Source organism: Leopardus geoffroyi, chromosome E1 (genome assembly GCF_018350155.1).
Source record: "Leopardus geoffroyi isolate Oge1 chromosome E1, O.geoffroyi_Oge1_pat1.0, whole genome shotgun sequence".
In the NCBI taxonomy this organism is placed as follows: domain Eukaryota; kingdom Metazoa; phylum Chordata; class Mammalia; order Carnivora; family Felidae; genus Leopardus; species Leopardus geoffroyi.
Window position 1 is genome coordinate 23,388,807 of NC_059330.1, and position 136,921 is coordinate 23,525,727.

Below are 136,921 nucleotides of genomic sequence, written 5' to 3' on the forward strand. Positions count from 1 at the left end.
CACCCTTCCTGTCCCCTTTGCCTTCTTACTCATCCTTCAAGATGCAGCGGAAGGATCACCATCTTCAGGAAGCCTTCCTCATCCCTCCTCCCACAGGCTGGGTCGGGTGCCCCTCTCTTTGGTTCCCTCTGTCATGACACTTGACCTATGATTATGGCTTTGTTTTTCCTCACCCCCCCTCCCCCAAGGAGACTATGAAGTTCTTGAAGACAGAAACTGTAGTTGATCTATTTTTGTATCCCCCACCCATAGCACAATGCCTGGCATCAAGTGTGTGTGTTCAGAAATGTTGATTTTCATCCAATTATAGTCATTGTGATTATGGATATTTATGAACTTATTTCTAACATTTTGCTTTGTGTTTTCTTTTTACTTTACTTTTTTTCTTCTCTGTCTACCGCTCCCCCCCCCCCCAACTTTTTTTGCATTCTACCCAATTGATTGTATTTTCTTTCTTTTTCTTTTTCTTTTTAGAGGTTTCACATTTTATTTCCCTGCTCTTAGTGGGAACCCTTAACATTGTAACATAAACTCTTGTCTTAATAACTATAAAGTTGCTAATGCCTCTGATCTCTTTCCCCAACATATAAAAACCTTAGAACACTTTAACTTGTCCTTCCCCATCCCTATTGTTTCTTAGTACTTCAGTTTCATTTTATTTGTAGACCCATCAAAATTAGTTTAAAAAATTTTTTTAAGGACGCCTGGGTGGCTCAGTTGGTTAAGTGTCTGACTCTTGGTTCCGGCTCAGGTCATGATCTCATGGTTTGTGAGTTCAAGCCCTGCATCAGGCTCTGTGCTGATAGTGCAGAGCTTGCTTGGGATTCTCTCTCTGTCCGTCTCTCTCTGATCCTCCCTACCCCCCTCCCCGAAAATAAATAAGTAAATAAGTAAATAAATAAATAAATTTTTAAAAATTAAAAAAAATATAGCCAGTGATTATTGAGATCACAGTATGATTATATATATATATATATATATATATATATATATACACATTTTTTTTTAATTAATGTAATTTAACTAGGTTACCTTGCTTCTTGTAATACCACTCTTTCTGTCTGGGCTCAATTCCCTTTTTTTTAAAAATATTTTTAAATGTTTATTTTTATATTTAAGAGAGAGAGAGAAAACGCGAGCAGGGGAGGGGCAAAGAGAGAGAGGGAGGGAGAGGATCTGCGCTAAGAGTGGAGAGCCCAACGTGGGACTCGAACTCAAGAACAGTGAGATCATGACCTGAGCCGAAGTTAGATGCTCAATTAATTGGCTGAGCCACCCAGGTGTCCCCTCAATTCTCTTCTTGAAGTGCATCTGTTAGTAGCCCTCTCAGTGAAGGTCTGTGACAAGTAAACTCTGTCTTTGCCTGAAAATACCATTATTTTGCTATCCCTCCTGAATAGTACTTTCGCTGGGTCAAATGCATTTCTAAACTGATGGTTATTCTTCCTGTGCACTTTGAAGATTATTTCCACTGTGTTCTGGCACCTTTGGTTGAGGATGAAAGGTCTTGTTGCATTTTATTATTCCTGTGTAGGAAATGTATTGGTATTTCTCTCTGGTAGCTGCTAACATTTTTGGTTTTTTGTGTGTATGTTTTGTTTTACTTTGGTCTGTCTTATTTCTGCAACTCCAGTATGCTAATATGTCTGAGGGTACAGCTGTTTGGTTTATCTTGCATGGAACTCAGTATACTTCTTTAACCTGAGGCTTCATATCTCTTTTCAATTTTGGAAGCCAGGATTTCTTTAAATACTGCCATTTCTATATTTTCTATAGACTCTTCTAGAATCCCTATTAAAAGTATATCAGGGGGCTCCTGGGTGGCTCAGTCGGTTAAGCATGCAACATTGGCTCTGGTCATGATCTCATGGTTTGGGAGTTCGAGCCCGACATGGGGCTCTGTGCTGACAGCCCAAAGCCTGCTTCAGATTTTCTGTCTCCTTCTCCCTCTGCCCACCCCCCACTTGCACTCTGTCTCTCTCTCTCAAAAATAAATAAACATTTTTTAAAAAGCATATCAGATCTTTCCATTCTTTATTTCATGTCTCCTAACCTCCTTCCATGATGTGTGTGTCTTTACTTATCCATGTTTCATTTTGGATGACTTCTTTAGATCCATACTTCACATCACTAATTCTCTCTTTATTTGTAGTTATTCTATAACTAGCCAACCCCTTAAGTTTTAGGTTTCATTGTATTTCTCATTTTTGAAAATTCCACTTTTTCAGGTCAACTTATTCAGTTTCAGTATCCCATTCTTGACCTTTTACTTCTATAAGTATTTTCAACACACATATTTTCTAATCTCTTTCAGAATGTCCTATTATCTGCAATTTTGTGGGTACTGATGCCCTTACTTATTGTTTCTGTTAACTCTCCTTCATGGTACTTCATTTCCTAGCATAGTTTGTGACTTTCGTCCTGGGCTCATCTTCAAAAGGGAATATGTTTTGTGCAGTTTCTTTCTTTCTTTCTTTCTTTCTTCCTTCCTTTCGAGAGAGAGAGAGAGAGAGAAAGAGTGGGAGAGAGGGACGTGGGAGAGAGGGACAGGGAGAGGGGGAGAGAGAATCTTAAGCCGTCTCCATGCCCAGAGTAGAGCCCAACTCAGGCTCTATCTCACAACTGTGAGATCATGACCTGAGCCAAAATCAAGAGATAGATCCTTAACCGACTGAGCCATCCAGGCACCCCTTGTGCATTTTCATAGATGCCCCTTCTAGGTTCCTGGTGATTTGACTACTGTAAACTGGTTCTTACACTTCCTCACCTGGATATTATAAATTCAGACTCCACACTGACATATGACACAGGCTTTGGCTTACAATTTCTCATGGGTGTCTGTTCTCCCATCTACAGTCCCAGGTGGGTGTTAAGGCTCCTTGTAAATTCCTTAGGTGGGGAGCAGTTTTCCAGTTCCCATTTGTGAACAAGGGAATCCTTAGAATCCACCCCACTTTCTCCCTGTCCTCAGAGTTTCTCTTCTGTGCCTCCATTTAGTATCGAATCATAGCTTCCAGCACTGAGAGCCTATCTCTCAATGTGGGACCCCCGTCAGCCATCAGGGTCTCAAGCACTTACTTACCACTCTAGCTTTGAATCCTTCTCTTTATTTCCTTCTTACAAACTCAACAATGTATCTGGGGAAAAAAATTTTCTGTTCTACTTTATCCAGATTGTCTATGAATTTTTAGAGAAACAAAACCCATGTCAGTCAGTCTGTTGCATTAAGCAGAAGTCTCCAGAAATTTCTTTATGGTGAGTGAATGAATGAATGACACCCAAGGTTCCTTCAGGTCTAAAGTCTATAATTTTAAGTGTACTCAGAGGAGAAGCTTAATATCAGAAACAGAAATCCAAGTACGTGTTCATCGTTTCATATCTCTCTTTCTCTGGAAATAGACAAAGGGTCCCCTGACTCCAGTGGACACATGTTTTAGCACATAAACTAAGGTTTGCTCCCAGTTACATTTGGTGACAATGGACAGAAAATATGCCTAGCTTTTTTCTTCTTCAAGATGAAAGCAATTCTATTTGACCCAATTTGTGGAATATTAGAAGACCTAAAGAACTATTTTAAAGAGCTTTTCAAATAAAAGTTCTGTGTATCTTAATTTATTCCCAACAAGGCTAACAGTCAAATGTCAAGAAACCTCCCTGATAAGTTATTTGCGGGCATTTAGAAATGCCCAAGTGTTCGGGCGCTTGGGTGGCTCAGTCGGTTGAGCTTCCGACTTCGGCTCAGGTCATGATCTCACAGCTCGTGAGTTTGAGCCCTGCATCAGGCTCTGTGCTGACGGCTCAGAGCCTGGAGCCTGCTTTGGATTCTGTGTCTCCCTCTCTCTCTGCCCCTCCCCCACTCATGCTCTGTCTCTCTCTCTCTCTCTCTCTCTCTCTCTCTCAAAAATAAACATTAAAAAAAAAAAAAAGAAATGCCCAAGTGTTGGGGTGCCTGACTGGCTCAGTTGGTAGCACATCTGACTCTTGATCTTGGGGTCATGAGTTCGAGCCCCACATTGGGTGTAGACATTACTAAAAAAAAAAAAAAAAAAAAAAAAAGTACAGAAATGCCCAAGTCTTATTGGAGGGAGACTAAGACATGGTCCTTAGGAAATTCCCATTCATGCCTGAACAACTGAAGGAAATACTTTCTAGAAACTGCATGTCTAGAACGCAGACAGGATAATAATTTGCTACATTATAGGATTTTGTGCATACTGCCTTGAAACTGCCCTAGAGAAAGGCTATGCTCTTCCATCCCCAGCGTATGCTTGCCTTGCCCATGAAAGTCATCGCTGTTTGCTTCAGTGCTACAAGTGTTTATGAGCTCTTGCTCAGGACCCTGCAGCGTGCCGCATCCTGGGGCCACAGAGATGAACAGGATGAGTCCCCCGCCCTCCTCATCCTAACAGTCTGGGTGGTATTGCACGTGGATGGGAAATAAGAGCTTTTCTGTGATTTTTAAAATTTGTTAACATTTTTTAATGTTTTAATTTTCCTTTCAAGTATTCACCTACTCAGACTCTCTGACATTCCTCCTAAACGATGTCCCTTCCTTCTGAACAGTGGCAGTGCTGCAGCTTCTGTGGACCTTATTTCACGGTCGCTTGCAGAGTGTGGGGGTATCTCGACCGGCCCCTGCACATGAAATTTATTTGCCCCTGGAGCCATAAAAGGGCAGGATTTCAGAACAGACTAGCAGAAGCCTCCTCTTTCTCTGAAGCCCCAGGGCCTGTTCTTTGCACTTCCCTTAGGTCACCTGCCACTTTTCACTCTGTATCACCATTACTTGCCTATTTTCCTTCTCTCCGTCCTGGAACCGAAACCCCTGGAGAGCAGGGTCCATCTTTTATAGTACCTATAAAGTTATGCTTAAAAATTACTTTTGTAAGATTTCATCCTGTCTACAGGCAGTTGAGGCCCAAATCTGTTAAATTGCTTGCTAAGAATTGCTCCCTGAGAGGATGGCAAAGAAAGTGACAGCAGCATTGGTAGGACCCATGTCTCTTGATATTCCCTGTCCTACTCTCAGCAAACATCTCTTCTCCAATTCAGGGCTTCTCAGACTTGACCGGGCCACAAATCAACCAGGGAGCTTTTCAAAATGAACATCCAGGGGTGCCTGGGTGGCGCAGTCGGTTAAGCGTCAGACTTCAGCCAGGTCACGATCTCGCGGTCCGTGAGTTCGAGCCCCGCGTCGGGCTCTGGGCCGATGGCTCAGAGCCTGGAGCCTGTTTCCGATTCTGTGTCTCCCTCTCTCTCTGCCCCTCCCCCGTTCATGCTCTGTCTCTCTCTGTCCCAAAAATAAATAAACGTTGAAAAAAAAAATGAACATCCAGGGGCACCTGGGTGGCTCAGGTGGTTGAGCATTCGACTTCGGCTCAGGTCATGATCTCCCAGTCCATGGGTTCGAGCCCCACGTCAGGCTCTGTGCTGACAGCCTCAGCACCTGGAGTCTGCTTTGGATTCTGCGTCTCCCCCTCTCTCTCTCTCTCTCTCTCTCTGCCCCTCTGCTGCTCATGCTCTGTCTCTCTCTGTCCCTCAAAAAATAAAACAAAACGTTAAAAAGAATTTTTTTTTTTAAATACAATGCACATCCTGTTTGAGGAGATGTGGGGTGAGGCCTAAGGGTCTGCATTTCTAACAAGATCCCAGCTGGTGGTGGTGTCCAGGGTGCCGGTCGAGAGCACACTTTGACTAGCAAGGGTCTAACACAAGCCAAATACTGTGCTAATGTACACAGGCCTTGGGGGTTGGAGGTGAGGAGTTGGAAAAGACCCACAAGCATTAAGAAAGAAAGGGCCAGACTCCCAAAGCTCAGAGCTCAGAGGCTACTGGAAAATGCCTGTAAGAAACACTTGTGTGGTTCTGGTGAAGACTGGTTTGTGTCCAGAGTATTCCAGGTGCATGGGAAAAGGAAGAGTCAATAATTTCCCCTGTTAACCGCAGAGAGGGGAGCTCTAACACAGTCCCTTCCAGGCCAGGGCAGTCACTTCCTTTTTCCACGATATTTTGTCCTGAGTCTTCAAGCAAACCTAACAAGGCAGCCTCCTTCAGTCATGCTCGCTCACGGGCCCAGGGACCCGATCCTCTCACTCGCCCCAAATGCCCCTGCAGCACTGGTGCCATAACCAAGGCAGCTCAGTTAGTCAAAGCCCAAGGGCACAGACATCAGCCTCTCTGGTTCCTCTGAGCCCACCTGCTTTTTAGAAACCGCGCGGCCTATGGATGCCTGAATTCTCAGAATGGTGTTGGGAAGAGGGAGACATTGTCATAAGGGCTGACCATCTGCCTGTTTCCATACCGCTAGCTAGTGGGGCTCTAGAGGTGAGAGCCCCCTCACTATGCTACTCTGACTCCGAGAACCTGTTGGGTGTTTTTTCTTAAAGGGGGGAGGAGAAGAAAAACCTTGTTCCAGGAATAATCTCATCTACATTTAATTACATTGCCCTGGGCGTTTTTCTTTCACTGGCAATGAATGTGGCCTCTAAACAGTGTCTGGGGCCCTCAGGCCGTAGTTACTTCCTGCGAGAGAAACTGAGATAGGCTTCCCTGAGCCAGCCCAGAGCTGCATGGGTCCCCAGAGTCTGCACTGCTCCCCACTGGGATGGGCCTTCCAACCCCAGCAGTGAGCTCCCCAAATGGCTCTTTGAATAGGCTAAGAAAGACAGCAAAGATGAGGAAGGAAACTCCTCGAAGGGGCCACTCAACTGTGTTGCCAAGAAAGATGCAAAGGGCCAAGCTCCCCAATTCTGTATACTTAATGCTTTCAGTCTTAGAGATTAACAGGGGAAAAGCAGCTAAGCTGAGCGGAGTGCCACAAAGTCCACAGGCGTCAAGCGCATGGTCAGAGGCAGAGCACAGCAACCCTCAACATTAGCATGGGGTGGGGGTGGGGGGTCTGGGAGCACCTTCCAGAGACACGTGGAACTTCAGAGAGAGAGAGGGACCTGAGCAGTTGCCAAAATCAACCGCCTCGTTTACAGGTAGGGAAACCAAGGCTCAGTAGAGGAATGGATGCCCCAAGTCACTGTGCAAATACCTATAGTGTATTCTAAACGCATTTGTTAAAATATAGGGATACACTCTTTGATTAAAATCCTTTGGCACATTGTCCTAGAGAACTTCAGACCGATTTATGAAAGCTCAGAACTATCTCAACCATCCTTAACATTCTCAGATGCTATTAGGCATCCCTGAATTCATCTAGGGAGCAAAGTACCAAATTCATGAAAAATGCATGAAACCGTGTTAAGTCCGGGGTGGGGAGACTACAGCCTGCTCTTTTGGGTATCCCTGAAGTTGAGAGTGGTTTGTACATTTTTTGAATGGTTGGGGGAAAAAAGAAGGAAAAGTAACATTTCATGACGTGTAAAAATCATATGAAATTCAAATTTCAGTGTCCATAAATAAAATTTTATTGGTATGGAGTCACATTTGCTTACATATTAACCATGGCTGCTTTGGCACTACAGTGGTAGGAGCCAGTCGTTGGACAGACTATATAGTGCTCAAAACCAAAAGTATTGACCACCTTGCTCTTTACAGAGGGAGCTTGCAGACCCCTTAGGTAGAGAAGGAAGATTTGGAATAGCATTTTGGAGGGGATCCCAGTCTCTGCCGTCTAAAACTAAAAACTCCCAAGGGGGAACATATCCCTCGTGAAGAATCTCCGGCAGCTGACAGAGGACTGTGTGTTGACAGGGCAAGAATTAATCCCCTGTGTGCAGAGGCTCAGGTTCGTGTCTCTGTGAGCTCTGTCTCTCTCACTTCTGCACCTTCCCCATGACCAATAAGCTATGTTAGCCCTGAAGGTCCCCATTAGAGCCTCCTGGCAGTTCCCCTCCACATATCCCTTTAAGACCATTGCACTTCCTGTGTAGGTATCAGATATTCCTCTGACCTGAGACCCTTTGCTATAGGGTGTTAGGAGTCGAAGATAGAAATGAAGGTATCCAAATCAAGCACTTGTGTTTTGATCTAAGACCTGTCATTAACGGTATGAGAAAATAGAAGAAATGGAATTTATCCTTAATGCCTTTAGAATTTCCTCCTCTGGGGTGTTGTCCCTAACTCCTTTGGGAAAACATAGAGACAGCTCCCTCTGAGTGCCTTTGGACCTTGAGCCACACTTAGCATTACTTTGCAATTAACATGTTGCATTGTAAGTGGTTATTTGGATATCTAAGTCCAGGAAGACAGGGACCTGATCTTGTCATCTCTGGATCCCCCAGGACCTGGGACCACACCTGGCATATAGTGGGTGTATTGGTTTGCTAGGGCTTCTATAACAAAATATCACAGGCTGAGTGGCTTAAGGGACAAAAACTTATTTTCTTACAGTTCTGGAGGCTGGAAGTCCAAGATCAATGTGTCAGCAGGTTTGGTTTCTCCTGAGGTCTCTCCTTGCCTTTAGACAACCGCTTTCTCTTTGCATCTTCACATGGCCTTTTCTCTGTGTGCTCATTCCAGGTGTCCCTTCCTCTTCTTTTAAGGACACCATTGCTATTGGATTAAGGTCTCATTCTTAGGACCTCATTTAACCTTCATTGCCTCTTTAAAGGCCCTATCTCCAAATACAGTCACGTTGGGGGTTGGGGCCTCAACATGGGAATTTGGAAGGAACACGATTCAGTCCGTAACACTGGGTGTCTAATAAATAATGTTTTGGAAAGAAGGCAGGAAGGATGGATCCTAAGCACTAAAACATTAACAAATGGCAGGGCGTGATACAGACATAACCATAATATCATGGAGCAGAATCATCCATCCTCTCCAACTTCCCCCTGAAACTGACTTGCAAGCCACCAGACACAAATTCTTTTTTTTTTTTTAATGTTTATTTATTTTTGAGAGAGAGAGAGAGAGAGACAAAATGCCAGTGGGGGAGGTGCAGAGAGAGAGGGAGACACAGAATCCGAAGCAGGCTCCAGAATTTGAGCTGTCAGCACAGAGCCCGACGCGGGGCTCGAACTCACGGACTGTGAGATCGTGACCTGAGCCGAAGTTGGACGCTCAACCGACTGAGCCACCCAGGTGTCCCCACCAGACACCAATTCTGCTGAGTTTCACACTCTGAACAGGAGAAAGGAGACTTTGCTATTCTGGTCTCCCCATGACTATTGACCTTAAAGCAACAGACTCTCGAGCTCTCTCCAGCTCTCTTAGGCTCTTAGGGCACTAAGGAATATATTTTACATCATAACCTGGGATATATGTTTCACAAAACAACAACATTACTTTGAGATACACTCTGGCATTTTCAGTCATATTCTTTTGTAAAAACCAACAATTTCTCTTGATGAAACGATTAATTAATTTTATGACCCATTAATGGGTCACTTATTACAGAAGAGTTCTACAGACATTGTCATATTAGACCTCACAACAATCCTGAGAGGTGCATTTTACACATGGAAAAACCGAAAGTTAGAAATGTTAATTATGCCCAAGGTCACTCAGCCAGAATTGTAGTGGGATTTGAATCCACACTCTCTGACTTCCATTCAAAACTCTTTCATCTGGGCACCTGGGTGGCTCAGTCAGTTAAGTGTCTGACTCTTGATCTCAGCTCAAGTCTTGATCTTAAGGTCATGAGTTCAAGCCCCACATGGGGCCTACTTAAAAATAAAAATAAATAAATGAAACACAAACTCTTTCATGTATTATCCTGTTTTATTTTGTCAGAAAGGAATATTTGCCCATTTTCTTCTTTTTTTTAAAGTTTATTTCTTTGGAGGGGGTGGGTGGAGAGAGAGAATAAGCGGGGGAGGGGCAGAGAAAGAGGGAGAGAGAGAATCCCAAGCAGGGTCCTTGTGTTCTCCACCCACTGGAGACACGTGGTACAAACCACCACGTATGAATGAAAATATCACAGCCCCGAACTTCATATCCTCCAAATGGGAAAATAGTACTCGAGCACTATGGTTTATGGTTTGCCTAAGTGGAATAGAAAAACCAGAAAAGCAGTTGGGGTGCCTGGGTGGCTCAGTCGGTTAAACGTCTGACTTCAGCTCAGCGTTCGTGAGTTCGAGCCCCACATCCGGTTCTGTGCTGACAGCTCAGAGCCTGGAGCCTGCTTCAGATTCTGTGTCTCTCCTTCTCTCTGCCCCTTACCCACTCATGCTCTGTCTCTCTGTCTCTCTCAAAAATTAATAAACATAAAAAAAAAACAAAACAGGAAAACAGGGTGCCTACGTGGCTCAGTTGTCCAACTTTGGCTCAGGTCATGATCTCACAGTTCATGAGTTCAAGCCCCATGTCAGACTCTCTGCTGACATCTCAGGGCCTGGAACTGCTTTGGATTCTCTGTCTCCTCCTTCCTCTCTACCCCTGCCCTGCTTGTACTCTGTCTCTCTCTCAAAAACAAATAAAATTTAAAAAGTTTTTTAACTAAAAAAAAAAGCAACAGCTAAGCAACAGCTTCGATGTACTATGAAAATCAAGAAGGGATGAATGGAGCAGCTTGTTCTTAACAGTTTAATAAATTCCCCAAGATAAGAACTAATGATGTTAACCATAAACACAAGACTTAAGCAGAAATTTTCGTTTGAGACTTTAAACTAGAAATAAATTTGGGAAGAGTCACATTTTAATATCAAATACCTTGAGCTTTCCAGGAGCATAGGCTTTATGTCCACCCAGAAAGTAACTATCTGCCTTTAGTTACCCTGTAACTATGCCCAGTCTAACTCCCACTGCCTCCATACTATCTTGCAAATTCCTGCCCTCCGTCATCAGAATCCCACTAACTGTTGTGTTTTGGTTCCTTAAAGAACCTGCTTGTTGCTGAACTGCGTTACTAACATTACTAGTCCCCTGCGTTACTAACATTACTAGCACCTTCCTTTGCTGCTAGCTTTGGCTCAAATACAGGTTACATTGCCAACAGCTATGTGAATTGGTATCAGCTTTCTGGAAGGCAAGTCGGCATTGCATATCAAGAGCCACAAAAATGTTGAACTTTTTTTTTTATTTTTCATATTTGTGAGAGAGAGACAGAGCACAAGCAGGGGAGGGGCAGAGAGAGAGGGAGACAGAATCTGAAGCAGACTCCAGGCTCTGAGCTGTCAGCACAGAGCCCGACGCGGGGCTTGAACTCACGAGCGGTGAGATCATGACCTGAGCCGAAGTCGGAAGCCCAACCGACTGAGCCACCCAGGTGCCCCAGCCACAAAAACGTTTATATCCTTGGGCCAACTAATCCCCCTCCTAGGACTCTTCTCCCCAAAACAGAAGTCAAGAGGAGAAGGCAATTTGCACCAGATGTCCCTCATCATGTTAGAACTTTCCAACAATAAGGTGAATGACAGCACATCTCTATTGACAGCTGCCATTTGTTGAAGAAATTCTCTGACCGGACTTGACATGCTTCTAAACCTCACGGTAACTCTACCACAGATGTGCAGAGGCTCACAGCACAAGGCAGTAACTGAATCAAGGTCACATGGTTAGCAAATGGCAGAACCAAGGCTTGACCTGAAGGCTTTGTGACTGTTCCACTCAACCGTAAGATTCCTTAGGACCAAGACCCTAGAGCAGTGAGTCTCAGGAATGAGCCACGATGCGATAGCCTCCATATGAGCATGAAGACCATACAGCGATGTAGAAAAGGCCTTCCTGGAATAACACTAAGGGAAAAAGAGAAGCACTCCAAATTAAACCCCACGGGATGATTAAAAATTTTCATAAAAATATGTGTGGAAATACTGAAAGTATTTAGCCAAAATAGTTGGGCTAACATTCAGGGGGAAATATGGGTGGATGCTTTATTCTATTTATATTTCCTTAAATGTTATACCCGTGTCTTACCAGCAGGACTCAAAAACAACAACAACAACAACCCACAAAAAACCTGACTCAGCCACCAACTTGAGGTTGACAATCGCACACGGATGTTTTGCCCTCTCCTCCACCTTTGAGTAACTCCTCTACCCTGCTAGCTCTCTCGGTTTCATGATGCCTGCTCCTTGTTGAAACCCCAACTTCCCCCCCTGGGGATTGCTAAGTACCCAGGAGGGAATCACGAGTAGGTCTTTCTCAGTAGAGGTGAGAGGATTTGGGAATATGACATCAATATTCAAATGGTGAAGGAGGCAGGGAGAGCACCAAACAAACTCACATGCCAAGGAGAAAACCAGCGGGCTTTTATGGCTCTGTTTATGGGAAGTGCTGTGCTGACCGAAAGGTCAGGAGCTGACGTGTCCAGTGGCACTGGAGCATTGCATGAAATCGCAAAAATAGAATCTTATAAAAATTCATAAGCTCATGAAACACCCACTTGCCTTACAGGTTAGGGGTACGGTGGCCAGGATTTGGGAAGGCCTTGGAAAAAAGGAAGCATCATAGCTGCATCTCGAGCACCAAGCGTGTCCTGGGCAGTGGCCCAGGCCCTTCTTGGTAAAAGAATGTTTGGTAACTAATATGCACAGAGCGTTTCCCATAGACATGCGGTGGGTGAGGCTCCTCTGGTTTTAGCTGATTTAATCCTATGGTGGATACTTTTGGCTTATCTTCTTCACAGAGGAGGGAACTGAGGCTTTAAGAACTTGGAAAAACTTGCCCAGCTGAGATTCAAAGCCAGGGCCGCATGACCCCAAGCCCTGGCCTCTGCAGCCTCTCCGTCAGCCACCCTGCCCCAAGGCGCTTGATCCATTCCTATCAGCGACCCTGTGTGGTACCAAGTACTGCATCCTTTTATATTGAGGACATCGCCTTTCCTCTAGATCACGAGAAACACTGCATGAGACAGAGGCCCCCTCCCTTGGGTGGTCAGATTTGAGTGAAAGTTCACCGGGATTCCTGCCTTGTTAGTAAAAGAAAAAGACAATGTGCCCTGTGATGGAAAGTGTTGCCTTTGGAACAAAATGCCTCCAGGTTTGCATCCTGACTTCCATATTTAGTAACTCGAGTAAGTCACGGAATGTCTGTGAGTCTCAGTTTTCTCACCTGTGAGATGGGGGCCCATTCACAGGTGAGGGAGATAGCAGTCCAGCACAGCGCCTGGCATATAGTGGAAGTATTTTCCCTTTGGTTAAGAATCTGTCCCTTATTAATTCTAGAGGAACTTTGAATGCCCCCTTCTTCAGTAACACTGCTGGGAAAATTGGTCAGTGCCCTCAGTGACAAGGCACTCACTAATCACCTGCAATGCACCTCCGGGCTGCTACTTTTGACCATTGCCTTTCCCCTCACATTGATGCTACCAAGCTTTGCCTGACCCAGCAGTCAGGAGTTCTCTCCCTTTAGACTATCCATTCTCCTCTCTCTTAAGACATTAATCTTTGTTGTGCCTCGTTGTGTATGTTCTTGTTTTGCTTTTCCTTCCAAGCTCTCTCGATGCTACATGCCTCACCTGTCCACACTGCTCTTTACATACCCAGCAGTCTGCACACAGAAACCCCCCCTAGGGCACACTTTGCAAGGGCTCTTCCTCACCTTCTTACCCCCAAGAGTCCGAGCACTGTGCCTGGCATACAGTAGGTGCTCAACGATTGTGTGGTAAGAGGACGAACAAACGAACGATGAGTAGGAGACTGGGTCATCCTACAGATGTTTGCAGGGCATCTGTTGTTGGCTATGGGAGGAGAGTCACAAGATGGAAGGTCCGTGAGGCTCCCGGGGAGTCTGGTGAATTATGGCAGTCTCTCTGTTACATGTTTTATATATTCCTTTAACCCTAAAAGAACCCTTCACATGCAAATGGAAACTTCATTTCACAGACTAACCTGCCTGAAACCATAAGAGACTCTTAAATACAGAGAACAAACTGAGGGTTGATGGGGGAAGGGGTGCAGTGGGGGACAGGGGGAAATGGGTGATGGGCATTGAGGAGGGCACTTGGGATGAGCACCGAGTGTTGTAAGCGATGAATCATGGGCATCTACTCCCAAAGCGAGGAGCACACTGTATACACTGCACGTTAGCTAACTTGACAATAAATTATTTTTTTTTTTAAATGTAAAAAAAAAAAAAAAGGCTAACTTGCCTGGCAACCCAGCTCTCCCTGACTCCAAAGCCAATGTCATATCCTTACACCGGAAAATCATTTAGCATAGCGGTTAAGTGCATAGGCCCCAGGGTCAGACAACCTGGATTCATATCCTGACTTGCCTCTTCCTAGCAGTGGGAATTGTGACAGTTCCTGGGATTCGCCAAGGCTTAGTCTGTAAATATGGATAACAATATTTCCTATGTAAAGAGCTGTTACGATAATTAAATGAGACGGTTTAAGCAATAAACCATGGGCCAAGCACACACAGCAAGTCTTCAGCAGCAGCAGCAGTAGCAGGGTAATCTTAATTTCAATGCACCCAGAAGCCAACGTAGTAATTTGAGGAGGTCAAACGGGCTCGTCAGCTTGATCTACCTCCACATCAAACTGAAAGACTGTCTAGGTGAGTGTAGGAGCGGGAGAGGGGTGGAATTGAAACTCTGCATCTATACGCAGGGGAGTAGGGGTGGCTGCTGGCTCATGCCCTGGGTAACAGAAAAGGACAGCTGCAGTTCCCAGGAATCACCACAAGGTGGCACAGCGATTGTGCTTCCGCAGCGTCAGTGTCTGAGCCCACCCCCTTAGGACAAAATAAGTGGGTTAGGAACTGAGAGTACCCTGGAGAACTCGGGAGACTTCTGGTAAATCAAGGAGAGTTGGCTCCCCAAACTTTAGAGGTGATTTTTGCCCCTGTTTAAGACAGACTTCGGGAAGCAAGGTTAAACACAGGAGGGCAGCAAGGGCCTGGGCAAAGTGGGAGCAGAGCAATAGTGGATGAAGAGTTGTTCTCAGCTTCTTCCACCTGACTGGTAATGTTGTGACAAGGTTTGCTTGTGCCCCTCACTCCCAGCTGGGGTGGAAGCAAACGGGCCACAGGTTATGAACAGTTCCCCTTTCTTTCTCGCTCATCTAGACCCTGTTATGTGAGTTGGAGAACCACTGGTCTGGGCCAGACATGGTGGCCAGAGGATGAGGGGAGTTTAAAAGGTCTTGGAGGGGCACCTGGGTGGCGCAGTCGGTTGGGCGTCCGACTTCAGCCAGGTCACGATCTCGCAGTCCGTGAGTTCGAGCCCCGCGTCAGGCTCTGGGCTGATGGCTCAGAGCCTGGAGTCTGTTTCCGATTCTGTTCTCCCTCTCTCTCTGCCCCTCCCCCGTTCATGCTCTGTCTCTCTCTGTCCCAAAAATGAATAAACGTTGGAAAAAAAAAAAAAAAAGGTCTTGGAGGCATCATGAAGGGAAAGGAAACCACTTACACACAGAGGCCTAGAGTGGGGCAGAAGGCTGAGTGTGGGCAAGACGGACCTGGGTTCAAATTCTGCCGCCACACTATTGCACTGTGACCTTGGGAAGGGAACAATATTAGTACCAACGGGGGGTGGGGGGGTGTTGTGCAGATACGTGAGACAATACCTAGAAAGTGCTTAACACGTGTCTTATTGTAACTACAGTAAGCGTTCAAAGAAAGGCAGCTATCTATCATTACTATTACTATTATATTGACATAATGACGAGGAAAGGCTACTGTTACGTCCACTTCCATCATCCTATCAAGGTTATATGGTCTCACATGGGAACTGTCTTGTATTTTGCTCAACTCGTAACACATGTCACAGAACTGACTTCCCAATGGGAGTAAACGGCCCCTGAGTTTTGGCCCCTGACTCAAAACACGTATGTCCCTTGACTATTACACAATTCTGAATGTGACTCTGGACATAGAGTGGTTGAGTGATCGATCAGTGAACTCACCCATTGGTCAACTGTGAAACCGGTAACCTGAAAGTTTTCTAGCAAGGCAACCCCAACGATCGTTTGCTAAGCACCTGCTGTATGCCTAGAAAACTGGGAGAGTGTTCTTTGAGGAGAATGTCCTGGATGTCCCTTTTTTCTCATGCCACACTATGGCTCTGAGGGAGTCCATGTACTTCTTCCCACTGCTCCCACCTAATTGATCCCACTTCTGGACAGGAACACTGGCATGGAACAGAAGGGACAGTACAAGAAGCTAACTTGGTTCAGTGCATTTAGGCATTTGTTTTTCAAGTTCACAAGGCCATTTCCTCAGGGACCAGATGAAATTGATGTAAAAGTTACTGTGACACTGAAGGAAAGGAAGAACTGAAAGTCCTACTTAAGTCAACCCAAGAGAATCTGAAGGGGCAAAAGTCCATTTTAAATATCTTCTCTGGCCTCCTAAGTCCTCCTCGGCCTCATTGCTCTTTCTGCCTTACTGGTCTCTGTTTCCTCAACTGGAAAATGAGACTATGTGACCAGCAGGTCACAAGGTCATTTGAGGACCCTGAACGTAGCCTCAGGTGGAGGCTCAAGGTGGGAGAGCTCTGGCTCCTTTCCAGTCACCAAGTCCCCATGTGACCCAGAGTCGCTCTCCTCTTGGCACCTCAGCTTCCCCGTGTGCAAATGACCTCTGAGGTCTCTCTAGATGAGCTCTGGGGATCACTCTAACTGGGCCGCTGATGCCACTTCTAAGGTTATTCCCAGATTTGCTGCTCTGTTCTCACCCCTGACTCAACAGCGTTGGGGGCTTGAGTGGTAGATGAGTTTCACTTCTTCTTCCTCTCAATGGCAGGAAAGTTTCGTGATGACATATGTCTCCAGAGACAGTCTGGGACATGTCAGGTAGATGGAGGCAAACATGACTTTCCCTTGATAGGAGGGGTAGGACTGATTGGGTCGCTTGTTGTTCTTGGAAAACCATGACCCTCCTTGTGTGGCTATTTCCTTATTCACAAAATGGGAGCATAAGCTGTGTTTTTAATCAGCCAACATTGCCCCTAAAGAAATTTTGAATGGCAATTACATCATTCAATATCTCAAGCATTGATAAATGACTTCTTTCTTTGCAAATTACAAAAGGGATAGTCTTGCTTCTCCCTCTTTGCTCCTGCCTTCTCTTCAACCCAGAAACACAAGGACTCTTTAGAGGGTACTTATCCTGCGGGGGGTGGGGGGCACTTTTATGGGCTTTCCCCCTTGCCCGGATTCATCCCGGCTTCATTACTGGCTGAAATTTCCCATGTGACCAGGCACACCTGAATAATTAATATTCAATAAGCTGAATGGTTGACCTTCAGCGCCTGGGTGACTCCCCCAAATGAGAATGCTGTACATGAAGGCACTACCTTCTGGAAGAGTCCAGGATGGCACTGGAATAAATGTTCCTTGTTAAGTTCACAGAATGTGGGGTTAGGTCAGAAGCCACCATGACTGCAGCGCAAGCACAAGCCTCTTGGAGAGCTTCTTAGGTAGGAGCTGGGCTCAGGTGAAGAGGCAGTGATAAATGGACCAGACCTCAGGTGACTGTTGGGGGGGGGGGGGAATTATCTGTTCTGCAGATCACAAAAAGATGAGACCCACAGGGCTGAAATTCAAATACCTGTCAAGGGACAGAGATGTTTCATTCATTCATTCACAAAACACCTACTAAGTGCCAGGCATTGCTCTAGACGCTAGAGAAGATGACAAATCGGTAGAGACTTGAGGGAGGTGAAGAGTAAGCCATGCAGGTATCTGGGGAAAGTGTCCCAGGGCAGGGAAACAGTGAGTGCAGAGGCCCTGAGGCAGGAATATGTCTGGTGTGTTCCAGGAACAGCGGGGAGGCTCTGTGGCTGGAGTCCAGTACCTCGTGAGTGAGGTCCTTTTGCTCAGAGCGAGAAGGGTTGCCACTGGGGTCTTTTTCAGGACAAAAGAACATGACGTGACTTTTGATTTGACAAAATCCCTCTGGCTGCTGTGTGGAGAAAAGAGTGTAGGGAGCAAGGACAGCAGCAGAGGGACCGGATTAGACAATGGCCTGGTGAAAGGTGACTCATGCCAAGGTGCCAAGAAGCGGTCAGATTCTGAGCTTATTCTGAAGGAAGATCCCGCAGGATTTGCTGCAGGATTAGATACAGGCAGAAGAGAAAAGGATGAGTTCCTGTTTGAGGCACAAGCAGTGGAAAGGTGGAATTGTCATTCAGAGAATTGGGAGCGACCGCAGGAAAAGCACGGTTGGGGAAGGAAACCAAAGTTGTGTATACACAATAAGATCAGAGACATGTGGCATGCTTGCCCCACCTGGGAGGGTGGGGCCCCAAATCTTACAAAACAAGTCAGCCACAGCAGGCTGCACAAGTAATGTTGTGAGGTGGGGAAAGCCCTGGTTTTTTGAGTCAGAACATCTGGTTTCGAGCCCCACATTTGGCACTCTCTAGCCAAGGGATCTGGGCCACACCACGTATGCACTCTGTGCTCTGATCTACTCATTTCATAATCTGGACATATAGATGTGCTTTGTAAAACGCAAAACATTATCCCCAGGGGTGGAGGTACAAGGAGAGACTGGAACCGACAAGAGCTGGATTTGGAGGCTCTTACTAGAAGAAATCTGATGTTGGGCAAGTTTCGTAATCTTTTAAAGCTTTGGTTTCCTTGTGTGTAAAATGTGGATAACGCTGCCTACCTTACAAGATTGTCACGAGGATTCCTGAGACAAAGTTTTTAAAATATCTAGCAGAGGGCGCAGTCCACTGCCAGCCCGGTCCAGTGACTACACCTAAGAGGTTCGTAATGGACAGATAGGACTGAAGAAAAGGACCTTAGAGATCATTTCACTCCTTTTAAAACTAATACACCAGGGTGCCTGGGTGGCTCAGTCAGTTAAGCATCTGTCTGACGCTTGATTTCGGCTCAGGTCACGATCTCATGGTTCATGAGTCGGAGCCCCAAGTTGGGCTCTGGTCAGTGCAGAGCCTGCTTGGGATTCTGTCTCCCTCTCTCTCTGTCCCTCCCCCACTCATGATCTCTCTCTCTCAAAAATAAATAAATAAATGTTTAAAAATGAATGAATAAATAAATAAGTAAATAAATAAATGAAACTAATAAGCCAGAGCCCAGAGAGGGCTAGTGACTTGCCAAAGTGATCCAACAAGTGAGTAACAGAGCTAGGGCTGGTGGTCAGCATTCCTGATGGGTAGGTCAATGGCTTTCCACCGTACCTCTTTCCACTGTGCCACCAGTGATGATGAAATCAAGGATCTCTTCCTTGACTTGGGCCCTTTTAACTCTCTTCAGTGGGCTCATCCAGTCTGACAAAGATTCTGAGGGCTTCTTGGCAGTATAACAGTACAGAGAGGGGGTTCTTGAATGGTCCTTTGAGCCTCTTGGATTTCTCTGGGGCCCTGCAGTGTTTGCACTGGTCTAGACTTTTTCCACCAAACCTCCCGGCAAATATTTGAGGGCCTCGATACAATGCCACACAAATAACCATATCTAAAGCTCTCCCGCAGGTAAACAGCCTGAAGTCCTTAGTCAGTCGGCAGTGATCAGAGGAAAAACACCAAAACCAAAACCTGGCTCCTCTAAACAGTTTTTAGAAAGTTAATCTCAAAGACCACCCAAAAAGTGATACATTTTTGTTGTGGTTAAAGTCCCAATTGTTTTGTATATCATTCATTGGAAACCCAGAGAGGTGTGTGTGCCTGTGTGTGTGTGTGTGTGTGTGCATGTGTGAGTGTGTGTGTGTGTGTGTGTGTGTGTGTATTTTAAACGCTTTTCTCTGATACAGAAAAAATTCCCTATGGTAGGCAAATGCTGTTTTAAAAAGTAACTTTTAAACTTCAAAAACTGGTAGGAAAGGTTTAGACTTCCTCCCAGAGGAAGGAAAGACTTTAGAATTAGATTCAATGGACAAACTTTTTTGCTTTGGAATTATGAGATGGTTCACATAATAGGTTTCCTGTCAGAAAAAAAAATTGGCAGAGGAGAAAAAAACGGTACTATTTCCTCACATATTAGCAAATCTGGCAGGAGGACTAAAGCAGCTTTGGACAAGGGGATGGGGAGAAAGTCACATGAAATCTCAGGACTAGTGGTTAAAGTTTAGACCAAAGAAGCTAAGGTGGGCCACCACAGGTTAGAAATCACCATCCACCACTCCCAATCTTCAAAGAGTCTTTATACAACCATCCTTACTTCTGCTCTACCTTCAAACCTTGTAAATTGAGAATCATAGTTCTTAAAATCTGTAAAATGTCGATACATTATTTATCTCAGGTAATCATGGGTTAATCAGATCAACGACCCACTGGTAATCAATAAGCCAGTGGTCTGATAGACACAGGGAACAAAAGAACTTTAATGTATCATTACTGACAATAATAACAACTGATATTTATTGAAGACTCACTCTATGACATCACTGTGCATTATCTATTTTTTGATGTTTATTTATTTTTGAAAGAAAGACAGAGTGTGAGCAGGGGAGGAGCAGAGAGAGGAGACACAGAATCCAAAGCAGGTTCCAGGCTCTGAGCTGTCAGCACAGAGCCCGACTTGGGACTCGAACCCACAAACCACAAGATCATGACATGAGCAGAAGTTGGATGCTCAACCGACTGAGCCATCCAGGCATCCCTCACTGTGCATTATCTAATTTAATGTTCACTAAAACTATGAATTTACACTATATTGGATCCATTTTACCCATGTAGAACCTAGTTCCTAACAGGCACCCTATTCCAGTTTAAATACAGGAAAGTTTTTTAGAAATAACTAATAGAATTTCAGAATTATAAAAGATCATATGATCTTAATGTAGTGTCTTATATGTTCATCCTCCTCACTGACACTTGATTGTTGTACTTCATAAGCCATAAAGAGGATCACACTATAAAATATTTGAAACCTTTTTTTCAGTTAACATATTGAGATATATTTATATAAATAAATAAGGATTTAAAAGTATCAACAGCACTTGAGATTAAGGAAACAGGCACTTTCTCATTTTGCTTTAATTTTTTACAAAGAACACAAAAAAAAGCAAATTATTTCCGTTCCTAAAAAACAAAATCAGATTCCAGTACTACATCTGCCTGTGTGGCAGGACATTGACACAAATCCATTGACACAAAAAATCAGTAATAATCATTTACACCTGCTTAGAACTATATGGTTTGCAAAGCACGTTTGCATACAGCTTTACCTTATCTTCGTAGTAATCTTATATGACATGCAATATGATGCCAACTTTCTGGGTGAGAAAACTGAGGTTCAAAGAGTTTATAGGATGCATGACTCAAGGTGAGACAAAACCAAAAGGTAGAAGTTGGACTCAGGTCTCTTGATGCTAAGTGGTTCATATATTCCACTACTATCTTTCTGTGGTTACCTATCCATGTGCCCTGGGTCCTAAGTATTCTCTGGATTCTGCTTGGCCACCTCTTCCTAAAAGTTTACATTATGAGCTTTCACTCTGGGGATCTGCTGTTTTGAAAAGGACATCTGTATATAACAGCTGCTTTTGATCGCTGGAAAGATAAGGATAACACCTTCTTAATCACTTGTTGTCAGATAGCCCCTCTGGGGAAAGATGATCTACACATTGCAAGTATGAGTATAGCACCTTCCAGAAGGTCCTTCTTCCCCTCCCTTGCCGTGGACTTCCCTGAGCCCTGACTGCTCACAGAGCCCAAGTCACCGGGGGGGGACCTTCCAGAGAAGAACAACCACAGTCAGCCCTTAGTGTGTGTTGCCTATGTGCCAAGCATCTGCCACTCCTCTTCTTATTAAGTCCCAACAATGATGGTGTACCCATTTTCACATGAAGAAACTGAGATTCAGGAAAGGAAAGTCACTAGCCCATGGTTGCAGTCAATAAGGGATGGAATGGAAATTCATACCCAGTCATGTGTCCCTGCATGTCATGCTCCTCTTGGCTGCCCTTGAGGAGTGAGTACACAATGGAAAAGGAGGAATCAGAAATCCTGTTTGGGTTTTTTAAAGTATATATCTTGATCATTTTTTTAAATGTTTATTTATTTATTTTGAGAGAGAGCCGGGGAGGGGCAGAGAGAGAGAGGGAGAGAGAGAATCCCAAGCAAGCTCCGTGCTGTCAGCACAGAGCCTAACTCGGGGCTCGTTCAGGTCATGAGATCATGACCTGGGCTGAAATCAAGAGTCGAATGCTTAACCAACTGAGCCACCCAGGCGCCCCTTGATCATTTGTAAATGTACAGTTCAGCCTTATTAAATACATTCACACTCTTGTGCAACCTTGATAGTGTCCATATCCAGAAATTTTTCACCTTGCAACACTGAAACTCTGCACCTGTTAAACTCTAACCCCTCACCCTTCCTCCTCCTTCACCCCACGCAATCATCATTCTACTTTCTGTGCCTATGAATTTGACTGTATTCAGTATATCATATAAGTGGAGTAATATGTATTTGTCTTTTGTGACTGACTTATTTCACTCAGCCAAGGTTCATCCATGTTGTAGCATGTGTCTGTATTTCCTTCCTTTTTAATGGCAAATAACACTCCATTCAAGGTACACACCACGTTTTGCTCACCCATTCATCCACTGATGGACACTTGAGCTCTTTCCACCTTTTGGCTGTTGTGAATAATGCTGCTATGAATATTGGTGGACAATTATCTCTTCGAGACCATGATTTCAATTCTTTCGGGTATGTACCCGGAAGTAGACTTGTTGGATCACATGGTAACATTTATTAGGTTTATAATTTAAAAAATAAAAGTTTTCTTAAGCGAACGCTCGCATAGATTAAAAAATATTTAATACTGAGGCATGGAAGACAATACTGAAAGAAGACGATGGGCTTAAGGGGTCATTGAGGTCACCATGGGCTCCAGGAGCACCTGTTGGGCTGTGTGATGACTGAGGGCAGGGGCCAACCTTGGAGCTTTATACTTCAGTCTACCCCATGCCCAACACCATGCCTGTTTTCTTGCAGGTGCACAGTATACATGGACTGAAGGAATGATTTCACCAGAACATCTAGGAAAGTGACAGATTTTCCCAAAGGTAACAAAAGGACTGCATGGAAGCAGTGCCCCAGTGACAACAGAGGACAGGACTTTATTGCTGGGTGACCTTGGGCACTTAACTTCTTGGGCCTTTGTCTCCTGTTACATGAAGACACTACCACTTGGTCTCATCATCGCAGGATTACTGTGAAAATTCACCATTCGTTTTTTCAACAAATATTGTATGCCTCCTGGCCCCGGGCTAGATCAAATTCTAAACAAGCATTCAATGAGCATTGCTTGAGTTTTCATTTTGTACCATTTTGCGCAGTATTTTTGTATTCTTTGGTTAGTTCTACACTGAAGTGACTGGTGTCGTTCCTTTGCCTTTAAAGCAAGGCTCTAAAAAGAAAGTGCTCAGGGCTTTCTGAGGGCTTCAAACATGACTTTCTTCTGTTAGCTCTATAAACCAGAAGATTGTCTCCCATGTCCTGCAGGAGAGAAGCCCTGGGTCAGGCGCTTCTGGGAAACTGCATTCCTCTGCTCTCTGAAGAACCCATCGGCTCGCCTAAGCCATAATGGGCATCTCCAGCTGCAAGGAGAAATTAATGAGGTGTGCGGGACAGTGATGGGAAAAGGTCAGCCTCTCCATCACTCCTGACACCGCTGCTAAGTGAAGGCCACGGAAGGGAGCTAGCTATAGGATAAGAGAGAAGGACCAGAAAACAATATCCACTTCATTAGCTGGTGATTCCGAATGTGTGGAGAGAGGCCAAGGTCCAGCCTACGAACTGTGACGGGACATTCTTACAACACGATGAGGTCTGGGCAAAGGCCAGCCCGAGAGCGTCCTCACTGCCTCTATCCAGTGGCATCCTGGGGACATTTTCCCTTTACCCTTTGCCTGCCTGCCTCCCCCACAACTTCCTACCTTTCTTTTCTTTTCTTTTTTCTTTTTCTTTTTCCTTTTTCTCTTTCTTTCTTCCTCTTTCTCTCCCTTTCTGTCTCTCCCTTTTACCTTTCTTCCTTTCCTTTTAAAATTGTATTAATCTGACCTCTTTTTCTCATTATCCTCCTTTTCTTCCTTTGATCCTTTCTCTCAACCTATGCCTCCAATCAATTTCCCCTTTTTTCCAACTCTTAAAAAATTCCTGAGAGGCAGGTATCTGGTGGCATGTAGGAAGGTTTTCACTTCTAAAATAAAATAAAATGTAGCACTTTCGTGCATTAGAACAGGGGTCCCAAAGCAGAGCTCACAAGGTGATACATTGCAGGGACAGGATGAAAACGTGAGGTTTTATTTTCATGTTTGTGTGAATTCTGTGGCCGTTTTTAATATTCCTGCTTGCTTTATAATGAGCACAAAGTATTAGCCCAGTTGCACACATAGTAAGTGTATTGATTACTTAATACAGATAATCGGATTGAGGTGCTTGAACATTTTTATTTTAACTGAGAGGAATAATTGGGAAAACCATTTACAGATTACTGCTTTAAAGAAAAACCCCTTAAAAACTAATAGTTCAGGGGCACCTAGGTGGCTCAGTCAGGTAAGCATCCAACTTGATTTCGGCTCAGGGCATGATCTCATGGTTTGTGGGTTCAAGCTCCACACTGTCGGTGTGGAACCTGCTTGGGATTCTCTCTCTCTCTCTCTCTCTCTCTCTCTCTCCCCACCCCCCGCCCTTCCTGTGCTCTCTCTCTCAAAAAAAAAAAAAAAAAAACATAAACTTAAAAAAAAAAAAACTAACACCTCATTCAACCATTCAACCCATTCCTATTAACAGTCAGTGCCTTTGACTACACTCAGAGGGGATTTCTGGGCTCCCAGGGCCCCAAGCTGAGGGGATACTACAGGCTGAGAAACTACACCGAGCTTGATTTTCAGTTCTGTCACTGGAAAGCCTTCCCTGGGAAGACCCCTCAGTACCTCGTGTCTCCCATATGCTCCTTCACTTGGCTGCCCTTTGACCTCTCTCCAGAGCTTGCCATCCTCCGACCTGCTGTGGCTCCGCTCGCTCACCGGTTCTGTGGTGGGTCCCCCCACTCTTGTGGAGTGAAAGCTCTGTGAGGCCAGGCCTTCCTCGGCTTTCCTCCCTGCTGCCCCTCCCCCCCCCCCCGGTATGAGAACTGTGCCCCCCACACATAGGCACTCAGCGAGCACACAAAGTGCCGCCAATGGGACCAAACAGGGCTTGAGGGCATTCCCTTAGAAATGGGGTCATGGATCTTCTCTCTCCTCTGTTTTATCATTAGTCTTCTGAAGGCTAATTTCACAGCAACTGTGATGCTTAATTTCACTGAGTTAGAACTGGCCAGACTGAACTCCTTGAGGGTAGGAGCTCTGCCTCTAAGGTCTCCAAGCTCCCAGCATTTCACGTAGCGTAAATGCTTGATGGCTGTTTGTTGAATGAATAAGTGAATGTCGTCTGGGCCTTGGACATGCAGAAAGGTGGCATCAGCACAGAGAGAAAGTGGTTTGCCAGCAAGCACCTTACAGACTGCCGGCAGGGCAGGGCTCGTTCTCAGGACCACAGACCAACACAGAAGATTTAGAAAGTTTCTTTCCTGTGGCTTTAGATATTTACAATCCACTTAGAGGAGATAAAACAGAATCATGTAGTGTCTCCGAAAAGCTCAGAGTGGTTTCACGTTTCCCACAACCACAAAATGACAGGTTTAAGGAAGAGAGGGTAAATTCGTAGGCCCCGCTGGTCAGTCCAGTCCGTGAGTGCTGAGAACCTACTATGTGCTGGTGCTGCCGTAGGATCTGGCAACGCAAAGATGAATAAAACTGCAACCCTGCCTTTGAGGACCCCCCAGGCTAGACAGCTGGCGAGGTCATTTCAACCATGTGGGCAAAGAGCAGAGGGACAGATAAGTGCAGAAGATACTGGAAGCAGAAAGGAGGAGCGGATAACCCAGGGGTTCTCAACCTCGGCACTGTTGACATTTGGACCAGATAATTCTTTGTTTGGGGGGCTGTCCTGTGCGTTGCAGGGTGTTTAAGCAGAATCCCTGGCCTCTACCTGCCAGGTGCCGTAGCAACCCCTAGCTAGGACAATAAAAAATGTCTCTAGACTACAGAAGTCGTGGGGCCCAGTGCAACATGAAAACATGGGACCCTTTATTCAGAAAGCAGGGAAAACGAGTGTTATTGAAGATCCTGAAATATAAAGATTTTTCAATTCTTCAGTGATCTCTCTCTCTCTCCCTCTGCCCTCCCTCCCTCCGTCCCCTCCCCACACACTTTTTCTCTCCTCCCTCCCTCCCCCCCTGTTTTTATTTGCTACTTCATGTCTCATTCCCTGGGGAATGGGGACACGCTACTGGGGTTAGTGCAAGCCCCCATAGGTGTCTGGGGACTACTCTGTGACTCAGTGTGCAAATGTGCACTCTGTCACCAGCTGCCAGTTTCCCTCCTGACCCATCAGCTGCCCAGGTTGCAGTGCCCCATCTGTGGGCATGGAAATCAAGCCATGCATGTACCCTTTCCACCACTGCTCCTGTGACACAGACAGGCAACCCCCAGAGGTATTACAAGGATGTGGTTTGGTGAAGGCCTTACACAGCCGCCCGCCTCATGCTCCGTGGCATTGCCAGCTTGTGTCAGGGATGCTCCACCCTGAGATACCACACGGCCAGAGCAGCCTATCCCAGTCTCCCCGTGCCCACAGTCAGGTCCCCTAAAGGCACAGAGGGAGGCAATGGCTGCCGGGTGAGCGTGGGGAGACAGGTCTGGCAGGGCTAGGGACACCAGGTTGTGCAGGAGCTGGACCTGAAATTCCATCCCAGAAAGTCAGGGAGGCGACAGGAGATGATTCCGGTGAGCTGAGGCTCCAAACCCCTGGGGCCAGCTCTGTCATCCCACCAGTCTTCACTTACAAAATAGAAACTCAAAGGTAAAATTATTAAGAATTTCGGGACAGGGAATACAGTGCGTTAAACCCCAAGCACATCCAGGAACACCCTGCCAGACAGCGCCAGATCTGCCCTAGGGGCCCAAACCAGCCTCGGCTGAGAACCACTAAACTCATTCCAGGCTTTGCTGGGGTTTCCTAAGGGAGTGAGCCGTCAGCGGATCCCAGAAGGCCGTGGGGGGCCAGGAATCGCTAGAAGGAACAGAACTCATCAGGACAGTTTGCTGTGGCGCATGAATTTTAAAGCCTTTGCTCAGCCCTTCTTTCTGCCTGAAACAGTCTCTGACTTCTTGTTAAAATCCTACTTACCCTTCCAGGGCTCTGAGCCCCTACAACACTTTGCTGGCTCCCCTATGATTATTAGCATTTGTTTCTATGATTAATTGTGACAGGTGGTTTATGTATTTATCTTTCCTGCCAAATTCTACGCTGTTTTCTTTTTTTATAGGTGAAGAAACCGAGGTTCAGAGCGGCCCCTCGCCCAACGTCACACCTAGGAAGTGGAAGAGGCAAATTTCAAACTCAGATCAGCCTGACTCCAAGCCCCATGCTGATCCCCTATTGTATCTTCCTCTTGGCTACAGATGTTAGAAGCCAGACAGCGCTATTTTGATTTCTAACTTGGTATGATCAGTAACCGGCTTTCTGAACCTCAAGCACTCTGAGCATCAGCTGAGAAAACTAAAAGTAGGAGTAATAATACTGTCTCATGGGGCTGTTAGTAGGAGTAAGTGAGATGTCTTATGTAAAACAGTCAGCACAGGGCTTCTTATAAAGCCGTTCCATTCTAACTAGAAATAGAAGTGTTTACATGTCTCTATGTCCCACTATATGAATCGAATCTTGCCCGTCTCAGTAGCCGGACACCTACCGCAGCACCTGGCACGTAATGGGTGCCCAGTAAATGTTTGCTACACTGAGTCAGCAACCCTGTAATGCTCTTTACCCCCAGGCCTGGGAGCAGGGACTGTGTCTAGTCACAAGAGCATTGAAGGACACCATCCCCTCAGCGTGGGGTCCCGTGGTCACTGTCATGCCCAAGGTGCATGCGGTGGACAGCACTCCTGCCCAGACACAGCAGGCAGAGCGAGCACAGGGGCCACCAAGGGGAGGGGGGCGGAGAGGAGACAGGTGGGGGAGGCACAGGGTAAAGCAAGTGCCTGGCAGGTCCCGCCTCATAGACTGGACCCAGTGTCTTTCCCAGCACTCGTGCAGCTTTTCAGGAGTGGAGATGGGAGTTTCTGGGCGTGTCTTATTCTTAGGTCTTGTACGTGGGCCGCACTTTGTGCTACCTTGTCGTTACACAGACACAGTGTTGTGAAGAAAACGCTGGCTTCTAGATTCAGAAGACTTGGGTCAAGAGATGGTGGGTCTGCCACCTTCAGGGGGTCGGTCGGTTTTCCTCTCGGAGCCTCGGCTTCCTCATCTGTGAAACGGGAATGGTAATGCCTGCCTTGCCTTCTTTACGGGGCTGTTTTGAGGATCAAAGGAAAGGAGAGAGCTCTTTGCACACCACTAAACCCTGTTCAAGTATTACAGTTCTTTATGTGGCAGATATCTCCTTGGACAGGAAAGACTGATCTGTCTCTCACACACCTGATCACAAGATGTCTCTCTGTGCCGAGACCATTCGGGGTGCTCCTACGTGCTCCCCCCTCGGTTTGGGTGGGTAGAGGGTTGGAAGTTGCCAGGAAGGGCCAGAAAAGAGGCACTGAGAATGCGGGATTAGAAGGTCCGTCATTCAGATCCCAGGTTCCTCTCTTTAACCACGTGTGGGTCTCTGGGCCAATCCTTCTCTCTCAGAGGTTCCATTTGCTCATCAATAAAGTGGGGTTGATACCACCTATCTCGTAAGTTCATGAGGAGAAGGGGAGAATATAGCAAGGGCACCTCACTAGCACTTATTTGAATATTAATCTGGAAACAGATTCCAAGGGATTTTAGTAAAGACTAGCGCTCTTCTTTTTTTTCCTAAATACCATACTCGAGCCCCCATCGTCCAGTAAACACTTATGGAGTACCTGCTGTGTGCTGGGCCCACTGCCAATCACTCTTCATGGCTGTGCTAGGAGGAGGAATAGATTATTGCTCTGGAATGAAGGCTCTCTGTGCGAGGTGTAGTATTTATTAGTTTAATATCGTACTAGGTTGCTAGTTTTTAATTTAATCTTTTACAAGCTACTGGGAACACCCTATCTCTAAAAATGACCCAGGAGAAGGATGTGGGTTGTTGAATCGAAATGAGAGAAATCTCTGCTACCCCTAGGAGTTTCCCTGGCAAAGATCATCTGATAGCAGCATGTTTAGGAAATAGAAGCACAGAGTGGGAAGGGGTTTCTAGAAAGAAAGCTGAGGCCTGGGGTTGGTGGGATTTGAGATTTTCCTGTATTCATTCGTTATTAGCTCACAGCTCTCCCGTCAAAGGACTTCACACATAGCAGACGCTTGTTAGTATTTGTCAGTAAACTCAATCCAGAAGCTCTCCATTTAGAGGAGAGGCAGTGGGGGAGACGGGGAGGGAGGGAGGGAGTCCCTGAGCCACGTCCTGTGATTGAGGAAGCAACTTGGTTGTAGGTAAGCCCTACTCTGGCCAGCCCGCATAACAAGATGTTTTCCTGTGTTATCGAATTTAATTCTTCTATTAACCCTATAAGGGATAAATTCCATTATTATCATCATCTACATGTGGTGATGATATATACAAAGACTCAAAGAAATTAAGTAACTTGCACAAAGCCATAGCCATACCCACCCCCACCCCACCCCCCCAGAAGCAGCTGGTTTGTTTGGCTCCAATGCTAGGATTTCTCTAGTGCAATATTCTGTATCTCTTGGGAAAGGCATTTCTCCTTCCTATATCCGCTTCCCCAACCTGAAAATAGACTGTGATATGGGATGACTACAAGATCTCTTCATATCCCTGGATTTCTACCCGTGTAAATGCTTTACCCAAGGGTTGAGAAACTGTGGCCCATAGGCCAATTCCAGCCAGCCAGTTGTTTTTATAAATAGTTTCATCAGAACACAGCCACACAGGGGCACCTGGGTGGCTCAGTCTGTTGAGCATCTGACTTAGGCTCAGGTCATGATCTCATGGTTCATAGGTTCGAGCCCCATGTCAGGCTCTGTGCCGACAGCTCAGAGCCTGGATCCTGCTTCGGATTCTGTGTCTCCCTTTCTCTCTGCCCCTCCCCGCTTGCACTCTGTCTCTCAAAAATAAACATTAAACTACAACTTAATTGCTGACAATTTGGGAAATTGAGCAGTACACATAAAGCAACAAAAATCTTCCTTAGTGGCGGCATCCAGAGATGATCTCTTGTTCCTTTGTTCAACAGCTATTTTATTGAGCATGTGCTATGTATCAGGCATCTCTCCAGGCATTGAAGAGGAGGACCTGAGACAGTCCCTGCCCTCATGGAGTCTCCTGTCTATGGTGTACTTTTTCGAGAGCTGCTCGAAAGCCCTGTGGCCGGCATTACACAGAAGTCCAGTCTGAGCTCTTAAGCCATCTGCCCAAAGGCCTGGAAACAGACAGCCTGGTAATATGGAACCATTTAGAAATGTCAAATCACAGAAGATTTATTTTTCAGAGAGCAGAATCAGAGGCTCAGAGAAGGATGCTCACCAAAGCCCTTGGGAAGGTGAAAGAGTCCTCCAGAAAGGAGTATTGTATCCAGAGCTGGAACCTCAGACTCTAACCCTGCAGTGCAGAAAGTTCTCTAGGCTACGGACAGTGCTAATAGTAAGACCCTCCCCTGCTTCGGAGCAGGATAGAACAGTATTTATGTTTTACTCTAGAGAAGATTTCGTTTTGATGCCTTCTAGGGACTGCCAAATCAATGGGAGAGGCTTGGAGAGTGGAGTGGCAGGAGGTAGAGGACCAGGCTCTCTCTGCTATAAGCAAAGGAGGGTAGCCATGGAAAGTAGTGGGAAGACGGTGTGCCCAAGAGCAGAAAAGGAAAATCACTTATGCTATGAAGTCACAGGAGAGTTGAATCCACTGGAACTACGTTTGCCATCCTGTGAAATTTCCAACATGGTGCTCCAAAGGCCTTCATCCAGTAATGAGCCAATTGAATTTTAAATGACCTTACACCAAGGCCTGCACTTCCTATAGCAAATCTTGTGATTTAACCTGCAGGTGCATTTTTTGAGTAGAAGAACTTAGTATGATCTCTTTAAATACAGTGACTATTAAAAAAAATAAGCTAGGAATGAACGATATCAAAGAGATCAGCTGCCTCACTTGTTTGCATGTTTGTTTGTTTTTTTAATTTTTTTTTTCAATGTTTATTTATTTTTGGGACAGAGAGAGACAGAGCATGAACGGGGTAGGGGCAGAGAGAGAGGGAGACACAGAATCGGAAACAGGCTCCAGGCTCTGAGCCATCAGCCCAGAGCCTGACGCGGGGCTTGAACTCCCGGACCGCGAGATCGTGACCTGGCTGAAGTCGGACGCTTAACCGACTGCGCCACCCAGGCGCCCCTGTTTGCATGTTTTCATGACCTATATCTCTGCTTCTTTCTCAACGTGTGGGAGCCGGTCATCCTCTGGGAACTCACGATTACTAACTCATTTAACCCTCACACAAAAACCCAGTAGGGCATATTATTATCATTTTTCACATAAGGAATCTGAGGGTCAGAGTGATGATGCACTACGCCGAAGTCACACCGCTGGTTAAGCAGATCTGAGACCCAAACTGAGGTCTGTTTGATTTCAACATCTACCCTCTATTTCTCTGCTGTGGATCCTTCACTTCTGCTGTTTCAACTTCCCATCTCCCAAAGCAGTAAAAACTGGAGACTTTCCTCTTTTAACCCTGCTCAAAAGTCCTGAGCCCCAATCCCAGCCCCTCATTTACTCCAAGAGCTGCAAGCCACCTCCTTTAAAGTGTCTTATGGGGGCGCCTGGGTGGCTCAGTCGGTTGAGCGTCCGACTTCGGCTCAGGTCACCATCTCACGGACCGTGAGTTCGAGCCCCGCGTCGGGCTCTGGGCTGATGGCTCAGGCCTGGAGCCTGTTTCCGATTCTGTGTCTCCCTCTCTCTCTGCCCCTCCCCCCATTCATGCTCTGTCTCTGTCTCAAAAGTAAAATAAACGTTAAAAAATTTTTTTTAAAATAAAGTGTCTTATGGTTTATTTTCCCACCTTTAAAAGGAGGCTACTACATCAGTTCATCACCATTGTATCCCGTGTGAAGCATAAGTACAAAGTATTTCAACTGTACTCTTGTTTCCCCTATTTGGGGGAAGTTTCACCAAAGGGTTTTAAGAGATAACTCATTGAATTAGCATTTATGACCCACATCCTGAAGAACTGTCTGGAGATCATTACACTTGTCCTTTTAAATGTCCATATGAAGAGGTAGGTATTGGGTCTGCTCACAGAGCTATAGTTGCTGTTACTTACTGAGCACCCATATTACACCAGGTATTGTATCCAAGGTAGGAATGCGCAGGAGGATTACAGGAAGTTGCTGGACATGAAGAGTCAGGTTGACTGAAAGGCATACCTGGACACTCATAGGAAGTTTCCCTCTGAAAGTGAAACTTCCCCTACATTCACATCATTGGCCTGGGGTAGAGGGGAAAGAATGGGTTTGCTACCACCTGAATTTTGAGAGATAAGAAAACTTGAGTCAGACTGGACACATGGTAGTTAGAACTACAAATCAAAGCTTTGTTGTTAAAAGGGAAGTGATTGCTGGTTTTTTAATGGGTTTTCCCAGCCGAACACAGAAACTGATCTTCAATTACACTTGACTGCTTCTATCATGATAGCAAGTGAGACACAGAGAAAAAGAGATTGTTCTCCAGGGACATTTACTCTGAACACTTCATTATCCTGGCTGAGGGGATCTCGGTAGGCAGAGAATGTTCTCCCATTGGGCCGAATTGTGAGGGGCAAGGACCTGCCATATGTCACAACAAACTAAAAGACAATAGGGTGAAATGAAGGACCCTCATTTCCATGAACTTATTAACCCTTTCTCAAGGGAAGAGCCTGAGACAGTGTAAACTTCCCGGAAGGCTCCATACACTCCATGCACACAATCACCCCCTTCCTTCTGGCTCCCGGCACGTGTCCCAGGCATCCCCAGCAGACCCCGTGTTTGAGAGGCAGTCTCACTCTTAGCAGTCAAACTTGGATCAGTCGCCCCTAGAGCTTCAGCTCTAGCACACCTAAGAGATTTGATCCAGAATGAAGCAGATGAGAGCCGCTGATCCTTCCCCTTGCTGAAATTCCACATTTCCCAGAACTAGTCCCAACTTCCTCCTGCCTTTTAAAGGTGGGAATGGTAGGAGATTTTGATTAGAAGCTCCTTTGCAAATTCCCTGCTGATTCTGAATTTTTGTCCCTAATCTCCCAGTCCCTCCAACCCCAGTGCTGGATCTGCCGGATTCTGAGAATACTAAGCCCCCAAAGGGGTTAGATTTTCCTACTGGGAACTGGCTTCCTCCCCTTTCCAGGCTGAAAAGTGTGAACACCAATTATTAGACCAAGGGGTTCACAGGTGGTCTCATTCAATGTATGCACCACCCCTCCCCCTGCACTGTCCGCTGCAGTATTTCTCGGATGAGGAACTGAGGCTTAGAGAGGGTCAGGGGGTGTCCTCTGCCTATGGGTCTGTGAACGGTGGATCCTAAAAAGCCCCTTGCCCTGTTCTTCTGCAGGTCAGAACCAGCCTGCACGTCCAGGTGCGCCGCAGGCCTCCTTCCTTTCCCCCTTCGGCGCCCTGGGGAGATGCAGGTGAAACTCCCATAAAGCTGAACAGTTCCGGTTTCTTTCCTGACCGGACCCAGGTGGAAAAAAACTTCATTCCCTCAGCGGCTTGGTGGGCGTCTGCTCCCACCAGTGCTGCGGTGACCTCGCGGCCGCTGAGCGCCACCCTGGGAACTGCTGTGTCCTGGAGCTGCGAATAAACCAGCAGGCAGTGGCCTCGGGTACCCCCGGCTCCAACCGTCCGCGCAGCTAGCTGCTGGCCACGCGTTGCTTTCGCGGCTAGGAAGAAGGCCCGGCGATTCTAGTTTTGCCCGGAAAGCGGAGGCGTTTTGATATTCCGGGTTTAAACAGGAAAGCATGGCCCAGGCGGCCAGCTCCCGCGAGGCTTGGGCCGCCTAGGTGCAGCCTGGCTGCTTGCGGGGCTCACCTTTGGCTACTCCCCTGACCAGAAATTAGTGGGCGCCTCCTCCCAAGGGTTCTTCGGGCCTCCTTCCCGCTCGCCTACGCTCTCCGGGCCAGCAGTTCTGCAGATCCAAACCTCCAGACTCGTGTGTTAAGGGCCTGGGGTCTGCAAAACGGTAGGAAGGGTAGAGCTAAATGGGGTCGCGGCGATCCGCACTCACCCCGCCTGACACCCCCACTTCCCCCGGGTCTCCGCGTCCATTCCCAAGGAGTCAGTTTCTCCTCTCCAGGCTGGCTCTCCCTGCCGGCCACCTGCGTCCGTTGGGATGCCTCCGAAGGTCTCTACTCTTTGCATCCTCTTCCATCTCCTTCCAAGAGCACCCTAACTTCTTCCAGCTCTCATCTGAACCCCCAAAGGGCAGTTTCTTCTCTCCAGACTAAAACTGGACCCGCAGCGGGTGGAAAAGCCCCAAAGCCTCCCACACTACGCTGCAAGCTACTTGCTTACCAAGTCCAAAGGTCAGCTAAAGTTTGGCTGATAAACAGAACCAGTACAAGAAGGTCTTCAGCCCCCCAGCGTGAGTACAATGGACCCTGGCAAGCCCTGCTCCCGGCCCGGGTCTCCAGCTCTCCACGTCTGCTCCTCAGGCACTCCCTCTCTCGCTTTTCCCCCCTCCCCACGACCATTTGCATCTTGCCGAAAGCCGGGCCCTCCCCACTAATTTGCATATCTTATATGGCCTAATGGTGGCGATCATGGCAAGTTAGAAGTTTTCTGACTCCTCTCGGAGGAGACTCCGGGACCCCGGGGAGTAACAGGTGTCTGAAGGGTGGGGGGGCTCCTGGACTTGGGGTTCGCTTGTGAAACTCCCCTCCACCCTCCTCTCGCGCCCACCCCCTCACCCCCTTCTTTTTCTGTCCTTGGAAAATGGTGTCCAAGCTCACGTCGCTCCAGCAAGAACTCCTGAGCGCCCTGCTGAGCTCCGGGGTCACCAAGGAGGTGCTGGTCCAGGCCTTAGAGGAGTTGCTGCCATCCCCGAGTTTCGGGGTGAAGCTGGAGACGCTGCCCCTGTCCCCCGGGAGTGGGGCCGACCCGGACACCAAGCCTGTCTTCCATACTCTCACGAACGGCCACGCCAAGGGCCGCCTGTCTGGGGACGAGGGTTCCGAGGACGGGGACGACTATGACACCCCTCCCATCCTCAAGGAGCTGCAGGCGCTCAACACCGAGGAGGCGGCCGAGCAACGGGCAGAGGTGGACCGGATGCTCAGGTAGGCGCGGACCGAGGTGGAGCCCCTAGAGCCCGGGCCTTGTGCCTGAGCTCCGCTGCTTCAGACCCCTCTCGCCAAGTCCGTTTCCCACCAAGGAAGTCCCCCGGGGGGCGCTCCGCTTCTCTCCCGACACCTGGACCCCTCCCAGTACCTCAGTCGGAGGGCCCTGAATCCCGAGCTCCCTCTCCCCCTGCCCAGGCCAGCGCCCCGGACCGCGGGGTCCTCCCGGCCTGGGAGAACCGCAGCGGCGGAGCCCTTTGCGGGAGGATTGCGCGCGCTACTGAAGGTGCGGGTGGTTGCAGTGAGACGGTGACCACTTCTCAGGAGCAGAGACTCGGGCCGCACAAATCCCGGGCCGAGCATTTCTCCCGGGCCAGCCTCCTACCCGGTCCCGGGAAACGCAGGCCGGCCTCGGGCGCAGCGTCCTGCTGTTCTTTGCAGAGGGCCTGGGGGCACCCGGGGCCGGGACTCGGGGGGTCAGTTCTCTGGAGGGCACTCCCATCTGCAGCGCCCATGCAAGGCCCCAGGATTATCCGGAATCCTCAAAGCCGGTTCAGATTTGCAAAAGGAAATGTTTGCGTGTCGCAGGGCCCAGCCTGACCCGCACGGGGCAAAAGAAGCACATATCTAAGCAAGCGCGGGGGGCGGGGGGGGGGGCGGCAAATGCGGCTAAGACCACATTCGCCGAGGATTTGGTCGCCTACTGAGAAAGAAGGGCGTTTCCAGATCTCGCCCCCGACATCCCGGCGTCCTGGGGAATTCAGGCAGGCTGGCGGGTCCGGGATCCTTTGCAGGGCCTCTCCGACCGGCCGAGGGCTTTGACAGCTGGTTACTAATTATCCAAGGAGCCCAGCGGTACCCTTAGACCGCACGTCTCTCTCGGCCGCTTGGCTTGAGGACCGAGCCCCTCGCGTGGCCTCGGACACTTGAGCGCCGCAGTTTCAAGGCAGGGGCCAGGACCGAAGTTGCGCTCTGATTCAGGCAGCCTCGGTCGCACGGCCGCAGCAGCAGTTTGGAGTGGGATGTGACCTTGCATTTGAATGTGCGATCTGAGGGCCCAGCGGCTTAGTCTCTAGCAAAGACAATGGGGGGATTTCTAGCCCCCCCCCCAAAGTATTTGGCCATTCGTAGGTTTGGGGTTCCTGCCTCGCAGTTTCCACGAGCGGCGGCGGTTTCTCCCGCGCCGGGGTTCGGGCGCAGGAAGGCGAGGGGTCGGAAGAGAAGCAGCCAGGGCTCCGGGGCGACCGGGAGGTCTAACCGAGCTCCCGCCGCCTGCCACGGGGAGCCAGCGGGGCCCAGGCCCATCCACCTGGCTGCAAGCGGCCGCTTGTAGCGGGGCTCTGGGAAGATTTGGGCAGCGCGAGGCGACCCAGGGCCCCCTCCGCACCCAGCCCCGCGCTGGGCTGGACGCAGCAGAGATGTAACATAAACGGCAGCACGTGGAGTTAGGGTGTTATTAATTTATTTCTATAAATCATCAACAGAAAGATACACAAAGAGTCGTGATTAGGTTGAAAAGAGAGGCGGGTTATTCATTGGTGAAGTTGTAAAGGCGGCTTAGAGGGGGAAGGAAATCCAAACGCCGACGCGGGTCGGCTAGCCGCTGCCCTCGCGCACGCCGGGCGCTGCGGGGCGCTCCCAGCCAAGCCCCCGGCGCCGGACCTCGACTGCCCCGGGTCGCGCGCACCTGCAGGCCCTGCCCGGGCCTCAGCCCCGTGCCCTCCGCCCAGTTCCTGGCTCCAGCGAGGCGGGGAGGAAGGCGAGGGGCCGAGCCCCTCACCCCGGTATAAACGCTGGACAGACCCAAGTTCCCCCCCCCCCTTTCCCCGGCGGGCGCCGCCTTCCCTCCCCCCACCTTCGGGAGTGCTCAGACTTTATTAAAGTAATTTTTCAAGAAATTGCTAGCGGTTCCCAGGTCATTGCACGGTCGGCTCCTGAGCACTCCCTTTTTTGCCCACCCTGTTCTAAAGCCGAGAGAACAGAACTAAATTCACTCTTTGGACTGCCTGGACGCTCTTTATACCTCCTAGAAGGGAAAGGCGACAGGGGAAGGTCCGGGACTCAGTGTCGCCCAGCCCCGGGACCCGGGCTCCGGGCTCCGGGCTCGGAGCCTCCAGCGCCGGCCTCTGCCCTGGGGCGCCTGCAGCGTTTGCAAAGTGGGCTGCTCCCTGAGGAAGCCAGAGCTGAGGCTTCTTAAGGAACGCGGGGCGAGCCGTGCTGGGGTCCAGGGCTTTCCTGCTCGTGGGCAGCAAAGTCACGGTTGGAAAAGGAGCGTGCTGGGCCCACTCGGGGCGCTGGGGTCGGGCGTTTGACACCTGCGCCCCGAGCACGGTGGCGGCTCGTGCTTCTCCGGGTCCGTGTATTTTTGGGGATCGGAACTCCCCCCCCCCCCCATATAAGCTGTATTTCCAATGAACAAACGTAAGCGGCTCTCAGGGCGCTTCCCGGTGAACCCAGGTGAATTCTGTGGTCAGAGCTGGCAAGGTAGAAATAACTGCGCCATCTTACCCCTGACTCCTGTCCTCAGATGCGGGCTTAAAGGTTTGCTGCATTGCAGGGTTTCCCTGGGCTTTTTTTCTTTTTCTTTTTTTTTTTTTTTTAACCTTTCAATTGTTAGGCTAATATTTCTTTCCACAGAACCCTTCGCTCTAAAGAACTTTACACTATTTTGCTAGGTTTCTGAGACACACGAAATGAACACAGGTGAAGAAATTTGAACAAAACGGAAATAGTCAAAGAATCTGTTAAAGCGATATTAACTTTGAAAATCCAAACACTCTAACTTTTGAAGCAATTGTATTTGTTGGAAATGTTTTTCCGCCCTAAAAACCTCTGTGGAAATACTCGTCAGAAGTAAGCTTTAAAATGATCGCGGGTGTTTATAGGGGTATGTGCATTCCACGGACCTGTTAACACTACTTTTAGTCAAGGTGAATTTTACATGTGTGAAACTGGAACGTGTTTTCACATTTTTTGTTTTTGTTGTTAGCTTACTATGTTTTGTTACTTGAATGTAGCTTTATAGATACTCGGGAAATGTACTAACCTATATATAATTAATCTTAAAAGTTTGTCTTTCCCAAAAACATCTCCACCAAAGCCTGTGATTTCACGAATTTAATACCAGACTTGTTAAAATAGCCACAATTATTCAAATGCTTACAAAATATGTTTAAATTACTAGGTTTTTAAGTTCATCAAGCAAAAACTAATTTTATTTGACCTACGATAGGCACCATTTAGAAATGAACTGGCTATTTCATTTACAACACTATCTGTTTTGTCCTCTGCTTTACATGTTCTTTATTGTTTGGTATGAAACTAATTTTTTCCCTTTGTTTTTTTTTCATGTTCTATGAGGCTACTATGCACATCAGCATACAGTAAAGGGGTGCTGGGTCTGTTTTAAAAGTTAAATATACAGCTGTATTAAACAAACAGTACATGTGACGTATTGCATTAATACTTTTGTTCTATACTTTGCCTCATTTTCTTAATTTCCTGTTTTAAATTATATCTCTCACTTTTAAGTTAATAAGCAATAAAAGATACTAGCGAAGTTGAAAACACTTTAAATAAGTGCAGTTCAAAGGCCCTAATACATTGCTGTAAAGAGGCTTATGCGTGCCTGTGTTTATGAGAAATGAAAATCATACACAAGTTCTATCCCAAGCTTGAAATTTATGAAAGCCACTGCCTTCCAGAAACCCTTACCCTATATCAGGGAGGAACTGCAAGAATACAGGAAACCACGGCATTTGGAATGCTTAATATCTGATTCAGAAATTGAAAATATCCCCACTCTGTTTCATCTGAGAGGTGGGGCTCTGGTGACTTTTGTTTTTGTTTTTTGTTTTTTGTTTTTTTGTTTGTTTATTCTTGTAAGAGAGAGAGACAGAACACGAGCAGGGGAGGGGCAGAGAGAGAGGCAGACACAGAGTCGGAAGCAGGCTCCAGGCTCCGAGCTGTCAGGACAGAGCCCGACGTGGGGCTCGAACTCACGAGCCGTGAGATCATGACCTGAACTGAAGTCAGACGCTTAACTGACTGAGCCACCTAGATGCCCCTGTTTTGTTTTGTTTTGTTTTTTTAAGTTGCCTCACCTCACTGGAACAATTCTTCACTCCAGGAGGAACGTCATTGTAGTTCTTAAAACTTTTCTGAAACTCTGAAAACTGTTTAGCATTTGGCCAAGAAGTTCTCCTTGCTTCTTAGGAGATGGGCACACGTTTCACTCCAATTGCATAAGCTAAGACACCGAGACACCCATTCGGAATGGAAATAAGGTAGAAGAGGTCTAGCATCAGAACTGATGCTGGCCCCCATCATTGCAGGATCAGCCAGCCCCGCCCTGAGCTAATGGCATCTCCACTTTCCAGAAGTGGAAAATTCTTGCTTTCAGGTCCCTCACTTTCCAGGAAAATGGAGGAAAGCAAAACAAAATGGGAACTTTTCTTTCTGCTTAATGAGAGAGAGCGTTGATGGTGCTGTCCCATCCCTGAAGACGGGAAGTCCTCCTCACCTTTACCCTCCTGATCTCATGTGAAAGGGACGGAGTGTACTGTATGGAAGATTTCATCTCCCTTTTTTCTAGGTTCTGTTTTGGCCTCCCCTCTCTCCCAGGGATGGAGAAATGGGTGAAGATCAAAGTTTTGCAGAGAGTTTAGGTAAAACTCCTAAAAAAGAGAATCTTTCTCCCCAGACATCTTCCACCAGAATCCTAACCATCTGCTTATCTGTCTAGTGAGGACCCCTGGAGGGCTGCCAAAATGATCAAGGGCTACATGCAGCAACACAACATCCCCCAGAGGGAAGTGGTCGACGTCACAGGTCTGAACCAGTCACACCTCTCTCAGCATCTCAACAAGGGCACCCCCATGAAGACCCAGAAGCGAGCAGCCCTCTACACCTGGTACGTCCGAAAGCAACGGGAGATCCTCCGACGTAAGTGCTTTAATCCCCCCTCGACCTCAACCTGTGGTGATCTTTACCCTGATTCTGACCCCCATGGGATACCTCAGTTTCCCCTTCATTGAGAAGGCCTACATAGCACTTGGCAAATATAAGGAAGCTGGCAGGTGGATTTGGTTTCCATAGTTATTGTACAATGGATTGGCTTCAATCATTTTCTTTTCCCATGGTCCTTACTACCCAGCCAGCTACGTTGACAAGTGCTTAGTGTATGTAGTGTACCTTGAATTTTCTGGTCCCTGCTTCCAACACCCTTCTCTTTGAAGCCAAGTAAGTCACAGTGGCATATTGTCCCCCAAGTCAGCCAAGCAGCTCCCCCTTGATATATAACCACAGATCCGAGTTTCCAAGGAAGACATTTTGTAGCAATCAATAATATTGATCACTGTTCCTGTTCTCTTCCCTCCCCTCTGAAGAGAGCATACAAAATTGAAGATATTTTTATATATAGATGTACTCAGAACTCGACCCTGATATTTGGGAGGGCGGGGGGAGGGCGCGCGTGCATCCTGAAGCAACTCAAGGTGATTACTCACATTTACCAAAATCCATAAAGCTTTGAGACTTGAGCCAGTGACACTGCCTGATGAAGAAGCTTCTCTGGCTAAATCAGGACACAGCACAAGTGTCTGCATTTGGAACTCTGACCAATCAATACTTGTCATTTCCATCCCCATCCCCAAATCTCCTTTCTGTCCCAACATCCCTTCCTCCTAGTAATACCAAGAGATTTTTGTTTTGAAGTGTCGGGAAGTTGGAACAGCATTTGAATGATATTCTATGTTTATTTTAGGACAGCATACTTCCATTATCTTTTAATTATTTCCATCAGCCCCTTTCCTAGTAAAGTTTTGTATGAGCTTCTGCCCTTCCTGTTATACTATCCTCTGGGCGGTGGGCTTCTCTGTCTTTAAGATACCAGTTTCCACTGCCTTCCGGGTTGGAATTTCTCCCTTCTCACTGGATGGCCACTTTTTAAAATCATTCTTGTTTTCTGTCCTACACTGCTCTGAAGTGATTGTTTCAGTATTTATGGTCTCAATGTCTGTGGGCTGGAAAGGCCTTCATGGCAGAAGGAAAGGTTTTAGACCTCCATCTCCTATTGTGGCTGCTTGTCTGAAGCGTTAAATGGATAGATTAGAAGAAGCAAAGCGGCATAGGAGAAGAGGCCCACTCTGGGTTGACTCACCATCCATGGTGACTAGGCCTTTAAGAATTTGTGTGTCTGACATGAAGCAACTCTCTGTAATTCCTGAAAAGGCCTAGAACATTCTCAGGAGACAGAGTCTCCGAAGGCCAGGGAACCGTTGGGCCTGCCCTCGCTCCAATCCAAGCCCCATGTGGTGTCTCCAGTTTGAGCTGCCTCTCTGTATTCAATGGGAGTCCCCCCAGAAAGGAGAGGGAGACAGGAAAGGCCAGCGAGAAGCTTTGAAAAACACACAAGTCCTAGAAAGTTTCGCCACATGCTTGAGAAGAAACATTTTACAAAAACATACAACAGGCTCTGCCAGGGATTTTTTGAGTTATTGTTATTACTGTTTTAAAGCCACGTGAGACCTAAACCTTAAGAAACATTCCTTCATTCTGTAAATACTGTATGAACATCTATTAGGTGCCAAACACTGTGTGGGGCTGTGAGATACAAAGGCCCTCTTCTCCAGGGACTTACAGCCCAGTGGGGGAGATGATATGTTTGAGTGGATCATGACAGCAGCTTTCTAAGAGCTGTTATAAAGGTGTACACAAGGGGCAGCAGAGGAACTGCTAAATTGCCTAGAGACCTCACAGAGGGCTTCCTAGAGGAGGTGACGTTGGAACTAATTCTTGAAGGATGAATATAAGACACGTAAACATGGGATAAAAATTAGGAAATGAGATGAATAAAAGAGAGACACAAGTGAATGGGGTGTCTGGAAGGAGAAAGAAGTGGGAGAATTTAAAAAGATGATGCATGGGTGCCTGGGTGGCTCAGTCAGTTAAGCATCCAGCTCTTGATTTTTGGCTTAGGTCGTGATCTCACGGTCATGAGATCAAGCCTTGAGTCAGGCTCTGTGCTGACCGTGCGGAGCCTGTTTGGAATTCTCTCTCTCCCTCTCTCTCTGTCCCTCCCCCGTTCTCAAATAAATAACCTGAAAAAGATTACATAAATTTTCTTGAGAAACTAAAACTAATAAGTAATAATATTCATGGGCCCATCTGCACATAGAGAACCTGCTTGTCCACGCTGGCTCTGAGTCTGTAAAGAGGCTGTTGAAACCAGCTTCTCCAAGGTAATTTTTATGGGCAGTGAACATTTTCTGTCTCTCCGCTCCCCTCCCCCCACCCCGCATTAATCTAGAAGGAAGTGGAGGAGAGGTGGTAGAGGCCAGAGTTTGCTTCTTCAAAAGTTGAGAAGCTAGGGCCCTAAGGTGGGTAGAGCCTGGATGGTTCTGGGCCCCCACAGGCAATGTATCAAGGCTGATCCCGGCACACACATAGTTCTGAACACAGTGCCAGTGGCTGCCCCCTCAGAGGACAGCCCCGCGCTTCTAGGCGGCTGAGTGAGCCTCACACCTGCCACAGACAACAGTGGAGTCCATTGTATTACCTCCACCCAAGTCAGATTGGAAGGTTTTGGGCATGTATTGGTTGGGTTTTGTTTTTAGCAAGAGATGATGCATAGGCTGCTGATAAGGAACTTCGTGTCTTTAGGCTGGGTTATGTCCTGGCTGATGCCCCACGTTCGTGCGACTTCGGGCAGGTCCTGTAACCAGTCTGAACCTCTGTTTCTTCAGTTACAAAGTGGAGATAATGATACTTCTTGCATGTAGAGGTTGTGAGAACTAGACAAAGGGATATGCTTAGAGGACCTTGTACGATACCCCTCCAGGGGAGTGGTTCAATAAATATTCATGGTTATCACATCTCTTCATAGCACGTGAAGAGCCTCATGTTGATCCTGGGTCCTTGGGATTATCCATACTGGCTTTTGGCTCTTACTTATGGTAACTCCACAGGGTCACAGTGAGGAGAGAAGACCCTGAGCGGGGAACTTCTCTCTCTCCCTCTTATTGTCCCTGCGGTAAATGCACTAGTTGGCTGCCATGAAGCCAAATGACATAAGAGGTATGAAAGCACTTTGAGAGATATGGCGTCCATAGGAATTCGGGTCCCCATCACCATCCTGACTAGAGGTAGATGTTCTGAGAGACTGTTGAGTGCCCCTTAGGTGTTCACCCAGTCCCATTCCACAGGCAGGGAAGCTGAGGGCAGGGGGGAATTAGGTGACTTGGCTGGGACCCACCAGTATCCAACCGAGGCAGTGGCTTCCTGCCAGTAGATTTGGCAGAACTTTCTCTCAGGTATCTAAAGCAAGTGTTGGGAACCAGTGAAAACACCGCTTTAAGTAGCCTGAGAATCATCCAAAGTGGGTGGGGCCCAAATCAAAGGCCCCAGTGACATGTTGGGTCCATCCACTGAGGTGTCTGCTTGTACCTTGGCCAATCGGCAACCGGTTCAAACAAAGCCCAATACCACCTATCGCTGAGTCCTGAGTCCAGGCTGGTTAGAGGCCCACTGCTTCTGAAGATGGAACCAGATGGAAATGGATCCTTAGATTGGTAGTAAGTTCCCTATTGCCGGAGGGAATAGACTGGAAAACCACATGGTAGCATGTTGTCAAGGGGATTCAAGCATTAAATAGTAGCCCCGACTTTGAACCTTGGAGAATTTTGGATCGAGTTGCCTCTGAGACCTGCAGGAGGGACTCTAGGAACGAAGAAAGAAAAACATCAAGGTCCAGAACATGGGGACCAGGAGTTAGGAAATGAATCTGTTATGTGTCCTTGCTCAGCAGGGCGGTTGGCCTCTATGCTTATTCATCTGTAAAATGGAACTAATGACCCTGAACCCTGCTTCATGCAGATATGAGGAGGACAACAACAAAGTTCGCCCACAAGTAAATACCAAACCTCATTTAAACCATATAGGCTAGGGTGTCATCACTGGGTGAGCTGCCACCTTTTATTCATTCATTCAACCAAAAATGTATCGAGGGTCACTGTGTACCTGGACCCTGGGAATTGGGTGGACAGGGAGCATCATTTCATCTATATTTATCTTTCTCCAACTCATTAAATGCCAATGCTAGAAAGATCCTGTATCTGTAGACTTGTGCATTTCCCATCTTTTAAATGTGTAGGCAAGTCTGTGAGACATTTCCCTTTGGGGCTATTTCCCTCATAAATGGACCCCTGGACACACACATACACACCATCACCTTTGAAATGATCTGAAATCAGAGAGCTTCTTCTCTTTCTAATATAAAACTCCAGTTCTATTTATTTCAATGTACCAGTTGACAGGTTTGGGTCCTGGGTTTTTCTAAGAACATAGCATCATAATGTGGACCCCTAGGATCTATGAGGAGAGAGGAGAGGTGGGGAAAGCTGTTTTTAGTCTCTGAATATTTTGCCTAAGTGCAAACTGTACCTTTGAGCCCTTTCCCTCTAGACCTGAGACTTGGTTGAGCTCATCCTCTTGGACACCAAAACATAAGATGTCAGGATTCAGAGGGTTCCTTCATTGTCTGAGAGCCAGTGATCCAATGAAAACACATTACCACTAAAAACAATGGTTGGTCATATTTGAGCTCCTTTAAAGAAAGGAAAGGGGTGGCTTTGTGGGGCAGACTGAGGTGGGCAGAGAGGAGCCTATCATGAGCTTCCCCTCCGTACCCCACACCCCACATGTAATAACGGCAGATGGCAAAGCTTCGGGGAGAAGAATAAAGGTGTTTTTGTCTGTCCGTCCGTCCGTCTGTCTGTCTGTCTGTCTGTCTGCCAAGTGAAGGCTACAGACCCTATCAAATCTACTCCTCTCTCTTTGCAGAATTCAACCAGACAGTCCAGAGTTCTGGAAATATGACAGACAAAAGCAGTCAGGATCAGCTGCTGTTTCTCTTTCCAGAGTTCAGTCAACAGAGCCAGGGGCCTGGGCAGTCCGATGACGCCTGCTCTGAGCCCCCCAACAAGAAGATGCGTCGCAACCGGTTCAAATGGGGGCCCGCATCCCAGCAAATCTTGTACCAGGCCTACGACCGGCAAAAGAACCCCAGCAAGGAAGAGAGGGAAGCATTAGTGGAGGAGTGCAACAGGTAACACGACCAGAAACTCGCTCGAGCAGGCAGGCAAGCACACGGACCTGAGATCCATCCCCTCAGTCCCAGGATATTGAAATACTGATTATCCAGCTAAGTGTGGCTAAATTGGGGTTTCCCAATGTGTGTTCCGCGGAACCCCAATTTCAAGTCAAATAAGACTTGAATAAGTCAAATAAGTCTCAAATAATTTGAGAAACATCAGATGCATACTTCCTCTTGGGGAGTCATGGCATAAAGTAACACATTAAAGATTCCAAGAAGGCCTAGAGTCAAGAGACTTACTTGGCTTTGTTGAATTGATTGTTAGCTGTGGAATCTTTTTTTTTTTTTTTTCTGGGGGATATTTACACCATGAGCTATTATTGCAGGGAAGATACTCTGGAGAATCCTGGTCTAAAATATGCCAGTGAAATGAGAATCATGTGTCCGACCTCCATGCAGACTAGGGAAAAACCATTGGTCTAATAGGAAACTTGGCAGAAAAGACCTGGTCAGATCTGTCCAATCCACTCTGCCCACACTAAATAGAGTTCTTTTGGTATCTTAACAACTGCATGTAATTTTAAAGAAAACTGTTAGAAATCCTTGGGATATCTTATTTATTCATTCATTCATTCCTGCCATCCTCCCTGACTCCAACATTGATTCTTTTTAAGTTTATTTATTTATTTTGAGAGAGAGAGAGAGAGAGAGCGCGCACTCGCATAAGTGGGGGAGGGGCAGAGAGAGAGAGAATCCCAAGCAGGCTCCATGCTGTCAGCATGGAACTCAATATAGGGCTGGAACTCATGAACCATGAGATTCAGACCTGAGCTGAAACCCAGAGTTGGACACTTAACTGATTGAGCTACCCAGGTGTCCCTCCAACACTGACTTTCTTAAAAGTCTGGTCTTTGCTTTGGCCAACACCTGTGGTCTCTCTGTTTCTGGGCTGGGCTGGCTCTAGCAATAACATATGGCTGGGGAGGTCAGGCCAGGAAGGGGGAGGCAAAGCAGTCAGCTTGGACATGTCACAGCCTCTGTCCCCCTGCTAATGAGAAGCCCCCTAGCATCCAATGGTGTCTAAAAGTCTCTCTGACACGTGGAATTGGGGTTTCATGGGCAATGATAAAGCTGGAGACCAGCCACCTCGGCATGTTCTCCTTGTACCTCACCCAGCCTGCCTTTTGGGGAGGATTCCTGTGGCACAAATGAGGAATTGGTTTCCCTGGCACCCTTTGGGGGTATCCAAACCCCAAATGACCAGAAGTCCCTTTGAAGGGAATCAGAGCTAGTGAAGGACGTCACCTTTTGTAGGTCGGGAAGGGTAGCAACATAAGATGTCAAGAGGCCCGGTCTGGACCTTCTCCCTGAATTACCTGCCTCTCGACTACTCTCTTCTTGTCAGGAGCCACACCAGAGGCCTATGCCCCTCACTGACAGGGCCACAGAGCTTGTGCTGCAGCTGTGTTTGGCCCTATTCCCACCATGTCATCAGAGAACTACTACACAGGCTGGACTTTTCTCAGGACAGGCTTTTCCCCAGGATCTAGCTCTATCCTTGGCCTCTTCGTTCTCCTAACCAAGACCACTGGGATTGTATGTCTGGGGCCAAACACTGGCAAGCCTCCCCCGGCTGTCCTTGCTCACCATCTCCCCCACTGTCCATCCTCAGGGCAGAATGTTTGCAGCGAGGCGTCTCCCCCTCCAAAGCCCACGGCCTGGGCTCCAACCTGGTCACTGAGGTCCGTGTCTACAACTGGTTTGCAAACCGCAGGAAGGAGGAGGCGTTCCGGCAGAAGCTGGCCATGGATGCCTACAGCTCCAACCAGACGCACAACCTGAACCCCCTGCTCTCCCACGGCTCTCCCCACCACCAGCCCAGCACCTCTCCTCCAAATAAGCTGTCAGGTAAGCCCAGCCCAGGCCTCACTGCCTCGGCAGCCCAACCATCTTGCTTCCCGCCATGGGTCTCATCTGGGTCAAGACTTTTCAGAGGAGGAAATGCTCTGGGATGGTGCTCAGGCTGGCCTCCCGTTGCCAGAATGTTCTTGTGAAAACAGTGTTTGGCTGTGGTCAGGTTTCCTCTGAGTCCTTGCTCAGCCTCCAAGAGGCCCTCTCCCAGTCTTCTCTGGTCCCCTTTCTTCTCCCTGTGTGGCTGCTGACTCAGCAAGTCAGTGCGACTGTCAGATTAGACGGAGAGGCTGCCTTATTGGCATGCCAGGTCCACACTGCGGGCAGAGGGGTCACCTCCTCCACCCCTGTCCATATCCTACCCCAGGGCTCTGTCCAGCTCCAGCAGGAGGAGCCCAGGGGCCTCTGGGGAAGGGCCACTCTGTTGACAGTCTCTGCTTGTTCTCTGCCAGAGTTTGGGTGGAAACAGCCACATAAAGTCTTTGCACGGATGAATCGGCCAAAACTCATTGAGTACCTACTGTGTGCCAGGTCCCAGCCTGGATTAGCATGCCTCTGCTGTGGGGTGTGGGTTTATCAGGGTGGAAGCCCTATATGCTGAGTGTTCCATCACACATAGTCTGAAGGCACTTCTCCGCCTGGGGCTTAGTTCTTCCAGGAAAGCTGGCTTCCCAGAATTAGGATGCTTATTGAGGCCGGCGTCGTGCCCATGTAGAAAGAGTATGGCATGGTCTCCCGCCTGCTCTGGGGAAGGGCTTGCAAAAGGAGAACCAAGCACCATTTCCAACTCAGGGTTGGTTCTGAAGTCTGTTGCTTCCTTGCCTGCTGGTTGCTCCACTGCTTGGAGAGCCCTGAGGTCTGGGGCTGGCCTAAGTATTGGGGGGCCCAAGCTTTTGTTCCACTCTGTGCTCCCACCAGGATCTCTGGGAGCCTGAAACTGTCCGGCATGAAGCCAGGGCCAGGGCTAGGGGCTTCTCTGGATCCAACTCCCATAGAAGGGGGGGCTCAGCCACATGGGGAGTAAGTTTTGGTTACTCTTGAGAGGCAGAGGAGCCCCTGATGGACACTGGTCCGATTGCAGAATAACCCAGTGCCTTAATGGAAATTCAAAGCAGGGTTCAGAGGGCAGTGGCAAACGGCATGTGGCCAGCACTGAGCAAGACTGGAGCACTTGCCGCCCGCAGTGATCCACGGAGCTGGCTCTGGAGCTGTGGGGGGCGTGGTTGGGGCAAGGGGCATTATTGAGGAGACAATGGCTATTGTGTTGGGACCTGTGATCTCCACACCAAAGTCAGGGAGCCTGCAAACCAAACAAAGGCCCAGCAGCTTTCTGACAAGCTGGGGTTGTGGTGAGGTCACCACAGGGTCGTTAGCTTAGGCCTTCTGTATATGGACAGGAGACAGAGAGGGGCTGGAGGGACAGGGGCAGGTCCTGGAAGCTGAGCAGGGTGGGTGGAAAATACAGTCCCAGAGCCCTCTGAGTGGAGTCCCAGAAGGCATGGCCCACTTGGAGTGGGTTCTCTGGGGTATCCCTAGATGTTGGCCTTTGAAAAAAATCATGGAATGCTAGAACTGGGCAGAACATCAAAGAAGGAAACTGAGGCTCAAAAGAAGCAGTGACTTGCCAAAGTTATACAGAGCGATGGTGGCAGACGGGACTGGAACTCAGGCCTGCTGATTCCCACTTGGTACAGCATAGATGCACGTGTGTCCCTGCCCACAGGAGTATATTGTCTTCTTGGGAAGACATTGTGCTGGCATGGAGGGCCCAGAACCATCTAGGGACCAAGGCTGTCTTTCAGGGCTTTGTGTGTCTTTCTAGGGAGAGACTCCTATTTACAGAGCATTAATTATGGGACATTGTATATTTTCAGTGGCTGCCCTTCCCCTCTGCCTTAATTTTCACTCGGGGCTCATCAGGATAGTCCTTTCCATGCCCAGAGAGTGGATGCTCTGGACTTAGTTTTGAAGCCCACATCTAGCCAGCCAGATTGATTCCCATAACTGCAGCGTGACCCAGACATGTAACTTCTCTGAGTCTGACTTTCCTGTCTGTAAAATCAAGAAGTCAGACCTACCTCATCAGGTCCACGTGAGGATTAAATGAGAGAATGTATAAACACCATCTTTCCAAATAAACTGTAATTGCTATCATTATCACTCTTGTTATTACAGCGGTGGGAAGGACAGGCAGCAGAAATCCATTTCCTTCTAAATTTCACACACTGGGGCATTATTCCTAAGAGGCAGTGACATGTGACCTGGCCTTGGGAGTGGAAGCAGAAGCGGCCACTGGGCTGGGGCCTGGGGTGCAGGATGCTGGCATGCGTGTCTGTTTCCCCCTCTCAGGTTGCCAGGGGGGGCACGTGAGGTGTAATGGGGCTGCTGGGGAACGCACCCAGGGCTAGGCCGACAGCAGGCTGGAGCCCAGCACTCAGGGAGGGCTATGGTCCAAAGAGCCTCATGGTGCACTTCCTATCATGGGCCCCACGGCCAAGGTACGCTCTCTAACGAACCCCAGAATGTACGTGGGTGTAGAATACAAAACGAGCTCTGTGGAGGCCAAGGAGAGACCAACACCCAGAGTCAGCAGCAGCACCAAACACCCTCCAAGGCTAAGCTGGGGAGACAAGGCCCCGATCTCCCTCCCCCGCACTCCCTCCCCTCTGAACGCCAGCCTCTGAGCCAGGAGGACTGGAGGCACTTTAGAGACAAATCTTTCCCTTGAACCTTCTTCCTGGAGAGGAGAGCATCCCTTCCCTAACGAGCCACCTTCTCTCCCAGCCACTCTGGGTGTGCTGTGGCCCACTTGCCCACGGTGACCACAGTGTGACCCTGGTCCTGGAATGTCCGGCACAATAGGAGTGGCAGGAGGAGCACTTTGCCTCTGTCAGCGGCTGATTGGTTACAAGGTGCCCTACAAACATGCTGTCAGCAGAATCAGCTGTTTTCGGCGTTGCCCCTCCCGGCTTTACAGTCACACACCAGCATGCAGCCCAGGGTTGTCATGGCTTTGTCTCCCTTATGCATGCTTAATTGCCAATTAAGTTGGGGCTTTGAACCAGCCTGGCTGCCGCTGATGGGCCTTCATCTTTCCAGTGAGTGTCACAGGGGCACCCTTTGTTTGCTCTTCTTGGGGGCCTGAAGTTACTGTAGCAGGCTGCAGGCGGCCATTTATCTTCAGCCTGCAAGGCCTTTATCTGCACACACACCCCCCCCTCCCAGCCCTGCTCTCGCCAGCAGGAGCTGTCCCTGGTTATAGGCCCCATGACAGCCCATTCTGAGGCCATTGAGCAGGCCCGGAGTGATGGCCCCTACCTCCATTCTGGAGTGGAATCAAGAGAAAGGCCCCCAAAAGGTCAGAGAGCAGGGCTGTGGCGAGGAAGGGGACTGGTTGGAGACAGGTGCTTGTATTGATTGGCTCGAGGAGGAGGAGGAGGAGGAAGTTGGCGTGGAATGGAAGCTGGGCTAGCCTTGGCCCAAGCCTTGGGGCCAGGCTGCATGATCTGTGGTGGCCTGGCTCACTGTACCCTTTGCTCCAGCCTGCAGCTGTCTGCGACAGCATGGGGGGAGCGGAAGGTCTTCATCAGCTTTCATTCAGCCCACACATCACGTCTTCACTCTTCTATCATCTTTTGGGAAGGAGATTGAGGCTCATTCTCCCAGAGGTGAGAGGAAGCCCTTCCAGAAGAATCTTTGGGTACCCTGATGGACAGCCTCTTTAAGTGGAGACCTTTATTTCTGTGGCTGCTTACTCCTGCTTCTCTTGCCCTTTCTCCAAGCCTAGTGGACTTGATGGTCAGATCAGAGCTTGAAACCCAGAGAATCCTGCCTCCCACCTCCCCCTTGTGGCTTCTCGCATGCCCTACCAAGTCACCCACAAGAGTCCAAAGACTGAGTCTTAGACAAATCAAACTCTGGGCCAGGATATCTGTGTGGTTGCTGCTGCTTTCCCTGATGCTGAAACCTGTAGGACCCAAGGAAATCTCAAAAGTGCCTAACAGAAGGGTTATGGCTAATGTGAATAATCATAACAGCTAGTGTTGATTAAATATTTCCTGGGTTCCAGGCCCTGCCCTGAGCGCCTCCATGCATCATCTTATCTAATTCTCATGACAACCTTGTAGGGTAGAAACTTTCTGTACCCATATCCCCATTTTACAATGAACGAAGGTGAGATGTTTGGAATGTAAATAATTTGCCCAAGTTCATATAGTTAGCAAGCAGTAGAGACAGGTTTTGAACTTACACACTGACCATCTCTTCTGCTTTACGCAGATGCTAAGAACTTTTCAGGCATGGAAACCAACACACACACAATACCCCCACAGTCCCTTCTTTTCCCACATTCTTATTGCTCCCCTCTGAAAGACAAAAGGCTTTAGGAGAGCATGGCCAAGGATGGGGGTCTCTCAGTCTGGCTAGTTTACTGCTTCCCCTGCACCAACTGTTGCCCCTGACCAAGGTAGATTCTGCACTCTGCAGAAAGAGATGTGAGCCCCCTCTTCCACCACCCCATCCCCATCTGGGCAGGGATTTGAACTGCCCTTGCAGTCGGCACTGTCTGGGGCACTAAATGCCTTAACAACTTAATGGGGCTTCTGAGACAGCCCGGTCACCTCAGCTCACCTCTGAAGCTCCGCCCCCTCCCCGGGCAGCAGACAAGGGGCGGGGCGTTTATGAGGGTGGTCGTAAAAATATTCATCTCGGCAGCAAAGGTCCCCATAGTAAATAAGCCCTATTGTCCCAAAGTAGCAGCTTATTTCAGTTCAGAAAAGAAACAAATGCCACGTTGAAACATCTGGTGTTTTAGGAAACCCTTTTGTACTGACTGGGAGTCCAGGGGTGGACCTGGCTCCACGGTTCTCCTTCAGAAGGACTTTATCTGACGGCCATTTTATCTGCTGAATTTGAAGGTCATTTTATCTTGCGGAACCACCCCATCGGCTGCCGCTAGATTGAGGAAGACAATCAGGATATTAATGAGATTAAGAGGCCCAGCCTTCAGAGATTCTGCTGGCAACCTCCTCCTGATAGTGGACCGAGCCTGGTCTGCATACAAAGAAACCTGGCTGCTGGGCTGGTGGGGCTCAGAGCTTGTGCACAAAGGAGCCAGGAGATACTGGAGTGCTATCACTGTAGGCAGCCCCGTGGGCCATGCCTAATCCCCCTGAAGGACCCTTAGAAGATTCAAGGACTCCTTGTTGCCTCCAGTCAGCACTGAGGAGGAAGGAAACTGCCAGTAAACACACAGCCCCTGCCTGCAGGTTATAGAAGTGCCCTTGGAATCTGTTTGTTGAAGGTTTGATGGGAACGGACAGGAACTTGGGGGGAATTAAGCACCAGAGGTACAGAGAGCGGCCAAAATCTGTGCAAGGGCCTTTGAAGCTAGCTGCTCGATGGGAAGGCACAAGATCTGGCATTTTGCCTCTACCCACTTTTCCATGAGAAGTACAAGCACAAATGGGGAAGCTATATATATATACATATATATATATATATATATATATATATATATATATATGTGTGTATATATGTATACATACACACACACACACATACATACACACCCACGTATATGAAAATTCATATATATATGAATGAAACATAGCCCCAAAATAAGGTCAAATGAAGCATTCAGTTGTGGTTATCGTCCTAGGAACTCTGGTATAGGGGTTGGCAAACTTTTTCTGTAAATAATTTAGGCTTTTTGGGCTGTATAGTCTGTCTTCACAATTACTTGACTCTGCCTTTGTGGGATAAATGTGGCCATGAACCATATGTAAACAAGCGAATGTGGCTGTCTTCCAACAAAACGTTATGTACGGGACTGAGATTCGAATTTCCTATAATTTTCAAATATCACAAAATATTCTTCTTTGGATTTTTCCCCCAACCGTTTAAAAAGGTAAAAGCCAAGCTGAGCTCATGGGTCCCACAGACTGCTTTGGCCTGTTTGGACCACAGTTTGCGGACCCCCACTCTAGGATAATGGTTCCCAATACCTTGCCACACTTTAGAATCAACTAGGGAGCTTCTAAAATCCCAATGCCCAGTGGTGCCTGGGTGGCTCAATTGGTCAAGCATCCAACTCTTGATTTCGGCTCAGGTCATGATTTCACGGTTTATGAGTTCGAGCCCCTCATTGGGCTCTGTGCTTACAGCACAGAGCCTGCTTGGTATTCTGTCTCCCTCCTTCTGTGCCTCTCTCCTGCTTGCTCTCTATCGCTCTCTCAAAATAAAAATAAATGTTAAAAAAAATGTAAAAATCCCAGTGCCCAGGCTGTGCCATAGATGCCTGACCATCACCCGGACATGTGATACAGATTGAAGATAATCTGGGGAAATGCTTTTCTAAATCCAGTGGACGTAGCAACGAGTCATAGACTATGCAGGCAGACCTGAATTCCAACCTCAACTTGGCCTGTGTGACAATGGGCAAATCTCTGGGATCACTAAGCCCCAGTGTTTCAATTTGTAAAACGGGACACCAACTCATGCAGAGGCTATGAGGATTAAATGAGCTGGTGTATGTAAAGCACCCTGGATGTAGCAGGTGCTCATGAATGGTAGCTATTGCCATTCCTTGCAGGGCCTTGTTTTGGGTTTTTATTCCCCCTCTTTCTCTCTGTTCCTCTTGGAGGTTTCTTTCAACCCTGACTTTTGGAGAATTTGAAGGGTTTCCAACTAGACACTCATCTTGGTGTTTGTGGCAGATTAAGTCTGGCTTCTTGTATAATACGGTTTCTCATTCTTCCAAGGACTGCTCTGTGACATCCATAACACATGTCCAGTGCCATATCCAGTACTATAGGCATTTAGAGCAAAAAAACAGAGCTGGGAAGCACCAAGGATTGTGGGGAGGGGCGGAGGCTCATGACCATGTAGCAGGAGGTCAGGTTCATAAGATGACCCTGAATTTCCTGTAGGGCATTTTTCTCCTTTAATTTAAGGAGGCGCGAGCACCCTGCTTGTTAGTAATTAGCCCTGGGATCCTGCCAATTAGAGGGGGTGTGGTACTTTCTTGGTGGAAGCCTGATCAGAGAAGCTTAATGGCCTTTGTTCTTAGGAGGGAAGCTCCCCCAAATTTCAGGCACAAGAGCAGTAAGAAGGGGAGGGTGGACACAGCTCCTGCAGTGAACGCAGGAAACCTCAGAGGCTCCAGAGGGCTGATTCTCTGGAAGCTGCTTCCCTCAGCCTGTGAGCCTGCATCTGCCTAAGATACGCCTTCCTGTTGCCCTCTGCTCTGGCTTCAGCAGCCCGACAAAAGCACCACTGTGTAAGTTTAGCCACTGAGGAGTCAACCGATGAAGCCCAATCTCTAATGCTTTCAGGAAGTCAAGAACCATCTTTCTCAGAACACACACTCACCTCCCTCCCAAGCTGGAAGAACACCATGCAGATATCTTTAGTGTTTAATGACTCTCCCAGGGAAGTCTCCATCCCCTGAGGCAAACTGCCTACCGGCAGGCCCTTGCCTGGACTGCACTCAAGAAGGGTGTATCTGGGTAGCAAGGGGTAGCATCCCCAAAGAGGCTTGGGTTTGATCTATGGTTCTTTCACTCTCCAATGGTTACTTGGGCTCTTTGAACCTCAGTGTGTTCATCTATAAAATAGGGATCAGGGATGTGCTGTCTGTCTCCTCAGGGCCGATGTGAGGCTTAAGTATGATAAAGGGCCCAGCAACAAGGTGCCTGACAAGGTATTGTTGGGTTGGCTCAGGAGCCCTTAGGGCCTTGAGAGAGAGGAAGAGCTTTGGGTTTCCTTGGGTTCTTGACTAGGGTGTGGCTTGCAGTTTCACCCTGGAAGTTTCCTTTTCCATGAACCCTGCTTCTCATTTGAGACATCAGAAACCATGAAACCCAAGTATCGGCAAGACCTGTGCTTCTTACACCTCCATCCCAGCCCACATAAAAGGCATCTTGGGAGCTCATTAAAAACACCCACATCTCCCCCACCTACACCTTTTAGAATCAGAACTTGATGTTGTGGGGGGCGGCGGGTCAGGCGTGGAAAGTGTCAATAAACTCTCTAAGAAATTTGGATATACAGTCAGGGCTGGACATCACAAGGCCAGATGGAGCAGGAGGGTCCTGAAGGGGTTGATGATGATCCTGAAGGCCCTTTGCTAAACTAGGAGAGGTGAGGCAGCTGGGGGAAGGGCCCTGGACTAGGATTCAGGAGACCTGAGCCGCGAATGAGAAGGGGTGACCTTGGGCCAATCACCTAACTTCTCAGGGATTCTGGCAAATGAGGGTGTCGGACCTTTCAGCTCTGACAGGTGAGTATTTGGAGATTGCATGTAGCATCAAGTGTTGGGGCCCAGGCCCCTGCTGCCTGAAGTAGCAGAGGGACTTTGGTCATTGTGATATCTTATTGTTAAGCTCATCATCTGTCTGTCTCTCGCTCCTTCCCCATTTCAGGAACTGTGTGCTGTTACAATCCTTCCACCTTTATTAGGGACCATTAGAGCTTTACAGCAGCGGCAGATTGGGTGGGGCCAGTCACAATAAACAGATTTATAATGGGTGTAAACGAGACACCTATCACTGCTGAAGGTTAACACTTTCGGGGCCTTTGAGTGGCAGCCTGCATGCCCATTGCCTTCTGGCCCTACCCAAGGCAGGGTGCCTCTTCCTGGTCAGCACCTCTTGGACTGGGTTGGTGATGAAGCCCAGGGAGTTCTTGTTCAGCGAGCGGGGAAAACCTCTGAATAACATCTCCCATTTGTGTCACATCAATTTGCATGGTGGGTACAAAATAGCTGCTTGATTTATCTCAAGATGTTTTACCAATGGAAACAGAAACAAGCCTTCTCCTCCTTCTTGAGAATCTTCCTGCTGGGTGAAGTATAGGGTTTGCATCCCTATAGGTCAAAGAAAAAGAAAGAAATCCAGTAAATCTCATTCTTCCTGTGAGGAAAAGTAGTTCCCGGAGTCTCTAAAACTGTGTATGTATGCTGAGTGGTGGAATTCCAGGCTGTACCCACATCGAAGCCCGAGTTGGCTTTCTTCACCACTATGTCTCCAGTCCATAACCTGTGCCTGGCACGTGGTGGACATTCCATTATTTGTGCGCTGACCATATCTATTATAAAGGGCTTCTTGTCCAAAACCTGAATGCATAAATCCCCTATTTTGTAGTCTGTTTTTCAGGTTTAGAGTTAAACTGACAAACTCCATAGTTTGTCTCGTTTTACGTAACATAGTACATATTATGATTTAAAGCATATTTTCCCTTTTCTAGAAACAGTGACATCCAGCTCTACTTTCATTGATACTGCTTAACCAAAGTATACAGTGTACACACACACACACACGCACAACCTCCAACATTTAATGTTACCAGGAAGTTTTCAAAGAACATATTATTGGGGTGCCTGGGTGGCTCAGTCAGTTGAGCATCAGACTCTGGATTTCAGCTCAGGTCATGATCCCCGGGTCGTGGGATGGAGCCCCATGTTGGGCTCTGTGCTAAGCGTGGAGCCTGCTTAAGATTCTCTTTCCCTCTGCCCCTCTCCCCTGCTCACATGTGCTTGCTTGTTCTCTCTCTCTCTCTCAACATAAAAGAGAGCATATTATTATTCTTTTTCTCTTAATGTTCTACTGGTTTAGTTTACTAGCTTAGTCTACTAGTTTAGTTCTACTAGTCAGCTTAATGTTCTACTACATTAGTTCCTATTATAATTTCTTACCAGCATGTCTTGGACAAGAAAAGAGCTAGAATAGCTCTTCCTGAGTTTATGTTGAATGAGCCAAGGTCTAGAAAAGGGCCTGGGTTTTTCTTGCAGATCAGAGTCATTTGGAGAGATGGCTCTAAGCAGCTGCCATCCTTGGGGGACTGCTCCCTGAGTGCTTCACTGGTGCTCCTGTTCAGTGGAAGCCAGTAATCATCCAACCTCCAAAGCCTCAGCCCGATGCCTGGTGCAGCCTGGGACCAGCGTCCATGAGCTGGTACCCAATGGGTATCTGTCATGATGCTGCTGCTGCTGCTGGGGGAGCTGCCTCCAACGGTGGTGACGAAGAGGCTGGGGTCTGGCCAGGCAAACTCCCATAACGGGGCAGCTCTGACACTTGCCAGGCCTCAAAGGATCTTCTCCCCGGGTGTCACTTCCCAGCGGGGCCCTGCTTATGAATGGGTCGCAGTGGAAAACCTCTCCTTTCTAAGGCAATTTTATGAGCCTTTCAGTCACAATACAGATGTCTGTTTTTAGGACCTTACTTTTATGTGGACACCCAGTGGCTCAGTCTGCTGATGGCTTTATAGCCTTCTTCGTTCCCCAGATCCACTAGAAGCGTCATCGTCCTCCTCGCCAGCCAGGCCCAGGGGCCTTTGTTACAGCTACATTACCCCTCCCTGCAAAGGCTGCCTCTGAGAAAAGAGACCCCAGGAGCCAGACTGCGGCAGGGCTCTGTCTGTCCTCACAGCCTTTAGGCCTAACGATGTCCACTTTTAACCCTTCTAAGTTTTCACTCCAGCTTCCTTTGGAGAAAAAGGCATTTAAGTGACATTTAGTGTTGCCACAGTAAATTCCCATTAATTGATCCTTCCTCAAAATCAACCCGATGAGCTTCAAACTGGGTTCTAACAGAGTGAGTCCAAATTCGGGCTTCCCACCCACAGCCCCAAACCTTTAGAAATGCTCAGCCTGTGCCCATGGAAGCACCCATTTCAGCACCCCCGCACTCTGCTTAAAACATCTTAGGTAGTCAGAGTTATGCTTAGGCCCCAAGAAGTCAGGAATGGGTAGGCCCCCTACAGGCACCCCCATTGGCCTTTTTCACACTAGGTAAAGCACTAATGAGATCCAGGCTGCTTCGTAAGCAATACTCCTCGGTGCACTCACCCTGCGCCTTCAAACACAAAATCACCCCAATGTGTCAGTGCTATTTCTATTTTGATTATATTTTACTCTCGCTTTCTCCTCCTCTCTCACTCCCCCTTCCTCCTTCTTTAAGGGGCATGCCTCCCACTAACCTCAGCAAAATCAGGAGACCTAGAGGAGAAATGTATACCACCGTCGCTTTTGCACCCCTCAGCTCCACAGACCATGTGGAACCTGGTCATCAGTTGCTCATTCCGCCAATATTTACCGAGCGCCTCTCACAGGCTAGGCTCTGTGCGAGGTGCTGAGGACACAGTGGAGACCACAGGCAAGGTCTTGCCCTCGTTGGGCTTACATTCCAGTGACAGAGACAGTCAAGAAACGAGTAAACAAAATCATTTCAAACTCCTTGGGGGGGGGGGGGGCACCTGGGTGGCGCAGTCGGTTAAGTGTCCGACTTCAGCCAGGTCACGATCTCGCGGTCCGTGAGTTCGAGCCCCGCGTCGGGCTCTGGGCTGATGGCTCAGAGCCTGGAGCCTGTTTCCGATTCTGTGTCTCCCTCTCTCTCTGCCCCTCCCCCGTTCATGCTCTGTCTCTCTCTGTCCCCAAAATAAATAAACGTTGAAAAAAAAAAAAAAAAAAAAACCAACTCCTTGGGGGGTCACGATGGAGGCTCAACCTACCTGGAATCAATTTGGGGCTTACGGGGAGGAAGAAGAAGGGTCGGCTTCAGGACGCCGCTGACTCGCTAGGGGCCCCTTCACAAGAGGTAGTGAAAATAACCTCTTCCTCTTCGAACCTCAGCTTTCCATTCTGTCGCATGGGCATCCGTGACACATTGAGAGCAGGCTGCGTAAAACACTCACAGATGTGAGGACTTCTCAAGTTCTCGAGTGCCGGCCTGGTTTCTTTCACTTGTAACAGTGGCCTCTGGGCTGAAGGGCTTGTTGCAAAGCATCTGATGTTTGCCTGCAGAAACGGGCTCTCCAGTAAGGACCAGGCATGCTGGCCAGTTTCTGTGGCCCTCCTCCCTCCCCACATGTGTGATTTTCTCAGGTGCACTGTGCAGGTCAACTTCTGTTCTCGGCCAAGATGCTTTTGATGGAAGACGATTTTTTTTCCCCTGTTGGTTACATTTGCTTTGATTTTTATAAGAAAACCAGTTTGTGGGCTTTCCTTAAGTATCACTCAACTTTTACTCCTTGAGTTCAAGAATGTTTACCGTCCCCGCAGGCCTGTCTGTGTTTCTCCTCTTAGGAACTGGGCTCCTAACCCAGCCACCTCGGGTAGAAAGAGATGTGGAATTAAAACCCAGCCCAGTGTTTCAACTGCTTCCGCCTTGCATCAGCTTTTTTCCTCTCAGGCTTTCGGATTTTTAATCTGAACTCTTCGCAAATGTTAATCTTTATCCCCAGAGGGGAGGGAATAAGAGCTGGTGGTAGTCCCGTGTTACCAGTGAGGAAACTGAGGCAGCCGTGCTATCTCCTTTATTTAAAGCTTTTATTTCTGGACCTCCCAGTTCACATTCTTTTATCCCAGATGAGCCTCTCAGACGGTCACTAGACTGAATCATTTGCGTGTCTGCCTCTTTTCTCAAGAAAGTGACTCCTCTGTGGGGAGAGGGGGAATGGATTTCTGAGGATAGGTTCCCGGGCCTAATTCTGCCTGGCCCCCTCCCCGGCCATATGTGTTGGCGTCATAGGAAAGACAGCTCTGTCTACCCATAATTGATGGGCAGAGTTGTTTCCTTTGGGAGGAGCTTTCTCTGTCGCACGCTCCCGCTTGCCTGGGTTTAAATTCCCAGGTTCTAGACCCAACAGGGTTGGGCTGTGCTCTGCATGAGGTTAGAAACACAGGGGAAGAATGCGTGTGACAGAGCTCTGGCCAGTTGAGTAATGTTTACTCTGTTGGTGGCTGGGACGCTCATTCGCGCTGGCAGAGGTCCATCAGCCGGAGGAACATTCCTGCATTATCAGGGATGGGAGATTGGTTTTGAAATGTCAAGGGTGAAAGGCATCCCACCAGATCCTGGGTGAGGCTCACAGACCCCAGTAAAAAGGACCCCCTCGCTTCAGCACCAAAGGCCACGTGGGGGCAAGCTGAACCTCACGTGGCCCAGGAGGCCACACCTCCCACTTTTCTTCTTGCTAAAAAGAGCGATTCTGGTCATGTTTTCCTGGCTGACGTTGCTCTTCTCTTTGCCTGGCATTTTCTCTCTGAGCAAAACCCGGTGTTTCTCTTACCTTATTTAATTCATTCATCGTTATGGCTTCTGAGGAAGGAAGATCCATATACCCATCTTGTAGATAAAAATACCAAGACCCAAAAGTTGATTGGTCCAGAATCATCAAGGCAGAGAGACAGAAAGAGAGAGGGTATTAGTTTCAAGTGTCTAGTTGCTGGTGTCCTGTTGATTTCTGGAATTGTGGAATTGGGGTCTCAGCTGCTTTTAGAAGCTTTAAGAGAGGGGTGCCTGAGTGGCCCTGTCAGTTAAGCATCTGACTTTGGCTCAGGTTATGATCTCATGATTCGTGGGTTTGAGCCTGTGTTGGGCTCTATGACAGCTCAGAGCCTGGAACCTGCTTCAGATTCTGGATCTCCCTCTCTCTCTCTCTCTGCCCCTTCCCTGCTCACACTCTGTCTGTCTCTCTCCCCAAGATAAATAAAACATTTAAAAAAATTTTAGAAGCTGTAAGAGGGCTATAGTTCTAAGTCCCTGAAGCACAGGTTTCTGAAAAGTCCCCGTGGTTGATTACTCCCTAAGCAGGTCCTCTCTGGGGTCCCTCCCACAAGGCAGTTGTGTCTGTCTTTGAAAACAGATACATGGTCAGTTCTATAGAACCCAACATTCACATCATAAAAACCACTGTGCTCTGTAAAGTAACCCAATAAAAACTATAGGGTTTATGGGGACGAAATGGGGTTAAGGACACAATACTCAAAACTTCTTCAATGACACCCCTTAGAAAGATAAGAATCTAAAAAAACATTAGCCGAGTTTTACACCTGTTACGTGGTTAGGAAATACATAAATGCTGTAGAATGATAAATATGGCCCTTTACCTTGAAAACAGTCCTGCAGTTTGCCTTCGGAAGCAGGCATCAGAAGGGCTGTGGCTCGAGAGTTAATGTGAAGTAGGAGAAGGAGGGTTGTCGGAAATCGGAAGGAAAATTGTAACTCTAGCTGCGGATCAATGTGGCTTATAGCACATGCAGTGAACTGTTGGTAGATGCTCAGAGTGTGTGTGCGTGTGCACACGCGTGCACATGCATGTATGTACGTGCACACACACTAGTATGGTTAGTGTCCTTTGTGGCTCCATTCAGCTGGGTGCCGATTTCTGAATTCCTCAAGTGTGAAATTCATGTTACACTCCGATTATCCCATATTTGTCAGTAGAACTGGAACAGATCCACACTTTCAATACCAACATTCCCACAGGACTGACAGCATTCTCTCCTTCTGCCAGAGGGATGTTCCCTTGTTCTAGAGCATGAATGCTCAAAGCAGCTGAGGGCTCATTCCTTCATTCGGGAAATATTCACAGTCCCAAGGCCCTCTGTGAGGCTCCGAGGAAGCAACAATGAGTAAAAAGTCATCCCTTCCTTTAAGAGGGAACAAGAAGTATCCTATTATCAGAACATTATGGTGCAGGGTCTCCGACTCCTGCTGTAAGAGTCTTGACTGCATGTAAAATACCAAGGGCAAAGCAGTTAACTATCAGAATGAATCAAAGCGAGTTCCACAGAAGAGATGGCATTTAACCCTCTTAAAAGATGTGGCATGGAGAAGAAGGGAAGAGCTTTGCTGGCAGAGGGAACAGCAGAAGCAAAAGCACAGAGGCAGGAGATGGCAGGGCCAATGTGACGAACAGCAGGTGCTCTGACATGGCTGTATGGGATGTGGTGAGAGATGATACAAATAAGGCGAGCTGGAGTCACAAAGGCCCCATTCTGCTAGTCTTGGGTTGGGGTTTTTCCAGAAGGCAGCGAAGGGCCATCATAGGTTTCCAAACAGGGCAGTGACGTGGTACAAGTTTGTTTGAGAAAGAAATCCCAAGCTCCAGCAGTGAGAAGAGTGCCCTGGAGGTGGTGCTGGTGCAGAAAGTGGAATGTGGAGACGCTGGCTTCTGGAACCCACAAGCTTCTTTCATGTGTTGATGTGTTTGTCACTAGATTCTAGCTGGGATGACGTTTACTGCTGATGCCGTGGTTCATAGGACCAGCGATGGGGGCATGGCCAATTAGTGACTTGAGCCAGGAAGAAAGTGGAAGGTACAGGGCCACGTCTAGTGCTGTCATATCTCCTGTGGGGCCTCTGGGGCTGTTAACCTGGCATCTTTGGCATCGTAACCCAGAGCCCTTGTGGTATATTCATTTTCAGAGCTTGCAATGGTGAAGGAGGAAGGGAATGTGCTCCATTCCCCGAGCACAGTACCTGCCACATGATAGGTACTCAATAAAGTTTTGTAACCTCAGCCTCCTGAAAATGTCTTTTAAACAAAGACAGTCCCAAAGTAGAAGGAATGAGGTATCTTGTGCCAAACACATTCTGGGAACTTTCACATCCACTGAGTCGTTCATCTTCCTCCCCTTGACCCTAAGGGGCAGATACTGTTAACAGCAGAGAAACTGAAGCTTGGGGTGGTTAAGTAACTTCCCCAAGGCCACACAGCTAATCTGTGGTAGAGCCAGGATTCAAACCCAGGTTGCCTGGCTCCAGAGCCTCCTCCACTTTGGTTCTCCTTTGAAGTACCCTTCTGAGTTTGTGAAATACACAAGGACCTGGCCTCTTTCCTTCCTCTGACAAGAACACCTATTTCTGGGGGATCGCCAGTGGATACTTTGTGATACACCTTCCATCCCCTTTAAGGTGGCTACCTGATTACAGCCACCTTCTCTGGGTCCACAGTGACTGCCAAACTCCTTGGTGGGAGAAGCACCAGTGGGGAAGGTTACAGGTGAATCTGGAGCTGGCAAGCAGCCCCACCAGCTCCCACCACACTCTGCAGTGAGAACAGCAGCCCCCCCCCCCCAACAGTGGGCAGACCTCTGGCTCAGAGATGAGGAAGCTGAGCTCACCCAGGACACTGATGGCTGAGCTGAGATCAAACAGGGATGATCCCCTGCCTGCCAACCGATTCTGTCCCTTAGCCAGAGGCCTAGGCCCCTGTCTTTCTTTTTTTTTTTAAGTTTATTTATTTATTTATTTATTTTGAGAGAGAGAGAAAGCACAAGTGTGGGGGGGTGGGGAGATAAAGTGAGAGAGAGAGAGAGAGAGAGAGAGAGAGAGACAGAGAGAATCCCAAGCAAGCTCTACCCTGTTAGTGCAGAGCCAGATGCAGGGCTCAATCTCATGAACCTGAGCTGAAGTCCTACGCTTAACCACCTGAGCCACCCAGGCACCCCAAGGCCCCTCTGTCTTTAAACAGAACAGCTCCACCCTTACATGAAGCTGCGCTGAGGGAGAAAACAAGGTTTGAAAACCACAGCAGCCTTGGGCTACCCTGGCTGGATTCTAACAAATGGCCCTTGACGCTCTTCTGCCAGGCTCCCTCCTAAAGAAGGCTTTGTTTCCTATGGGTATCCTTGGTTAATTATTTTTAAATACATAATTATGTAGCCTGCAGTAGGGGAGAAGCCTCCCTGTGACCCATATTTGATCACCAAAGGACGGGCCCTCTTCCTTTGGCCAAATTAAATAGGCTAAAACCAGAGTCTGTTTGACTTGAGGCTGAATCGATGATGGGGACAGGCTGGGAGGTGAACACACACCTGACTCCCAGCGTTATCACCACTCTCTCAGGAGCAGAGCATCTTGGGGAGGTAAATAGCTGGCCGGGGAGTCAGAGAAAGCAAGAGAAAAACAAGGTGAAGTGCAGTCCCTCCAAAAGGAAAGAACGAGAAAACAGGAGCCAGGCTTGCCTCCCAAGTAGCTTCCAGGGCAAAATACATAAGTGGTTCTTCAGAGTAGGATTCTTGGGGAATTATGCTCCATGGACAGGTCATTCCATTCAGTACTTAGAATCTGCCCCAAGTTGCCTAGAATTCTAGAGTCTTAGGGCAAATATCCTGGGGTCCATCCCCATACTAGCTGCCTCCCGACCCATAGTTACCATTTCTTTAGCATCATGCTAGGAAACTTTTAGATATATTCTCTTATCCAGAAATTGCCCTGTGAAGGAAGTGTTCCCTCCATTTTATGAGAGGAGGTGAAGGCACAGAGAGAGAGAGAAGTAATTTTTCCAAGATCGAACATCTCCTAAGGGCAAAGTGAGATTTGAGCCTGAGTTTGTCTAGCTCCTGAGCCCACAGTCTTCCCATTGTCCCTCCTCAGAAAATTCTTCCTATTATTGCTTTGAAACCTGCCTCCCTCTTTTCTGTTGGATCTTCTCTGCCTCCTGAGCTCACAAGGCACAGATCTTTCTTCTTCTATGTCACAACACTGTGAGCTGTTGGATGTATCCTGCCAGGAGCCCAGTGGTAAATGTGAGTGGAGAAAAAAGACCCAGTGTGATCCAATGGGATGAATAGAGGGTAGGAGATAGGAGACGTAGGGACTGCAAGATAGGTGTGGAGGACCGCGGGCAGGACTGGGGAGGGGGTGTTGGTTCAGAGGCAGGGGAGCCTTCCTCCTTTTAACCTCATGGCTCCTGTTCCCCCAAAAGTGTGGTGCCCCAGACCAATAACCACCAAATTCCCATTTGCCACCATCACCCCCACTGACAGCCCCTTGAATCAAAGGATGAGGACAGCAACCAATAGAGGAAGCCCATAGAGCATTCATCAAGCCACTCAGAGTCAAACACATTGCTCTTGAAGGTTAGAACCCTGCCTTAGCATTTGTTTGTTTTCTTCCCAGCCCTCTTAAGCTCTAGGTCATATCAGCCTTGGGTAATGTCCTTTGGATGATGCCAGAAGACTGGCTTGGGTCTCCTCTTGGCAAGCTTCATCTTAGTGATTTGGAGGCTGCTGGTTATGGCAGCTTCCCTGGCCCCTGGGAAGGGGGGCTTTGTAGCCTCCTTGGGCAGGTGGGGCTCCAGGGGGAAGCAGGAAGCAGGACAGGGGGAAACAGACCAATAGAATCAGTATACTTTATACAGTAATGGTTCGTCTTGGGAAAGCTGGCAAAAGGAGAAGTGTAGCCAGATAGTTGGCCCACCCCTCCAAATAATTGCATGCCCAGAGCACTGGTCTCCCTCTCCTGCAGGTAGAAATAGGGTCCCCCAAGCCTTTTTGTCAAGTCCAAAGTGCAACACAAGAACACAGTCTTTGTAGGCTTTGAGCTTAGGGTGAGATGCCCCAGCTGCCCCCAGCTTTGTCTTTGTCTGTTTCACGGGCACATCTAGCAGGACTTGGACTCTGCAAACTGGGTCCAGGTTACTTGCGCCCCTTCGGTAGCCTTCTCTGCCCAGTGCTTTTCCTTTCCTGAGCACAGACCTCTGTTTTGGTTCCTGAACCAGAGGGAGGGCCAGAGTAGTGAGGCTATAAACATGCTTGGTTCTCCCCTCCCTTGCAGACCTAACTGCAGTGGTTTACTAAAGCATCCACATCCCGCCTGTGTGTGCTGCCTGCCCCACCTCCCGGCAGACTCGCCTTCCCCTGGGCCCTGGAAGTCAGCCAAATGGGACCCCATCAAAGGAATGTGAGTTCCAGAGCCACAGACCCCCAGCTACAGCCCCATCCCTGACCTGTTCTGCCTGTGTGCAACACCCTCCGCCTGCCCACCCCAGCCTCTTGTGCTCAGCCATAATAGTGGTATGCAAAGACCGATGCCTTCCACTCTGGCTCTTACAGGGCTCCCTGGACAAGTGCCTCTTTGTAGGACGGGTCTACTCATGCTTTGCAGCCCCACATTGCCAAAAGATGTCAGGGAAACATTTCTAGAAGACATTTTGAAGAATACAGGAAATACTCTAGTTAGGAAGAGAAGGCCAATCTCAGCCCCTAAATCCCGCAAGAAGTATGCTGAAGCAAGAATAAGCAGAATCCTTTTGTCCACTCGCTCATTCGTTCATTCGTTCATTCGTTCATTCATTCATTCATTCATTCCTCTGACAGATATTTATTGAGTGGTTACCAAGTGCCAAGGCACTGGGGATACAGCAATGAGCAAAAGAAAACAGATAAAAATGTCCTGCCCTCAAGGAGCTTACATTCCAGAATTAAGTAGAGTCCACGCCAGCCTTTACCCTGGAGAAAGCCAGCCAGTGTCTCTCATAGGAAACAGGGGAGGAAAAGGCAACTTTGTGTTCTTGTTATCCACTGTGTGAAAACAAGGGGAGTGAAATGTGTGTTCCAGGGCCCTGGGGGCACTCATGTCTGCTGTTGGGTCTGTCTTGTTTTGCAGGAGTCCGCTACAGCCAGCAGGGAAACAATGAGGTCACTTCCTCCTCAACAATCAGTCACCATGGCAACAATGCCATGGTGACCAGCCAGTCTGTTTTACAGCAAGTCTCTCCAGCCAGTCTGGACCCTGGCCACAATCTCCTCTCACCTGATGGTAAAATGGTGAGTACACCTGGGCCATTGTAGCTCTGGAGCTGATAAGATAAGAGGCAAAACAAACACAACTTCTCACAAGGCCTGCCTCAAACAATGAGCCATTGTAGCCCCGGAGGGGAAAACGGGGGCTGTCCAGAGTTGGGACGGAAAGGTAGAGCTGGTGACCCAGCCTTTGGCGGGTGGAAGAGGTGTTCGGTTTGAACCTAGCCAATAAATCTGACAGAGTCTTGCTCTCATTTTATTGATTGAATGCCTCATAAAGGAGCAAGCCGGGTGGGACGCTGTTTGTTTTGGGGCAGGCAATGACATTTGTGTTGATAAAATGTTCATTCGTACCCCCCCCCCCCCAAGGCCTCCAAAGCCAGTCTTTTAACCTTAGAGAGTATTTCACTTTGAAACAAGCCCCTCTTTCTCTTCACCACGCCCTGGTGCCAGCAAGGAGAGAAATTAAGTCAGGATGTAGTGTGTGGCAGGAGATGGAGAGAGGCTTCTTGAACTGGGACATCAGGTGGTATGTCAGTGGGGAGCAGGGCACAAAATGGCGGTGGGGAGGGGCAGGGCGAGGTGAGGCTTACAAGGAAAGTGAGAAGCGCCGACTTTGAAGTTCCAGTGACCCGGTTCAAATCCCAGCTCTAGCATTTAATAGCTGTGTAGCCTTGGGCAGGTTACTGAACCACTCTCCGTCTCTCTCAACTATAAAACGGGCGTAATAACAGTGCGGTTGTTGGGGGGAACAACTGTGATAACAAGGGAAATACTCAGCACCGTCTTAAATATTCAAGAAGTGACTGGTGTTATTGTTAATGTCAGTGTTCCTCTCTTTAACTGAAGTTTTCTACAATCATGACCACGGCCCACACCCAGATGTAAGTTTAGCACACTTGGCGAGGAATAGACTCTTTTTGAATTTGAATTTTCAAGGCTCTCATTCTCTAACAGCACGAGTGCAGGGGAGCGCAGCCCCGGAGAGAAACAAGCATTACGACACGAGTGAGGGCAGGAAATGGAAAACTTTATTCTTTGGGTCATGCTCCGTGTTTCAGTGGGGGGGGGGGGGGGGGGGTGGAGGGGGGAGGAGCTGCAGGTTCCTGGCTTCCACGCTCAAGGTGGAGCCGCACACATTCCCTCAAGGTGTCTGACCCAGGGGCAGGTGGGGGCCAGCATGGGGGAAGGGGACAGGGAGCAGATGCCATTTTAGACCTTGACGTGTGTGCTGTGTAGGCAACACAGGAATGGTGAGTCACAGGTGATTGAGTCCCCAGCTCCCTGGAGGAAAAACAAAGTGTAGTTTCCAAGAGGAGTGCTGGCTCGGCCAACTCTCGTCTCGGGACACGAGCTGCTTTCCCTGGTAGTGGTCTGTGCAAACAAAAATGAAAAGGCGCTCCTGGGGGAGGCATTTTGTAGCCCCCTTTCCCTCCCCTCCTCCCTTATGCCTTTTCTTCATGAAAAACCGTTTGTGTGGCTACTTTGTAAGAGGCACAGACAAGTCTTCATGAGTCACTTTGAGACCCAAACAGGTTAAGAGTAAGGATTGCCCAAGCTGCCCTGGGGAAGAGGGTCTTGTGGAAGAAGTCTTGACTTCTCAGTGCATGAAATCCTTCAAGTCTCTGCTTCTATTGCTTGAAGGTCCTTGGGGTTTCCCTTGCACCCTCCTGCTCTTTTTCCTAAGAGGCAAGTGGCCTCACCCCAAGCCGGGGCTGCTCCAAAGGCAGCCTGCAGACACACTTTCTGCTTCCTGTTCTGCTCAGCAGTGCCCTAATGGCCACTATATTATTGGATTGATGATTGACCAAGAGAGCACACCTCAACGTTAGCAAACACCTGGAAGCTTGTTTGCAGGGACCAGCTTTTTACTAGTCTCCAACACCCTGGTTCATATGTTATGTCACTATTACTGGATGCCCAAATTCAAGAATCTGTTTTCTGTTAATATCTAACAGGTGCATCACAGATTGTGGTCCACCAAGGCAAGAGTGGAGTATGGTTAAAAATAACACGGGCAAGAGAACCAGTGTGTGTAAGCCTTGGGCTCAGCAATCAGATGGATGTTGCTTAACTTTAGTTTCCTCATCTATAAAATGGGGGGTAATAATGCCTGCGTCATGGGGTTGGTGTGAGGGCTGCTTATAGCTCCGCTGTTGTTTGGGTAAGCCCCATGTGAGGAGTGACAATCTCTTGTGTACTAACTGTCAGTGGGACGTGAATTGGAAATCTTACCCCAGTAATTAGTTTGGGAAATGCTGCTGATCATTTGAGCTTTCTTTTGCACTATCTGTCCCCTCTCCCATACCCAAATGCATTGACAAAAAGCTGGCCAGATTCAGGGTTGCAGTTTGTGTATGTTGAACCTTGTTGTTGTTTTTTTCATAGATAATTTTTTCAATGTTTGTTTATTTTTGAGAGAGAGACAGAGCATGAGAGGGGAGGGGCAGAGGGAGAGGGAGACACAGAATCTGAAGCAGGCTCCAGGCTCTGAGCTGTCAGCATAGACGTGGGGCTCGAACTCATGAATGTTGAGATCCTGAGCTGAATTCAGGTACTTAACCTACTGAGCCACCCAGGCGCCCCCCTCCTTTTTTTTTTTTTTTTTTCAAAAGCACATACTGGGATGCCTGGCTGGCTCCATCAGTGGAGCATGTGGCTTTTGATCTCAGGGTCGTGAGTTTGAGCCCCACACTGGGTGTAGAGTTTACTTAAAAAATAATAATAATAATAATAATAATTAAAAAGCACATTCTGGATTCTTTCACATTGAAGCAGTATAGCCTAACAGTGAAAAACCTTGGCGGCAAATGGCCTGCTTTCAATACCAACACCACTTCTTGTGCAAATTTCTTTACTTCTTCAGCTTCAGTTTCCTTGTCCACAATGTAGGGGCAATAACACTAACCTCTTAGGCTGTAGGCAGTAAAGCACTTAGCATAGGTGAAAGTTCTGCAAATGGCAGCATTCATGTAATTCAAACCCAGCTGCGTCCTTGGCAGCCCCGGGCTTCCTTCAGTCTTGGTGACAAATAGAAAAGAATAGTTGCATTTTAGTGGGAAGGCACTTGACCAGGGTTACCCCCAAACAGTAAGTATTTGAACTCTAGTAAAACTGAGTTTGAATTCTGGCTTCCTCACTCACTAGTCAAGGGACCTAGTGTTAGTCTTGCAACTCTTCGGGGGATCAGTCTCTTAATCTGTAACACAGGGGCAGTGATAATAATGCCCTCCCTAGCTGTGTCGATACCTATTGAGGACAGTCAGTGGAAGCACATTACAGACTCTGAAGCCATACACATTTAAGTTGTTTTTATCGTCGGCATCTGCGTTTGTCTTTCACCATTAAAATCAAACATTGAAACAGGAGAGATTACCGTCACTTCATTGACTTTCTCCAAAGGACTACATTACCCAAAGGAAGTCCGAAGGCAGATTACTGATTTTTTTTTTTTTTTTTTTTTTAATGACTCTGACATTTTGAAAAACAAGTCCAGCAAACAGGCTGGTTCTCTCTTGTTTGATGTGGTCGGAATTCCTTCTTGGTCACGTGACTCCCCCAACTCCTTTCTCGATGCCCATTTTAAAAACACAAACAAACCTGTTTGGTTTTTTTTCTTTCTTTCTTTTTCAAATTAACCTTGGAAGCTCTGTGGCTGACCAGGTCAAGGTGGGAGATAGTGTCTTACCTGGGTGCTGGTGTGCGGCCTATAATTTGACAAGCTCTGGGAGGAAGGGCAACTGAGTTACTCAGACACTGAATGTTTGTATCCTAACCCTAAAACGTTTCCCAGTGGTCCTGATACCATCAAGAATGTCTGGAGCAGTTCACAATGATGGGAGACCTCTATTTTTCTTCCTTCCTTCTTTCTTTTCTTCCTTTCTTTCTCCCTCCCTCCTTTCTTCCCTCCCTCCCTCCCTCCCTTCCTTCCTTCCTTCCTCCTTCCCTCCTTTTCTTCCTTCCTTCCTGATTTTATTTTTAAGTAATCTCTACACCCAACATGGGGCTTGAACTTACAACCCCGAGATCAAGAGTCATGTGCTCCACCAACAGAGCCAGCTAGGTGGCCTGAGACACCCTTTCTTAATAATTTTAGAAATTATTTTAAAACTGTAAGTATTAAAATGCTTCATCACCAAAAGTGTGTGTGGGTGTGGGTGTGGGTGTGGGTGAAAGTGATAGCTCCTTATAATTAATGGGGAAACACTGGAAGCATTTCTGAAAACATCAGAATCAAAGCAAGCACATCTATTACAGCTGTTACTGTTTGATACTATTTAGAAAGTTCTAACCAATGCAATAGACATGTACACATATGAGTACTAGCAAGGAAGAGACCCTATCAGCACATGTGCTTGTGATGCCATTATACGTTTGGAGAAATGAAGAAAATGAATAAGGAAAAGACACTATTAGGAATAAATAAAAGGATTCGATCCCCCCCCCCCCAAGGATGTATGAAGTAAACACGTGAAAATCAGTAGCTTTCTCTTACTAACCTATCACTAAAATATAATGGTGAAACAGAATGGGGGCACCTGGGGCCGAGGGCTTATTATTTAGTAGCTTTCTCATTACAACATCAGTTCCTTGACCAAAAAAAAAAATCTTTTAATGGATAGTGGAGATTTGGAAAAGGTAGAGAAGCCCAATGATATCTGATCCCCCTGCAACCCTTGATAATAATTGCAGGGGTGGGGAAAGTTTCTAAAAGACGTTCTCTAAAAGAACTCAAATTCTAGAGGCAGACAGACCTGTGTTTGAATACCAGATATACCATTTACTAGGTTATTGGATCTTAGGCATTATACATATCTACTCTGAGCCTTGGTTTTTTTCATCAGGGAAACAGGGATGGCAGAAGTATCTGCCTCATGGAACTATCATGAAGTTTGTAAGTTAATGTACAAGTGGTACTTAATGGAGCCTGTAGTCCGTGAAAGCTTTCTTGCGCTTCTGCCTGGTCCCCAGTCTGCTCTCCCAGAGCATTTCTTCAGTTATTATTTTTAGCAGCCACGTGTCTTTAGCTCCAATAATATACAAGGTATAGAGCAGAACAGAGGATACTTCCAAATTAAGCAAGTGACAGTCCTCTAATACCCCATGGGCAGAAGAATGTCTGAGGCAGGCTAGGAACTCAGAGATAGTCAACCAATGAGGGGCACCTGGGTGGCTCAATCAGTTGAGCCTCCAACTTTGGCTCAGGTCATGATCTCATGGGTTGTGGGTTCGAGCCCCACATCGGGCTGACAGCTCAGAGCCTGGAGCCTGCTTCGGATTCTGTGACTCCTCTCTCTGTCCTTCCCCTGCTTGCACTCTGTCTCTCAAAAATAAATAAATGTTAAAAACATTTTTTACTTAAAAGAAAAAAAAAATAGTCAACCGCTGGAAGCATCATAGGGAAGGGATTATTGGGTATTTTACTTCTCTATCTCCAGCATCTAGAAATGTGCCTCAGTGTATGTTTAATAATTTTTACTGAATGAATGAATGAATGAATGAGCTGTGCCAAGGAATTGTTCAGTCATGTCATTAAAAAAAAATTTTTTTTTTCTGTCAGCACAGAACCCAATGCGGGGCTCAAACCCACAGACCGCGAGATCATGACCTGAGCCAAATTCAGTGGCTTAACCGACTGAGCCCCTAAGTGCCCCGAGTTATGTCAATTTGGACACTGCTTTTTGCAATCCCAGTTCCACTCATGGTGTTCTTGTTTTTTTCTCTCCAGCAGATCTCAGTCTCAGGAGGTGGTCTGCCCCCTGTCAGCACCTTGACGAATATCCACAGCCTGTCCCACCATAATCCCCAGCAATCTCAAAACCTCATCATGACCCCCCTCTCTGGAGTCATGGCCATTGCACAAAGTAAGTTCTGTTCTTGGTCAGAAAACTTCGGGGGTAGGTAAGGAGAAGTGTGGGAAGTAAGTCAACCTGAGTTTCAAAACAGTTCCTAACAGACCCCCTTCAAACTCACCCACCACTTGTAGGATTTGATTCCACTTGTTTAGTTCCTTTTCTCTCTCCTCAACGGTATTTGGATTGTTTAGCCTAAAGAAAGAGAAAATAACAGAATCAAGGTGAATCTTGGGCACAACTCACCAGCTGTGCATCCTGGGGCAAATCATTAACCTTAATGAGGTTCCATTTCCTCATCTGTAAAATGGGTTGCTGAGGTGATCAAATAATAGTGTGTAGAAACATGCTTGCCAATCTATAAGGCATGAGTATGTATAATATCATAGCTTATACTTTTGTCTAGTGTTCATTTCGACCCCTAAGTTTGCGGTGGATTTTCCACGAAGTTATGCTGATGTTTCTTTGTGTTGGCAAAGATGGAACAATGATGGGCTTCCTTCTAAACAGGGAATTTCATGTGGTCATGGGACGCCTGTTTGCCCAGTGGTGCAAGTCCAGTGAGAGGGAGCTCTGAGGGAAACTGGCGGAGCATCCCCGAGTCTTTAAGGAGAAACATGGCTGGAGACTGGTGAATGGATCAGGTCCTCCCAGGTCTAGGAGGCCCTCATTCCACATCCTCACAGATGGGCCAGTTCAGGGCATGGGAAGGCTGACTGGGGCCATGTCTATGGATGGCTCTCTCAGAATCCTAATGTGGATGAGTGTTCGGTGTGTTCTCAGCTCAGTCGTGAGCTCAGGCCAAGTCACCACTGTGACCCTGGAAAGCGCTCCCAAAAAGTCTCAGGAGGGATCGAAGGAAGGCGCATTGCTCATCTTTCTTTTAACTGACATTGTTCCTCTGCCCTTGTGGCCGCACCGACCCCTCTGTATTTTATCACCTTTTCCCCTTTCTCTCTTCTCTCTCTCTAAATCAGCCCCAGCAAAGGTAGCAACTCATCCCTTCTGAGGAGATGGCTTAGGTGTTCTTTGAGGGCAAAACAGGGCTGGGCCTACGGGAGGCACGGCTTTCCTGAGTATGTGTGGCTCTCGCTGTATCCTCAACTGCTCAGAAATGGATGCACCCAGGGGCGCCTGGGTGGCTCAGTAGGTGAGCGTCCGACTTCAGCTCAGGTCATGATGTCACGGTCTGTGCGTTCGAGCCCCACATCGGACTCTGTGCTGACAGCTCAGAGCCTGGAGCCTGCTTCGGATTCTGTGTCTCTCTCTGCCCTCCCCCACTCCCCCCCCCCCGCCCACTCTGTCTCTCTCTGCCTCTCTCTGACTCTGAAAATTAAACCTTAAAAAAATTTTTTTTTTAAAGAAATGGTTGCACCCTGCATTTCGTTGCAGAGAGAAATGGGAGTAGAGAAGCATTTAGAGGGCTTACCAAATAAAAATTTATTTTGAACTTACTGCCTTTTCACAGGAATATGGTAACCAGACTAACCCCAGGGTTTGATAATGAGATAGGATATCTAAACCCAGCTTGCTCGCCTTCTAGAAGATTTGAGTAAAAGATCCATGAGTAAGATATGCCACCTCTTTATTTCCACAACCAAAATGATACACGAACCATTCCACTTGCCTCTTTTCTTCCCACATCAAGCTTTGGCCGACAGCTACACAATTACATATTTTCTTTTTTTTTAAATTTTAATGTTTTTATTTATCTTTGAGACAGAAAGAGACAGAGCATGAGCAGGGGAGGGGCAGAGAGAGGGGGAGACACAGAATCCAAAGCAGGCTCCAGGCTCTGAGCTGTCAGCACAGAGCCCGATGAGGGGCTTAAACTCACGGAGTGTGAGATCATGACCTGAGCTAAGTCGGACGCTCAACCGACTGAGCCACCCAGGCGCCCCCACAATTACATATTTTCTTAGGCACTATCTGAACTAAAATTTTTCCTGGAGCTATTCCATATTTTTCAATCTCGTTCCTCCTAATCTCCTCCACCCACACTTGTCTACCTTCTCGCTGTAGTCCTAATCTACTGCAGGTGGGCAGCACCATAGTGTAGGTGGCCCTTGGAAGGGTGTGCGTGTGTGTGTGTGCGTGTGCTTGGAGTGGAGGGAGCATGAACAATGGTGAGCGTCAACAGAAAACCCAGCTGAGACACATGGTCCTACCCTACGGAGTGTCAGGATGAAGAATTGCTTGCAGGCACCCTCATGTGGCCAACTGTTGGGTTGAGTGTGTGGGTCCTGCCTGGGGACCACAGAGGCCCATGGAGAAGTGATAACAAAGGCCCCGGCACTGCCAACTCATCACTCTCTCTTCATCCCCTGGGCTGCACAACATGCTTCTTGGGCAGGAACCAGTGCGCAGAAAGCAGGGGAAAAGGCCACGAGTCACACTTCGCGGGAGCTAGGATGACATCAGTGGCTCTGGATCCTGGAATTGAGGCACAGCAACATCACAGACGGTGTTGAAAATAAGATTCCTGGGCCTCACCTCGGGAGTTTCTGACTCATTAAGTCTTGGGTGGGGCGGAGGAATGTGTATTTCTTAAAGAGCTCCCCCAGCTGACTCTAAAGCACAGGCAGGTTTCAGAACCGTGCCCTCAAATGTCATCCACTCTAGGCAGGGTAATTTGCTTTTCTGGGCAGGGATTTCCCAAAAGAGCAGCTGTAATGGGCTCCCCGGGGGAACAGCAAGCATCTGGGGCCTCCCAGGAGACTGAGACCACAGTGGAAGGCAGGAGAGGGAAACAGGATATCAGGGTATCAGGTGAGCCCCTGGGGAATGGGAGATAGTGCTGGTCTGAGGGCGATCAGAGGACCCGGCCCCATCCCCACCCAGGGAACCCAGGAGGGGGCTTCTTCCTTCACTTCCACTCAGGAGACTTGCCTTTTAGGGTTCTGATAACAGTATCAGCTAAAGCCCTGAGTAAGCAGCAGCTGAGGTCTTTGTGCTATCTCCCTGGAGGACTTCCCACAAACCCACTTCTGGAACCCTCTCTGTTTCAGGAAAGGCTCTCTAGGTGTCCCTTCCGCACTTGCCTAGACACCTTTTTCTGGATTTTCTTCTTCCCTCCCATCCTGCCCCCCATTTCACAGAAAGCATGGTCAAAGGAACATTGACAGCCCCAGGAAAGAGGTCAGGGTGTCTTGCCCCTGATCCTCTCATCCCTACTCATACTCTGCCTCAGCTGTCTCCCCCACACTCCTGCCCAGAGATGCGGGACCAGGGACCCAGTCTCTGTAGTGCTGGCCCTGGTTCTGAAGAGGCTTCAGGACACAGGCATGGAGCAGTACCACAGAAGCCTCCCACCCCCAGAACAGAAAGATGGCAAGAACCACTGTAAACTGTCAACCTTTCACTTACGACTTCCTCCTCCCAGTACCTGGACCTCTGGATGCCACAAGCCCCATGCCACCGGATGAGTTACGTCCACTTCATAGAACTGGCTGAGGTCTGCTGTTTTTCCTGCTCTCTGCTATCAGCAAGAGAATGAGCACCTGACCTCTGTCGGGATCTTTGCACAAGTCCACTAAATGAGGGTGTTCTGGCTTCGTACTCCTAGGACTGTGGAGGTGGTTTTGTTGTTTTGTCGAAATGTGAGTTCCTGATCACTCCTGCCCTCTGCTGGACAGACAGGCCTGGGCACTAATCTGCCTCCTTTAACTGCCCTGAGGGCACCGGGCGGCCCTCTCAGGGAGTCGGGCCTGGAGGGAGTGGGCAAGTAGAGGCAGCTTTCCCAGGGCCCTGGCAACCTCAAGTTTGGGAGGTGCCGGGATGACTTTGGGAGACTCTCACGCCTCGGATCTGTGTAAGCCCATTTCCATCTACAACTCACTGTGGAATGTCAGCAGGTCAATCTCTCCAAGCCTGTTTCTTTGTCTGTATAACGGATCTAGAAAGTCGTTTCCTGTGCAATCTCTCAAGCAAAGCTCAGCCTTGCCTGGCTCACAGCAGGGGCTCGGTGGGTGACCTCATCCATGCACTCAACCCTCCCCTTCCCAGAAGCCACCTCTGATCTTTCCTTCTTGCTCCCACAGGCCTCAACACCTCCCAAGCACAGAGCGTCCCCGTCATCAACAGTGTGGCTGGCAGCCTGGCCGCCCTGCAGCCTGTCCAGTTCTCCCAGCAGCTACACAGCCCTCACCAGCAGCCCCTCATGCAGCAAAGCCCCGGCAGCCATATGACTCAGCAGCCCTTCATGGCGGCCGTGACTCAACTACAGAACTCCCACAGTAAGGATGCAGGCTGGTTGGGGGGGTGGGGCGGAGGTACCAGCAAGGGCCCTACACAACCCACCTCTGCCCTCTCTGGATCTGTACTTGCTTGGAAGTATACTGATTTGGTCACTTTTCTCTACCTGTTATCAACCCAGACAGTGTCTCAGCATGACCTTCCTGTGGTGTGCCTTTCCTAGATCCCCCCTGCCCAATTCCTGGGGGGCGGGCAGGTTTGAAGAGGACAGTTGAGGGCCCACTTTACATAAGTGGAGTTGGAGAAAGAAAGCAGGTGTAGCACATGAGTGGGACACATGCCACCGTTGCCCACTTTGGTACCCATGGAAGATATCACCGATCAGCCACAGTACCTTTTCCTGATGAGCCTCAACTTAGCCTTTTCAATCTGAAAGTCTGAGCAGCCATTACCAGATGGCAAGAGTGGGTATGCAATTTGCATCCCATGTGCCCTCCCTGAAATTGAAGAATCTTCTAGAATCCCCGTGCTCTCCAATTTACACACCCCGAACATCTCTAATTGAGAATCATGAGCACAGGTGGAAAATGCCATCTGCATGCCATCCTGGATAAGGAATATTAGCACTTCTCCCCGCCCCCCCCCCCGCCCCCGCCGCTAGTTCTCATATCCTATTTCTATACCTACTCTCAGTCCTGTCTTTCAACCACTTATTTCCCACCCACAGCCAGCCACTAGATCTCTGCCCTCCACCCTGAGCCCCAGGCCCCCAGCCCTCTGGCCATGTCAGGATACAGCCCCTGGCCTACAAGTCTGGGGAGAAATCATGGCAGGCACCATCCCACAGGAACACCAGAGAAGTCTCTGTAATAGAGTGATCATCTCTTGGAGTCAGACACACCTAGGTTTAAATCCTGGTCCTGAGACTTACCAGTTGTGTAGCCATTGGTAAGTTACTTAGCCACTCTCTGGGCCTCAATTTTCCTCATCTGTAAAATGGAAATAATAATGTAGAGTGATAATGGAGATGAAGTAAGACTTGGTATGAACCGTGTTTGGTGAGCATAAGAGTGAAAGAAATGCAAGTCATTGTTTATTAAGGGAGTTTTTAATAAGAGGAGGCAGGAATGGGGAAGGAGAGTTTTGTTTCTCCCCGGCTGCCTCAATCGGAGCCATGGGTCTAAGGAAGAGCAACCAAGTTCGGCCTTCTATCCTCAGGCTCTGTCCCCGCCTCAGGCCTGTGGAGCTTGTTTCTACGCACCATCTCACATTCCAATCACATTTTTTTGTGTGTGTGTGGCTTAAAAAAAAAAAATCTGCCATAGCCTGTAGCAGAGTCTGGGACCATATGTCATACCCCACTTTCTGTCTTTTCAGGGCCTGGCAATACGCCCCCAATTGTCCCTGCCCCCTCACCTGGGCAGGATTCCTCAGTGGCCAGGCCTAGGTGGGACAGCCAGAGACTGGTCACCAGTGACCTGTGGACCACCAAGGCCCAGCTAGGGGCCCCCGGACCAGGAAATAACTGGCCTCCCTCCACAGGAAGGACAAGCTGGGCTGGCAAGTGGTGACATTTACCCCATTCCCTACTAGAGGATGCTTTGGTAGAGAATAAACTGCTCCCTCCCTCATGGCCCAACAGCCACATGCTTCTGTTAGGTCATGTGACCTGGAGTTTATATGAATCTAATGGTCAGTTACAGAACTCAAAAGGTTCTAGACTTGGTGAACAAGTACTGTTAAAGCTAAAAACCGAGTCACATGCTCCTGGAGGTTTTATTTGAGTCTTGTCTCCCTTCGTCATCCTTCCTATTTCTGTGATGGCATGATGTGACATACGATGTCATTTTAGTGCAGTCTGGAACAACCCAGATTTATATAATTATTTATAATTGTACAATTGTTGATTATACAATTAACTATATCCATGTCTAATTATCATTGTTAATTCATTTATAATTGCTTGCATGAGGCCAGGTGCTTGAGTCACGGCAGATACAACAAGCATGCGCTGGCCAGCTCGTTTATGTTTGCTAACTACTTAGAACTTTTTTTTTTTTTGTCTTAAAATCTCTGATGCGTCACATATGCCTGAGGGGGCCACTTGTTGATTGAAAGTCAGGGGGCCACATTTTATTGAAAGTCAGGAGAACACGGGGCGCCTGGGTGGCTCCGTCGGTTGGGTGTCCGACTTCGGCTCTGGTCATGATCTCACGGTCCGTGAGTTCGAGCCCCGAGTCGGGCTCTGTGCTGACAGCTCAGAGCCTGGAGCCTGCTTCAGATTCTGTGTCTCCCTCTCTCTCTGCCCCTCCCCCGTTCATGCTCTGTCTCGCTCTGTCTCAAAAATAAATAAACACTTGAAAGTCAGGAGAACAGAAGTGCTGTCCACTACTACATGAAAGACACTGTGCAAAGCTCTTTGGTACAAAGTACTTTCCACATGATGTTTTCTAACCCTACATTCCTATTTTACAGATGAGGAAATTGAGGTTAAGTAATTGAGCGAGGATTTAAACACATGGCTAGTGTTTTTACCCCAACACACTGCCTTCCAAAACATCGCCGCCACCACCACTGCCCTTCCGTCTGCCTGGGGACACAGGAGCGATGGGATGGGATGGGGTATCTGTAGCTGTGCATGTGCTTGTGTGATCTCAGCTTGACTCTGTCTTCACTCTGTCTCTCCAGTGTACACACACAAGCAGGAACCCCCCCAGTATTCCCACACATCCCGGTTTCCGTCTGCGATGGTGGTCACGGATACAAGCAGCATCAGTACGCTTACCAACATGTCTTCCAGTAAACAGGTAATGCCGGCAGGAAGTCAGGAGAGGGCAATGGCTGGGGCTACTGACGTGCAGAGAGTGTGGTGCGTGTGGACTGAGCCGTAAGCCTGGTCCTTCCCAGGCTCCTGGTTACTTGCTAGAGGAATCCCTGAGGTCACAGGGCAAAGAAGATGGGCCACAGCCTAAAGGGACTGACTGCTCCCCCAGCTTTGCCAACAAGAGCGAAAAATGACTATGGCTTGATAAATCACTGGAGACTGGGTGACACAGAGCCTTTAGGTAGTGAGACTGAGTATTCCCCAGGGGATTAATCAGTGAGCCATAGAAAAAGTGTTTCCAAGGGAGACTCAAGAAAGTCACACCCTCTAAAGAGTTTCATGCTTTGCAAGAGGGACCCCTTTGAGGATTTTCCACAAGTTAATCAATGGAAAAAGGGAGTAAGCAGTCAGGGTCCTGAGGCCAATTCCCCCAGTCCAAGACCCATGCTGGACCCAGAACACTGTAAGCTCCAGAGAATGACCCAATTCAACCAACCCATGGAGATGCCCCAGTAGACAACCTGGCCTTAGAGGGGACCTGCATTTACTTGGTCTGCTGTCAAGAAGCTTGGAATTGACTTCCTGGTGCATGAAAAGTGGGAAATCCAGAGGCTTAGTCACTCTTTCAGTGGATGGCTGGTTCCCACCTCCACGCAGGGTTGATGGAGTAGCAAAGACAACCAAAGGTGTGGCTCATCATTGCTGCTTGGACAGCTGGACTGTCACGGGACACCGAGAGTTAGGAAATAGGACAAGATGTCTGAGCATGCATGACAATTCCAGAATAATACAATAGGACCTTTTAGGAGCTGGGGTCTGTGCAGTGTGGGAACTGTTTGGCCTTTATTGATTACTAGATAAGTAGGCAACAACCTTGAACTTCATGTCAGTGGCTCTCAGCAGGGTTTGGTCTTGTTGATGGTCTTTTATCCACCTGAGCCCTGCGAATCACACCTCCTCCACTGCCACATGCTGCCGAGCAAGTTCTTTCATGGACTCAGGTTCTCTGTTCTTCCCTTTGCCCACATCTCCTGGTCCTGCAGTGTTGTGGAGCAGTAGCTTCTGTTCCTGGTTTGCCACTTGTTTGGTGACCTTGACCTGTCTGAGCCCTTGTTTCTTCAGCTTTAAAATGAGAGTTGTAACATCTCCTTATTCTGGAGACTCAATGAGGTCATGTAGATTAAGGGCCTGGCATGTCCTGGGTGTGTGCATGTGCGTTCATGAAATGTGTGCACGCGTGTGCGCGTGCACACACACACACACACGCGCGCACACACACACACACACACACACAGCCTAGGTAGCTGGGCTCTGGAGGTGGGGAGAGAGGGAGCGTTGTGTGGGACCGGCTCTGCCACTCTTCTCTCACCCAATGGAAGATGAAAAGACACCCCCTGTTGCCCTGCCCTTCGACTCCCGTGCGATTTCCCACTCTTTGTAGTGAGCAGGGAAAACATTTATCTGTGCTTACAAATCTCAATCAGGGGGGCAGCCAGGCGCAGCAGCCCTGCTTGGGAATACCTTCCCCTTTGAAAGGTTTATCAATCCATCTGCCGCTTGGTCAGCCCTAGACAGGGCTGTGATTAATTATTCCTGTCTTCCCCAAGTTGACTTTGATGCTTGCTTGTTGAAACAGGCCCTCTGAATTCAGGAAATTGTCTCTTAATCGAAATACTTGGAGATGCTCTCTGAGCATCTGGCCCCCAAATGGCGTCTCCCCTCCACTGGACAGAGTGGCCAGCCGACCTTGAAGCTGCATGAACAGCCCTCTAGAACCACCGTGAAGTTGTCCCTAAGTCCCTGGATATTCCAGGAGTCTGGTAGTCGACTCATTTCTGGGATGATAAGAAGGATGATCACACTTAGGATAAAACTATTCACATAGCATTTTATGTTTACACTTCTCATGAACAGGATCTCATCATTTCTTTTTATTGAAACTTCCTTAGTACAAAGGAATGAACTGAGGCTCAGAGGTAGAGAGTGACCTTCCCAAGGTCCAACAGGTGATCACTTCTAGAGCTGGACCTCTAGACTCTGGGCTTTGGCTCTAAATCCTAGACTCCTTCCACCTAAACGATATTTGTCTTCCAATATCCATCTCTAAAATACCCATGGTATTTGCTGCTGTTGTGGAGTTAACGGTCAGGAACAAGGGTAAAATCTAGCCCGTGTAGGTGTTCCAATCAGGAAACTTCCTTCCCACAAACTGAAGAAGAGGAAGCGGGGGGAGGGGCAGAACGAAGTCAAGTGAGGGTACAGGTGCTGCCTCCTGACGGCAGAAAGAACCAAGGTGAAGAAAATTTGCACTAACTCTGTTCCCAAGGCAAAGGGTCAGAAATGAGTTCCGGTGGCAATTCTGCTTTCTCTTTGTTTTAAAGTATTATTTTCCAAAAGGAGTTTGAAGACCATTGCTGGGAGTTGGGGGCACATGGTGTGAGGAGGGGAAGATCCCTTGATTATAAGTATTGGGTGAACGGCTGGGTTAAAGTTAGACACCACAAGACGGGGCTTCTCCGAATCTTTCACATGCTGCTGTGTGCCTCGAATGGGGCCATTAGTGTGCACAGAAGCTCCGGGCAGAGGGACACATCCTGGGCAGTGCTACTGTAGAAGAACCCCAGAGTTCTAGGAAAGCCCAGCCGCCTTGCATTAATCCTGGTTCCTTCCCCACTCGCCATGTGACCTTGGGCAGTTGATTCACCCTGCGAGACCACTTCTGCGTCTCTCGTGGAGAAAATCCTACCCACCCCCCACCACAGGATCTTCAAAGTGTAGGAGACAGTGTCTGGTACATGGTCAGGTACTCAGAGTGCTAACCCCCTGTTTCTCCTTGCCACCTGTGATCCTTTTGGAGATACTTTCTATCGACTTCTTCAAAATGTAACTTACTGAACTACATGGGGTCAAAGGAGGTTCACTCCCAGGATAAAAGCAAATAGAGCAGGGAATGCCTTTGTGCTTAGCCAAATGCCTGGGCTATAGTAGACATTCAGTAAATATGAGTGAGTGAGTGAGTGAGTGAGTGAATGAATTCAGAACTAACATTTTTTGAGTGCCTCCCATTTCCATAGCAGCACTCTGGGTGCTTTTCCATTACCTTTCGTGGCCAACCTTCCCCACCCATTCTGCGAGGCCGACTTACAGAGCAAAACACTGAGCTTCGGAGGTGGGATGGGATCTGGCCAAATTCACACAGATGATGAACCTGGAACTCGACTTCCAGACTACTGGTCTTCTCACTCCAAATCCATTAGGCAATGCTCTCCTTCTAATATCCATTTTTAAGCACTCATAAAAATGACCCGAGGTTATGTAGGTAGAAGGCTAAAACCAGGATTTGAACTTGTATCTGATCCCAGTGTTTTCCATTGTCAGGACAGACGTGCCCCAGGGCCTTGTGGATCACATTTCAGGAATCTCAGGGTGGTACTGTCTCACCTGCAGCTCCTGCCCTCCGTCCTTTCCAGAGCTTATGCCTCCCCCTCCTCCTCAACCTTGGGTGCTGGCGAGTTACCATACGAGTGGGTCTGTGCCTGAGCTCCTGCAAAACAATGCCCCGCCAGTCTGGAAACCAGACCGCAGCAAGCACCGACCTTGGTTAGAACAAGTGAGGGCAGGCTGAGAGCCGAATCCTGTTTCCACAACCTCTGTGCCTACAGCTCCACTTCCTAGTTTATAGAGAGGTCAGCAGAGGGCCCCCAGAGCAGCCACCAGTCAGGGGTGCTGACAGGGAGGTGGACAGCCTTGCCATAAATCCCTGGCAACTATTCCACAGCTTCCAACCGTCTCTGCTGGTGGTCAGCCAGTATGGTGTGATGATTAAGAGCACCGACTTGGGAGTTAGGCAGACCCAGGCCCAAGATTCTACCACCTTCTACCTGGGTGACCTCAGGCAAAAGTCCTAGCCTCTCTGAGCTTCGGTTTCCTCATTTGTAACATGAAAGTAATGATTCCTCTTCTGGACGGTCATTAAAAAGACTGAATGCTATAAATCTTGTAAAATACCTAGCTTGGTGCTTGGCCCAGAACACCCAGCCCATGGCGGCTGGGGTGAACTTGGACTCCCCTGCTGGCAACCCTGAGGAAGGAAGACTGTAAGTAGCATTTATTTCTCCGTGGCCTCCCTGTGACCACACTCAGAAGGCAGAAGGAAATAACCTTCCTCGTGTTTAAGAGCATAGACTTTTCTGTTGTGAGACCCTGGGCAAGTTATTTATAATCTTTCTAGGCCTCAATTTCCTTGAAGTATAATCATTACTTCTAATTAATGGAGCCATAATTAATCTAACTTAATAACAGCAGGAAGTTATCTGTACTCACGGTCCCTACTTCCTCACCCCCAATTCTGTCTTACGGCTATTCCTGATGGGCATTTGTCCTGACACTGCATTAGAACCTCTCCGGTCCAGCTCACAAGTACCGCCATATTGTCAAACCCAATGGGGACTCTGACCTCTGCCTCTGACACAGCTGATCCTCCCTCCTTTTTTCACTTGGTTTCTGGAACGATACCCATTCCTGGTTCTCCCCAACTGTGGCACTCCTCATTTCCATAGCTGGCAGCTTGTTTTCCCAACATTTTGTTGTTGGAGGGCCCTATCACTCATTCTCTTCTGTGTTCACTCCTGGGTGATCCCCAATCCCATGGCTTTGGATCAAGCATACACACTGATGGATCGTGTACTTCTGTCTCCAGTACAGACCTCTCCCTTGAGTGGCCCATTCACAAAGCCGGTGCAGCTCGGGCATGTACATGCAAATGCCCGGTGTATCTGACAAGCCTCACCAAAATAGGAACTCTTCATTTTGCCCGTTTCTCCCTACTCGCACTGCTTCGTCCTGGGGCTTCTCCGTTTCCAGAAATGGTAACCAGTTATTCAGGTGAGGTACCTGGGAGTCTCCTTGATTCTTCTCTGCGCGCCCTACAACCAGTCCATGGATAAGCTCTGCATCCCACATCTGAGCACTTCTCACCTCCCACCAGTCCAGCCCCTGCTCTCACTGATGCCCTGCACTGGCCCCAGCTTCCCACTCCTACGTCCACTCCTGCCCCACGATGGCGGTTACTGTCTGTTCACTACGCAGCAGCCAGAATGATCTCTTAAGAGGGGAAACCAATCATGTCACCCCCACCCGCGTCAAAACTTTCCAATAGTGTCCCATTGCAACCAAGCTGAAATGGAGGCTTCCAAGGCCTCCTGCCGTGTAATCAGCCCCCTGCCGGCCCTGCCCTTCTCACTTCCTTCCTCTCCTCCCTCTTTCACCTGGCTTCAGCTGAACCAGAATTGAAGTGATCTCGCTTCAGGACTTCTGCATTTGTGGTCTCTTCTGCCCCCCAAATTCCATAATGCACATCTTTTCATGCTTGCTCCCTCATTTCATTCAGCTCAAATGTCACCACCTCCAGGAGGCCCCTCCTGATTCCCCTCTATAAATTATTCCCTTTGCCTTCAAATCACCCTAACCTGTCATCATGCTTAGATTTCTACAGAGCGTTCATCTCCATCTGAAATTTTATTTTGTGTACATATGTACAATATGTATATACGTGTGTACATACATATATATTCATTCACTTTATTGTTCAGATCTCTCTCTAGAATATAAACTCTGTGAGGGTATGGACAGGGTCTTATTTGTGGCTGCATCCCCTGTGCCTAAAAAAGTGCTAGGTATGTAGAAGGCATTCAAAAATGTATTAAATGAATGAATATAATTACCTGCTTCAAAGGGTTGATGTGTGAATCCAATACAATGATGTGAGTAAAGTCCTTCCTTAGCACAGTGCCTGGTACACAGTGGGACCTCGATAAATGTTAGCTCTTACCATACGTAATCACCACAGCTACCACCCCTTTCAGAGGGAGGTTCCCTCAGATCCTCTGGGCAAGGCTCCCGAGGGGCTGGGTGTGCCAGGCCTTGGTTCTGAGGGACCACAGCGCACCCCTTATCAGCTGTTTGTGTTTAGACTCTGAAGGGGACAAATAACTCTAGTTCCTTTGACAACATTTAGGGCTCTGCCACCATTTTATTATGTGAGCAAACATTTGATAGCTGGGAAGCCCATCCCTAATGACAGGTCATAGAATCTCGCTGGCGTCTCCTTATCTGCCCTTCATGTTTGCTCTTCTATTGAAACCTGCAAGGTCACAAGCCATTTTCTCTCTCCTTCCCTGAAATCTGAAAATTGGAAAAGGGCTGATAGTGGGAAGTAAAGAGACTCAAAAGTGGGGGCGGGCGACGGGAGGAAGAGGAGGCAAAGGGTATCAGAGGACCCTGACAAGGGCCTCAAGAATTTAAAAGGGTCAGAACCGGTCCCTTCAAATGAATGCTCAGTCGCATTCTGAAGAGGGCTCGAGGGCAGCACGGACTAGGGCGCCCTGTGTAGCCCAGTGTTAATTCTGAACACTTCCCATGTATCGGCTCACCCGATCCCTCTACAACTTCCATTTTACAGATGAAAAAACTGAGGCACAAAGAGAATACCTTGACCAAGAACACAAAGCCAGTAGAAGACTCTTAACCTCAGAGCATAATAGAAAGAACATGTGCCAGGAGGGTACCCAGAACCAGTTTGAATTTCTGTCTCTATGCTGTCCTAGTTCTAAAACCCTGGACAATTCATTTTCTTTGAACTCGTCTTCCTAATCTGTAAAATGGGCATAATGACAACCTCATACAGGATTATGGCTGGGAGCACTGATTTATGAGATAATAATGGGATAATAGGCCTTTCATAGTAACGGTAGGGGGGGCTGTGCGTGTGTGTGTGTGTGTGTGTGTGTGTGTGCGCGCGCGCGCACGCACGCACACTTATGTGTGCTCCTGAGTGTTTAGGGAAGAGTCTTTAGAGAAAGAGCCATTAAGTCAAAAGGCAGAACTTTCCCCTTAGATGCCCAAACAAGTGAAAGGGAAAGAAGAGACAGAGGGAAGCAAAAAGGGCCTCCCTGGAGGGAAAAGGACGGGAATTGTGTGCCATGACGGTTGAAATGAATGAGGCTGTGGGCTCTGGAAGGGGTGACTCCTCTCAGGGGGTTTCTCCATCTGTTCTGGGGTCTCCTGCCCTCGTCTGGGCATCAGAAGCCTTCAGCCCAGGTTTCTTGTCCTATTAGGAGCAAGCCTACAGAGAGCACTTTCCCACACTCCTTCCCTGATGGGTTGTTTGAGCAAGTGGCCATTTTCTCATGTGCTCAAGTAGATCGGCAGCATTGGCACAATCTGGGAACTGATTAGAAATGCAGGTTCTTAGGTCCACCACAGGCCCACTCCATCAGAATACGCATTTTCACGGGATGTCTGGTATTCTTAGGTCCATTGAAGTTTGGGGATCAATGGTCTAGGGGACCCCAGCCCTTAGAGGTCTTAGGAACAGGACCCTGACTTCCATGAGAGGCAAAAACTCCTGTCCAGCTGCCATTGCAACCACACCAAGCACATCGTAAAACCCACTCTCAGGGCACCTGTGTAGAAGCTTCCAACTTCGGCTCAGGTCATGATCTTGCGGTTTGTGACTTCGAGCCCCACGTCGGGCTTTGTACTGACAGCTCACAGCCTGGAGCCTGTTCAGATTCTGTGTCTCCCTCTCTCTCTGCCCCTCCCCCCTCTCAAAAATAAACAAACATTAAAATAAAAACCCACTCTCAAAGAAAGAGGAGCTTGACTCCAGAATAAAGGTCAGTGAGTTATGATTAATTCAAGGTCCCCAGCAATTCACTTCTCTCTTCTGAAGTGGCCAGAAGATCTGGCTCCCGAGTGTTCCTAAAGGGAGTGTGCTTCAGGACCAACACTGTGGCATCGAGCAGGCACTAGGTCCTTGGCCCTTTGCCGGCTGACTTGGGTCTCAGCTCCCCTGGAGAAGACAAACCAAGGGCCATTGTCCCCACTAACTGCACACGGCTGAGCTCTCTCTGCTCTCTCTGCAGTGCCCTCTCCAAGCCTGGTGATGACCACACATCACTTGCTTTGTGCACAGCAACAAGGACCCTATTTTCCACACCATCACCCTCCGGGCAGCTGTCACAGAAAAGCCCAGTGACCTGACAAGCACCTTCGAGAGGTCTCTGCTTACCTGACATCTTGCTGACGCTTCAGACAGCCGCTCCGAGGCGCAGCCCTTCCCTTCTATGCAGTATTGTCACCATGCCTCTCCCAAGACGTCAAGTACTCCCATCCCGCCCACAGGTGGGAGACAAGAAACCGCAGAAGAGGAAGAGAGAACGCTGTCGTGCCTGCATTATGCTCCTTCATCGAACAAACTGATGTGAAAACTTGAATCTGTTACTGACAGGAAGAGGACACGTGCTGTTGAACTGAGCCAAACACACTGTAAATATCTGCAGACTCCCCCCCCTCCCCCACCCCCTCCCAGCTGATCTTGAGATTTCTTTTGAAGAAGTAAATTTGTCCAATGGGTGTAAACTATAACCTACTGTAATTAAGTGCAATTTCCCCTCCACTCCCTTTCGCCCCTACCCTGTATATAATACTAAAGTGTCTATTAGTTTTCTTTGTAAAGGTCAGAGTTGAATTTTCAAAGTGATTTGCCCCCTTTTTTTCTCCCCCCACGGAGACGTATCCTGAGTTGGAAGTGAAGCCTCTGCCCCTTTCCCTCAGGCCTGGACACACACAGGCACTGTACATTTGGGACTGACTGCCAGCCGACTCCAATCTCCTGATGTTAAGACACACCTCTGGATCCTGGAGGGGCTGAACATAGTGTCAGACTAACATCCTAGCTCCTGGTGGGGCTAGGGGTTCAGTCAGGACACCACCCAAGAAACCCCCAAGGCAAGGAAACTGGCTGCTTCATAGCAAAAGAAAAAGTTACCCTTTCGGAAAGCCTCCCATTAAAACGATTTATTTTATCACCGCCCAGAGTCTCATATTTCTGTCTCTGACATTTCCCCTGCCCCGGTTCCACCAAGAGCCCCTGGTTCCTGTTCTCCTTGGAGTTTTCCACTTAGTACGTTGGATTCATGGCTACACGTCCTAGTGTCTTCACACCAGCAGTACTGCTAAGGTAAGAAGAGTTAATTCCCCTCGCCAGACTCCACAACCCCCCACCCCCACCACCAGGGGATCTGGCCACAGTGGGAGCCCACACCTTTGTCTTCCCTGCAACTCACAGGAACAAAGGAATAGAGCCAGCTCTTGGTGACTCTTGGTCATAGGGACAGATTAAAAGCGGAAAGAATGGAAACCCTGTGGGTAACTTTTTTGGCCTCGTTTCAAGCGTTAATCCCAGTCTTCCTTCTATGGAGCTGTTAGTCACTAGGAGAATGGGAAAACTCTTGTGGTTGCCGCCTCCTGTCCAGCTTTGCCCCTCCGGCCAGGATGCTGACGAATAAAAGCCAAAGGCCTGGACACTCCACCAGCAAGGACATTGCCACAAACAATCCAGTGCTGACTTCAGGAAAGAGGATGCACCTGTCTTCCTTGCCATCTCCTCTTATACAGCAGAGACCTACCAGCATATGGTTTCTTGCTTCAAGTCAGAGCATTTGCCAGGCGCAGTGTGAACAAGGGAATTGTGCTGAGCAGGTCGCAGGCAATAGGTGCAGTGGGAGACGCACTTCGCGGTGATCTGGGCAGATTTACTGAGTACGTATCCTACTATGTGCCCAGGACAGGGATGGGTAGATAAGGAAATGCCGACCTCCTTTGGTTCCCGGCTCCCCTGGACGATGTCACGTGAGCTGAAGTGGTCAAGAGAACATTCCTAGTTCTGTTGAGAGGAGCTAGGGAGGGCCACTGCCAAGCACCACGTGTCAAGAGAGGCCAAGATTCCCTGTCACTAGTTGAGATGTCCTATTGGGTAGCTCCTGTGAGTTCCAGGATGAGGAAGGGAATACAGGCCTCAAGCCCGAGCCTCAGTTGGAACCCCATACCTGGACTCACGTTGTTTCTGGAACAAGTATCTTAATTGGGTACATTAAAAAAATTTTTTTTTCAATGTTTATTTATTTTTTGGGACAGAGAGAGACAGAGCATGAACGGGGGAGGGGCAGAGAGAGAGGGAGACACAGAATCGGAAACAGGCTCCAGGCTCTGAGCCATCAGCCCAGAGCCCGACGCGGGGCTCGAACTCAAGGACCGTGAGATCGTGACCTGGCTGAAGTCGGACGCTTAACCGACTGCGCCACCCAGGCGCCCCAATTGGGTACATTTTAGATCTTGCATTATTGCGATAGCCCCGAGAATGCAGAAGGTCTTTTCATCCAAGCAGTCATGTGGGCAGAACTGGAGGCTGAGGGGAGTGAGGATAGGTAGGCTGGGGAAGGTTCTAGGGACTTTTCCTAACCAAACCCTATATAAACCAAGACATGTAGAAGACAACCCTGGCAAGGTTAGCACCTCCCTTCTGCATCAAGCAGGGACCTTCTATACTGGCTCTACAAGGGACAAGGAGGCCACTATGTAGGGTTCAGGTGGAATTACCCCCTCTGAAGATTTACTTGTAACTAAAAACTCATTCTTCCTCCAGAACTATATGGACTGACATTTCCCGGGCCTCTCTTTACACCTGGAGCCCAGACTGACAGACAGATGGCTCTGTTTTCCCATGACCTACTGTCATTTTCTGGGAAAAGCTCTGGGGAAGCAGATTTCATTTTAACACTCATGGAAATGAAATCAGTAATGAAGACCTGCCTTCAAATGCATTAACCTTTTCCATGCCAAACAGTGGACTCTTCCCCCAACTAAGGCGGAGATAACTGGGGGTTAGCCGCTAGATTCAGGGGGATAAGAACACAATGTAGACACCCAGGGAATGTGAGCTCTTGGCCCACGGCTGGAGGCAGGTCTTTGGTATTCATTTGGGAGCCAGAATGCCCTGATTAGAATCTCCAGCTCCAGCACTTAACCCCATCCTCTGTGTCCTCCATTAAATTGAGTAATGATAATAGTACCTCCTGTATAAGGTTGTTTGAGGAGTGAATGAGTTGAGACACTTGGAAGTGTAGCTGGTATGTTGTGTTATCAGTACTCTCTCATCCCACAGTGACATCTTGCATGGTCTTCCAGGCTTTGTTGCTATTTCCAGATAACCTCACCACAAATCTGATGCTTGATAAAACAGCTGGTAAAGTGATTTTCTTCATTTCTATGGTGTATGGCAAATCCAGCCAGGGACCAAGGATGAGTCAGGGAGGGGGCATCTGAGGAAAGGAGAAAGGCCTGACCCAAGAGAGTCTTTGTCTCCTAAAGGGAAAGAAGGAGGTGAAATGTGGTGACCATTGCAGGAAGTATGAGAGCCAGGAGGCTGAGACTACAGCTGGTAGTGGTCCTAAGGGTCGGTGGGGGGCATGCCAGAGGAGTGCCCAGAGCAAGCAATGGTGTGGGTCAGGAAGAAGCAGGAGCAAACTTCCTCCCAAGGAAAATCAGGGCTGATGTGTTCCCTTCGAATTAGGAATTAACTCAAACAAACACCGTCAAAATCTGCTCTGGAATGTGAGATTGCTGATAGGGGCCCATGCAGTGATATATGACATATCCATGTTATAATACTTCAAACATATCCCGATTGCATCCTATAGGCTGAATACTCATGAGAAGCTGCAGTCCACTAAACCAAATGGCTATAAAGCCTGCCCCTCCCTCCCTCTCCCCCTCTCCTCCTCCCCTCTCTCCCTCCCCACTCCCTCTCCCTCTCCTTCTCCTCCCTCTCTTCCTCCCTCTCTCTGCCCCCAGTTCTGGTGCAGAGGTCATTCTGGCTAGGCAAATACTAGATTGTCAGACAAGATTTATAACATGCCTGTATTTTTTAAATGAATCTTTGGGGTGTGCAGGACTTGACACACGCCTGAATGACCATTTTTTCCTGGGTGTCTGTACAGAGATGTGTGCATGTATAGGGAGGAAATGTGTTCTAAGGGACAGCAGAGCAGAGCAAACAAAGTGAGGGGCGTGGGGGGTAACATCAAAAGCGGGACTCATCAAAGCAATTTTCACACAGTCCGTGTATGTATGTTTACGCCAACAAATCGTACAACACAAACGACATATTTCTTTATAGTTTCCACATAATTAATTTTCTTACATACTGTCATATTCCCAAAAGGCAGGTTTCTTTTCTCTGCCCTATTGTCCAGAGATCCTACTAAGCCAATCACATCAAACTATTCTCAATTACGAAAGGGATAAAAAGAGAAAGCTAATTTTTTTAAAAAACAAAAACAAAAAAATCCCAGTGTAAGGAAAATGTGCCTGGTTTCCTGAGCTTTATAAGTCCTTCCATGTATCCCTTTGCTTTTGGAAACATTACCTAGTCCAAAATTATGTTTCTCATTTATTTATTCAAGAAATATTTACTGACACCTATTATGTGCCAGGCACCATTGTTCTAGACACTGAGGATACATCAATGAACCAAATAAATAAAAATCCTTCCCCTCTTGGGGCTCCTGGTTGGCTCAGTCAGTGGAGCGCGCGACTCTTGATCTCAAGGTCATGAGTTCGAGCCCCACTTTGGCTGTAGAGATTACTTAAAATCAAAATCTTGAAATCCTTCCTCTCTTGAAGTTCATTCTAGTGGGGGAAACAAGCAGTAACTGAATGCGTGTGTGTGATGACAAAAACTTCTACGGAAGCAGGGAGGTTAGAGGAGCTCGAGCTGAGTGACAGAATGGCGTGTCAGGGATGTGGGATATGACAACAAATGACAGAGGGCAGTTGTCACTGCCATCTGTAGGCGCTGCTGTGAGGACTTGGCTTTTCCTCTGAGGGATCTAGGAGCCATCAGAGAGTCATGAACGAAGCAGAGACAAGGTGTAACTATGTTTTCAGAGAATCCCTCTGGCTGCTGAGTTGTACGGAGGGGCCAAGAGTGATGGCAAAAAACCATCAGAAGCCATTGCTGTCATCGGCCTGAGACCAGGAGTGGCAGAGGGGCAATGGAAGTGAAGAGAGGCAGTGGGATTGTGGGTGTCCCCTTGAAGCAAGAGAATTTGAAGGCACCAAGATTTCCCAGTGGTTTGGACATAGAGTGTGGGAAGGAGAGGCTCTGAAGGCCATTGCAAGGTTTGGGGCCTGAATGAAGTAGGAAACAGAAATTGATGCAGAAATGAAAAACAGGGTTGCCTGAGACTACACTCTATCTCAGATTTTTTTTTTTTTTTTTTTTTTGAGAAATAGAGAGTCGGGGAGGGGTAGAGGGGGGAGAGAGAGAGAATCTTAAGCAGGCTCCATGCTCAGTGCAGAGCCCAACACAGGGCTTGATCTCACAAACTGTGAGATCATGACTCTTGAGCTGAAATCAAGAGTCAGATGCTTAACCGACTGAGCCATGCAGGCGCCCCTCAGATATCTTTTAAAGTGGCACTTTAAAAGTGGTAGGTCATGCTGTGATGTCTGCTACTGTATCCCTGATGTGATCTCCGAGCTCTCCAGGTGGCAATAACATGACATTCAATCATGTATCCAACCAATGTTTATTGAGTACTTACTATGTGCCTACTCTTCTAGGCATGGGGAGAAAAGCGGTTAAAAAAAATGTCACTTTTCCTGTGGCGCTTATGTTCAAGTGGGAGGAGCCTACAATAATACACAAACATACACCATGCCAGGAATTGATAGGCACTAGAAAGAAACACAAATAGCCAAGAAAGGGGCTGGAGGCAGGGAAGGAGGTGAATTCATTTGTAGGGGGATCTCTGTGGGAGACTGTATTCATTTCCTGTGGCTGCTCTAACAAATTACCAGAAATATGTTCTCTCACAGTTCTAGAGGCCAGAAGTCCAAAATCAGTATCATGGGGCCAAAACCAAGGTGACAGCAGGTCATACTCCCACTGGAGGCTGTAGAGGAGTCTCTGTTGCTTGCTTCTTCCAACTTCTGGTGGCCCCATCACCAGTCCCCACCTCCATGGTCATTTTACCTTCTCTTCATTGCCAGATCTCCCCCTTCACCTTCTCATGAGGATACATGTGGTTGCATTGCATTTAGGGCCCACTGGATTATCTAAAGTATTCTTCTTTGGAGCACCTGGCTGGCTCATTTGGTAGAACGTGTGAATTTAGATATTGGAGTTGTGAATTCAAGCCCCATGTTACTTAAAAATAAAATCTTAAAAAAAAAAGTTTATTTATTTATTTTGAGAGAGTGCAAGAGAGCATACATGTGCATGCATGTCAGTAGGGGAGGGGCAGAGAGAAAGAGAGAGAGAGAGAATCCCAAGTAGGCTCCATACGGTCAGTGCAGAGCCCAGCAGGGGGCTCAAACTCACAAACCATGAGATCATGACCTGAGCTGAAATCAAGAGTTGGATGCTTAACTGACTGAGCCACCCAGGGCCCCCCCAAAAGCAATAAAATAAAATGATCTTCTTTAATCATATCTGCCCAGACTTTTTCCTTTTAAGGTAACATTTACAGCTTCCAGGGATTAGGATCTAATATATTTGGGGGTCATTATATAGTCTAATACAGAGACTTTATGACAAATCCAGAATAGAACTTAGAGTGATAGTTTCTTTTGCACAATTTTTCAATTAAAATATGATTACTTCACAGTAGATAAAAATCAAACTATCATGCTGCATGCCTTAAACTTATACAGTGATATATATCAATTATTTTTCAATAAAACTGGGGTGGGAGGGAGGGAAATCATCATTATATTTGTAAAACAGATTGCCTTGCCCATGAAACATGAATGACAATGAGGCTTCTTAATCTTTAGGAAATCTACTTTCAACAGAATCCATACTTTGGAGAAGCTTAAATTAATAAGTAAATGAAAAACCTAAACATGTTGCTCATGTTTGTATCATGGAAGCCAAACACCAAGCTACCACTGTAGTTAGGGTTAACCATTCATCCACTTCTTTGTTCATCTAGTAAATATTTGTTGCTGCTGTAGAGAGTTGTGGTTAAGAGCTCAGGCTGGAGAGCAATAAAAAAATCTGGATTCAAATCCTGGCTCTGCTACTCACTAGGTGTGTGATCTTGGGAAGTCTACTTGGTCTGTTTCCTTATCTGAAAATAAGGTTGGCATAGGATTAAATGAGAGACAAGGTGCATCAAGCCCTATGCCTGGTACAAAGAAAGTGTTCAGTAAGTGTTAATTATTGGCATCCAGTCCCTCCAGGATTACAACATGAGAAAACATGATGGGCCCCAACTTCACTGTCACTGGATGTTTTTCCCCAACTAGGATGTAAGTTCTATGAGAACAGGGGGTTGGTGTTTTGTTCACTGTTTTGGGCCCCATCTTTTGGTACCTGGAACATATTAGGTACTCAGTAAATATATTTTTTTAATGTTTATTTATTTGAGAGGGAGAAAGAGAAAGAGAGAGAGAGAGAGGGAGACACAGAATGTGAAGCAGGCTCCAGGCTCCAAGCTGTCAGCGGGGAGCCCGATGCAGGGCTCGAACCCATGAACCGTGAGATCATGACCTGAGCTAAAGTCAGATGCCTAACCAAATGAGCCACCCGGGTACCCCCTCATTAAATATTTTTTAAATGAATGAATGTGTATATGTATGTCATGGAGTTTACTAGTTAAATGTCTGGAAAATGACTCAATGTATACCTACCACCACCATGTCAAACTCGTCAAACTTCAAAGGAAGGAGCAAGTCATTATTATTGCTTTTATAAATGGAGATAAGAAGAAAGGAAATAGATAATAGATAAAAATGGAGCTCCTACATGCAGAAAAATGAACCTGGACCACTTTCTTACACCATATGCAAAAGTAAACTTAAAATGGATGAAAGACCTAAACATAAGACAGCAAGCCATCAAAATTCTAAAGAAGAAAGGGAGTAAAAACCTCTTTGACCTCGGCTGCAGCAACTTCTTACTCAACAGGTCTCCAGAGGCAAGGGAAACAAAAGCAAAAATGAACTACTGGGACCTCATCAAAACAAAAAGCTTCTGCACAGCAAAAGAAACAATCAGCAAAACTAAAAGGCAGCTGACAGAATGGGAGAAGATATTTGCAAATGACATAACAGATAAAGGGTTAGTATCCAAAATCTATAGAGAACTTATCAAACTCAACACCCAAAAAACAAATAATCCAGTGAAGAAATGGGCAAAAGACACGAATAGACACTTCTCCAAAGAAGATATCCAGATGCCAACCAACACATGAAAAAATGCTCAACGTCACTCATCATCAGGGAAATACAAATCAAAACCACAATGAGATACCACCTGACACCTGTCAGAATGGCTAACATTAACAACTCAGGCAACAACAGATGTTGGTGAGGATGTGGAGAAAGAAGATCTCTTTTGCACGGCTGGTTGGAATACAAACTGGTGCAGCCACTCTGGAAAACAGTATGGAGGTTCCTCAGAAAATTAAAAATAGAACTACCCTATGACCCAGCAATTGCACTAGTAGGTATTTATCCAAGGGGTACAGGTGTGCTGTTTCGAAGGGGCACATGCACCCCAATGTTTATAGCAGCACTGTCAACAATAGCCAAAGTATGGAAAGAGCCCAAATGTCCATCCACTGATGAATGGAGAAAAAAGATGTGGTATATGTATACAATGGAGTATTACTTGGCAATCAAAAAGAATGAAATCTTGTCATTTGTAATAACGTGGATAGAACTAGAGGGTATTATGCTAAATGAAATTAGTCAGAGAAAGACAAATATCATATGACTTCACTCATATGAGGAATTTAAGATGCAATACAGGTGAACATAAGGGAAGGGAAACAAAAATATAAAAAGAGGGAGGAGGACAAAACATAAGAGACTCTTAAATATAGAGAACAGAGGGTTGCTGGGAGGGTTGTGGGAGGGGGGATGGGCTAAATGGGTAAGGGGTATTAAGGAATCTACTCCTGAAATCATTGTTGCACCACATGGTAACTTAGGTGTAAATTAAAAGAGAAATTATTTTTAAAAATGGCTAGTGTAATACTAAGGTTAGTTAGATTGGCTTGGAACCCATTCTGGCTCCTGAGCTGGCACTCAAAAAGGAAAACCAACAACAAACCACTTCTATCTATCTACCCATTTGCCCAACCTCTATACCTCATCTGCAAATATTCCTATAATCTGCAGGAATATGCCAGATTGCACCCTTCTCAAGTACAGAACCCCTTGACTATGCCTTCTTTACTAGCCTAACCCAGGTCTTCATTCCTTTAACCGTGTCCTTTGTATATTTTCATTACGCAGAACATCTAAGTATGGTGGAGAGGCATGTTAACAGGTTCCCATTCACTCATTCATTCAACAAACCTCTTTTGCACACTGAGCCAGTGTAGTGTGGTGGGTACTGAGGGCTCCAAGATGCCCTGAGGGAGTTCCCAACCTGGCTGGGGAGACAGACAAATTAACAAGTGATTGTAATGCAGTATGTAGGTGTCAGAAGGTAGAGTGGTAGGACAGTGGAAGCAATTCTGTGTAGATAGAAATCAGAGAAGGTCCTTTGAAAGACGCTTGACATCATAAAGAATGAGTGACAGTTCACCAGGCAGATGGGGGGTGGGAAAGACATTTCACGTTGAGGGACCACAACATGCAAAATGAATGTCCAAATCAATGAGTTCCCAGTGTTGTTTCAGCCCAAACCTTCTGTCTTCTGCATGCCTGGGACCCCTGCCTGAACTTCTCTTGCCCTGGTTCTGTAAATCATGATCTGACAGGCTGCAGGGTCCTCAGGTCAAGGTAATGGGTCACTAGCCAGCTGGTGCCTCTGAGGAGTGGACCAGAGTCTGAGAATCAAATATGTGGGCCCCACATCTCAGATGAGCAGAGGTAAGGCGTGGGGTAAGGCATGTGATGTTTACGTTCAGAAACTGCAAAGCCACTAGCCTTGCAAAGTGTCATTATGTCCGCAGGTGGAGGGTAATTTTCTTGTTACTCAAGGACTCTTGATCGGGTGCAAATTGGTGTCTGGGGAATTGCTTTATGACCCAGAGCCAGGCAGCGATAGATAGGAGATGTGGTTTGCTGGGCAGAAGTTTACAAGGCAGGAAATTGCTTCACTGGGTACAACCATTCATAAGAAACACCTCTGGGAAAAGGGAGACTGGGCTCCTGGCAGGTCTGCCCCTGGCCATTTGTTTACATCAGCAACAACCCATGTTCCTGGTTACACAATGTGGCAGCGTCACTTTGAGTGGGGGATCTTTGCCCCATGGAAGAATAAACACATTCCTTACTCGCAATGGAATTAGCAGACCTCACAGGCTTTTCAGTGACTCTCCTGGAGGCCTTAATGTCATAGGAAGGTGACTGTAAACATGATTAGCTATACAACCAAACTTAGTCCAAATTTGGTTGAATTCCACTTTAAATGGCAGTGCATGTTTAGATGAAGATACCCCAAAGGTGAAGGGTGGAAAAGTGTGACAATCTTTTGTCAGTCAGTAGCCAAAGCCACACAAGGTTTCTTAGAAACAATTCAGTCACTGGTGTAGGGGTCATTGGTCAATCTTTGGGGAGGAGAGGACAGGGCTGTGGGTTGTTTGGGTATATTTCAAAGCCCATGTTTTCATTGTCCCACCAACTCTTAGCTGAGTTCTAGAGTCCAGAGTTTTTCTGCATTAGAGCATCAGATCTGCACATGTCATGGGGAAGAAAGATAAGGGGCAGTGGCCAGTGTCTCCAGAGCCATGGGTGGGGGGGGGGGGGTCTGTCTGGCAAGTTACTGGAGGCCTCCAACCCAGCACTGCTCATTAGAGGCAAGAATCATGGGGCACCTGGGTGACTCAGTCAGTTGAGTGTCTGACTCTTGATTTCGGCTCAGGTCATGATCTTGTGAGTCATGAGTTCAAGCCTCGCGCTAGGCTCTGTGCTGATAGCACGGAGCCTGCTTGGGATTGTCTGTCTCCTCTCTCTCTCACTCTCAAAATAAATAAACTTTAAGAAAATGAAGCAAGAGTCATGCCCTGGGCCCTACTCTTCCCCACCGCTTTAGTCACCCCATCTTGGTCCCATCCTGGCCAGGTTAGTTTCAACGGGCTGCTTTGCTTCTCTGAGGCCTCGGGTTCTGTATCTGTAAAATGGGGGACTTAATGTCAATGTGCCACTTAGGGTCACAGCTCTGAAGTGAGAATCCAGTGAGACTCTGAATGTCCTCCTCTCAAGTGTGTTCACACACCATGGTTTGGTGCATTGTCCTAGGGCACTTGGGCATGTGAGGGGACATGGATGGAGATTTTGTTTTATGTTTCTTACCTTTCTAAGAGGAGCTTCAGATGGTAAACCCGCCATTACCTCTGACTTAGTCCAGAACCTGTTATTTGTGTACCTATGCTTTTGGACAGAACATTCCAGAGCAGGAGCAGTCAAAGGCAGAAGGACCTGGGCCTGCCCCATCTGTGTTTCTTTCATTTACTTCCTTGGAGATTATTCATGTAAATCTGTTTCCCATTTGCAAGTTCTTTTTTTTTTTTTTTTTTGGTAGTTTTATGGTTTTATTAACACAAATATTACATGCACATAAGCTGTCTGTCTCTTCAATTTCTTTGCTGTGCAGGCTGGCGTTGGGATTGGTGGCTCTGATGGCCAGCTAGGCTGCTCTTTCTACAGTAGCTTTGTGGTTCTTGGAGGAGATACTGTGAGCAATCTCTGTATAGTAAGATTTGCTACACATCAGCAGCACTTCAACCTCCTTGACATTGTGAACTAGGAACTTCTGGAAGCCACTGGACAGCCTGTGCTTTGTTTTCTTATTGGTCCTGTAACCAGTGTTGGGCATTAAGATCTGACCCTTGAATCTTCTGCATACCATGTTGTCAATGCCTCTGGGTTTCCACCGGTTGCACTGAATTTTGACATATCAGTCTGAAAGGCACCAGATGAACTTCTTGGCCCTCTGTTGCACAATCTTGGACTTCACCAGAGGTCCGAGAGTGGCCATGATGCCAAGTAGGAGCTGGCTGCCACCTCCGCAGGTAGCCGAGGAAGAGAGGAGAAAGTGGCATGTGAGGGCTTCGCATTTGCAAGTTCTACAGGGGCCAGACTATGTCCTTCTTGGTCACCATTATACCTCCAGTACCTCATAGGGTGCCTGGTGCATAGTAGGTTCTCTATAAAGACATGTTGAGTGGCTAAAAGTTCATCAATGCATGGATGAATAGATAAACGGGTTGCATTTTTTTTTTTTTTTAATTTAAAAACCATTGGTATACTGAATCCACAACAAACCTATGATGGACTTCGGATCGCCCAGTTTCTACCTCATCAGATAAGCAGGCAGCCTGGATTCCTAGTTTCCTTGTATAGATGGAGCAGCTGTGTCAGGGAAAGCAAGGTGGGGCATAGTGTTAAAGCCCACCGAGGGAGTCGCAAGGATAGTCATTAGCCCTTTGGGTAATTAGTTCCTTAAGTATCCATGTTACTAGTTGTTTTCCAGCCACCTCAGGATCTCATGCTTCTGTTGCCCGGCCCTGCCCATTCCCTGTGAAGGAGACTGCAAAAAGGTTTAGAGCCACTGTCCCTAGACATTTGGGGAATAGTGTTACAGGCACTCTATCTCCAAATCCTGCTAGAGGAACCAGGACGAATCCAGAGGAGAAAGGATGATCCTATGGGTCAGCCTGGAGGAGTGTGTGGCCAGCACAGCATAGGACAAACCCAGAGGAGTGTTTTGGTATCAAGGGTGTGGCAATGCAAGCATGTTAGAGACTCGCTTCAGGATGGCACCCCTGAATGTGGTGCCTGTGTATGGGTCTGATGTCCTTAAAAGCATGCTTCTCACCCCCAGGTACAGGGCAGTGGGTCAGGGAGTACAAGAAGCTGCAGTAAAAATAGTTCATTTTCCCAGAGCATTGATTTTATTCAGAGATAAGTAAATTGTTTGAGTTTATTTGTTTAAATTCAAGTTAGTTAACATACAGTGTAGTGTTGGTTTCAGGAGTAGAACTCAGTGATTCATCACTTACATACAATACCCAGTGTTCCTCCCAACAGGTGCCCCCCTTAGTGCTCATCACCCATTTAGCCCATCCCCCCCCACCTCCCCTCCAGCAACCCTCAGAACCCTTTGTTCTCTGTATTTAAGAGTCTCTTACGGTTGTCTGCCTCTCTATTTTTATCTTATTTTTCCTTTCCTTCCCCTATGTTCATCTACTTTGTTTCTTAAATTCCACGGATGAGTGAAATCATATGATGGTTGTCTTTCTCTGACTTATTTCCTTTAGCATAATACACTCTAGTTCCAACCACATTGTTGAAAATGGCAAGATTTCATTCTTTTTGATGGCTGAGTGAATATTCCATTGTGTGTGTGTGTGTGTGTGTGTGTGTGTGTGTGTGTGTGTGTGTGTGTATCACATCATCTTTGTCCATTCATCAGTTGATGGACATTTGGGCTGTTTCCATACTATGGCTATCATTGATAATACTGCTTATAAACATTGGGGTGCCTGGGCCCATTCAAATCGGTATTTTCATATCCTTCAAGTAAATACTTAGTAGTGCAATTGCTGGGTCATAGGGTAGTTCTATTTTTAATATTTTGAGGAACCTCCACACTGTTTTCCAGAGCGGCTGCACCAGTTTGCATTCACACCAATAATGCAAAAGTGTTCCCTTTTCTCTGCATCCTTGCCAACACTTGTTGTTTCCTGAGTTGTTCATTTTAGCCATTCTGACAGGTGTGAGGTGGTACAGAGATAAGTAATTTTAACTGCATTTTTATATAAAAGCAAATGCATGAACATGATAGAAAATACAAAATTTACACACATTTTTAAGATAAAATATGGGGCTTCAGAGAAATCTCCCATTTGCAGTGATCTAAAACCACAGGCCCCTTGAGAAACACAAATTCAATCTTCTCTGGCATTAATGGTACTTCAGTAGAAAAGTTTCAGAAGCACTGGCCTGAAAGAGCCATGCAGAAAATACCACCCATTGACAGTGTCCCCACCTTCCATGCATGATGCTAGACCCTTACTCCATGCAGGGAAGGTCCCCTTGATGAGACAAAGGCATCGGTACAGCAACAGCCTCTCACTTCATCTGGGCTGACCCTTGGATCCCAAGAGATCAACTTGCTGTCCTATTTCTCCCAGGTTGTCTGAGACATAAGTTTGAGAGGAGAGGAGTTACATTCCTTTTGTCATTTGCTGTATTTCCCGTGGCTAGTACAGCGCTCAGCACAGACGAAGCACTCAGTTAAGGTGGGTTAGGATGAACTCAACTCCAGACACCTGCACCTCCTCCTTCCTTCCTCCTGAGGGCAGTGGCAGCTCTGGTCTCGGATCCCTAGGGAGCCCAAAGCAAACAGCACAGGCCCAGCTAACAGCAAGTGCAGCTCTAGCTGGGACGTGGTGAGGAGGGGTGGGGGAGGGGGGGCAACTTACACTTCCTTTGTTCCCAGGCTAACAGCTTAAGAAATTCTTTCCAGAGACACTAGTTTTTTACTTTTATTCACATTTTTGAGCCGAGGACGCTGAGATGACAAGGGAAAAAGGTTAGACAGGCAGATAGTGAGTTAGCAGCTCTGCTCTGAGTATGCAGAGATCCATAGTGAATGGGATCTGAGTCTGGGGTTACCTGCAGTAAGTTTACTCTTTGGCAAACTATGGTTGCCCAAGCAGATTCCCTGGGGGCCCCCAGCTCTAGCTCCTTCCTGAGACCTCCTGCCTAGTGAAGCTGCTCTGGGTCTCCCTGGCATAAGTCCCCCCTGAAAGCGGGAATGGTGTCTAAACAATCTTGTGCCCCTTACTGCTTAGTGGAGCCTCTGCACATAAGACACCCCGAATAAATATTTACTAGTGATGAGAATGATGGCAAATTACCAAATAGTTATGAGTCATTTAGTGAAGTTGTATTCTGTGCAGTCTGCTGGGCCTAGAGTTTCAATGACAAATAAGAAACAATCTCTTCCCTCAGGGGGCTCTTGGCTCAGCAGGGAAAGCTGCCTTCTGAGACAGTATGAGTGCTGCCTGCTCTCTAGCCAGTGGACCCAGTAGCTAACGTGAAAACTTCTAAAGCCTCTGAGGTGGGCTTGGCCTCCCACAGCCGAAATCATGGGGGGCCAAAGGGAGGATGGCGTTAAAGGGGACCTTTCACAATCACAGGAATGCCCAGAGTGGGTGGGCTGGAGGGTGACCTTCCCATCACCCCGTAGGAAAGTGAGGCCAGGCTAACACCTGTTGAGACAGGTAACTCCCATTTGCCCATTGTCCTGTGTTTGCAGAGGAGAAGCAGAGAACTCTGGGGAGGAAGGGGATGGGTCACAAGCAGGTGAGCCTGCTTTGGCTGGCACCAAGGCATCAGCACTGAGGTAAGGGGGCCATCCCAGGAGGATGTATAACTCCAGCTTTCCAGGTCTTACCGCAAACAAGCTGTTTCTCAAGCACAACATTGGGGGGAGGGGGAGGGGGAGGGGAGCAGGTAGGTGGGGACAGACTGGAGAGGGGCACTGGGGGGAGGTAGGAATCTAGCACAAGTGTGCACATTAGGTTGTAGAGATATAAGAGTTCAGGAGGGAGGGAGAATGGGAGGAGGGGAGAAAGAGGCAGAGGGAAGCTAATATTGTATGGGATATTGAGTTGATTAATAATAATGCTTGATCTCTTGTATCATTCCCTGTGGCCCAGGGCCTGAAAGGTCTTAGCCGTGCTTTGGAATGCAGTGAAATCCTGAGGCAAGCCCAGAGAGCCAGCCCAGTGGAAACACTGTCTTACCCAGGTGTCTACTCTCTGGAAGTTTCTCCCCCATCCCCAGAGTTCCTCACCCAGTGCATTTCATTGCTTGGGGGAAGGGGCCGGTGGGCAGTGTGTCTGGTCACAGCTATAGCTTCTGAGTCAGGAGCACAGCAGAGGAAGAGCAAACTATCCACTGGCGCTGCTTTTGTGGTGGAGGGGAGATGGGGAAGAGGAGACTCTAAGCGGGAGGGGCAGGCCCATGGCTGTGAAGCATCAGTGCTGCCTTTAGATGCCTCTTTCTCTCTTCAGGTCTTTCCCTGCCATTCATTCTTACCTGATGCCACTTGAATAAAAACCTTGCCCAGGGGAAGCAGCGCACTGCAATTCGCCCTGGACCACACCCCAGTAGACCACCTGGAGGAGAGGAGACTAGGTATTTCCTTCTAGGTGGGAGGCCTCTTCTGGACTCTGGCCCCAGTCTGCATTCTGCTCCTGGGTGAGACTGCAGGCTCAGCAGGACTTGAAAATATCCCCCCCTGAGGACCCCTGGAGCATGCCTCCTTCCTCCCACTTCCCCCAACACATCAAATACAGAAGACCTGGGTGGGAGGGTGGAGTTAACAAACACAGCCAGGCTTGGGGGAGGCTTGCAGGCCTCTCCTTCACACTCCTAACTCCAGCCGGAGGAAATCCCGCCCCCTCCCCCCCCCCCCCCCCCCCCCCCACCTTCCTGGGACTTCAAAGCCAGCTGTTTGTTTGCCTGGCTACAGAGCAGCAACAATGCTTTCCCTTTTGACCTAAGAAAGCATCCCTCCATGTTGCAAGAAGACTACTGGCCAGGGGGGGCAGCCTAGAGCACAGGACCCTGCTAACAGGGCTGTGAGGTGGGCATTCCTGCCAGCCTGCCCTGCTAGTATAAGACCAGAAAATATGTTGAGAAGGCCTGATAGGAACTGTGTCCCCAGACCCCTGGATACACCTCTGGAAAGACTGCCCCAGCCGGACTCAGTTCAGAGAGGGCAGGTTCCAACCCATCACAGGATGGTGTAACTGGCCACCAGAATGTACCGGGGAATGGAGACCACAACCCCATGTACTACCTGCTCCCTTGAAGGTTACCCTTGGTTCCAGGAACTGCTCACCACAAAAATGGTTGTATGGTGTGTGTGCTTGTCCGTGTCAGGTGTATGTGTGTCCATGGGCATATGTGTGTACAGGAATGTGCATATCCCAGTGATCCCAGACACCAGCATACAGTTCTCGAGGAACCATGCCCTTGACTTACATTCTGAAAACAAACTTTCATGCTTGATCTGAATGCAAGAGCAGAGAATGGTATATGAGAAGCAGTACATTAATCCAGCCAATCAGCTCAAGAAATGGAGAAACCAATCTTAGGACTTACTTAGGCCTTATTTAGCCTTCAACTTACTTCTGCCAGGTCAATGATACACTCATATTTTCAGGGAGCCTCAAAGAGGCATGAAAAGTCATCCCAGGTTGTAGCATCCAGCATGCAGTTAGACCTTTAACAAGATTTTTTGGTAATGATGATGATGATTTTTCCCTGAAGAATGCCCTCCCCCCGCCACATTCTCTATCCCACGCAGAAGAGGATACTGAGAGCATCTAGGCTCTTTCTGAAGAGATGGTCCCACAAGAGACACACTGTAGTGTAGGGGAAGGTGTGTGGACACTAAAGTCACCAACCGCTGGGTTCACATCCTAATTGTGTCACTTATTCCCTGCATGACCCTGAGAATACAATTTAACACTCTGATCTTACATTTCTTCATCTATAAAGAGACTGAAGCCTATCAGAAGACTCTACCTTCAAAAAGGAATATTGCTGGTGATTATCATAAGAGGAGATTATTTGGCGAAGGACAGCCTTGGGGCAGGAACCCAGGTCTGGGCTGCAGGTCCCACGCATGTGATGTCCTTGGTAGCTCCCTTCACAGTGTAGAGACACAGGACCCATGGTAGTTTAGAGCGCAGACATCACTGCTGGACTGCTGGAGTCCAACCCCACCTACCACTTTCAGCTGCTTGACCTTGCACAAGCACTTAATTTCTGTGCCTCAGTTGCCTCATCTGTAAAACAATGCTAATAACAGTCTCTACCACAAAGGACTGTTGCCAAGACAAAATGAGTTAATGCATATGAAGTACTTAGAAAATGGATGGCACGTCGTAAGTGCCATGTAATGTTTGCAATTTTTATTATTGGAATGCCAATACTGGATTCACATAACACTGTCCTTGTAAATACTGTTCAGGGGAAATTACAAATATTTGGTGAAGATGAGAAGCATGTGTCAGAGTAGGAGAAGGCTTATTGATTTACAAGTATGGATTGTGAGCAAGACAGGGGCAAGGCAGATTTGGGCAGCTAGGATTTCAGTCTCAAAAGCAAACCCTGAATTCATTTGTGTTAGATAGAAGGATGGATGGTAACCCCACTAAGCCAGGTAGTATAAAGCTGAGCAGAGAACTCTGTCTCCTGCTGTCCCCTCCCTTCCTGGGGTTCTTCTATTATCTCTTAAGAACATTTTAAAAACCATGAGAGCTTCCTGGTTTCACATAAGAAATTTAAGTTTAACTCTATGGCAAAAATCTCAAAGTACCAATGCTCTGAAATTTGAGTTTTATCCTGTCCCAGAACAGCAGCCCCAAATGACTTCACCTACCCCTGACTGATCAGGTGTTTGCCGGTAACCTGTCAGCAGCCTCCAAGCTGCACATATTTCCCCTTTTGTCTCTGTAACAGAATAGATTTCTGTCCTAGTTTCTCCCTGCAGACCTCGCCCTGACCTAGAGAGCTCCGAAGTGCTTCAGGAAAGGATATGGGGGGTGGAATGGGGAAAAAGCCAAATAAGTCACCATGGCTCCTAGCCTGAATTAGTAGGCAATGCAGGACAACCTCTCTTTGCATTCCCCAAGTCCAGATCTCACTCTACACAAGGCATGCTTTATCACATTTATAGATGGCTGGTTATGAAGTAGGAACACAAATGGCTAAATTTAATGAGAATATGCATATATATATATATATATATATATATATATATATATATATCTTCTTTGGGGGCTTTTTTCTTCTCTTTTTAACAAATAACAGATTTCCAGAAATGTAATTCAAATGAAAAACATATGGGTTTAGTTAACCCTAAACTTAAGTCAACAATGTGCCATAGTTGTTGAGAAGACAAAAATCTAGAGTGCATCAATAGAAGCAACTGTGTCCAGATCATGTGACATAAGAGCCCAGCCATGTTTGCAATCAGACCCCACCTTAAAATCTGGCCATCACTTTTCTTTTCTTTTTTCTTTTCTTTTCTTTTCTTTTCTTTTCTTTTCTTTTGTTTTCCTTTCTTTTCTTATTCCTTTCCTTTCCTTTTCTTTTCTTTTCCTTTTTTAAGTTTATTTACTTTGAGAGAGAGAGAAAGATAGCAAGCTGGGGAGGGTCAGAGAGGGAGAGAGAGAGAATCCCAAGCAGACTCCACTGCCAGCGCAGAGCCCGATGTGGGGCTCAAACTCATGAACTATGAGATCATGTCCCAAGCTGAAATCTAGAGTTGTTCACTTAACTGACTGAGCCACCCAAGTGCCCCACTGGCCATCACTTTTCAAGAGAGATATTGACCAACTGAAAAGCATTGAGAAGAGAATAATCAGAATAGTGAAAGGTCTGGAAACTCTCATTCAGACAACAGCAAACATCCTAGAGATGAGTAGTCTCACAGGGAAGATCTAATGAGAACATATACTTGAAGAGGTGTTATGTAGAGGAGAAAACACATTGCTCTCTGGACCAGTGGGCAGATTGTGGATCCACATGAGAATTATTTAACTGTTTGTCAATGAGGAAACCCTACCCTAGCAGTTGGTGAAGGCTGGAGGATGATCTTGCTGGGATGTGGTATAGAGATAACTACATTCAATAGGAGGTTGGATAAGATAAGCCATTCAACTGTAAGAGTCTGTGAGTTTATATTTTTAAAAAAGTTATAAGTAGGCCAAGTCTTCTGTTTAGGCAAAACAGAATATCTGCCTAACACTCCCACTATTAGAGTCATTTAACTGTGTAAAGCCATTGTTTGTTCTGAAATATCTCTTTTTTCTTTTCTTTCCTTTTCTTTTCCTTTCTTGTTATTTTGAGAGAGATAGAGAGCAATTGAGGGAGGGGAAGAGGGAGAGGGAGACAGAATTCCAAGCAGGCTCTGAGCTGTCAGCACAGAGTCCAATGTGGGGACTCAAACTCATGAACTGTGAGATCATGACCTGAGCTGAAATCAAGAGTTGGCACTTAACTGACTGAGCCACCCAGGCGCCCCTGAAATATCTCTTTTAAAGTGAAATATGTTATCTAAGAAGCATGACACATTAGCACAAATAGCTAGTTAGAGGGAAGTTTGGAATCATGGAAATAGCATTCAACTATGAATGATATTGAATAGCATTCAACTATGAATCAGATGATTGTGGTTTGAACCTTCCAGTTATTATCTATGTGGTCTTAAGCAAGTTATTTACCTCTTTGAGTCTCTGTTTCTTCATCTATTAAATGGTAATAAAAATGCATATTATCAAATACCAAAGGCATATACATTTTGCTGGTACAGATCTAGCAGGCACAGCATAGCTCCAGAGCCAATAATTCTGGTGACATAATTAAGATAACATGTTCCTTTAATAACAGCTATCAACTTTCACCACTTTCATTCATATTTTAGCGGCTATCCCAGGCAATGCAATAAGGCAAGAAAAGAAATAAAGGGTATAATGATTGGAAAGTAAAAAATAAAATTACTGCTATTTGTTGACAATGTGATTGTCTTCATAGAAAATCCAAGAGAATTTATACACAAATTATTGTAACTATTACAAGAATTGTGCAAGGTAGCTGAATTCGTACTCATCATATCAAAAAAATCAAAAGCATTCTTATACACCTGCAAAAACTAATTAGGAAGTGTAATCTTTTAATTTTTTTTTTCAACGTTTATTTATTTTTGGGACAGAGAGAGACAGAGCATGAACGGGGGAGGGGCAGAGAGAGAGGGAGACACAGAATCGGAAACAGGCTCCAGGCTCTGAGCCATCAGCCCAGAGCCCGACGCGGGCTCGAACTCACGGACCGCGAGATCGTGACCTGGCTGAGTCGGACGCTTAACCGACCGCGCCACCCAGGCACCCCAAGGAAGTGTAATCTTTAAGAGTTCCTGTCACTATATGCACAAAAACTAAAAAGTATATTGGTATTAGCAATGGATCTAATAAAATTATGTTGACCCAAATGGAGAAATTATAAAACCTTGACAGTCAGAAGGCCTAAAAACAAATAGAGCAGTATACCATGTTCATCGATGGAATACACAATATTATTTTTTAAATCCCAAATTACTCTATAAATTCAACATAGTTCCAATAACAATCCCAATTTGGCCATATCTGTGCATAGAGAACTTTCAAGCTAATCTGAAAATATGATAGAAAAGAGCCAAGAATAGTAAAGACAATTTTGAAGAAGAAGGAGGCATTTTGCTTTACCACAAGTGAAAATTTTTAATAAGGCCATAGTAATTAAAATGATGTGATTCTGACACAGAGAGAGATAAGTAACTCCAATGGAATGGAATAGAAAGCTCAGAAATAGACCCACACACTTAAGAATTTGGCATTTACAGCAATGGTATCACAAATCACTGAGAAAATGATGGACAATTCAACAAATGGTGCTAAAATAATTGATTATCAATATGGAAAATTAAAATAATATTATCTTCTTACCTTACACTGTATATAAAGCACAGCTGAAAGCTTTGATGTGAAAAAAGCAAAATTTTAAAGCTCTTAGAAGAAAATATTGGAGAATAGTTTTGTGCCCTTGGAGTAGGGCAAGATTTCTTAGGTAAGATCCTAAAAACACAATAGTATAAAGAATAAATTTGAGTATGTTAAAATATAAATTTAATATATTAACTGTGTTTAATATATTAATTATATTGAACTGGGAAAAAAATCCACAACAAACAAAGTTAAAAGTCAAGCCCAGAGTGGGAGAACATCTTTACAATGAATATTACTAACAAAGGGTAAGATCCAGATTATTTAAGAAATTCTAACAATTTTTAAAAAAGGATCCTTTTAAAAAAGGATCAACAACCTAAGAGAAAAATATGCAAAACATATGAACAAGAAAGTCACAGGAAAGGAAACGCAATGGGCAAAAAACATATGTAAAGGTACTTGACCTCACTGGTATTTTGAGAAATGCAACTTAAAATCATAATAAGAGCGACTTCCAGGTAAAGATACCAGGTTGATATTCGTGAAGAATATCACGATTAGATGGAAATCTTTAAAAAGCCAGTAGGTTCCCAGATGTCCTTCCGTGCTTTATGCAGCCAGAACTTTGAAGAAAATAAAACAAAGAGTCCTTGGAAAACAAAACAGCAGACAAACGTGAGGGGCGGTAATTATACAGAGAACAAGAGGATTAAGTGAATGTTCATATACCAAATGCTGATGAAGTGAAGGGACCCTATACCCTCCAGGAAAAGATTGGGAAATGCTTCTCTAAGGATTCTGACTGGTCCAAGGGGAAAAGCTTAACACTTCTGAGATCAGGGGCTCCCCCAAGGACATGACCCAGCCACATAACCCTACAGTGAGCCCCATAATCTCAAACTCAGAGCTCTCAGTTTTTTAGTGCCCCATGTTTATATATTAGTGAGCATCTGGGGATCACCAGACTACTAAGGAAGACCTCTACCATAAACAATAGAGATGAAAACAAACACAGAAAAAAGCAACCTGGAGAAAACAGGTTCTAAGTAGGAAAAGGAAACTAAAGACAAATAAACAAAATCTGAACAAATAAAAAAAGATTATTATTCTTAGATAAGAGTAGATATTACTACATCCATAAAACAAGAGCAGGAAGCTTTGAAATGAACAGTCATGGAATTAAAAAAATGTTAGAAATTTAAAATAAAGAAATTTAAAATACATATGATAACACCAATGGAAAACTTAATAAGTTGATTGGAAGATAAAGTTGAGAAAATTCCCTGAAAGGTGAATAAAAGACAAAGAGAAAAAAAAGAGAGAGAGAGAGAAAATAAAATAAGACCAATCCAGGAATTCCAACATTTGAACTATAGGAGTTCCAGAGAGAACAGAAAAAATGAAAGAGAGGAAATTCTCAGATAAATAATCCAAGAAAATTTTTCCAGAGGACATGGCTTTCCAGATGGAAAAGGCTCACCAAATGTCCAGCATATTAGATGAAAACAGATCAATCCATCCATACATATTCTTAAACACATAAAACACAGAATAGATTCAAACCAACTTCAGAAAAGTAGTTACTGCGAAAGTATGAGAAGGGAAAAGAGTGGGAAGGAATATAGAGTGAGTTTCAACTAAATCTGTAATGTTTCTTCAAGAAGGAACTGGATATGGCAAAATGTTATTTTTTGTTAAATATGGGTAGTAGTACATGAGTATCTGTAATCTTCTCTGAACTATTCTTATATGTTTCATAATTAAAATATAAATGCAATGAGGCTCAGGAAAATACATAAGAATAATCACAGCAGCCAAAAACTGGAAATAAATTAAATGTCCACCCCAGGAATATAGATAAGTTGTGGTATATTCATATGAGGGATTGTTCAATAAAAAGGAATGAACAACTAATACATGAATAATGTGAATGAATATCAAAGATATCTTAAGAAAGGGAGCCAGGTACGAAAATGTGTATGATTTAACAATAGGCAAAATGAATAGAGGATGATAGAAGTCAGAATAGCCTAGAGAGAACAGAAGGATTAGGAGATTGAATGGAAAAGACAATAAGGGAACTTTCTGGATTGATAGAACTGTTCTATACCTTGCTTTGAATGGAAGTTACATGAGTGTATGTAATTATCAAAGCTCACTGAACTGAATACTTACAATCTGTCATTTTATTTTCTGTAAATTACACCTCAATGATGAATGAATGAATGAATGAATGAATGAAGTGGGAAAAACAGGCGACAAAAGGGAACTTCAAAGTTAAATTTTGGGTAGAAACTGGTGGTCTCCACTCTGTGTCCCTTCATGTCCACAATGTAAAAGTCCCAGGTGGGTTTGGAGAGCAAAGGTTTATAGAGAGGGCCTATGTCTCTTTTGTATTTTCATCTTTTTATTTGCTCCAGAATCCACATGTAATGGTACCAGTGTGATGGTCTGCTTCAGAAATCTGGGAAGAGGTAGCCAAAAATGCTACAAAGAAAAATCACAGAACTCACATCTCATCTTGGCCAGCCTCCTTCCGATCCTATCTGTGAAGCTCCCTGACAACATTCCTGACCACGGGTGAGTCAGTCTCATGCCTGAACCTCTGCAGTGACAAAGAGCTCCCTCTTTGGTGCAAACACCAATAACACTAAGTGGGAAACCTTAGTGAGTGCTGTGCCTGTCACCATTCTCAGCCCTTTTTGTGTATTGACTCATCCCAAGTCAGCTCGTTCTAAATTTGGACAGCTCTACCTGCAGAAAGTTCAGACAGGACTCCCAAATTTCCCTGCTATCTTCATAGGTCTCTTAACTGAGGGGGAATGAGGATTTTCACTTTGGAACGAGTTGCCCATGGAGATGACAGGGGAACAGGGAGTTGGTATTCATTGTGCTACGTGTTTATCTTTGTAAGAACATTGTTTCCTGGGCTCTGAAGTAATAGCAATAGGAATAGGAATAGTTAACATTTATTGAGGCACATGCTCACTTTACTTGCATGCGCCTCATTTAATCCACAAAACAACCCTGTTTTTCTATAGACGAGCAACTTGATGCTTTGAAAGTTTAAGTCACTATCTTAAGGCCCCGGAGCTGGTTGCCAGAATTCCCGCCCAGGCTCTCTGACCAGAGACTGAGCTGTTAAGCATTCCAGTCCTCTTCTGGCACCTCTCTGTGGTCTGAGCAAATTGCCTTCCCCGTTTCCTTAAGTATGAAACAAGAGAGCGGCATTCAAAGACCCTAAAGCCCAGGCCTCACTCCGATAATCTGTGTTCTAAGCTATAGGTGTCTATAATCCTTTCCCATCTGGAATGTGCCCAGCATAACCTTTCCTAGGGCATCCAGCTAACATATGGAGATTAGGAAGAAGGGGAAGATGAAGAGATACATGACCCTATGACCCAGCAATTGCACTACTAGGAATTTATCCAAAGGATACAGGAATGCTGATTTGAAGGGGCACGTGCACCCCAATGTTTATAGCAGTGCTATTAACAAGAGCCCAATTATGGAAAGAGCCCGAATGTCCATCAACTGATGAATGGATTAAAAAGATGTATGTATATATATATACACATATACATACATCTTTTTAATCCATTCATCATTTTATGTGTGTGTGTGTGTGTGTGTGTGTGTGTGTGTAATGAAATACTACTCGGCAATGAAAAAGAATGAAATCTTGCCATTTGCAACAATGTGGATGGAACTGGAGGCTAAGTGAAATAAGTCAGTAAGAGAAAGACAGATATCACATGATTTCACACATATGTGGAATTTGAGAAACTTAGCAGATGATCATAGGGGAAGGAAAGGAAAAATAAGATAAAAACAGAGAGGGAGGCAAACCATAAAAGACCCTTAAATACAGAGAACAAACTGAGGGTTGGGGGGGAGGTGGAGAAAATGGGTGATGAACATTAAATAGGGCACTTGTTGGGATGGGCACTGGGTGTTATATGTAAGCAATGAATCACTGGATTCTACTCCTGAAGGCAAGACTACACTGTATGTTAACTAACTTGAGAATTTAAAAAAAAAAAAGGGGGGGTTAAATTCCAAGCTTCTGAAGCCAAAGAGAGAGAGGGAGAGAAATACATGAATGAATGAGTGAACGAATGAAGTGGAATCTAGCATTTTCCTTGCAGAAGGCTGTCCCCAGTCAACTTTTCCTGGAGTGAAAAAAGAAAAGAAAAAGAAAAAGAAAAAAGGGTCCTCGTCTTACTTTTTAGTTTCAGTTGCTTTTCACCAGTTGGCTTCAAATCCCAGGGCATGAATAAAGCCAGCTTCAACCCCAGGGCTTTCTCTCAAGGCCCAGCTGTAGGCTAGAAGCAGAAAGTGAATATGCGCAGAGTGGCCAATTAGTTCACTGACTGCCCTCATGACCTCTGACCCCTGCTGGGCCACCCCATCCATTAGCTGTCCTCTGCCCCCTCCACACTCCTCTCTCCCAGTTAGAGTCGATGTCGGGCCATTCTCTTTCAGCAAAGAAACATGCTCCCGCATTCAGCCAGCCGCTTCCACTTGCTGTTCTTTTGTCTCCTCCCTCTGTTGCCCTTGTTGCTAACCTGGTCACCACTCCTTGACCCTAGGCTGGGCTCTCTCCCCGCCTGGGAGTGGGGAGGGGCAGTATGCCAAGGCAGGGCTTGCTGGGAGGAAGAAGGCACACTCTTGCTTTTCCTTTCCGCTTGGATTTCAGCCCACAAGCGTTGAGTTTTAATCCCATTCCTCATCGTGAGACAATCCCTGTAATGCTTTCTCTGGGATGATGATTTCTTTCAAAGGCAAGTGTTTTTGAAGATTTCTGTGAGTTGGGAAGTCAGCAGTATGTTCCTTTGAGATGTTGGCTCTTCCTCTATGAGGTTGGGGGGAAAAACTATATGTATAGAATTTCTGTGTGTGTATATATATATATTATATGTATAATATATATGGTTGATTAAGAGAGAAAAGGCTAGTTCAAGATTATGGGTGTGTGAGTACCTATTTGTGAAATAAGGTAAAGCATCTATCAAAAGAGGAAAGTGAACTAATTTCATTGCACTTGAGAAAAGCCTTCTAAGTGTTCATTGCATCTGCTAATTCTTTAGCCTTCCAGCTCAGAAAGCAAGGGAGCTAGTGGTGAGTTTACTAGAAAAGGCTACGTTTGGGGGAGTCAGACCCATTGCATTGAAATCCACGTCCTTCCACTTGTCAACTGGGTGACTTTTGGTAAAAACAGTGGCTTCCAATTTTCTGAGTGCATTCCATGTGCCGATCACTTTACATACGTCATGTCATTTCACCTCATAATATAAGCGGCAAGGCAGACGTTACTAGCCATCAACCTCTCTGTTGTCCAATAAAGAAATGAAGGCTAAGAGAAATGAAATTATTTGTTCAGGGTTGTATAAACAGTAATTGGCAGGAAAGGAATGGAAGTGAGGTGTACATGACCTCAGCATCCTTAAAAGCCGTGCCATACCACCTCCCGGTTACAGCACACCTGAGTTATTTAAGCTTTATGAGCTTTGGTTTCCACACCTGTGAAGCACCTGATAGTAATGACTAACCAGTCCCGAATGCTTATTATATCCCAGGCATTTTTCTAAATACTGACATGCCATATCTCACTTAATCGTCTCAAAGTTCTTTTTTTTTTAATGTTTTATTTTTGAGAGAGAGACAGAGCGCAAGCAGGGGAGGGACAGAGAGAGAAGGAGACACAGAATCCGAAGCAGGCTCCAGGCTCCGAGCTGTCAGCACAGAGCCAGATACGGGGCTCGAAGCCACAGGGCCGTGAGATCATGACCTGAGCCGAAGTTGGTCGCCCAACCGACTGAGGTGCCCCAATCGTCTCAAAGTTCTAAACACAAGAACTGTCTTATTCCCATTTTACAGAGGAGGAAACTGAGGCTTTGAGAGGTTGAGCATCCAGATCGTACACGGCTAATAAGTAGCAGAGCTGGGATTCTATTTTGAGCCTGTTTGGCACCAGGTCCAGGCTCTTTCTTTTTTCCGCTCTAGGATAGTTGCCTCAAGAAGGCCTGCTGACCAAGAAGATAGAGTCTGTACACGAAGAGAGGGCTACAGGAATGTGAGGAAGGAGGAAACGAATCCCAATGGAGAGCAACGCGGCCGGTTTTGTGGGTGGAAATTCACTTTAATGCCGGTAAGTCTCAGAAATACCGCTGTTTTATCAAGTGAGGCACACCCTAATTATGTACTAGTGTTTATGCTGAAGAGGGGGGCAGAGTCCTTGCCATAATGTCTAATAAATAGTAAGGCAGGTGCTGTATCTTATTTATCTTGGTCTTACTCTCCCTTTCCCTTCCCCTGCCCACCCCCATGGCAGCTTGCATAGTGCCTTGCACCATAGTAGATAGAGGTCCCTCTGCCCCTATCTTTCATTCCCTAAATGACAAGTTCCTACCTCAGGAAGGATTTGGTTGGGGCTAAGTGGCTTTCTTGCTTTGGAGGACGCTGCAGTCCCACAGCTGGAAGACCCCATTCCCTCTCCTCTCTCTCCCTGCAGCACCTCTGTCAAGAAGCCCACAGGCTGAATGATGGGGGGCCCGCTGCACCAGCAATGATTTATGGTTCTTTGTTATACAAGCCCTTTCACATTCCTCCCTGTCCTCTTTTTTGCAACCAATTCATCATGACATTTAAATGAAACTTCGGATAGGGAACTCTGGTTCACAGTCCTGAAGACAATCGTTCAGGACACCTGAGCAACAATAGATCTAGTATTCAGATCTATAAAAAGACCACTTCTCCATCAGGATTATCTCAGATTTCCCTGCTTTTCCCAAGGACCCAGGGAAATGCTTTTATTTCTACCTTAAAGAATCCCAGGACTCAGCCTGAACAGTGAAAAGAAAGGGGCCACATGCAGCAAACTGCCTGGGGAGGACAGTGCTCTGTAATTTCCCCATAATTAAAATAACAGAGGCCCCACTGAAGATATGAAAACAGTATATCAGTCCGGGCTGCAGAATAACTTTGCAAAGGTGCCTCAGAGTTGTTTTACTCAGTGCTCTGGGAACCCCAGCTTTGTTGGGTCAATCAACCATCAAAATGATGATGGCAAAGTGAAGTGAAATTTTCTTGGTTCTTCATTCTATTAATATGCGCTGATGTCACACTAATCAAAGTAAACCCTTTAGCATGGCTGTAGGAGTAAACCAGCAGTGAGCATCTCCTTCTGCTTGTTATCAAGCCTCTATCACTCAGACCACTCATGGCATACCGTATGCTGGCATTATCTTGACTATGTCAGTACAGTCAGCAGAATTGAGACTTCAATTCTTGAGGAAAAATCACATACACTAACTTTAGTACAAAATCATCGTAAAAAAAAGAGCATTTTAAAATGTTTATTTATTTATTTTGAGAGAGAGCACAAGCAGGGGAGGAGCAGAGAAGGAGGGAGAGAGAGAATCCCACGCTGACAGCACAGAGCCCAACGTAAGACTCAGACTCACAAACCATGAGATCATACCCTGAGCCAAGATCAAGAGCCAGACCCTTAATGAACTGAGCCATCCAGGAGCCCCTGGGCATTTTTTTAAAAAAAATTTTTAATGTTTATTTATTTTTGAGACACAGAGAGACAGAGCATGAAGGGGGGAGGGTCAGAGAGAGGGAGACACAGAATCGGAAGCAGGCTCCAGGCTCCAGGCTCCGAGCTGTCAGCACAGAGCCGGACGCGGGGCTCGAACTCACGGACCGTGAGATCGTGACCTGAGCCGAAGTCGGCAGCTCAACCGACTGAGCCACCCAGGCGCCCCCCCCCGGGCATTTTTAATTTTATTGATTGACTGTTGTGTATCATCACCTTATTGTGAAAAGAACTATGATAGTTAGAGACTAGCATCCATACATGATTTTTTTCACATGATTTTTCATAACCAAGATGAGTAGGTGATGCCTTCTAATTTCTTATTGTACAATGCTAAACTCACTATTCTCTGTGCCTCATTTTCCCTTTGTACACAATTAGGAGATGAATGTTTCACTTCCTACCCTTCTCAAAGACAAAACACAAAATCCAATGTAAACAATGAGATATTTTCTATAATAATGTGTCCAAAAAGTTAGGCATACATCTTAATTTCAGGGAACCACATCCTGCTTTATTTATTTTTTTTTAATTTTTTTTTCAACGTTTATTTATTTTTGGGACAGAGAGAGACAGAGCATGAACGGGGAAGGGGCAGAGAGAGAGGGAGACACAGAATCGGAAACAGGCTCCAGGCTCTGAGCCATCAGCCCAGAGCCTGACGCGGGGCTCGAACTCACGGACCGCGAGATCGAGACCTGGCTGAAGTCGGACGCTTAACCGACTGCGCCACCCAGGCGCCCCACCACATCCTACTTTAAATGCACCACGGACTCTCAAATAATATCATTTGTAAAACAAATAAGCCCCTTGTATACTGGTTTAAACCATCCAGATTTTCAAGTAATAAGGTTGCTTAAAAGAGAAGTTCATTCAGTTAAACTTGCAAAGTTCCTAGAGTTCACTCTATGCACTTGGTAGTATAGAGTATTTTTTAAGTATATATATCAGCTTCAAATGTTTATCATTTCAGGAATGTCTTTGCTTCCCATTCCTTAAATGCAGTGATTTACCTTGACCTTAAGATGTAACATTTCACTGTTCATTCCAGATGATTCTGTTTCTGCTTTGTCATTTGCAAAATAGGAGTTTATCCCAAAGCAATTAGACAAAGCAAAGTAAGAGACATGCATTTAAAAGATACATGGAAGGGCACCTGGGTGGCTCAGTCATTTGAGTGTCCAACTCTTGGTTTCTGCTCAGGTCATGATTTCACAGTTTGTGGGATTGAGCCCTGCATTGGGCTCTGCACTGACAGCATAGAACCTGCTTGGGATTCTCTCTTTCCCTCTCTCTCTGCCCCCTCCCTCTCAAAAATAAATAAATAAACATTAAAAGAATTTTTAAGGGGTATCTGGGTGGCTCAGTCGGTTAAGTGTCAGACTTTGGCTCAGGTCATGATCTCACAGTTCACGAGTTCGAGTTCCACGTCAGGCTCTGTGCTGACAGCTCAGAGCCTGGAGCCTGCTTTGGATTCTGTGTCTCCCTCTCTCTCGGCCCCTTCCCCACTCATGCTCTGTCTCTATCTCTCTCCCTCTCTCTCTGTCAAAAATAAATAAACATAAAAAATTTTTTTTAAATTTTTTTTAAAAGTAAAACAAAAAAGATACATGGAAAATAAATAAATAAATAAATAAATAAATAAATAAATAAATGATACATGGAGAGCAAGATTTTTAAAATACTAATGTTTTATAAAATCTGTTAACATTCACACAAATTAAGTAATATCAAATATGACAATCTGAGTTGTATTTTTGCCCAAGAGTTCTGTCCCTCAAACTGAAAATAATTCTGTGTTAGATCCACACTTCTTAAACTGTAGCCCAAGATACCACAGGGTGCACAGCAATAAGCCTATGGGAAAGCACAGAATATTTAATTTGTTTGTTTGTTTATTCCAATATGCCTAACATGCAGTGTTACATTTGTTTCAGGTGTACAAAAAGCTATTCAATAATTCATACATCACCCAGTGCTCATCATAAGAGTACTCCTTAATCCCATCACCTCTTTCACCCGTCCCCCTACTCACCTCCCCTCTGAAACTATCAGTTTGTTCTCTATAGTTAAATTTCTTGGTTTGTCTCTCTCTCTTTTTTTCCTCTTTGCTCATTTGTTTTGTTTCTTAAATTCCACAAATGGGTGAAATCATATGTTATTTGTCTTTCTCTGACTTATTTCACTATAATCATATATATGCCACATCTTCTTTATCCATTCATCTATCAATGGATGCTTGGATTGCTTCCATACTTTGCCTACTGTAAATAATGCTGCTATAAACATAGAGATGTATGTATCCCTTTGAATTAATGTTTTTGTGTTTTGGGGGTAAATATCCAGTAGTGTGATTACTGAATCGTAGGGAAATTCTCATTTTAACTTTTTGAGGAACCTCCATACTGTTTTCCACAGTGTCCACACCAGTTTATATTCCCATCAGCAGTGCACGAGGGTTCCTTTTTCTCCACATCCTCTCCAAAACTTGTTTCTTGTGTTTTTGATTTTAGCCATTCCAACAAGTGTGAGGTGATATCTTGCTGTTGTTTCAATTTGCATTTCCCTGATGATGAGTGATGTTAAGCATCTTTTCATGTGTCTATTGGGCATCTGGAAGTCTTTGAAGAAATGTCTGTTCGTATCTTCTGCTCATTTTGTAATTAGATTATTTGTTTTTTGAGTGTTGAGTTGTATAAGTTCTTTATATATTTTAGATACTAATCTTTTATCAGATATGTCATTTGCAATATCTTCTCCCATTCCATAGGTTGCCTTTAGTTTTACTGTTTCCTTTGAGTGGAGAAACTTTTTATTTTGATATAGTCCCAATAGTTTACTTTTGCTTTTATTTCCCTTGCCTCAGGAGACATGTCTAGAAAAATGTTGCTATGGCTGATATCAGAGACATAACTGTCCATGCTCTCTTTTAGGATTTTTATGGTTTCAGGTCTTACATTTAGGTCCTTAATCCATTTTGAGTTTACTTTTGTGGATGGTGTAAGAAAGTGGTCTAGTTTCATTCTTCCACATGTAGCTGACCAGTTTTCTCAATACCTTTTGTTGAAGAGGCTTTTTCCCATTGGATATTCTTTCCTGCTTGGTCATATAATTGTAGGTTTATTTCTGGGTTTTCTATTCTGTTCCATTGATCAATGTGTCTATTTTTGTGCCAGCACCATACTGTTTTGATTATTACAGCTTTGTAATATAACTTGAAGTCTGGAACTGTGATACCTCCAGTTTAGCTTTTCTTTTTCAAAATTGCTTTGGCTATTTAGGGCCTTTTGTGGTTCCATACAAATTTTAGGATTGTTTGCTCTAGTTCTGTGAAAAATTCTGTTTGTATTTTGATAGGGATTACATTAAATCTGTAGTTTGCTTTAGGTAATATAGACATTTTAACAGTATTTATTCTTCCAGTCCATGAGCATGGGATATCTTTCCATTTCTTTGTGTCAACTTCAATTTTTTTCATCAATGTTTATAGTTTTCCGTATACAGGTCTTTTACCTCTTTGGTTAGGTTTATTCTTAGGTATCTTATTAGTTTGAATGCAATGTAAATGGGATTGTTTTATTAATTTCTCTTTCTACTGCTTCATTATTAGTGTGTAGAAATGCAACAGATTTCTGTACATTGATTTTATATCCTGTGACTTTACTGAATTCATTTGTCAGTTCTAGTAGCTTCTTGGTGGAGTCTTACGGGTTTTCTATATATTGTATCATATCATCTGCAAATAGTGAAAGTTTTACTTCTTCCTTACCAGTTCAGATGAATTTAATTTCTTTTTGTTGTCTGCCTGTTGTGGCTAGGACTTCCAGTACTATGTTGAATAAAAGTGATGAGCGTGGACATCCTTGTTTTGTTTCTGACCTTAGGGGGAAAGCTCTCAGTTTTTCCCCACTGAGTGTGACATTCACTGTGGGGCTTTCATATATGGTCTTTATTAGAAATATATAATATTTAAATTTTTTAAGGGCAACATAGTGATACTCAACATCTGTTAGAAATTATATGAACTTCTAGTATGAGGTAGATTATGGTTTCAACATTAAACTTACTCTTTTAATGATGTCATATCTTTGCAAAGATGAGTTTTCTGCACTTGCTGTGATGAAAAGCAAGTACTGCATGAATACCATCAGTATGGAGCAGGAAATGAGTGTGGTGGTGTCTAATATGAGCTCAAGGTTGGAGAAGTTGTGCAGCACCCAGCAGCCTCACATCTCCCATTAGCAAGTAATTTGACTATTTAAAAATGAAACAGGGGCACCTGGGTGGCTCAGTCAGTTAAGCATCTGGCTTCGGCTCAGGTTATGATCTCACAGCTTATGAGTTCCAGCCCCGCCTCGGGCTCTGTGCTGACAGCTCAGAGCCTGGAGCCTGCTTCCGATTCTGTCTCCATATCTCTCTGTCCCTCCCCTGCTCACGTTCTGTCTCTCTCTCTCAAAATAAATAAACATTAAAAATTTTTTAATGAAATAAGAATACTATTTGCTCTTTCAAATTGTATGTATTTTAGTGGCTACTCAATTGTGAAATCATAAATATGTGTTAAGATATTTGGATCTAACAACTTAACAAGTGGAATTACTAGGTATTTCCTTTGGTGTGAGTTGTCATGAAAAAAATTACTGAGACTTGAAGACCACAATTAATCAAGAAAGTTTGAGAACCTTGGTTTTGTCAATTGTAAACTGAGTCTAATAATAGGGTCTACTATGCAGGGTTGCTGTGAGATTAAATAAATTAATATATGAACAATATTTAGAATAGTATCTGGCAAGCTGTGATAGTAGAAGTATTATCACCTCATTACCAGCACTTTTTTGTTTTTTTTGTTTTGTTTTGTTTTTTGTGGGGTTTTTTTTGTTTGTTTTTTTTTCTTTTTAGTTCACATCTTTTCATTTACTCTCAGCACTTAAAAACAAGGAGGCTTGTGGGTGCCTGGGTGGCTTAGTTGTTTAAGCGTCTGCCTTCAGCTCAGGTCACAATCTGATGGCTCATGAGTTTGAACCTCACGTTGGGCTCTGTGCTGACAGCTCAGAGCCTGGAACCTGCTTCAGATTCTGTGTCTCCTTCTCTTTCTGCCCCTCCCCCACTTGCTCTCTCTCTCTCTCAAAAGTAAAAATAAACATTTAAAAAAAACACGAAGGCTTAATAAAAACAGAGAAACTTTTTTCTGTACTCTCTCTCAAACACACAAGACATAATGAATAAGGTCCAATGGGTCCCTCATCTCCAAAAGTCTAGGATCACTCAGGCAGGTAGCCCTACACAAAGCACAATGATGAAGGGTATAACCAGGAGCCACAAGTATGTTTTTCTGTCACCTTTTCTTAGGTTATCAATGCATTCAAGAATCTCGTGATTTCTTTGCAATGATTCAAAATCCCTAGAATAATAAGAATGTGATCAATGTCCCAAGGTTCCACACCAGGTCATGTTTTTGTTTTTTCAAACTCAGAGCTTGCCAGTGCAAGAACTTTGTCTCCAAAGCCAAGGTCTGTAGACACTTTCTCAAACTGGCTGAGTGTAGCACCTGCATGTGCTGACAAGAAGCCTCATCATCTGCAGTCAGCTTCTCCCTAAGTTTCCTGAGAGCTGCTAGTATCTCCACTTTGTCTTGAGTGTACAGGCCTCTTTCCAACTTTCCTGCCATGAGATCTCCATCCATCCCTGCTCACCTTGTCTGAAGGTGCCCTGGTTTGTTCGTTCGTTCTTTCTTTCTTTCTTTCTTTCTTTCTTTCTTTCTTTCTTTCTTTCTTTTCTTTCTTTCTTTTTCTTTCTTTCTTTCTCTTTTAATGTTTATTTAATTTTTGAGAGAGAGGGAGACAGAGCAGGAGTTGGGGAGGGGCAGAGAGAGAGAGGGAGGGAGACACAGAATCTGAAGCAGGCTCCAGGCTCTGAGGCATCAGCACAGAGCCCGATGCAAGGCTCAAACCCATGAACTGCAAGATCATGACCTGAACTGAAGTCAGACGCTTAACTGACTGAGTCACCCAGGTGCCCCTGTCCTGGTTGTTTCTTTGCAAATAATCTGATGACCTCCAAGGTTTTGTTTTGTTTTGTTTTTTTAATGTTTATTTATTTTTGAAAGAGAGAGTGTGAGCAAGCAGGGGAAGGGCAGAGAGAGAGAGGGGGACAGAGGATCTGAAGTGGGCTTTGCACTGACAGCAGAGAGCCTGATGCAGGGCTTGAACTTGAGAACTTTGAGATCATGACCTGAGCCAAAGTCCTAGGCTTAACCAACTGAGCCACCCAGACACCCCTGAAAACCTCCAGAGTTTTAAAGGCCTGGCTGATAGCTGCCTTCCAGTTGTTCTCCACTTAGCAGTTGCTTTCCACTTAGCTCATCTATCACAAAGTTGTATTTTCAGACTTTTTAATTTTCTCCATTGAATCATTAAATTCACTTAGTTGTTCCAGAGTTTCCTCTTTGGTTTCTTCATATTCATCTCTATCACATTCCTCTTTGCATTCCTCCAGAGCTTGTAATTGCTGCATTAGTCTATTCAACTTTCTTCTTCCAATTTAGTTCTCTAAACGCTGCTTTAATTTACTTGTCTCTGTCTTTCCTCTGGAAGCCATTTTGATCTCTTGTCTCTTAGCACTTTGAACTCTGCACCGTGTTGACTGGTCCCAAAGTGCATAGACCCACAGCTGTTGAATTTCCAACTGTTACAAACTTGAGGAAAGTGAAATTGTTCATCAGGACTACAAGAGGCTCAGAGTTCAAACCACTTGGATGTGCGGTTGGGTCCTCAGGCCCTCGGGTTCCCCTCTCCTCAGGACAGTTCTTTTCAATGATCTTTTTACTTATTTCTGTGTAAAAGGAAAGAAAAAACAGTTTGGGGGGTATGTCTATGCATCAGTCACATTAAGACTTTATAACTGCCATAATAATCTTAAATTTCTATTTAAATTTACTATCTGGGTGGAAAAGAGAAATTACTCCATTTCTTTACTCTTGATTTCTTTGATTTTTGGGTCTCCTGGGACTGAAATCTTCATCCAATTGCTTTTTTTAATAACTAGAAACAGAATTTGTCTCTGGTAATAACAGGGAGTTTTTAAAAATGCTATCAAAAACTCTTTTCCAACAGGTTTACAGCTTTTCAAAACAAAATATTTTTAGGGCACCTGGCTGGCTCAGTCATTAGAGCATGCAACTCTTGATCTTAGGGTTGTAAGTTTGAGCCCCACCTTGGATGTCGGTAGAGGCTACTTACAAAAAATAAAATCTAAAATAAAAAATGACCAAAATATTTTCTTAAAATTTTGTCCAAGGAAACATCTAATAAGATTTTTGACCTCCCACCACTCCCCTCTCCAAATTGATGGCTAAGGAGCCAGGCAGAATCAACTTGCTATGCATTGATTACAGCTTTTGTCTTGCCGTAGCTTAGCAAACTCCTTGGAGCTGCTTTAATTACCATTTATTTTTAATTTTTATATAATCTCACCTTACAGAAGAGTTGTAAAAATAGTAAAAAAATCCCTGTAATCTTCACCAAGATTTCCCAAAATTCATATTTTACCACTATAAATTTACTACTTTTCCCTTTGTAGTTAGTTAATATTTTGTGACAACATACTTTGTAACTATGTAAATATCCTGTTTCTCATCCAAATGTCACACACTAGCTTAACCATCCTCCACCAATTCAACTATTACTATGATGGTTGCCAAATAGTGATTTTCTAATCCCATCATTCCTTCTACATTTATTAGCTACCATTCTACTGTAAGGACTCACTTTCCCTTCTCCCACATTTGTTATTTACTCTCTTATTTACTTATATGTTTTTATATTCTTATTTTAGTCCATAGGTGGTACTATATTACTATTATTTTTTATTTTTATGCTTAATTGTCCCAGATTTGGCTGGTTGGAGACTTTTCAGTATGGCTCTTTATCATTTGGACATGTCCCACCATTGTTTGAGCACTTCCTAACTTAGTAGCTTAAAATGATGCATAATATGAGGTTCATCATATTCCTTCCCAGCTCAAGCTCTAGAACCAGCCAATTCTCCAAGGAGCTCTGGCTCCTTTCAGTAGCAAACAGGATTTAGAAACCACATTCTGGGTGCCCAGTGTGCTTATTACTCCTGGGGCGTTATTGCTTCTGAGATTTCTCAGTGGACAGAGCTAGGAAATTATATCCATATCTATCCACACATATCCATATCTATCTATGTTAAACACCATGAGTTTGTACTGTCTTGTCCAATTCTAATCCATTATTATAAGATATATTCTACTCTTCTCTCTTTCCCTGTTTGTAACTCTCTTTTCTCTCAGTGAGAAAATTGAATTCCATTGTTCATAATATTTTTACTCATTTACCCAATCCCAGAATACACGGCAAGAAGTTCTAGAATTGCTACCAAAAACAAACAAAAACAAAGACAAAAAAACTAACCATTGTAAAAACAAACCCACCAAGTTTTTTTTTTTAATTTTTTTTTTTTAACATTTATTTATTTTTGAGACAGAGAGAGACAGAGCATGAACGGGGGAGGGTCAGAGAGAGGCAGACACAGAATCTGAAACAGGCTCCAGGCTCTGAGCTGTCAGCACAGAGCCCGACGCGGGGCTCGAACTCCCAGACTGCGAGATCACGACCTGAGCCGGAGTCGGCCGCTTAACCAACTGAGCCACCCAGGCGCCCCCAAACCCACAAAGTTTAATATTCATTTATAGTTCATTTTTTTTCTTTAGTCTGAGAATATACAGTTTTTTAAAAATTGTATTCTTAGGTTATTTGGCTTGAATTAGTTCCCCTCCCAACCCTCACACCTACATTTCAGTGTGATTTTATTATTCATTTGAAATGTAGTTTGATTTGTTTGTATTCCGTTGTTAGGGTTTCCCTTATTTGCGTGTGTGTGTGTGTGTGTGTGTGTGTGTGTGTGTGTGTGTTTCTTTTTTTTTCCTCAATATACGAACCATGAACATGGCTCTAAAAGAACCATACAAAAAGGAATCTTCAAAAGAATGTCATTTTCCATCTTCTGCTTAGTTTCCACCCTCCTCACCCTTTCAATCACATTCCCACCCACCTCTGGTAAATAACCAATCTCATTAGTCTCTGGTGTATCTTTCCTGTTTTCCTTTTTTGACCAAAAAGCAGGCACAGGCCTATTTTCTCACTTTCCTTTTTTTCTTAACACAAAGGTAGTATTCTCTTTTGTTTTTTGCTTTTTTCATTAAACAATATATACTAGAAATCATTTCACATCTGTATGCAGACATCTACCACATTCTTTCTAACAGATGTAGAGTGCTCTATTTTGTGCTTATATCATAGGTTATCCAACCATTCTTTTCTAAATGAGCATTTAGATGGTCTTCAATATTTTGTAAATACAAACAATGCAGCAATAATTGACCTAGAACATATGTATTTCCATATTGTTGGAGGTATATATTTAGGGTGAATTCTTAGAAGTAGGATAACTAGACCAAAATAAACATATTTGAAGTTTTTAAGATACCTGGTAAGGTTCTAATATAGAGCTTTAAAGTAATTTTTGTGATAATGTTCACTACGTATTTATCCATATAGGTATTTTTGTTTTAGATTCTGGGCTACTAGACTTTGTATGTCTTTTAAGCAGCACAATTATATCTTAGCAAATGTGTTCTGGTGATTATAAGCAATTGAATAACGAAATCCTTCTTAAGTAGATTAGATTTTGTACATGTGTATTTAATTAGATTTTAGCACCAACAGTAGTAATGTCAAAAATAATGAAGGAAAAATCCCTTAGATCTGAAAAACAATAGGTATATAAGGCTAGATCACATTCTATCTATGGGGATGATCAGGGACATCATATTTTTACATCTCTAAGGAGGAGGTATTTCCTCCCAGTAGAGTTGATGATCTGAAGTCACTGGAAAATGATGAATAGTTAAGGGAGCCAGTTTTCTGGTGCTACAAGGCTGGTTAATTATACTGTAAATCATGCAAACACCGACATTTTGAACAAAAAGCTCTCCAGACATCATTTCCTTCTCACCGAAAGAACAATTCTTTTAAAAATAGGCAGACTGGTAATTATCTTAGGCTGAGAATATACAAAATACAGACATTAATCCCTACAGATGCAGAGAAGCTTTATGTCTTTGAAGTCTGTGAGGCATTTTAAAAATGCTTTATAAATATGATTTGACACTCTTGATTAAGCATTGTAGAAGCAAGAACAACCAACTCCCACCTCTGTAGTCTGTGGTCAGTATAATAACATTGTTCTTGAGTTTTATTATTTATGTCTTTCTTTTGGGAGTCTTCTTTACATAAATTCTGGGATTCCCCAGTAATTCTCTACCCTTTAGAAAGGTGAATGTTTCATTTGGAAACCTTTGTGGGATTTGAGCTTTCACAGATGAAGATCAAAGATAGAAATTAGTCCTCCACTCCGTTGCTAACTGACGTCAACAGATCCTCCCTTGTCCCTTTTGTTTTTTCCACTATAAAAGGAAAAGAATTTCTCTATGGCCCAAATATTGCTATTTTACCACATTTGCTTTATCATTTGTACTTTGATGATTTTGTTAATATACTGTCTGCAAGGGTTCTCCGCTGTAAATTTACTATTTTTCTCTTTGTAATTAATAAGTACCTTGTGGGACATACATGAGATTCTAAATATCCTCATGTGTTTCTCACAGGCAGGGAAGAATTTCATGAAGAGGCCTCAAATTCACAATAGGCATCCTCACTAGATCTCTTTAAATATGGTATTATTGAAACTACCTCATGCCAAACATCTATACCCAAAGAAAACCACGTTTCATCTGTTACTGCTTTCATCTTGGCATCAGTAAGATGAGGCAATGCAGCCTTGCTGAAGGCTGGAGTCACAAGTTTGGGAATCACACAACCTGGGTTCAAAATGTAGCGTGGCTATATACTGCCAGCTACTTAATGTCTTTGAGCCTCAGTGACTTCTTCAGAAAAACAAGAATAATTACCAATCCCATGTGGTTGTTGTGAGGGTTCAATGAGCCCTTCTAATATGAAAAGTACCCAGAACTGTGTGCAGCATTCAATAGGCACCAATAAATGGTAGCTATGGATAACTAATAATGAGAATATTATTTTGGTTAGTTTTCAGCCCTGATGGAATTTCTGTTTCGGATGGAGACATTCTGCTATATTTAATACCTATACTGTTGATCCGGCCTCAGGCCAGAGCTGATTTAAAACCAGAAAAGCATACCCTCCCCTGCAATTTCTCCCCAGGAAGTTCCACTGTGGGGTCTATGGATCTAGAGTTTATGCCAACTCTTTACTTCAATGCGGACTGTCCTCTTAGGGGTTAGTAACAGGATTCCAGAGCCCTTTATTCCGACAAGACTGGAGTGCCACCATGAGGTCAGCTTTGGTCCTGATGATATTTACTTGAATTCTGTCCTGATGACAGGAATATTTGAGTAGTTACATTTATATTGCATTATACTTACATTAAAGCCTAAAAAGTTCACTCCATTGACTCTTGATGGGAAGAAAACAATGTACAAAAAGTATAAAAATTTGGATTTCTTAAGGTACTTGATTTGGATTTCTAAACTACCACAGTACTGGTGACTCTTGAGAATTTGAAATTGAATACTTAGCTCCAAGGAAACTGAGATTTTTATCCAAGTGTGAATGTCTGCTGATTTGTTACCTTTGGCCAATCACCCTCTCCTCAACTTCTATTTTAATTAAGCCCCTGAAGCTGTGATCTAGAAGTCTCTAGCTCCCTTTGCAAAGAAATAATTCCTATTTCCAAATGTCCCATTAGAAACTCCACTCAGGTACCCCACAGAAATCTCAAACTCAGCCCACACAACATTAAAGTGACTATATTATCCTCACACAAACCTAGCCCTCCAATATTCTGCATCTCCACGAACAGAGCCACCCTCACCCAGTCACCTAAGTTTGAGATGTGGGAGTTGTCTTAGGTTTCTCCCTTTCCCCATCTTCCTACATTGAATCACTAAGGGAGTCCTCTCAATGTCACCTGATTGTCCCTTAATTCTGCTTCTTTATCCTCCTCCGTCTTGCTACCACCTTTTCTCCTCCCTAGACTACTACTGCAATATTCTTTAGGTCTCTATAACTTCAGACTTGCCTCCCTTCCATGCTGCTGCTAGAGTGATCTTGTAAAATGAAAAACTGCTTATACCACTTGCTTAACATCCTTTAATGGCTCAGTGCCTTCAAGATCAAGTCAAAACTCCTTGGTATCCCATAAGGGATAAGGAGCCTAGTCCTTACCCACCATCCAGATCCAACTCTCGCTGCATGATCTGCTTCTACCTTGTTTTTAAATTAACACAAATGCATGCAAATTACTTATTTACATTATCTCCTTCATTATTAGAATTTGTAGCCTCATGTCAATAAGTAACTTATGTCATACATCTTTCCATCCAGAAATAGGGCATTTAATATTTTTTATATCAATGGCAAACAGATTTGCTGTTTGCTCCATTTGGGTCCCAGCTGTGACATTTCTGTGCATGTGCAGAATGAAAACACTGTAGGATAGCCCTATACTGAGGTTCATGGAGTGAGGAATATTAGAAAGTTGGAGGCTGATCTCTTTCTTCTGTTTGGCAAACCACTAGATCTCGGCACTAAGCTTCTATTTTTTTTTTAATTCAAGTATAATTAACAGATAGTGTTATATTAGTTCCAGGTATACGGTATAATGACTCAACAACTTTATATGTTACTCAGGACTTATCATGGTTAAGTGTACTCTTCATCCCCTTCGCCTGTTTTATCCAGCCCCACCACCTCCCCTCTGGCAGCCACCAGTTTGTTCTCTGTATTTAAGAGTCTGGTTTGGGGTTCCTGGGTGACTCTGTTGGTTAAATGTCCAACTCTTGATCTCAGCTCAGGTCATGATCTCACCGTTCATGAGTTCGAGCCTCCATCAGGCTCTGCGCTGACAGTGCAGAGCCTGCTTGAAATTCTCTCTTTCTTCCTCTCCCAGTCCTTCCCTTGCTCTCACTGTCTCTTTCTCAAAAATAAATGAACCTTTTTAAAAAAGAGAGTCTGGTTTTATCCACTTCCAGCTTTGCTGAACCACTAGTAGATCCCCAAACACAACAGGCTTTTTTCATACCTCTTTACGTCTGTTGCTACTGTTTCCCTTACTTAAAATAGCTTTACCTGTCTTGTCTAATTTCTCAACATCTTTTTAAGGGTATGCAAACTTTATCTCCCCTATACACCTTTCCTAACCTTCCACAAAGCCCATACTGCCACCACAGAGCAACTACCTCCTTACCTTCTATAACTTACACAACTGTACCTGTAGAATTTTCTTGCTTTCTCTGAAAGAAGCTCTCTATCCTTAGCAGACTTGATGCTACCTGAGAGCAAGGACTGTGTCTAATCTGTCTGTATATCCCTAGGCCTAGGGCATGCCGAGCACCCTGAAAACAACAATCACAAAATCGGGGGAATAATAGGCAGGGAGTAGAGAAGAAAAATATTTTCAAAGACATAATTTGAAGGCATGGAGTCATCACTCTGTTTATAAAAACAAGATATCCCAACTAGCACCCACTGCAGTGTTAGCCAGGCTTTGTGTTCTCAGTTGTCCACTTGAGAAACCATGTGTGTCTACCAGTCAGACCATACTGGTTTTTGGAGAAATTCCAGTTCTACAAAACCATGATTCAATTTCCTTGCCACTTTTATTGACGATGGTTTTAAATTGCTTTGTTTCTTTTTTTTTTCCCCAAGAGGAAATGGTCTCTTAATGAGTCACTTGGACATTGTCAAGATCAGAATTGATAGAAGTCTGACAATTTCCATTTGACTTTTTCATTCCTTCAGCCCAAATTGATTACAAAGCACCAAACAAAAGACATAGGTCCTTTCCTAAATCCACAAAGTTGGCAGTTTCAGAGATCCTTGTCTATTTTTATTTCACCTCATTAATTCAACAAGATTTATTGACCACTTACTATGAAACAGGCTCCATGAGAGGCAAACATAATATAAGGACAAGTGAGATACAGGCCCAGCCCCCCAGAGGCTTAAAGTCTGGTGTGGGACAGATTTGGAAACAATTACAGTGCAATAGGAAAAGAGCTAAAATAGAGGTATTTACGAAGTGGCATGAGAACTCATAGAAAGAAGACAGATTATGTCAAGGAGAGGATATTCAGGGTAAGCTTCACAAAGGAGAGGAGATATAAAGCTGAGTTTTGAAAAATATAGGAGTTTTCCAGGGAGGAAAAGGAGAGAGGACATACCAAAAAGAAAGAAAAATATGTAACCAAGGTTCAGAGTTAGAAGAAGCAAAGTCAAAACGAGATGATAAAATTAAAGCTTAGAGGAGTTAACTTGCTTAAGGTCACACAGTTGGTAAGTAAAGGGCTGAGGGGGGCGGGGTGTTGAACCCAAGCTGGAGTTATTTGTGGGAGGATGTCATATTTCTCAAGAGTGTTGAGAATTATTGCTCAGGGCCTGGCATACAAGTTACAGGAACTCAGACTACATTCAGTAGACAATGGCAAATTACGAGAGGTTTTTAAGCAGAGAAACAACATGGTCCCATTTGGGCTTCCAAAAGATAATTCTAGCAGTGATTTTTTTTTTTCAAACATTAAAAATAAATTTATTCAGGGGCACCTGGGTGGCTCAGTCAGTTAAGTGTCCAACTCTTAGTTTCAGCTCAGGTCATGATCTTGAGGTTTCAAAGTTCAAGCCCCTCATCAGGCTCTGTGCTGACAATGCAGAGCCAGCTCGGGATCCTCTCTCTCTGCCCTTCCCCTGCTGCTGCTGCTCTCTCTCTCTCTCTCTCTCTCTCAAAATAAATAAATAAACTTTAAAAAACTAAATTTATTCATTAATTTTTTGAACAGTGCTATTATGAACATGCGTGTACATGTATGTATTTTAGATCTTGTTTGAGTGCCTGTTTTCAATTATTTCAGGTATATACCTAAGAGTAGAGTTTCTGGGTCATATGGTAATTCTATGTTTAATGCTTGGAGGAACCAACAAATTTTTTTCCACAGAGGCTGAATCAGTTTTACCTTTTTAACACAAATATATTTAATGCACCTACATATATTTTAACACAATGTATGAGAGTTCCTATTTCTCCATGTTCATTAACTTAGCAAATACACACTGATTACTTTAAATGTTCAAAATATAGTGTGAGGCTATAAAGAGGAAAGAAATGGAACTGATATTTTAAGACATAATGAGGCCAGACGTCATCTAGTTGATTAAATTATGAATGTGTCCTCTAATTCCTCAAATTCTTCACAACTCATGATTTAAAAAAATTTTTTTGAATATAGTTGACACACAATGTTACATTAGTTTCAGGTGCACAACATGGCGACTGAACAAGTTTATATGTTATGCCATGCTTACCACAACTGTATCTACTGTCACCACACAACACTGTTACAATATCATTGACTATATTCCCTATGCTGCACCTTTTATTCCCATGACTTATTCATTCCACAACTGGAAGCCTGTGTCTCCCACCCCCCTTCACCCATTTTGCCCATCCCCCCACACCCCAGCAGTGATTCTTAACCCTGACTGCAATTAAAATCACTTGAGAAGCTTTCAGAAATTACAGGCCAGCTACTCTGATCCAAGGCAACTTGCTGACTTTGGTGTTAGGCAACAAATGAAGGTGGTTCCTAACACAATGAAAACAGAATTTCTGGGAATGGGACCCAGTTTTCTTTTGTTTTGTTTTTTAAGTTGCTCAGAAGATTCTAATGTGCAGTGAGGGTCAAGAACTACTCAACTAGGAGAAGGGCTGAAAGATGGAAAAGAACTATTACGTATTAAGCACTTACTATACATGAGATTTTGTTCCAATAACTTTAAACAATAACTATAATCTCTATACGTTAGGAATGTATATATATAGTATCTTGAGCCACTTAAACCATTTTGAGCCCTGTGTGGTGAACAATTCTATTGTTCCTAGCCTTCAAGGTAAATATTATAATGTTATAATCCCTATTTTACCAATGAGGAAATTGAAGCAGACTGGTGAAATAACTTGTCTAAGGTTGTCACCATTAGTAGATACAACTGGATTCACCTGTAAGTCTTTCTGATAGCCCAAACCCATGCTTGGCCTATGAGCCAAGCTCAATTCTGAGAACAATCCTGAAGTGTCACGATCATCATTTCACAAATGAGGAAATTGGTCCTGATGAGGAAATTAGTCCAATCAGGTTCATCTGAATAGGTCACAGCCTACATGGACAGGCTGGGAGGGATTTAAACTCAGACTTCTTTAACTCCAACTACATGCTTACGAGAGTTAAAGTATAGAGCATATATATTCAACACTCAATACAATTCGTTCCTCTGAAAGAATGGAGGCATAATGGATTAATATAATCTAGAGTATTCTTTTTAAAAAATTTTTTATTTATTTTTGAGATGGGGAGGGCAGAGAAAGAAAGAGTCTCAAGCAGGCTCCACACTATCAGCACAGAGCCTGATGCAGGGCTTGGACTCAAGAACCATGAGATCATGACCTGAGCCGAAATCAAGAGTCCGACACTCAACTGACTGAGCTACCTAGGTGCCCCAACCCAGAGTGTTATTCTTAACAAGGAGAACCATCCCTAGGTCTCAGGAGGCTAACCCTCTGTTAAACGACCAATTCCAGGGGGCTTTTGCGAGGGGGGGGGGAGGGCGGAGATTGGGTCACAAAGAATTCTGTGACAACACTCTATCATATTTACCTGAAAATTTTTAACCCTGGCTAAATTCAACACTACAACGTGTTCATACCCTTATCTAAGCAACTGAATCATGCTGATTGGTTTCTTTTTTGAGTCACTATCTCCAACTCCTATGGGCATTCACTGCTCAGCAATGTTACACATTTTCCTACTAAGTTCATTTTCTCACTCTTAGAGGACACTATTTTCATATCATTTCTTCCATCCTCAACCCTCCAATGCTCCCTGACAAAATCTCATCCCATTCCCTTCCCATTAGTTTGCCTCCATTCTCTGTTGCATCAACAATTTCTATCTTTTCACTGGATCATTCCTTACGATTTACAAGCATCCCTTAGCATCTATCTTTAAAAACATCAAAAACAAAAAGTGAAACCTCCTTTGAGCTCACATCTGCTTCTAGTTAACACCCTACTTCCCTGTTTTCCTTCCCAGCCTAACCTATTGCAAAGAGTTCGCTTCAACACAGTCCACCTTTATCAATTCAATCATTTGCATCCATCATGCCACTGAAACTGATATTATCAGGGTCACTAGTGACCTCCATGTTGCCAAATGTAGTAACCTTTCTCATTGGTCCTCAGTCTCTCAACAGCCTTTAAAACAGCCTACCTTGCCTTCTTCCTGAAATTTTCTTCTGTCTTTGGTGACACCACATTCCTTGTCTTCCTACCTCCCTGGTTACTTCTTCTGAAACTTCTGTGTTATAGGTGTAGTCTTCTCTAATCTACCTGATCTCTAAATGTTGGGGTACTCTAAGGGTCAGTCCTGGGTCCCCTTCTCACCCCTATTCACACAATCTAAGTGACCACCTTCATAATCATGCTTTTATTTTTTTATTTTATTTATTTTTTCATCATGACTAGTCTAATCTTTAATCCCCATCCCCTATTTGCCACCCCCCCCCAACACACACACACCTTCCCTGTGGTAACCATCAGTTTGTTCTCCATAGTAAGAGTCTGTTGGGGGTGTCTGGCTGGCAAATCTTGATCTTGGGGTCTTGAGTTCACACCCCACACTTGGTGTAGAGATTACCTTAAAAAAATTTTTTTTAACTAAAATAAAATAAGGGGCGCCTGGGTGGCTCAGTCTGTTAAGTGTCCAACACGGTTCATGGGTTCAAGAGTCCTGCCTCCTGCTCTGTGATGACAGTTCAGAGCCTGGAGCCTGCTTCAGATTCTGTGTCTCCCTCTCTTTCTGCCCCTCCCCTGCTCATGCTCTGTCTCTCAAAAATAAATAAATGTTAAAAATTTTTAATTAAAAAATTTTTTTAAATATATATACCCAAAAATTTTAAAAAAAATTTAAAGAAGAGTCTGTTTTTCGGCTTGTCTCTTTTTCCCCCTTTGTTTGTTTGCTTTTTAAGTTCCACATATGAGTGAGATCATATAGTATTTGTCTTTATCTGACTTATTTTGCTCAGCATTATATATCATCTCTCTCTAGTTCCATCCAAGTTGTTGTAAATGGCAAGATTTCATTCTTTTTATGACTAATATTCCCATATATATATAATGACAAATATGTATCTATATATCTAGATAGATAGATGATAGATAGATAGTTATCTCACAGTTCCTTTATCCATTCATCTATCAATGAACACTTGGGCTGCTTCCATACTTTTGCTATTATAAATAATGCTGCAATAAACATAGAGTTGTATGTATCCCTTTGAATTAATGTTTTTGTATTTGGGGGGTAAATACTCAGTAGTGCAATTCCTGGATCATATGGTAGTTCTATTTTTAATTTTTTGAGGGACCTCCATACAGTTTCCCACAATGGCTGCACCAATTTGCATTTCCTTTTTCTCTATATCGTTGCCAACACCTGTTGTTTCTTATGGTTTTGATTTTAGCCATTCTGACAGGTGTGAGGTGATATCTCATTGTAGTTTTGATTTGCATTTCCCTGATGATGAGTAATGTTGAGCATCTTTTCATGAGTCTGTTGGCCACATGATTATGCTTTTAGATATGGCTTGTCACCACTTACATAGGGATTGGGTTCTGAAGTCAATTCATGAAGAGAAGAAAATTCATGAAATAGAATTATTCTTGGAAATTCCTTAAATCTCCTACAAAGTATGGTAGTTGTGGTTTCACACGTTGATTTTTTAAATAGTTATGACCATATTTATGTGCCAAATTGAAGGCCAACATTTCACTTCCTAATAAGCTCTACGTCAATTACTTTCCTCCCATGTTGAGATAAATTGTTTTCATGAAGCAACAGATAAAGTACTTCGGGCTTTCACTTATGGGTCAGGTTTCATGAAAAATACTTATTTTTAAAAAGTGGACACAAGTTGAACATCACAATTCTCCTTCTATGAGAGGGAAATGGGGGGGGGGGCTGATTCCATCTGAGAATACAGCAGATTTACATTCCCCATCTCATGCTTACTCCACACTTGCTTTCCTTGAATGTAAAGGAATTACCCACACTATTTAAAGTATTTCTTACACTCTTTGGTTGAATATATATAACTCAATTTTAATAAGTTAAATGCTTTTTAGATAGTATTCCATTGTACCATTTATATTTTGATGGCTCCTAGATTTATTTCTCCAGCCTTGACCTTTCTCCCTGAGATTCAGACTTAGGGAACCAACTACCTACCCAGACTTCTCCGCTTAAAGTCAATTAGGTATCTTAACATGTCCAAAACATAGCGATTAATTCCTCACCACCGCGACCACTCCCATGCCTCATCCTCACCAAAAACCTGTTCTTCCATAGTGGTTCCTAGCTCAGTAAATAGCATACCATCTACCCAGGGGTCTAGGCAAAAAACCTCGGAGTGATTTGTGTGATCCCTCCCTTTCCATTACCTCCACATAAAATCAATCAGGTGCATTTAGCTCTACCTCCAAATAGATCCCAAATCTATCCATTCATCTCTATCCACACAGAGACCCACCCTAAACTAAGCCACCATCATCATTTCTACTTTGACTAGCCTTCCTGTTTCCAGTCTTAGCCTTTCTGCATCCATTCTCTAAATAGCCAGAGTAATCTTTTATAAAACATTCACTCATTCAGTCATCAAATATTTATTGAAGAGTGCACAGAAACTGGGAATACAGCAGTGAAGCAAATTAGATTCCTGTGCTCATGGACTTTCATTCTAGAACGGGGAGAGGCAATGCATAAGTGAATAATTTTGTACAGTACAAATACAATGAAGAAAATAAATATAATGTAGTATGCTAAATCATGTTCTCGCAGCAAAAAATAAATAAATAAATAAATAAATAAATAATACCTTCACAGCAAGTTTAGATTAAAATCCAAACTCCTTACTATGACCTCCTTATACGACTCAATGAGATCTGGTTTCTATTTGTCCCTCCAACCTTATCTGTACTACACTTCCTCATTGCAACTTGGCTCCAGTCACCCTGACCTTTCTATTTCCTCAATGTTTCAAACCTTTTTCCCCCCTTCTTCAAATACATGTTTCCTCTACCTGGAATGCTGTTCCCGGATCTGGGAAAGACTGCCTTCTCTTAGCTCAAATATCACTTCTTCAGAATGAACCTGACTAATTTGCCTAGAAGTTGCTCCCGGTGCCTTTCTCTATCAATTACACTGTTACTTGTTTCATTCACAGCGCTTTTCACTTTCGAAATTATCTTGCTTAGTTAACAATTTTGTCTCCACTTATATGTAAGTTTCCTGAGGTGGGGAATCTTAAGGTGTCGTTCACCAAACTACCCATAAAAGTCTAGAACAGTGCCCGGCATAAGAGCATCTTGATAAATAATTTTTTTTTTTAATTTTTTTTTTCAACGTTTATTTATTTTTGGGACAGAGAGAGACAGAGCATGAACAGGGGAGGGGCAGAGAGAGAGGGAGACACAGAATCGGAAACAAGGCTCCAGGCTCTGAGCGGTCAGCA

At 45.7% G+C, this 136,921-nt stretch overlaps 1 protein-coding gene and 2 long non-coding RNA genes across 7 annotated transcripts; 1 reads left to right on the forward strand and 2 right to left on the reverse strand.

Moving 5' to 3' along the window:
* Positions 1-32,487: 32,487 nt before the first annotated feature.
* Positions 32,488-34,426, reverse strand: LOC123604464. The gene is made up of 2 exons (XR_006715337.1): positions 34,316-34,426; positions 32,488-33,595 (listed from the first exon to the last, which is right to left on the reverse strand). It is a non-coding gene; the product is annotated as an uncharacterized LOC123604464 (long non-coding RNA).
* A 112-nt stretch (positions 34,427-34,538) lies between these two features.
* HNF1B (HNF1 homeobox B) lies at positions 34,539-88,137 on the forward strand. 5 transcript variants are annotated; one of them, XM_045490556.1, is made up of 9 exons: positions 34,539-35,079; positions 39,824-40,023; positions 44,920-45,184; positions 46,845-47,080; positions 66,259-66,419; positions 72,124-72,259; positions 76,288-76,482; positions 79,130-79,248; positions 87,191-88,137. In XM_045490556.1, the coding sequence occupies exons 1-9, from the start codon at positions 34,736-34,738 to the stop codon at positions 87,209-87,211; spliced, it is 1,677 nt and encodes a 558-aa protein (XP_045346512.1). In that variant the 5' UTR covers positions 34,539-34,735; the 3' UTR covers positions 87,212-88,137. The 5 variants fall into 5 exon arrangements, with proteins under 5 accessions (XP_045346512.1, XP_045346513.1, XP_045346514.1 ...); XM_045490557.1 differs by having other exon boundaries at positions 72,127-72,259; XM_045490558.1 differs by having other exon boundaries at positions 44,998-45,184.
* LOC123604465 lies at positions 55,517-60,226 on the reverse strand. Its single transcript, XR_006715338.1, has 2 exons — positions 58,592-60,226; positions 55,517-55,949 (listed from the first exon to the last, which is right to left on the reverse strand). It is a non-coding gene; the product is annotated as an uncharacterized LOC123604465 (long non-coding RNA).
* Positions 88,138-136,921: the final 48,784 nt, after the last annotated feature.

What these genes read in the sequence shown, in the direction of transcription:
- HNF1B (XM_045490556.1), top strand. Translation starts at nt 34,736, where the DNA reads ATGGTGTCCAAGCTCACGTCGCTCCAGCAAGAACTCCTGAGCGCCCTG. An exon ending in GAGGTGGACCGGATGCTCAG is followed by an intron (nt 35,080 to 39,823) that starts GTAGGCGCGGAC and finishes TTATCTGTCTAG; the next exon opens with TGAGGACCCCTGGAGGGCTG. An exon ending in TTAGTGGAGGAGTGCAACAG is followed by an intron (nt 45,185 to 46,844) that starts GTAACACGACCA and finishes GTCCATCCTCAG; the next exon opens with GGCAGAATGTTTGCAGCGAG.